We start from the raw sequence: 113,548 nt of genomic DNA, 5'->3' as shown, positions 1-113,548 counted from the left end.
GAGGAGCTATTCACTGAAATTTTCACTGAAAGTGAAAAATTCGAAATTTTAGAAAAAGTATCAGGGTAACATGACAATCGAGGAGTTATTCACTGAAATTTTCAGTGAAAGTGAAAAATTCGAAATTTTACAAAAAGTATCAGGGTAACATGACAATCGAGGAGTTATTCACTGAAATTTTCACTGAAAGTGAAAAATTCGAAATTTTAGAAAAAGTATCAGGGGAGCATGACAATCGAGTAGGTATTCAGTTTTTAAACAATAATTCGATTGATTTGCCATTAACAAAAAAAAATTGGAATTATTATGAAAAAAAAAAAATTGAATGATGCCGGAATCGAACCCGGGCCGTTGGCGTGGTAGGCAAGCACGTTACCGCTAGGACAACGCATTATTTCAATAATAAAAATTCATTAGGCATATATATTTTGCAAAAGTCTCTTTTTAAAAAATTCCAAATTTGTCAATTTCGCTGGATATCTTCTCGATTTTCAAAAATTCAGTTTTTAAAGGTTATTTCCATTGATTAGCCATTCATAAAAAAAAAAAAATTGGAATTATTTTGAAAAAAAAAAATGATTAATGCTGGTATCGAACCCAAGCGGTCCGCGTGCCAGTCAAGCGTGTCGCCAATTAGACAACGCGCTCATTATGAAATTATAATTTCATTAGTGGTATATCTTCAATATATTGAATAATTTTTTCCATTGAAATTCCACAAGATGTGGTTTCCCCCTTCCGCTCGTTCTACAGCCGGCTAAATTTCAGTTAAACAATTAAAAACAAAAAGCATTCATACCGCAGAAAATAAAATTCACCCCGTCGACTTGATGGACACCCCAGCATTGCAATAAAAACTTGGTTAATAAAAAAAACACCCCCGCATTGCGTTTGGCGCCCTCCCTCTCTTGGGGTGCAGTACTACGATGCCACTGGGGTCACTCAAATCCCCAGAACTGATCCTCTACTTTAGTCAATCCTCTTTGGATGTATCGATACTTTTTTTTTCTCCACGGTTGCGCACCTTTTCCAATTTACAGCGCACGCGTGGATTTCAGTGGTTTTTGTCGGAAGATTTTTCCTGATTTTCCCCTTTGAATTGTAGGTTATCGTAGCTCTCATTTCTCCATTGCTGATTTTTCTTTGAACGTCCAAGAATGTTAACTATTTTTATCCTTAATACTATATATTTCAATTGTGATGTTCTAGTTGGGGAAGTCTGCAGAAATTTAAAAGTATATACTCGTCGGGTGGAGAAACCTACAATAAAATTATCTCCGGGATATTGACAGCAGGTGATTGGATATTAGTCTTGGATGTGACTCATTTTCAGCTGCCGAAGGTTCATTAATTTTTGACGTCACGAGAAAATTTTCAATATGTCAAAATCATCGAGAGGTTGAACAATCGATTTTGATGACTGCTGCTGCAGTTTTGGAATGCCAAGTGAAACAAAACGGTGACAATTTTTTCATTTGCTATCTGTCAATAAATTTCTATCCACTTTATATTCTCACGCAATTTTCAATCGATTTCTCCGAAAAAATGAGTAGAATTTTTTTGTAGAATTCTAATAAAAAGTCATAATAATTTTCATAGAATTCCAATGGAAATTCAATGAAATTCCTCAGAGAAAGCCGAGGGTTGTCTATTAAATTTAATCAGTACGCTTCAATTACAGAGTATCTTTATTACTCTTCAAGTGGCACAGCAACGAATGCTCCTTCAAAACGGAAAAGGCTCTAGGAGCCTTTGTACGGTGACATTGAGTAATAACAATGTCCAATGTACAATTAAGCAGTACAGCACTGCAGCACATTGCAAGTGCAAGAGGCCAAAACCAGGTTAGCGCCTTCTATACACCGCTCACTTCGTTTGCTGGTAAGATCAACAAAAAATTCATTACCCAAATGCCACGTGTGTAAACACCAGTACAATATCAATATTTAATTAAATATTTTTTCATCATCAGAGATGTGGTATCAAATATTCTTGTGGGCGTTATTCTCATCGATATTTGTACACACAATTGCAGCAGCAATTTGTTTTGCAACATTGAGAAAACATAAATATGGAAAGTAAGTTGAAATTAACTCAAATACATTCAAACAATTTATTGATTTGAATAAAATAAATCCTTCTTTTATAATATGAAGTAATTTCCATTGAAACAAATTTATTCATTTGTAATAACTATTTCTGCGTAAAATTTTAGATAAGTCTTTAATTATTTTGTTTAGATTCTTTCCATTATTGATTCTAATAATGGGATTTCTACTGCCACTCACGTCTGGCGTTCTAAACTCAGCAACAGTCGCATTTGTCTATCGTGCATCGAGCTATCAAATGCCACCGCTGTATGCACTTTTCTGGGGAATTGGACAAACGGTTTTGGCCGGCTGCATCGGTTTCACGAGAATCCTGGCAACTCTGTAGATCCTCCAGTGCATTGAAAAAAATCGAAACAAGAGTGCAGCATTAATGATTAATTACAGCAACTGTAAATCTTGAAAATGGTCGATCATCTCCAGCTGATTTGTCAGTCGACATTCCTTCAACCTAGTTCATCAATTTATGACTGCATCCAGTGATGATGTGAATCAGTTAATTTTTATATTCATTCCTCATTTATTATCCCTAGCCTGCGTTTTGCTCAATTTGAGGTTACGCCCATTCGATGTCACGCATTTTCATGTTGAGTGATTTTTACCATATTCTATTTTATCAAATCGTTCGAATTCTTTATTGAGTCTTCTTTCTCGTTAAAAAATCGTAATCCCCACTGGCTGCAGTACTTCAAATTCAATTTTAAAATACGAACGAAAGAGTTTAACTTAACAATTATTTCATTGATCGGAAGGAGAAAAAAAATAATTCATCATTCGATGCTTTTCGGTCATCTTAACTGCATAAAATTTCCGTCTAACTGTACAAACAAAAGAAAAAAAACATAACGATGTTTTTCCCTTATATGAATCGTCAATATTCGTACAAAGTTTTTTCCAGACTAAAGTAGCAGAATGCTTGTAAATTCGTAGGATCTCGCATGATCTGAATATATGGAGGATAAAGTGAAGAGCCACGGATGAAAATATTTTATATAAACTCCAACCAATTCATTACAAAATTCCCTTTCATTTCTATTACACTTTCTTCTTCTTTTTTCGACTGATTCTACTGAAATATCCAGTAATAAAAATGCAATAGAAATCCAATAGACTTTTCTATCGAGTTCGTTGGGTTTTTTTATGAAATTTTTCATCCGTGATATCAGAATATTGAGTCCGAACAATTGTACCATCCTTCTTACCTCGTAATTGTGTCCACAACATGAAATATGTAAACGTAATGTATATAAAGTCGATATTCGTTGGATTAATGTGGTGAAACCGATGTATAAAATCACCAATGACTTCATTAGATGCATATGTATATGTATATACCACGATAGCCAGTTTTTAAATATGAGAAATAAATGAGATGGTTATTAACGAGACAAAAAATTGTAAGAACTGTTTCGTTCGCTGGATGAAATAAAATAGTCTTCTCAAGAGATCTTTATTAGATAATTTTCAATTTTCCCTCATGATTTTCTTTTCATTTACAAATTTCATTATGAAAACTTCATTGCTCATATATTTTTCCTCGTTTTCTCCACAAAAAGTTAAAGTTCACTCGGTCAAATTCCTGGAAGATCGGCTCGAAAAATGAATTTTCACGTGCGCAAGCGTCCAGAGCGTAAAAAATACCTCGAGGTAGACTGGACCTGGCAAAAAATCCTGAAAAAATGCCCAACTCGAAGGCACAAGCAATATTCAAGAGACGGTGATATGTGACTGAGCTAATTTCCCGAGATATTGACATACAATCGAGAATGTTGTGATACTAATTAATCCCCATTCCCTCGAATCGTCGCACTCTTCCGGCAGTATCGATTATATCGCTCTGGTACCGCAAATATCCTGGGAATAAATATCTCGAGTTGATGTCCGTCCCCTGACGAAGTTAATATTCACAGTAACTGGATCTCGCGACCAAAAATGTGCAGTAAGTCAACTCTCAATTAAAAAATAATCGAAAATTTAATCGAAATTCAACAGAATTTTCAGAGTATGGACTATTTTTATATTTTTACTCATTGAATTAATTTTCTGAGGATATCACTCTGTTTTCTCGATATATTCCTCCCATTTCCATTTTTATATTTTGATTACAGATAGTCATTCGTCATCAGCTGAAATAATCTGTACCAATTGCCAGCATCAGTGAGCAATAAATCGGATTGTTCGAGATGGAATTGAGAAGAGGATCTTTGATAAAGAAATTAATTCTTATCATCTGTTTTCTCCTGATCCTTGCGTGGATAATATTGAACGATAATTCATGCCTGTTTGGAGGTATCACCCGAAAAATAACTCTCCAGAGAATACGCCTGACTGGATTTCAGGAAATTCACTTGAAGCGGACAATCGAGGAGATCAAGGTCGAGGAAATTCCACTCAATGAAGTTCTCAATGCAGAAGTTGTCAATGTGACGAGTAAAGTGCAACTCGTGCCGTTGTGGACTAATAACGATAGTTTGACCGATGGAATCGATGTATCACCTAAATACCAAATTCTCAAGCAGCAGGGGCTCATACCAACTAGACAATTACCGAGTGCTCTGATTATCGGAGTGAAGAAAGGTGGGACGAGAGCACTTTTGGAATTTTTGAGACTTCACCCCGATATCAGGGCTGCTGGCTCTGAAGTTCATTTTTTTGATCATCATTATCCCAAGGGATTTCACTGGTACAGGTAAGAACGATTGGAGACTACTAAATAACCCAATAAATTAATATAATGTGTATTTGATTATCTTGGTCATTTTTAATGAATGGTAGACATCGAATGCCACCGACTTTGGAGGGTCAGCTGACGATGGAAAAGACTCCCTCATATTTTATAACAGCAGAAGCGCCGAGAAGGGTTCAGCTCATGAATCCAGGGACAAAGCTCATCGTCGTGGTGCGAGACCCAGTGACAAGGGCCATCTCAGACTATACTCAAGTGAAAAGTAAACGTCTGACTCTACCGAAATTTGAGGAGAGAGCCTTTATAAATGGATCTCAGATCGTCGACACCAACTGGGCTCCACTGAGAATTGGCGTTTACGCTCGATATCTAGAGCGGTGGCTGCAGTATTTTCCCCTTTCTCAATTGCTCTTTGTGTCTGGAGAGAGATTAATTGCTGATCCTGTTTTTGAAATCACGAGAGTTCAGGATTTTCTGGGGCTCAAACGAGTCATTTCAGAGAAACATTTTTACTTCAATTCAACCAAGGGCTTTCCTTGCTTGATGAAATCTGAACAAAACGCCGCGCCACATTGTCTAGGTATGAGAGAAAAAATAATCCATTCGAAAATACATGATTTATTTGTTCTGATAATTGTCTTGATGCATACAAAATTGAATTCGCGTATTTTTAAGGGAAAACCAAAGGTCGGAGTCATCCTCGCATCGAGCCAACAGCAATCGAACGGCTTCGAGATTTTTACAGGCCTTTTAATCAACGATTCTATCAGCTGACAGGCATCAACTTCGAGTGGACCTAATGAGTTATCCAAATTAATGAGTAAATGCCCTTAACATATCCTAGATTATCCAAAGAGATTAATTTTGTAGCGAAATGTGAAAAACAGAGTCCACCCACCTCTTGAGTTTTTCGTAAATATCTTCGTAACAAACGCAGATGATAAAATTTTCATAGAAACCTTTCCTGCAGAGCTGATCAAGAGCTGTGAAAAAATTTTTTACAAAAATTTTTGTATCAGCCTCCCTTTCGGAGATATTTTCGAAAATCTTCACCTCTTTTACCTCTGCTATTTCGTTACTGAATTTTTCGCTTATTAATAATTTCACTGGATCATCTTTAGCAAAATGATCGCATTGATACCAATTATTCCATTTATTTATCCCTGAATTATACTTAAAGGGGGGAAAATAAAAAAGAAAAAGCTATAGAATACTGTAAAGTAAATCATATCATAAGAAATCGAAGTAAAATCGAGTAACGAGAGAAGAAAAACTGCACGCTTTTGCTCAATTCACAGTGACTACATGTACAAAATTGTTATTGTAAATATTCACGGATAGAAGTTGTAAATACCCATAACAATGCAAATAGGTGTAAGAAATTTTCGAGTTAACGAATTCGAATGAAAGCTATAGCAATATCGAATAGACTGATGCATATAAATTTGGGTAAACCATTAATAAATATCAGTATTACACAAATTGTAGTTTTTGGAAATATATATATTTCTGTCAACAGAATATGCGGCCTTATCTCCCCGTTCTCTTAATTTTCCCACAGTTTATTTCCCTTTTTACAAAATTATCACAGTATTTTTGAGTACTGAATGTATCTACGAATTTACTACTGAGAAAATATCAGCGCGTGAGAAAATTTAATAGAAAAACTCAATAGAAATGACGAGATCTTTCTATTAAACTTTCTAGAGTTAATAAACGTCCTCTAAGTATCTGTAGAGTAAAATTATTATTGATTAATGAATTAACAATTAATGGATGTACATGGCATTACGAGGACACGGACTAATATATATTCTGTAACAACGTCCCCTACGACTATCTACTCTGATATCTTCAAATAAATACTGCGTGCATAAATGACAATTTTCTCATCATTTCGTTAAATACTAATCACAGAGCCGACACTTAAACTTCAACTCCATACTCACGATTAACAAGTTGAGCCAGTTTCAAAAAAAGGGGAAGTATTTCATTATCCAAACGTCAATAATCACCGAATTTGTGTCAATATCATAATTTCCAGTGCCACTTCCCTCTAATTCCCATTTATCTCGAATACTACCGGTCTAAGACAAAAAACACTAAATAACTTTCTCATAGCAGATTAAATTCTGGCCAAAAAACATTATCCCACATTTCCCCCTAAATCCAACAGTTTAAGAGATAAATCGACATTTAAAAAACTTAAAACTCCTCTCAATCCCATTGCTCCCTCGTAATTGATTCCTACAATTAAACAATGCTGACGGTATTTCACGTAGAAATACGAGATAACGAATGATTAAACATCTCACTGCATTCTCAAGGCCACTGCATCCATAATTATTCGTGATTGATCAATAAAACTGTTTGATCATGAATACCGCAATCGTAATTATGGAATATTATGTACAAATTTAAAGGACGAGAATTTTTTTTTCACGCGATCGATGGATTGCTCTTTATCGGCTTGAGGTAGCCCCTTTCCTTGAGAAGATCATCGAGAGCCTCTTGTGTATAATAAACAATTAAATGGGATGGCTCGACTCCCTCGAAAACAGCGTAAACCGATGGCTTGAGGTTGTAAAAAAAAAGGGGCTGTTTTCTCGCAGCAAAATCCTTCGTCAATGTTTCGATGACAATAGCGGCTGTGTAATCAGCCCCATAAATGTGAGAGCAATCAATTACCACTGGTGTTACAGAATTACCCACACGATGACTATATTTTGTCACCAAATTTCTAACGTAATCGACTGACGGAAAGATAAGACAACGATCAGGCGTCAACATAAGATACTCGACGCCACAGCAACTCTGAAATCATTAATAAATCATGAGTAAATCATGAATAAACCATTGAACTAATAAATCTGATCTTATTTTCATAATTTGCATCAATATATCAAATTTATTCAACTCAATATCAATGAAGAAACAATAAAATTCAATGGATCTGTTGCAAAAACATTTCGAAAGGAAAAAAACGATTTCTCGACTGCATTTAGTGGAATTTAATGGAAATAACTAGAAAATTGAAATAGCGAGCGATAATCGTTCAATAACAATTGTTTTCATCGTAATTGCTTGAGAGATAATACGGAGATTATACTCACTCGTAATTTTTCTAAGGAAATCTTCGGCCTCGCTGCGTGGTACAGGATGAACAACACATTTAGACCAATTCCAACGAGAATACCGATTTCTAATTGGAGCACTAGACATGCTACAAATGTGGCGATACCTGGCACCAAGTCCGTCTCTATGGCAAATAAAAAAGCCAATTGTTGTTAATTTATTTTCTTCTTAAAGTAGGAAATGTCAATTTATCAACCTGAATAAACTGAATTTTTATTGAGATAAAATTATTCATTAGCAGCGTCAAAGAAATCGTAATCTTCTCGTTAATGACACGTCTAGTGCAATTTTGCTGAATAATTGCACCATGTCTCAAGGTAATCATGTTGATGCAAGTGTCACACTTTTTTATCACGTGCATTTGATATTTGAACATGGAGCGCGTGACTCTCCCCCTCCATGTGAAATACCTTTGTATAATTTACATGTTTATTGATAGGGTCGTACACCTTGTACGCTTACTACTGATTACATGCTCTTGTATAATTAATTCTCATACATAACGATCATAACGATTTTACGTTGAAGAATTTCTGGGGAAGAAATGCTTTCAGTTCGCGGATTAAACATTTTTGACAAGATCTCACTCACTTTTCGTCCTCCACATGGGCTTTATCACTTTGACTTCAACCATAAAGATAACTGCCGCTATTATTATTGCTGCCAAGCATGCCTTTGGTATGTAGTAAAAATATGGTGTAAAAAATAATAGCGCCAGAATGACCAGAATGCCTGTAGAGGGAAAAAAAAGTAGAAGTAGTAGAATGTGTCGTAAAGAGCATCAGAGAATAATCCATGAAAAAAATAATAAAATAGAATGGAAATTATTGGGTTGGAGGGAATTGATTGATTTTTATGATTTACCTGTGTAAAGTCCACCGAATGGTGTTCGAACACCCGATGCATTATTGACGGCACTCCTGCTGAGCGATCCAGTCCCCGGAAATGCCTGAACGAATGAGCTCCCGATGTTCGCTATTCCTATCGCTATTAATTCCTGAGTAGCATCCACGGATTTTCCATTTCCTGAATAATCAACCGACCAATCCAATAATCAGCTAAACAATTTTCAACTATGATAATACCAAGCGTACATCACACAAAAATGTCATTTCAATCAATTAGAAATATTTATTTGACATCTATTCCCAACAAGTTGTTACGAAAGAGTCAGAATTGTCCAGTTATTCCAATGAAAACAACTTAATTATAACAAAAAGAATTTATCCAACTCAAACGATTATTTATTTGACGTGAGGATTTTTTTTTAATGAAAAATTTCCTCGAGGACGGGATAGATTTTTCAATAAAATTCAAGTGGATGTGCTCATTGGGCTGATATTTACCGAAGGCTTTGCAAATTGCGACGTCTTCCATCAACGCAATCAGTGGCAGTACGAGTAATCCACTTCCCAAATTCGAACACATGTCGAAGAACGAAACTGTTGTGTTGTCTTCTCTGGTATAGCCAAATGGTGGTAATTGAACTATTGGCATTCCACTGGGTATAGGTCCTAGAACCGAGCTCATAAAAATTATTGCTTTCAATTAAATTTCATTTATTATATATTGTTGCTCACCAATTAATTTTAAAGGGGAATTATCAGAGAACCAGAACCCTAAAAGGCCACACAAAATAACGAGAATGGCATTCCGAGATGTTCCAGCTAGCCACATAATTTTTGTTAATATTCTGTGACGTCGGGTTCTGAGGTCATCATCCTCTGGACCAATTCTTGTCGATGCCACTACCTGATAATTATCATAAAGATAATTTCATTTTTTTCTCTCATTAAAATTCTCATTAATAATTACCCTGAGGAGAAGAAGTAAAGCAATGCAACAACAGCCGAGTACAGTGTCCCACGGTTGAATCCCATGTGTTCTCATACTCTCAGACAAACTTTTCCACAATTGTATGAATGTTGCACCTTTTGCTGGAATTCCAAGAATGTCTTTAATCTGCGTGCTGACGATAATCAACGCGACAGCCGAGGTAAATCCCGAGCTGACTGGTCCAGACACAAAGTCGATGAGAAATCCTGCATTTATTCAAGAATAAATATATACAAAGTTATATATAACAAGCCAGTTGTCACGTGCAATATGATAATTTCCTCCTAGGAATAATGAATATTTTCAAAATACCACTCAGAGTCTGAAACGAAATGTTCATACTCTGGGGATTCGTCACGGATAATTAACGAGATTGTCCATAAATTGTTGGAGAATTCCTAATCTTATTTTTTTTTTACTCCGCATTAAGCATGATTTACCTAGGCCAAATACGCCCATAAATAGCTGGACGACTCCACACAGGAAACAGAGAAGTATCGCATGCAAAACTTTTTCCTCAAGTTGAGCAACTGCTTGATACGTGAGTAATGAGACTATCGCCGTGGGACCGAATGGTATGTCCTTGCAAGACCCGAATATTATGTAGATAATGCAGCCCAAAAAGCTACCGTACAGTCCATACTGCAAATCGAAATATCATTGTTACAATAAATATTCGAAAAGCCATGATTATTTTATTTTTATTGAACATCCATCCAAATTCGTTGAAAATTCATTAAAAATTCCCTTCCGAGTGTGAAAATGCAAAATTAATACGTAATGCATAATTAATAAATAATGATTAATAATTAATTATAAACATGTCTCAATTGGTGCTCGATCATCTCTGGAGAATGGGCTCTCGGTCTTTTCTCATTCATCATTCGGTGATTTTTTTTACAACGATGAGAGTACGGAGAAATCCTGATAAGATAGTAATGAAAGCAATGTCAATTACCTGAGGAGGTAATCCCGCGACATTTGAATAGGCCAACGATTGAGGTATGACAGTGAGTCCAACAGTGATACCAGCAACGATATCACCGATTGCATCATCTCCGTTGTATTTGGGCAGCCAATTGAGCACTGGTAATCTTTTGTAGAGCATCTTCTTGGTGCATACCGATTTCAGTCGATGTCCCGCGTACTGAAACGCCGATTTGAAGACACTATCTTTTTGCTTCACCTCGTCATCTCCTGGTTCCTCCACCACTGATTTTAAAATTGGTTTTATCATTTTTTTTTATCGGAATTCGCACGAAAATTGAATGGAAACAGGTGTTGAATCAAGAGAAATTATTCCCACCGTATCAATTTATTGCAATTGCACTCACTTTTCGGATATCCTCATAGTATGCCGATAAATAAGTTGAATGACATTATCATATTGATAAATAAATGGTAAACTAGGATAAGTGGATTTTTTTCGAGGCCGATTTTCAGCCGATATCCCGAAATCGAAGGGAGATAACGATTTTTTCATAGACACCATTTCTCTAGCTCTCATTTTTATGTATAAAAAATATTTGTATGAAAAATTCGGTATGCTTCTTCAATCCGGAGATATTCGCAAAAAATTTATCCCAGGTCGAAATCTCACTCCAGAATTAACGATTTTTCAATAAAAATAGGAAAAAAAAAACTTACAAATGAAATCGAAGGAGCCCTGCATGTCAGAATTTGTTTGATCGCTGGAATTCCTCAAGACCTGTGAATTATTCGAATTATGGAGATCAAGATTTTCCTGAGAGCCATGCATTCCCTGATTCACGTAACCGCTGATTGACTTGTCAGTGACAGTCATATTGACACTCTTGCCGTTTCTCATTGTTGACAGTTGTCTTCTACAACTACTGTCCTCTTCGTTCTTACCAATATGTGCTGCTAAGATTTTACATCCCTTCCCCCTGTGAAAAATCATTGGGCATTCAGTTAATCACCAGAAACGTCAATAGCTTTGTTATTTGCATTTTTTGTCGCTACAAATCACAAGTGAAAAACCGATAATCCCGGGATTCTCCATGAAATTTATAAAAAGTCATGCACATCGATTGAGGAGGTATTCCGCATTCCTTCATGATTCTAATTACGAAGGTAATGACGAGTCAATTGTTCTCGTTATCTCCCGCGTTTTTTTCAGTTAATTAATTAAATTAATTGAATCGCTGAGAAATTCGCAAAAAAATTGATCATTCCGAAAAAAATAAAATCGCAATTCAATGACCTTGTGGAAATGCATCGATCAACTATCGGCACAATAAATTACACGATCGTTCATTCTGATACGAATGAATAGACTACATGCACTGCGATTTACAACTGCGCGTCTCCATTTCTCTGGCAATAAACTCTTTTTTTTTTCAAGACTTTCTCTTTCCCCGTTAATCTATGACCGTTAATGGAGCAAAAAATAATTAGTGGAATGCATTTCATATGTTATCCCTGAGGACATCCAAGTGGAGCAGTCCCTGATTTTAAATTCGCATCAAGAATTGAATTCCCGTTTTTTTATTTTCAATTGATTTCCTTGAAAAATCGATGTAAGCGTCAGAAAATTAATTTTCCGTTCCGCCTGTGAAAATTTTGTAATTGAACTTTTGATCCTGCGGACGAAAAACATTTCCCGAATATTCGAGAACTTCCCGAGAGTTCCTTGGAATAAATAAATCCGCATCAACCGTTGGACCCTAAAACATTTATAAAACACTTTCAAAATAAATCCCTTGATGTTTCATCCACACCCGGACAAATCCTCAATTAATCCCATCAATTAGTCCACGAATAAAAGAAAATATCACACCTCCAGTTAATGACACACTTATCAGCACGTGACTCGGAAAATAAAGCCTTATCTAAAAGCAATGACGTAGAGTAAATAGAATAATTAATTGAGCTGAAAAACAAAAAATGACTGGACATTCCACCGTGTCATCTTTTCTCCCAATTAACATAAGCGTAATTACTCCAATTGTTGTCACATTTTCGGGTAAAATCGTCGGGGCGATTACGTGAGTGAATATATCAAATAAAATTTTAGAAATACGAGTACATCTTCATGCACTCCTTTACGCAATGATCATTTCGTTTCATAACTTTCAAATTTTATGCCCCTCCATCCTAAAAAAATTCAATCACAACGAGAACACCAGGATATTTATTCACTTGTTATTTTGTTAACGCCAATGTGGCGTACCCTTGAGTAACATTAATACGACAATTGATATAGTTTATTTGTTTCTTTTAATAGTGTACTAGTCGGAGGGATCAATAAAGCAATCACTCGAAACGGAATTGCTAATCGAATCCAATCGCCGGTTCTATCGCAATACAAATCGTGCATACACAATTTGTTTAAAAAAAGAGTACGCAATATTTATTTAAATATCTTCCATTTCGAGATGAATTTTTGGTTGATTATTTACAAATATTAGGAAGGATAATTCATAACGAGTGATAATAGTCGGCAATTGGTCAGCCGGTTTCATATTCTCTCATCGATTTCTGTCATTAAAATATCCATTATTTATTGTTATTATTTATTAAATAAGGGAGAATTAATATCTAGAATTTCTGAGTTTCTGGAGATAACGGAATTATCAATTGATCAGCCGATCAATCGATCATGTGTTATTGCTGAATGAGGATCGATCTTTCCCCCACATTTTCATCGATCGCATTTCACTAATTATTTAATTAGAGCGATGATAATCACCTCTGGTTCACTATATCCCAGGACTCCTGAACGTTTCCCTCGTCTCTTCCTCCGATAAATACATGAGTTCAATTAACCACTCAATTACCTGAGAATATCGATAAATAGTAATTGAATTCTCCCAGTGTATAGTTGCACTGTTATCAACAGAGTTATAAAAAAAAAACCTCGCAGAGAATTTTTGAAAAAAATTCCCGTGCTCTTCTGGAGTGTAACGCGCACACTAGAATTTCACTGATTGTTGGATAAATCAGCCACAACCGATTGGAATGAAAAATTGACAGATCATTCGAATGTGAATCGAAAGAAACTGAATCGACATGAATCTGAGTTGAGCGTTTATAAATGCCGACGCATTCGCAAATGTATTTTCCGTGTCTATCACGCGGTCTCAGTTCCCCTTCTTCATTTTGCCCTTCCCCAGGATTCTCTATCCCCTCCAAAAATCCCCCACTCCCTTGCCCACTTATAGGGGAAGTCTACGTCATCGGTGAAGAAGCCAATGAGAACCCAGAAATTCCAAGGCTCGAATTTACATACCCAGTTTGGGGTTTAGACTCTTAATTTATCGTTCCAACTGACACTGAAAAAATTCATTTTGCAATTCAATTTTCAAGATATATTTTGGATTTTTTCATAAAATTTTTATCGGACTGAAATATCTTTTTTTTTAACGGAATTCTCTAGGTGATCCACAGCAGCTCCAATTTGAAATTCAAGTATGAGAATTATTTTCAACAATGAAATTATTATTCAACAAATGAGCGCAAGCGATTTAACATACAAGAATATGGCACTTGAAAAATGTGGAAAGTGATAAATCCATTTTCATGCCTTTCATTATAACTCATTGGTGCAATTAAGTTTTCACTTGTTTAATGAGTCATTATTTTGTTTTTTTTTGTAGCAAGAAACGAGTCACGAGTTCAGACACCTGTTGAGTCTCATGTGTAAGGTTTCACGTGACTGCAATTACCGGTACATCGGGATCATGTGCTTATCGAAAAAATTGTGCATTCAGGTGTAATGGATTTTCCTAGGAATGCAGAGGGATAATTGTTCAGCAGCATTCATTGACTCCTGCCAAGAAGAAAGAACTTCACATTCAGGGATTCAGTGAATATTCTCAACTGTCAATTGTCATATTATTTTTTGCCCATCAGTCTGCGGTGCCAGGACTATAAAGTTGTCCTTCGAAATTCAAATATTCATCCTCGTTTTCTTTCCTTGATGATTTTATAGCCAGTGCGTGTCTCCTACCTCGGCTTTATTTTTTTGGCACCGGTTTCGCAATGAATTTAATAATTTAAAAAACAAATCGAGTATCAAATCCTCCAATCATTCTAAATGACGTAATTTTTAATAAAAATTCAAGTGTGCAGAAGAATAAATATTGAATGAAATCATAATCTCGGAGAATTTGTTATTTTCGCCAGGAGTTTTTGTTGATCAACAATGAAGTCATAAAATACCAACACTGATTACATAATTCCTCCATTAATTACCCAAAGAGCGTAAGAAGTAATTGTTTATCGTTGAGCCAGCAACTCGTGACTTATGCAAATTTACCTGGGAATGGTTAATCAATTGATACACATGCGTTGATGTATTTAATCTCACAGAGATGTGATTAAACTTAAAGGAAGTGATGAATGTTTGAGATTAAAAAATTTATGGAATACGGATTTTACGGAATTAATTACATCTTCCCGGATTGTAATATTTCAATTTTATTCCAAGATAAATATTTTTATATAAAAAAATGATAATTGTCCCAATAAAATTTTCTAGTCTTTCCAAAAATTGAGATCATAATTTTTTTTTTTTGTAAATAATAGAGAAGCGATAAGTTTTTTCTCAGTTTACTGTCAATGAGAAAGTCAAATTGAAACGGAGCGCAAACATCTGATATTGTCAGTTTCTATTACGATAACTGAAATATTTGTGAAGGGCAAGTAAATATTTACTTATCATCGTTAGCTGTGGGATAATCTCATTCAAGAAATTTTGTCGTTCTTATTTTTTTTGGTCCCATTAACGACGAATTGCCCTAGAATACTTATTTTTCAAAGCGATGTTTACTCACACGACTTCACCATAAAACCCCTTTTCCACACGTCTAGAGGAATTCGTGTCTGAATAATTGGACGTGAAATTTGGTGGCTTGATTAGTCGCACCATCTTTATTAATGGAATTGTGGGATATCGCGGTTGAATTATTATTGAGCGTGTCCATTGGTTTTAATTCAAACGCCACGCGAGAGAACACTTTGAAATTTATTGATATCTCAGTCGTAATGTCATTTAAAGCTGGAAGATGATTTTTTAATACCAGAAAAAAAATTTACAACTGCCTCAGAAGACCTTCCATTTCTCGATGCGCATGAATCCATGCCGACACAATTTTCCGGAGAAAAATATTATTAATATGCCGGTGACAATAACTTTGTCGTTTTCCTCATTAACAATCGTCTGTATGTACGTAATAACTGGCCATAAAGCATGTGCTCAATGTTTGTCTCCCCAATAACTTCAGGAAGAGATCCTTGTGCATGCAATCTACTGTACCATTAAAATGTTATCCTTCAAATAATTATCACAGCAACGAGGCTATTCATAAATAGGTAGCAATATTTTTATCAGTTTTGTCGTATCGGGGACGACTCTCGGAAAATTCAGTAGTCAAGTGGTAAATTGAAATAAGTCCAACACCGAATCGCTCTTGAACACCGATTTTTCGCGAAAACCAGCGATTTCACGTGAAAACAGTGAATAGCTTTTTTGTAGAAAATTCAATTTCCAGGGAAAAATGTGTTTTGACATTTTTTCAAAAAATCGACGGTTTTCGGTCAGTCGATATTTTTCGAAACTCCAACTGATTATGTCACTCGCGAAAATGAACTCTCTCGAGTTCTGTTGAATGTTAATTTCAGGAAACGTTCAAGTGATGGTACGGATAAACATTGCTACTCCGGTGAGATTTCACGATTAATCCGAAATAATTGATCCTAAAAGACGGAAGTGTATTTCATTCACTCATTATCGCGATATGCTGAAATTTCCGGAAGTTGTGGCATTGAAAAATGTTTTTATTGAAATCTCCACAGATATTCCGTATAAATTTCGTAAAAAAAATTGTGCTCCCTCGACATCTGGCATTTCCCCTGAAATTTCAGATCATTTCAAATAATTTCAAATAATTTCAAATGATTTCAAATAATTTCAAATAATTTCAAATAATTTCAAATGATTTCAAATAATTTCAAATACTTTCAAATAATTTCAAATAATTTCTAACGGTGCAATCAGCACTAAATCACAGATATACCCAAACCATGTGATTCCCGATTGCAATACAAACTCCTCCATAAATCCGACGAGTTGTCACTCTCCAACCGACTATTTGGGCTATTGAATGAATAATTAATTAACCATTTCCCCTAGTACATGAATATCCTTGAGCATCAGGTTGTTGACATCAACTTGTCCGCGAATTAAACTGGTTTTCACGTTTGAGTCACGAGATTCAAGCAGCACGTGATGCTGCAGATGGATAACGAAAAATCGTACCAATTAAACCAACCGAGAGCTCTTTTCTGTCACGAGGGTCAACTGGTTGTAATTAAAACTATCACATGATGTGAATCGCTAGCTGAAATAAGAGAATTGAAAGATTCAATTGAGATACAAATAGAGATAGAGTCACGAGGAAAGTATTTCCTTGATTCGGTCGACATCAAGGAAATATACTGTGGGGATTCACCATTTTTTCTGGTGAAGGACGGTATCTCCAGTCACATGATGTATCAACATTCACACGACATTCCTCATTTTCATTTCATTTTCATTCACCTGAGGTTGATGCACGTGAGCACCTCCTCTATTATTTTTCTATCCACTTTCCGCCTTTTTCTTGAAAAAGATACTCCTCGGTGATTTGTCGTTTCAATGGGGAATTGAATTAGACATCTTGGATTGTCTTGGATTTGTCAATTGCGTGTAATTATTCAAGATAATTATACATTTTGCTGGAGATTCTTAAATTTCATACATCTCCAATTGCATGTGGTCATAGCGAAAACAAGTGATACTACAGACCAACTGCATATTTTCTACGAATATATGCCGTCGAATTCATTCATCGATAATCATCAGTCATTTTCGCTATCATCTGTCATTTAATGTTGCGTAATGAATTCATTTCCCATTTTACTTTGCCAGAAATGGAAAATCCTTGTTCGTAGAGAAAACTGGGATTTTTAATAAATTTTATATGATGAGTGTTGCATCATTCGAATTAAATCCTGCAATATATTATGTTTTTTCTTTAAATATCAAGCATTAAAAAGGAAAAGTATCTGCCAATTAATTAGATACGACAGGTATTACCCTAAACTAATTACAAGAACATTCATTGGTGTTCGGTGTAAAAAGCTGTGAACAAGAGGCTGAGCATTACCACGAGTAATAAATTCTAGTTTTACCAGAGAATCTAGTTATTATCCATTTACAATTATCTACTGAAATCCCTTGTTACCGTCAGTCATTTTTCTAATAATAATATCAATAATTAAGACCATTGCCACGATAAATGTAACTTCTCAATGAGATTCATTAGAAATTATTAAGAATATCCAGGTATACTACTCAACTCTCAAATTTTTAAATTCATATTGCGCGAATGAGTGCAATAAAACAGATTAAAAAATCATACGAATAATTTTCCTGTGAAATAAATTTCGCGGATTTGACTGGAGGAAAAATAGTTAAAGTCCTGGATATTCTTAGAAGATCCCTGGATTCGTGGTCTGGTCAATCTGCCCGTTCAATAATTTATTTGGGATAAGATAAGTCTTTATAATTCTGGACTGCTGCTTGTGCGGCGAACGTAACGATTGAAATAATCAGGCCTCCAACATTTGCAGCTTCCCGGCACGAGGAACCAATCGTAGTACAATCGAACCTGTCGTAAAAAATTCATCATTACATTTAATTGTTTTCTGCAATTGATTTTAGGAGAGTGATTTATGATCTTGCTACAAACCAGTACCCGAGATACAAAGAGACGGTAAACGTGTGAGATATCAATTTCGAATTTATGATGATCGATGGAATTTCAATGGATACATAAAAAGTTTTGTAGGAAACCCCAACGTTTTCCTGAAGCAATTCAATTTTTATCGGATTTCCCTCCAGAATTATGTTGGAATATTCAATCAGTTCTTGCGTCAATTCCGTCGAACATTACGTAATTGAGTGGTCATATTTCATGAAGAGTTTTCAACAAAAAAATTACCTGAAAACATCCTGTCTCGTCAACACCATCACAATGATGCTGATTAGCACTGCGGCCTTCATTTTCACCCGCCCTCTTCTGGAGGTACATCTGAAAATTCTGATAATCCTGCACAGGAGGTGGTGAGCCTGCGACAGGTTCCCTGAGCCCTGGGAGTCGTCCACCAGGATTTTCCTCGATGAATGTGTCTGGGTAGAATATCTCTGCTACCAGGAGACTAGTCCATCTGGGGGATGACAGACATCCCCCATCCAGATAATGACACTTTGCCTGCATGCACCTGGTGAGCTCGATTGTCTGGGTGAAATACCCCTCGTAGGGTATCTGCACCACGTATCTCCAGGTGCCCTGATAATTTTTAGCGAAAACTGGTGTTGCATATTCAACTTTGGCAGGACAAGGGGTGGGTGGTCCAGAGTACTCTGGCTTCTCGGAGACAAGAGGTCTTTGGCGATATTCTGGAGGCGCTGGTTCGTCCCTGCGTTCTGCTGCTGAAGATGCCAGGGGCTCACCCTGAATTGCTTTGTACAACATGCAGAGTCTTCAGGGATATTTTAAAAAATTAGACTTCATTGAGATGAATTATCGAATTTTTGAAAAGAATGAACTTACACTCCACCCCCATCCTCGCAATATTTTCGCCCACTCCTGTCAACCTCTGCTGAATTCTCATCACCTTCCACTGCTCGTTTACTTCTACTCCTTTTTTCATCGGTATGCACTCTGTAATGCAATTAAATTCGAATGATGTCAGAGAGATACCGAAATGAGGCAAAAAATGAGGGAATACTTACGAATTTTGGGAGAATGGCTGGATCTTCGCGACTTTTGGTAACGAATCGTCAGCCTTGAGGATAGGTAATGCCTTGCTCAGGAATTTCAACGTGTGATTTTTTATGAGTTCACTGGAAGACAGGGAAATTATTCTTTTTGTAATGTTTGTAGTGCTCGAGGTCATGAGTTGTCGAGATATTCCCCTCGACCTAGTTTTATCGAAGTCAAAGGTTTTGAGGAATTAAAAAATTTTTTTCGAAAACTTACAATGGATAGGAAGTTCCAGCGATCTTGTGCTTCATTGGATTTTTGGGGATGTAGCCCTTATTCAGGTCACCACACACATTGTGAACAGATACGTAACCCTTGCCTTGTTTTCCAGTATCTAGTATAACACGAAACACAATATTTTGGATACATTTTCTCGTGAATCCTCGCTTGAAATAGTTTAGCGCAGAAATCAGAGAAAAATTATTGAGTACATACCATGACACTCCTTATCACTGTCAATATAAGGTGGAGGTCGGACCTTCGGTGGCTCAGCATTGGGGGATTCTATGAAGGCATAATATCCTTCTGGTGGTTCATCCTCCAGAATAACTGAATTATTCGTTTGAGATGGTGATTTGGTGGGCGTGGGTTCGGCAAAGGCAGAGACACACATGAGTATCATCTGAAAATTTTTTACAAACCCCCAACATGACAGTCAGTGATAAAAAAATTATTTCCATGAATGATTTTTATTTTATTTTTTATTTTCTTCCGTTTTCCGGAGTGAAAAGTTGACATTTTCCATTGTTTTATTATTCCGTCGCAATGACGAAGGAGTACAGCTTTCACTCCGTTCCTCTATTTATGCAATATAATAACAAATTGTCAGGTAATAACAATCATTGAATATGCGTGGTCGTTTCCACGTTGCATTGAAGTCTGATGTATCCACTTTTCACATTTCTATGTTAATTCTGCACGTACAATAGCAATTCAATTCTCAAGGATTGATCTTCAATTTGCAGCAATCGACAGCTCTATTTATTTACATAACATCAATATTTACGTAACATTTCCATAATTATTTTCAAAATTCACAGAGTAGTAATAAATGAATTGTTCCGTGGGTTAATAAAATTAATTGAACGGTATAAAATCGGATAAATTGAAATAAAATTATGAGAATGAAATAAATTGAGACAAAAATTGGTAATTCAACCTCCATGAATCGATCTATTTCAGGATTCCCCTCTCTGTGCTGCTGCAATTCACGATGAATTCAATTACAACTGAACTATTCCCTCTAGTCTTTTCAAGACGTCGCATAACCGTTATTACTCGAACATGTTACAGATATCAGAGTTTACCGGAACGATAGAATACTTTCAAAACCGGTATATCGACTAACACGGAAATTCAACATGTGACCCGCATAAAAAATATGTTGGACCTGGCAAATTAAATAGTCACAGCAACTTCTACTTTTACCTACTGATACCATCTCAATCGATTTTATTCTCGATTATTCGCGATTTCATCCGCGAAATTATCGCGCAATAACGATCGTTCAAAGATCATTTTATTACAAGTAGGTACCAGATCATTGGTTCACACCAGATCATTCGAAATATTAATATTCAGAGAAAAGAGTAATTGGTGACTTACAACAAACGTTCGAAATTCCATCATGATGAACTGCGGTGGATAAAAAAATTTGTTAATTTTATTTGTAAACGATTTGACCGGAGAAAACCGCTTGATTCCTGCACGACGGTCATAGGAAAACTGAAGTTCTTGAACCCACGAGCAGCATCTACCTTCACCGGTTTCTTGTATGCTGACTTCTCCAAAGGTTCGGTTAACGTTCCACATTCCTACCTGAACAGGTATATCTCCAAAATAGTCTGACCTTGACCAAGTCATTGAAATTGTCACGCATCTCTGATCGGATCTAGTCCTGATATTTTTTTGATCCTCTTCTCAAAAGAAAATATTTTTTTTGGAAAGCACTTGCCCGGATAAATCATCCCCAGCCCCTCCCCACTCCAAATTATAAATTATTCGGAATTATTTAAAAGATCATTCACTTAACGCGAGTAAATGTAGATTAAATAATTTATTTCATTGAAATATATAATTTTTTTTTATGTAGTCTACCTGAAAATTCATGTAGTGAATTTTCGATGGGAAAATATTTTTTGTTATCAATTTCAGAAGTTCTCATGATTTATTTCACCGATTTATTGATGACAACCAATTCCTCCGGTAATTATTGCTATTGTAATGAATGTTGAGAAAGAAAATGATTGAAAATTGCCTGGACACCAATCCATTCAGCTGATTCCGTTTGAAAATAGTAGGTATACAATGTAAATGTACTGTTATGTGTGTACAGTTATGTGATGACGTCTGCACTGGTGGAACGGCATCGGAGGCGCCAGTACGAATGCCAATTAATTCACTTACGTCTCCCAGAATGCGAGATGCAATTTATTTTTTAATCAATCAATCAGCTTCTCGAATTGAGCGACTCATGCACCTTTCATCTTCAAAAAAATTAGCTCAGTGAAGCCGTCTTAAGAATTGTGAAATTGAAATTAATTCTTTAATCAATTTTTAATTAAATAAATAAATACCCAAAGAGAACACCAAAGTCCAAATAAAAATCATACACTTTAACAAATCCATTGATTTATTTATTATTCATTTATTGATACAGGGGTACATGTCCAGTGAAATTCTCACTAATTTATGAAATTGAAGGATTAGAAATGGAATTTATGTGGTTGCATTGGGATCAACGTCGAATTTCAGATAAATGGAGACGTTCTTGAAGAACATGTTGGGTCCCTGGAAGTGGGGCTCGTAGATTGGTCTGTCCAGCGGGAAGCCGATGGGTTTCTGATCGTATTCGTAGTAGCCAAAGACCCGGGACTTGTACATAATAGGATTGGTCACTGGGCTGACGTAGGCAAAGAGCTGGTAGACAGTACCAGAACGTGATCCCTTTGGCAAGAGCAGGCGCTCAGGGAAACCGTACAGACTCTGTTTGTAGATGAATTTTTCGGTTCCTTCCATGGATTTTTCCAGTCGCTTATACGTGATCTCGGTGGGATCACGATCAGCCATTGCGAAAAAGAAATCATGGCTCACGCGTTCCAGTTTGTTCGTACCAGCGTTCACTGTAAACAGAACAAGTGGATAATTACCTGACTCTAGCTTTATTTCAAATGCATAAAGTTTAAAAAATCTGGGATTCATTAAATAGAAAGTTTACCGTCAGTAATCCAGTAATCAAGCTGATAGAATGATTTGTAGATTTTGCTGAAGTCGAGGGGATGATGATGCGTGTCATACTTGGGCCCCAGGAATAGCTGAATAGCAACTTTCTGGGCTTTATCCGAATTCAAACTGAAGTGAACAGTAAAATGTTTATTATTCAACCTGTACTGTCGAATTTTTATCAAGAAATTATCAGCCTCCTGTTGACTGGCTATGGGAAGTCCATTGCTGATTGTCGTATCGAATTGATCGAAGTAAGTCACCAGTTTGTCGACAGCTATTGACTCGAACTTCAACCCAGGGAAGATGATCTCCTCTTTGGTGTACGGTTTCATGTGGGCCTTGTATTTATAATAAAAGTACATTAATCGCTGATAGAAACGATAGAATGCTGGATCTCTCAGGCAGGAGGCCACCGACTCAATTGCACTTGGAGTAATTCGATATGGATCAATGGGTTCCAGGTTGAAGCCGAGAACTTTCCTTCCAAATACATCGAGATTACCGTAGTAGTTCTTGTTGCAGGTGTCCATATTGCCCTCAATGATGTTTCCAATTAAATTCAAACCCTCGGGTGTGTAAATCTTGTGATGTGTTCCGTCCGCATCGATTACGTACCCCAAATCAATCGCTGCAGATATCCTTGACTCAAGATCGTGAATACGCTAAGAAAATTAATTGATAATTATATTTTACATCTTCTATTATTATTTTCTCTTGACAGTATTAATTAATTTATTAATGCGTACGTATAAGAACTTGTATTTGTACTCAGGAATTTTGGAATTAGCCGGACGCTGGGGATACGGCAGTCCATTATGATAAATCATCGTTGGATAGTATCCGGGATAGAATTGCCCATCCCAGAGGAAGTTCTCAACCCTTTCCAGCCCATTTGCCAATCGCTCGAGGTTGTACCGATTGAGAAGCTGGACGTGGCTATAAAGGTACTCTTCACCCCTGTACGATTTGGCAAGTCCGAATTCATCACTGCCGAGCCACCAGGGATTGTCCTGACGGAAGAAGAAGTAGAAGGCATTCAGGCCGATGTCCTCAGTGAAGTACTGCAACTTCGTCTCGGGATCGTAGTCTCGGTGCAAGTACCAACCGGAGTAATTTCCAAAAATCACGTACGAATTGCTCTCGGCTGAAATAATTATCCGAATGTTTATTGGTGATTTTATAAATGCAGGGGTAAAGGCAATTATTTACTCAATTTGTTATAAATTTTGGCGTTCTTCGCTGCTTCGATGACTTCAGTGTTGAAGAAAGCGTATGGATAAAATTCATAGGGCGGTGGAAGTTGAATGAAAACTGTGTCAGGTCGACGAATAACTGCCTGATAAAGGGCACAGAAAAATTGTCCCTCGTTGATATTATTGCGAGCCCACAGGGCCGTCTTGTAGAACGTTTCAAAATCCTTGGAGTAAAAGAAGAGCTTGAAAAGGGATCTCATCTCTTCTAATTGTTTAGGATAATAAAGAGAGAATATCTCGCCCCTTGGAAGGAATCCAAATTTGTACAGCTCTATGAAATGATTCACTGCATCCTGCCAAATCAATAATTATTTTTTAATTTTTTCCAGATTTTCTTTTCAGTCCAGACAATTCCACTGGATCTTTCATTATCCACTCAGATAATTATCGATTAATTGAGTTGAATAATTGTGTTCATTAATTACCTTGTTGGTGTAAGAATCGATGTTCGCCTCGATGCTGTACTCCTGCCCCTCTTTGAACAATTCTTGATTAACAATGTTAGATTGCGAGACATGATAGAAGAGCTGGTAAATCTTCTTCTGCTTGACAATATAATCCTGATCAGCGGTAATTTCCGTAAAATAAAAACCCAAATCAGCTGCTGCAAGTGCAGCGAGGGTGAAAATTATGAGCGACTCCTTCAGCATTTTTTAACAATAACTGAAGGATTGAAGAAGAAAGAACGACCAAGTGCGAAGTGTGTCGCACTTCTGCCGAAACTCAGTGTCACTCTCAAATCGAATACAATTGCCTTTTATAGTTAATGATTTCCCTAATCGTTTGACCCCGGGTCGTAATTGCTCCTCTCATTGGCTGATTCTTCAGAGTCACGCAATATAAACAACACTTGTTTCTCAAGTATCTCGTGTTAGATACATTTATTTTTCATTTTCATTGAGTGATAAAAATTGGTTCGAATTTTCACGGAGCTGTACGAATTTTCACTTCAGCTGTACAAAAATTAGAATCACTTGTTGACAACGTGAAATCGATTGCTTTATTAAAAATAATAATTATCAATGTTGGGGTGGATTTTTCAATAACATACGTTGTACGATGGAATAATTATTTGCGTCTTGAATTTCGATTAAAAAATTAAATCTTTAATTTATCAATTTTTAATCAAAACTCGTCAGAACTTATCGATTAATCATGAACAATTAAAAAAATATCAATTATTACCTTTCTATTAATATTTTCCTTAAAAATTCTAATAATATCCGTTAAATAAATATTATTCATTGTTATTTGCATGAAATAAATTCATGGTTACATCGAGTAATGAGTTATGAGTGTAATGACCGAGTACAGTTAATTTTCTCATTAGCGACTAGACGATAAGAACATGCAAGGGTGAAATATGTATTTGTCTTGTTGTCACCGCCAAAATAAAAGAATATATATTCCACTGACGATAAGTACATGAAAAAAGTTCAGCACCCAAAGTGATTAATGATTATAATAATTATCCAAAGTCTTGATTATCATGATCACTGATGTTAAAATAATAATTATAAAAAAGCCAAGAAAAAGAAAATATTTTAACTTGGCAGATAATCGACTCATTTTTTAATTAAAAAAATTAAATTCTCCTGGGCAAGTGCTTCTGATATTAAAGGTGGGGCAATTATCAGTTATTCAGCGATAAAAAATTTGTTGAAGATAGCACTCACAAGTTTATTTATTTTTTCTCAATGATAAAGTAAAAAAAAATCGACATCATTCTACATTTACGACTAATAACTAGACAGCATGAGAAGACACTTAAAGGTACAAAGTCTGACCAGTTTGGTTGAGCTCTTCAATTTGCTTATGGAATACGACAACGTCCTTGAAATGGGCATTAGGTACACCATGGAACAGATGCCGGACTACAGGTCTGTCCAGGGGGAATCCCATGGGTTTGCCGTCGACCACTGTGATGCCCCATATCGGGGACTTGATGGTCACAGCTTGATCATCTTGGAATGGAGACACGTGGACGAAAAGTTTCAGTGGGAGACCCTCCTTCTTACCCTTGGGCAACGCCAACCGATCGGGAAAACCTGATACCTGACCGTTGTATTGGAAGACCTCTCCAGTCTCCAGGGCATTCACCATCTTCTTCCAGTAGATCGTCGTGGAAACTTCGTCAGGCATGAAGTAGATGGACTCAGAGCTGCTGCGCTTGATCTTGTTGGCACCGGATTTCACTGGCAAGGAAAAACATGATGTCAGATATTATTTCACTGACCGATTTATTTTTGGGAAGAATATCATGTTTTTTACAGATTTTCCCAGGTACCGCCAATTATGGGGAATAATTGAATTATCATTCAACAAATGATCTTGAATGAATTCCAGCAAGAATTATTAATATTTGGAATAACTTACGATCAACAACGAATTGATCCAACTCGACAAAGTTGAGCCACTGATCGACGAAATCGATTTCATGTCCATGAACATCAAATTTGGGTCCCAAGAAGATGCGTACGGTACCCTTGACGTCTTTATCACTGGTAACACTGATGTGATAGGTAAAAGGCTTGTGATTGAGACGAGGCTGTCGTACCTTGATGACAGAAGTAGTTGCATCCTTGACGGAAGAAACGGGAATTCCATTGTTGATGACCGAGTCAAAATTCTCAAAGTACGTGATTAGCTTGTCAACAGCCACAGAATCCACCTTAACACCGGGGAAAACGACTTCCTCGTGCGTGTACTTTGGCAGATTCTGCTTGTACTGGACGAAGTATGACACAATTTTCTTGTAGATCCTGTAGAAAGCTGGATCCCTCATGCTGGTGGCGGTGTAGTCCAGGACACTTGGTACGACATGATTTTTATCAATCGGTTGTGGAGAGAATCCAAGAATTTGCCTGGCGAGAGCATCGACACTGCCGTACAGCTGAAGATTTACTGAGTCCATGTTGCCTTCGATGATGTTACCAAGTAGATTGAAACCCTCTGGAGTATAGATATCAATGTTCTTCGGTGGACGGCTATTGTCTGTGATGTACCCAGAAGCTATTGCTGTGCGGATTCGCGCCTCGACCTGTTCCAGATGCTGAAATTTTTTCATTAGCCCGTAGTACTTGAAATTAATTGCCTGCAATTGAATTAATGAATACTCACATTGACTAATTCATTCATATACTGAGGAATGTGTGTCCAGGATGGACGTTGGACGAAAGGCAGTCCATTTGGAAGATTGATCGTTGGATAGTATCCAGTGACGATCGGTGAGTGCCAATCGATCGTCTCGATTTCTCCCAAATTGTTGGACAATCGTTCCATGTAGTACCTCGCGAGCAATTGTCTGTGGACGGTGTAGTACACTTCACCACGAATTTCTTTGGTGAGGCTGCAGTTATCGCTGCTGATCCAGGATGGGTAATCGTGAACAGCGTGGAAGTACCAGTCGTTGATACCAACGTCTTCAGTGAAATACGTCAATTTCTCGTCAGCATCGTCATGCACGATGTACCAGCCAGAGTAATTCGCATGGATCACCAGATCGGTACCGTCGTGGTACTTGACATCGACACTCTTCTTCAGGTCTAATTAATTTAATAGATTAATGGAATATTTTGTGTGTGATAAATAAAAAAAATGCATTACGAACTGGCATCTCCCAATTTGGCTCGGTATGCGGTCTGCAGCACCTCGTTGTTGAAGTAGAAGTGAGGAATCATTTCGTGGAGAACAGGGAGACGAATGTTCCTGGTGTCAGGTCTGTGCAAGATTGCAACAGCTAGGGTGTAGGCATAGAGATGTGCATTCACGTGGAATCGAGCCCAGATTGCCATGTTGTAGAAGGTCTCGAAGTCCTTGGCATGGTAGAATAAATTGAAGAGAGCCTTGACTTCCTCCACGTGCTCAGGATGGTAGGATGTGAAGACAGCCTCACGGGGGAGGAGGCCATATTTCCATCGCTGGACGAACTCCTGGACGACGTGCTGCACACGGATTTCCATTTTTAATCAAAACATTTAATTAATAGTTTGTGTTCTAAATAATTTTGATTGTTTAAAATTTTTAACTTGAGAATCGACGTAAAAAATTGGTGATATCGTTGGAATGGCAAACCTGATGGTGAGGATATGCGTCAACATGATCCTCCAAGTTCCAGGCGCGTGCTATCTGGTAGAACTCAGGATGAACAGTAGTTGGTTGATCAATATGCCAGAACAATTCGTAGACGCGTTTTTGTTTAGTAAGATAAACTTTATCAGCGGTGTAGGTGTCTTTGTGAACAGCACCCACAAGAGCTAGACAGACGGTGGCCCAGACCACCAGAATTCGTCTCATTCTGCTTCCCAGAGATCGACCTTACACCAAAACTCCACTTTCCCCAACAATTAGCTTTCACACGACCGAAATTTTGTTTATATAGCAGCGATTAACAATTGCAATCGCTCACCTTTGACATCGATTTATTCGCGAAATGCAGATTTCGCTTGTTTACCCGTTTTAAATTTCGAAACTCCCGGATAAGATTGTATAATGCAGCTCTTAATTAATTTTGTCGTTAACATGTACTGGACGATGTTTGTGATTGTTAAAAGCAGACTGCAAGACTATTTAATTAATTATCTGGACAGCTTTGTCAATGAAGAAGATTATTTTTTGTTCAAGCATTAATGAAATTCATTATTGCAATAATGATTGCTTATTTTTGACAGGAAAGGCGGGAGAATTATTTTCCAGAATCTCACGTTTAACGAGAAAGTGATAATTTGTATCTCTGCAGTCACGATAAACGAAAAGGTCAGGATAAAAAATAAATCATTTTTATTTCATGAATATGTTTATTCAGAAGATCATTTCAGTCATTGCAGTCATTACAGTGCATTGCAGTCATTACAGTGCATTGCAATCAACTGGTGATACATTTACCATACCATTGGGTTCGATTTGTAGGAATTATCTCTTTCTGGTCACCATCTCAGAATTATTCATTATAAATTGTAGTATTTTAATAATTAGCATGTGAATAATTATTTCACTCAGTTAAATGAATGGAATAAAAAAAATTCTTCGCCCGTGCAGAAAAAATGTCAATCATTCCACCTGAAATTGAGACGTTGAAATTCGTCTTGATGGCGAGTCGTAAAATAAATTTCGAGTGATCACTTATATAATAAAAAAAAAATCATCACTTGTCGCATAAAATACCACGAACTCGTCGCAGAAGGCTGTCCCCAGCAATTATTCGATAAATAAATAATAAAAATCTTTCCAAATGCAGAATTTTCATAACCTCATTATGTACCTGCGTAATTACTGCTGTAAATGATCATAATCCCCAGATTAATTACGAGGAAATAAATAAATTAAACCATTGAAACATAAATCCAGAGGGATAAATATATCTGAGTAGATCAATATTCACGGAATATTTCTCCAGGATAAAACAATATTAATAGATCTCAAAACGCAGCAATGAATCCAGAAAGATTCAATAAATTATTATGAGGAGTGAAAATAATAGAAAATATGATATTAAAAATGAGAAAATAAAATGTCTTGAAATATAGTAAAATCTGAAAGGTCAAGGAATGGTAGAATAATTAACAGATGCACCAATAATAATTAGACTTGAGTAATAATTTTTATTCCAACAGAAATGTCATTGTACAATGGCTCACGACAGATTGACCATAAAATCAGTGTCAATAACAGAATGATAGACCTAGAAGAGGGTCTTCTCTACGCCAATGGGATATGCCTCCTTTCCGTAGTACTTGTCATACTTGTCGTACTTCTCGTACTTGTCGTACTTGGGGTATTGTCCATAGGTCTCGTATTTGTCACTGATGTATTGGCCGTAGTGCTCCTTCTGGTAGCTCTCGGTGTTCTCATTGAGGTAGTGAACATAGACATCTCTGAAGTACATGTTCTTGAGGTCATAATACCACGGATACATGGGTCTGTCGAGTGGGAAGCCGAAGGGTTTGCCGTCGTACAATATCTTGCCGAAGAGTGGGAAGGTGAAGGTCGTCAGATTTGCCTCATCAACTGGGTAGATGAATACGAAGAGTTTGAAGGGATAACCACCGACACGACCACGTGGCAGATACAGATTCGATGGGAAACCATACAACTTGTTGCTGTAGGTGAACGGCTCGTTTCCTTCCACAGCCTTTATCAGCTTTTTGTAGAATTTATCACCGCCGAGGAAGTCTTTGCCTGTGAATGAGCTGTCCTTGCTACTGCGCTCAATCGTGTTCATTCCGGTCTTCACTGTAAAAAAAAGATGACGCAATTGTGTTTGGATTATTTGTCAAAGAACTCCACGAAATTCTATTTACATATTGGGATTAATTTAAAATGATCTCTATGAATAACAGGAGTAATAGAAACTCACAGTCAACCATGAATTCGTCGAGCTCCACGAAGTTGTACCAGCTGTAGTAGAAGTAGTTCTGCTTCTTGAAGAATTTGTCATTGTAAGATGGTCCCATGAATATGCGCACCATACCCTTGGTGGGTCTCTCGCTCTTGACATCAATGGTGTACGTGAATGGTTTGTAATTGAGACGGTACTTTCTGGCCTTGATATTGAAGTTCATGCCATCCTTGTAGTTGTCAACAGTGACAGCATTATTGATCAAGTAGTCGTACTCCTCGAAGAACGTGTAAAGTTTGTCGAGCTTGACATCTTCAATGTAAACACCAGAGAATTCCAAGTCATTCTTGGTGTATGCTGGCAGATTGCACTTGTACCTGAAGAAGTAACCGATGATCTTCTTGTAGAGACGGTAGAACGCAGGATCACGAAGACTTGTGCTGAAGAGCTGGAGAGCACTGGGTACAACGCAGTTCTTGTGTTTGCAGTCGTAGTTGAAGCCGAAGATATCTCTGTAGAGAACGTCAATGGCACCGTAGAAACGGGTGTTGCAGGAGTCGTAGTTGCCCTCGATCAAGTTTCCTAGGTAGTTCAAACCTTCCTTGGTGTAGAGACCGTATTGTTTGCCCTCTTTGTCGACGATGTACCCAGCATCGATGGCAGCAAGGATGCGGTATTCGATGTTCTGGATTTCCTTGACGTATTTGAATTTGTAGTATGGAACTTCGCTGTAGCGTTCGCGACTCGGTTGGGCAACACCGTTACCGTACACGATTGTGGAGAAATATCCTGGGGCGAATTTGTTGTAGAAATCGAAGTCCTCGATCTCACCAAGTCCATTACTCAGACGCTCAAGGTAATAACGGGCCATCAGCTGCTGATGGACGTAGTAGTAGAGTTCTCCTCTGATTTGTTTTGGAACTTCAAGATCCTTCAGGCTGATCCAGAAGGGGAAGATGTTTCGGACGTAGTAGTAGTAGTTGTTCAGACCCACATCGTCGTAGAAGTAGTCGAGTTCGTACTCCTTGTCGGCGAAATATTTCATGAATGAGGTCGTGTAGTTCGTGTTGATCAGGAATGTTTCGGTATTCCCAACGCCGAGTTCTTTCTTGTATCCTGCTGACAGATTTTATCATATTCATAGGTAATTATAGAAGACATTTTCTCCTGATGATGATGTATTCTTACCGGTCATTTTGATACGGTGAGCATCCTGAATGATCTCGTTGTTGAAGAAGAGATGAGGGTAGACTTCGTACATTGGTGGAAGAGCGATGTTCTTGCAGTCGGGTCTGTACATGACAGCGGTGGTGAAGGCCATGATGAACATTCCCTCGTTCATGTAGAGACGAGCCCAGCATGCAGTCTTGTAGAAGGTCGTAAAGTCCTTGGCGTAGTAGAACAGTTTGAAGAGAATGCGAAGTTCTTCACGGTGTTCCTTGTAGTAGACTGAGAAGAGGGCACCTCTCTTGAGCATACCGAGTTTAAATCTGTACAGGAACTCCCGGGGGATCATCTGTAAAATATTTCAGACCTTGAATTGTTGATTCCAAACCTTGACTTACCAAGTTCCGTTGTACAAATGACGCGATGACAAATGGTTGGATTAAAAATTTTACTTCGGTTTAATAAATAGTAATTCACCTTGTCCTTGTACAAGTCGATATTCTGCTCGATGTCATAGCTGCGTCCAACTTCGTAGAACTCACTGCCAATCAGTTTGGGTTGATCGATGTAGAAGAAGAGCTCGTAGATTTTTTTCTGCTTGTGGAGGAAGTCCATATCAGCAGTGTGAGTCTCACTGCCAATTGCCTGGGCCAGGCAGAAGCCCGTGAGGGCCAACACCAACAGCTCTCTCAACATTTTCAACTGATTATCAAATCGTTCCCCAATGTTCCCTCGATCACTCGAACGAAGGAAGATGCTTTCCTCTGGCACTCACACGAGCTTTTATACCCAGAATTTGGCGATTAATCTTACCTGACCCCGAGGTCAATGCATTCATTTTTTTTAAGACAATCCAATGCGCAGCAAATACCTGATATTTGTTTATCGTCCGATTGCTTGGCACGGAGTTCCGTTCGGGTAAGAATTTCGAATTGATAAATACATTCGAAAGGCTATCGTTCGAGTTGAAAAACAAATGTTTCGAATTATCGCCCTTGGAAAATTTCGCCGCTTGGGTCATCGAAATCATAACTATTGATTGGGTTGTCAATCTCATCGGTGTTACAATGAGGGGGAGTTTAATGAGACTGCAAGACCATTTTGCGAAAACAAGATAAATTATGTTGGCGGTTGTCTCAATGTATATTTATGTCATTTTTGAAATCATCGAGTGCGAGGAAAGATCGTGCAATTGTTTATTCATTTGGAAATTATGATTTTTTGGGCGACTATATTGTGTACTTCATCGATTTTTATTGCTAGTTATTTATTTCTCATAAATTTTACAGAAAGAATGCAATATGCAGTAAAACAAATATACATTATCTTTACATTTTCGTTGAACATCATCTAATCACGCGGTATTATATTTTTTACAGTAAAAAAATTGAGTTTGTCGAAGATGTACGAGTACATCAGTCATACGTTGATCAGACATGATTTGCCTATAGGAGAATGAAAGATAACAGGTTGATAAAATAAATCACAAGGATGAGTTTGAATATTGACGATTGACAAAGTTCACGTTGAAATTCTTTCAAATTCTCAAATTGATCTTTATTTCTTTCAACTGCATATCGAATTATTATCATCAGATTTTCCATTCTCCATATCTTCTTGCTCTTCCTCTTGCTCAGATGTCTCCGCCCAGTTGTCGTCTGACTCGCTCTCACCCTCCATTTCACCAACATCAGTGTCGTCATCCGATGAATCTGTAAGACCAACCAAATTACACGTAATTATGACAATTCAGTAATTACCCGTGAAATTAAATGAATCGAACGTTTTTTTGGCTGAATTAATTCCGGAGAAAAAAAGTATTTCGCCATTATCTCCTAAAATCAGTTTTTGAGAATAATTAATTTTTTATAACGTCCAATTACACTAACCAGAATCCTGATAAACCAGGAGACTACCCTCCTCAGCGATATCCTTGCTCTCTTGATCATTGAGATGTGATATCTGTCCAGTGATGAGAGCAACACGCCCCCGGAGCCTTGATAATTCCGTAAAAATAGCGAGTTTAGCATCGATGAGCCCCAATATTGGACTGAGAACATTGCCAATATCAGGATGGGAGAGTAAATGAGCAGCATGAGTGATCAATAAATTTTTCAGCCACACAACAGCTATTTTACTGGGATAAGTCTTCCCCTGGAGCATATTAGTCAACTCCTTGACGAGCGGCGATATTGCCTGCACAGGCAATTTGGTTATTGTATTTTTGATTATCGTCTCGTCCCGATTATACAAAACATTCATCAATATATTCCTGTCTTTGCTGTTAAGACCCTGCAGCAGCAGTTGCGCCATGTTAGCACCTTTCGATGGTGTTTTTCCAGACGTATTGACATCTGAATTCAGACTGAGATTTTCCAGTCTGTCTTTCAGAGGCAACTGTGAACCACCAGCTCTCGTTCTCTTTGGTGGAGCACTAGCTGCAGCACCTGGTGCCAAATACTCAATATTATTGTCACTAGTTTCCACCATTTTAACCTTTGTCAGGGCTTCCTCTTTTTTTTCCTTGAGTTTTCTACAGTCAGACCTCACGAGACCCATTATTTTACACGATAAATCCGGCAAAATTTTTTCGAATGTCAAATTAATCAGTGATCCATAGGCTAAAAACATTTTTCCATCAGCTGTTAGCTCGGCTGACTGGATAGACACCTGCTGGACAGACTCCTTCTGGTTTGAATCAGCAGCGATGACAACTGTCATCACTGGCTTCAAGGGTTTTGTGCACTGACCATTCGGCTGGTATGTGAATAAATTCGCCTGACCCGATCTATTTACTGCTAAGACTGTTATTTGAGAATTGATTTCAGAAGACTTTGCCGATACGGACATCGGCTCGTCCTGCATTGTAAGGGATGCTATAGATGCTCTCTCCTTTTTCCTCTCATTTAATGACCAGACACCAAGATAAGAATCTCCCTTCGCTCCGCTGATCAAGTAACTCGTGTGTTCATCAATTTTAATTGTTTTTAAAAATGATATTTGATTGGCATGACCTGTCAAGGTGCCAACAACCTGCTTGCTCTCCAAATCCCACAGTTTGATCATCTTGTCCGCAGAGATGATGGTCCTCTCATCTAGAGATAGTGCTAGAGCTGTGATTCTTCCCCTCCCCGTTTTCCATTTACATTTTATTCCATTCTCTTGAGTGTTCCACTCCACAATTTGATGATCATCAGCAGCTGTGAATAGCCCGTGAGACGGTGACCATGTGAGAGCTGTGACACACCCTGAGTGACCATTTTCCAATATTTTAATCACTGATGCTGATGATACGTCGTACAATGTGACACTTCCATTTATCGAACCCATTGCAATCACTTCCTTCTCCTCTGCATCTTCTGATATTGATTTCCTCTTTCGTTTTCTCCATGGTGACGGCTGAAAAAATTTTTTTCAATGCTTCAAGATGAATTTTATTACCATTTACAATTAAGTCTCATCTAGAAAATTATTTCTTGGCAAAAGGGTAAACGGTTACAATTCCACTTGTTTTATATTCGATTTTTTGAAGAATATCTACGGATCACAGAGAGATACTAATATTTTACTTAGAATCTATTAATATTTAATTATTATCATGTAATTTTAATTTACATGCGTTCGTAGCATCACAACCCTAACCTCAGTAATTTTTATTTAACATTTAAGATTATGATCTCGAAATGTGAAAATAATTTGCCGGGACTGATGCATTCTGGAGATTTTTAAGATTATAATAGTATGGAAATAGTTAATAAACAGCTGATAGGGCGAGATAAATGAATTTATCATGGGATAATGTAATGGAACACGTGGGCATACCGCAACACTTGTAGGCTGTTGTCCAATTGTAATCCATCCAATTACACTGCATGGCGACGACAAATGCAAATTAGGTACAAATTCTTGTTTCAATCTACTGGTTGCTGTCTCCCATATCTTCAATTTTCCATCATTACCACAAATAGCCCAGTATTGCTGATTCGATGAGAAAGCAGAGCAGCCCGTGCTCGCCATCTTTATACTGTTTACTGTCTTCCTCTTGAAAGACTACCCTCCAGCGGATTTTCCTGACTGAATTTTCCACGACTCAAGGTAGATAATATTCAATTAATCCCAGAGATTATAAATAAGAACTTTCTGCACAATTTCTCCGAGTTTGCGGTCGAAAAATTATTAATCAGATGACGTTAATGATTTTTTACAATTCGTTCTACGATTCAGAGGTATTCAAACTTCCCAAAATTCCGGTTGGAGAGGAAATTCCAGATTGAGGTGCCATCTTGTGGGGGTTTGGGTGTCACGATATTTTAATAGATAAAACGATAGATGCAGGGTAATTAATTTATTGATGTCTACAATAAATTATTAATAAAAATTAATTGAAAGCGTGAAGAAATTTTCAGTTCTAAGTGAGACGGCGATGGGATGAATCCAGAGAGAAAGTCGACGAAGAAATTTCGTTGTTGATGGAATTGCTGTTTTGAAGATACACCGACTGCTGTATTCGATATTTCTTTTGATTCACCCATCAATTCGATTCAATTTTTGTTAGTAGAACACAGGAGACCTGGAAGAAATATTTTTATCATGTTCCCATGTCTAAAACGAAATTTTTTTTTTTATAATATTTACGTAATCATGGCGTAATTTTCAATTCATTTCGCGTAAAGGAAAGGTTTTTCAAAACACTTCTTGACATTGATACCTTGGAGGACTTGGATAACTCAGCACGCTCTGGGTCTTCTTCGATGGAATCGGAGGGCTGAACAGGTCATCACTCTCATAATAAGCTGCAGCCTCGGAGTATCCGGGGCGAGGCGAAATCTTCTGCAAGACTGGAGGCTGAGGAGATCTAGAATAAGACGAATGAATTCGCTCATCACGTGTAAAATCAGTCCCTGGTGTCTGATTTTGGGATTTATCTTTCTGATTCGTCTTCAATGAGAACAATCGTTCGGTTTCCTGCACTTTCAGGTGCTCCTTGAACCCCTTCATCAGCTTGAGATTTCCCTCGCCGATCAGAATTGTCTTTCGCGAAGTCTTCACAACACTCGGAGAGGGTAATCCAAGCTTTCTGCTTCCGAAGTCAATAAATAATTAAAGAAAATAAAAAAATTGTTAAGACCTAGGAGTCGTCATCTTGTCTTCATTCATTTTTTTTTATTTCTTTACGATTGATTTCACTTACTTTTTCACATCCTTTTCCATATTTTTCAACAATTTTCCGAAGAAGTCGTCTTCCTTTTCTGAAGCTTTCGAAATAATTTTTTTCTTAATCATCATCTCACGCCTGCCGACTACTCTAGAAGAAATCATCCCATTTATGTGGGAGATGTCGAAGGTGCAGTTATCCTCCATGTGTAAATTCGTTAAATCTGCAAGAGGTCGAGTTTTGAAATAAGGACTGGATGATTGATTTACAGCTGATCCCTTCTGGAATTTTCTGCCACTCGTATCTAGTCCTAAAACAATGGATGCCGCTCGGGAAGAGAGAGACGATCGTTCGGTCATCCGTAATTGCAATAAATTCAACAATTAATCACCCAGTAAATTTTATTTAAATATCGATCGATCTCAAAAACGATTGACGCTGGAAAAAAATTTCGAGAGATTTTTTTTTGTCGTCAATTTAATCCACTAAGTCTTAAGGATTTTTTCTGGAAAGACTAGTTTTGAGATAAATCGGTGAGGACAATAAACAAAAATTACGGCAATTGAACGGTCAACAATTTTTTCGAACCCTCGAAAAGTCACGAAGCCTGACGAAGCTGCGCGAACATGAGAGACTAGGTTTCGAATTTTCAAAAAAGGCTAGGTTACAACACACGAGTGACTGATACTGAATCCCATAACCTTGCGTCATCTCATGTTCATCGATATTCATCACCAAGAAGTCTCTAGAAGTCAGTAAAAATCTCCGCAATTATCGGTTTGATGTTTAAAATCCCAGAGTCAGAATGAAATTACTACTCAGTACAATTAATGGGAAATTGCTCCCTGTATTCAGTCATCGAGTTTCGGTGACTCGAGTCTTCTCCAGAACAAGTGGAATCATCAATCGACCGGGATTACCGGTCAGAAGAACAATTGGATTTCTGAACCTTCAAGAAACCAGAAGAAACTGGAGACATGTCACTGCCATCGGGGTTCGACAATTTTCCTCCAAAAAATCGGATGATCCTCCATCGTGAGTCGATGAAAAATCGTTCCTTCAATTTTTTAAATTGGTGTAATAGTAATTTATTTGAATGTCATTAATTATTCATCTGTCGATGATATCTTCCAGAGAGAATGGAGGTCCAGAGGCTGAAACACCTGAGGCTTATCCAGCCACATTACCAGCCACTGTTGTTGTCCCTGAAGTGTGGCCCCACGTGCCACTCATCGCCATCAGTCGAAACCCCGTCTTCCCTCGGTTTATCAAGCTCATAGAACTGACAAATCCCGTTCTTATTGATTTAATCAGGAGGAAAGTCAAATTGAATCAACCCTACGTGGGAATATTCCTTAAAAAAAATGAGGAGTATGTTTGATATTTTTATTATTGACTCCTCAATTGAATTGATTTTATCCATTATTTAATTATGAATGGCCAGGAATGAAGCGGAAGTAGTACAGAACCTGGACGACGTCTACTCAGTGGGAACATTCGCCCAGATCCACGAGGTCCAGGATCTCGGTGACAGATTGAGACTCGTGATCATGGCACACAGAAGAATAAAAATCGTGAATCAAATACTAGAGGACTTCGAGGTTAAATCCTCTCATGGTAATATTTTTATTTCACTTCATCGTGTCCTGAGAATTTCTCTAATCATTCACGTCTCTGAATGGTTTACACAGAGATGACACTGACGTTTCCACTACTAAATACTACAATTAACGTCCCCCTAGACGAGGCCAGCACTCCAGGGAAGAAAACCCGTCCTTACAGGCGAAAGAGAGTGGACGAGAAGACGAATGGGACACTGGAAACGAGTGAGAAAGAGGAGGAGACGATTTCCGAGGGTAAAAGTGAAGAGAAACCTCAGGAGAGTGCCAGTGAAGCTGCTGCTGCTGCAGAGGGTGTAAACGTGGAAGGAAATGCTGGGCAACCAGTGCTGATGGTTGAAGTTCTCAATGTGACTCACGAGAAATTTCGACAGACTGAGGAGATCAAGGCATTGACACAGGAATTGATCAAGACGATCCGAGACATCATCAGCATGAACCCCTTGTACAGAGAATCTCTCCAACAAATGCTGCATCAAGGACAACGAGTTGTGGATAATCCAGTGTATTTGAGTGACTTGGGTGCTGCTCTCACGGGGGCTGATGCTCAGGAGCTGCAGCAAGTGCTGGAAGAAATGGATATCCACAAACGTCTGAGGTTGTCACTAGCTCTTTTGAAAAAGGAATATGAACTGAGTAAACTCCAACAGAAGATCGGCCGAGAAGTGGAGGAGAAGGTGAAGCAGCAGCACAGGAAGTACATTCTCCACGAGCAGCTGAAGGTGATAAAAAAAGAGTTGGGACTTGAGAAGGATGACAAGGATGCCATCGAGGAGAAGTACAGAGAGCGGATTAGACAGAAAACAGTTCCCAAGCACGTGATGGACGTTCTTGATGAGGAGCTCAATAAATTGAGTTTCCTGGAGAGTCACAGCAGTGAATTCAACGTGACGAGAAATTATCTGGACTGGTTGACGTCCCTCCCCTGGGGTGTCACGAGTCCCGAAAACCTGAGCCTCCAGGAGGCTGTCAAGATTCTGGATGAGGACCACTATGGCATGGAGGACATAAAAAAACGAATCCTAGAGTTCATCGCAGTGTCTCAACTGAAAGGAACGACCCAGGGAAAAATCCTATGTTTCCATGGTCCACCAGGTGTAGGCAAGACTTCAATTGCACGTTCCATAGCTCGAGCCTTGAACAGAGAGTATTTTCGCTTCAGTGTCGGTGGAATGACAGACGTTGCCGAAATTAAGGGCCACAGGAGAACATACGTTGGGGCAATGCCTGGTAAAATAATCCAGTGCCTGAAAAAAACAAAAACTGAGAATCCTCTGGTGCTCATCGATGAAGTCGACAAAATTGGAAAAGGACACCAGGGAGATCCAGCCTCTGCCCTCCTGGAGATGCTGGATCCAGAGCAAAATGCCAATTTTCTGGATCACTACCTGGATGTACCGGTGGATCTCTCCAAAGTTCTTTTTATCTGCACAGCAAACATCGTCGATACCATTCCAGAGCCACTGCGAGACAGGATGGAGATGATTGACATGTCTGGTTACGTCGCTGAGGAAAAATTGGCAATTGCCAAGCAGTACCTCGTCCCCCAGGCGATGAGGGACTCCGGACTGAATGATCAGCACATACATATCCAGGACAGTGCTCTCAGTACTCTTATCAAAGCTTACTGTCGAGAGTCTGGGGTGAGAAATCTTCAGAAACACATCGAGAAAGTTTCCAGGAAAGTTGCATTCAAAGTTGTGAAAAAAGAGGCGGAGAAAATCGATGTTTCAGCTGATAATCTCAGTGAATTCGTGGGTAAACCCGTCTTCACTCACGATCGAATGCACGATGTTACTCCGCCAGGGGTGGTCATGGGGCTGGCCTGGACAGCAATGGGCGGTTCCACTCTTTTTATTGAAACGACCTTGAGTAAGCCAGCAAGCACGAAAAAATTCGAAGGCTCATTGGAGATCACTGGACACCTCGGGGATGTCATGAAGGAGTCCACGAGAATTGCTATGACTGTTGCTAGGAATTTTATTAACAGTACTGAGCCATCCAATACTTTTTTGTACGACTCGCATCTTCATCTTCATGTACCTGAGGGAGCAACACCCAAGGATGGACCCAGTGCTGGTGTCACAATTGCTATAGCTCTGGTGTCATTGGCTAAGAACCAGCCGATCAGACAGGATGTTGCTATGACTGGAGAACTCAGTCTCATTGGAAAAGTTCTACCTGTTGGTGGAATCAAGGAGAAAACCATTGCTGCAAAGAGAGTTGGTGTCAAGTGCATTATTTTGCCTGAGGAGAATAAGAAGGATTTCAATGACCTTGCCAAATATATTACCGATGGACTTGAGGTACATTTTGCCAGCACTTTTGAGGATGTTTATAGGGTGTGCTTTGCGGAGGGAGCGATGGAGAAGATGGTGTTGAAGGGGGAGAACTCTAACATCGAGGGGACACCACAAGCAGCTGCTGTGCATGGGAAAAAAGTTGGGGATGTATGAATGAGATGAGCAATTTTCAGTTCTTAATCCAGGGGGGGGTTTTAGCTCAGAAAAAGTTGGTTATTCGGATGAAAAAACTATTGTTTTTTTACTCAGAAAATTTTAGAGACTAAGAGATCTCTACGTTGGTTCAATAGTGTAAATAATTGGGAATATCTTACGATACTACCGTCAATTCTTCGGTAATGAAGCAGTTATAAGTTAGTTGTTAAGAGGCATTTAATGTTGTATGAAAATTGCTTGATGATTGAGGACAAAAAATATTTGTACATAAATAAAAGTTTTCAATCATAAATCAAAATATTTTTTAGTGTCAAAACGTGAATAATTTCATGACTTAGCAAATTAATTCATCGATGGTCCTCGTTGGTTAACAAACAGTTTAAAATAGAATTAATATTTTCAAATGAGGTACAATACTGTGGGCCCTTCATGGGGAACGATGAAGTTACAACTTTTCAATGATTTCATCCCTAGAATCTCGAGAAAGCTAGCTGGGATCCATTTTGCTGAGACGAATTATGAAATCACAGAGTCTCATCTGGACCTGAATCTCCATTGGACTATCAGTGACATAAAATCCAGGCACTCCAGCTTTTTCCAGGATACTCTGCTGATCAGCCACTTTCTGATCCAATTGCATCACAAGTTTCATATCATTTTGCTTCAACTCAGCCTTGTGCTTCACCTGTAGAGCAATTTGAGCAGTGAGTTTGTCCTCCTCAGTGATGAAATTGGCGAGTGTCTCCTGCATTTCAATTTTTTGTTTATTGAGAAGCTGCAGTCGCTGCTGAAAGAGGTGTTTCTCGGTGACGTGTTGGATCTCCATGAGGCCCTTAACAATCTCGAAAATCGTATCATTCAAAAGGGAATTCGCCAGAGCAGAGAGGAGTTCGTAGGGCAGTCTCATCTGGTATTTAGGTGGAAGAGAACTTGCCATATTCTGCAGCTGTTCGACCAGGAAATACAATTTACGTTGAAGGTCCTGGGGTGTTGGATTATTCTCTTCCATCATTATCACAAATGATTGTCGAATATAAATCAGTACTATTTGAAATTTTCACATTAAAAATTCGAAAATCACAATTAATAATAGAGATATATTTGTTTTTATTATTTTTCCCGAATTCCTAAGACAAAATATATTTTAGAAAATCACCGTCAGACTGTGGCGCCAACGGAATCGAATTTGTGTCAGAAATGCAATGAAATATTTATACTAATTAAAAGAGAAGAGATGGATTTTTAAATTCATCTTGTCATTTTCAGTCATTTACTCATGAGATGCCGGGGGAATTACAAATATTTTCATTTATAATATTAAAGTTGATTTTGACTTATTCATTTCAAATATCCCGCCGATGCGTAAATGTTCGACGCACGGTGACATATTATTTATCTATAGCAAAGTAAACTGGCTTGTTTAAACTATGCAAAAAAACCACGAAGCAGATTTTACACCGAATACTCATTTAACCATTAAGCTCTGATTATCTGGTGCATGATAATATCGAAATAAAATCGATAATTGGTGTCATTATAGTGTCAACACACCGGATGCATTGATCTGTCAAACGAAGTGCATAACATTCTGTATTTTTCGAGGTTTCCTTCATTATTCATGACAAAGATAATGTGCACATCAATAACAAATCATCAGGTAATATTGAAGAGTGACTTTTTATTCTGCTGTGGACAGTTATGTAACTTGGAATTAATTAGCAGGTTGATAAATTGGAGGGCGAAACGATGATGGAGACGTCTAAAAAGTTGTTATGCAGTTTGATACGTTGTATTATAGTGCAATTGCACTACGTATTTGACTGTATTATTGATTTCGTCTTTGGACTTTATTATAATGGAAAGGAGGAAAAAGTGCCACCAATTAAAAATACTATACTACTGGAAAGTGCAATTATGCTGGCTGAGAAAATTAGGTACGTTTTTTTTTTCTCGAGATATTGAGAAAATCAATTGCGTTCAATGAATGAAAATTCAATTCAATTTTCCTCCGATTTTTTTACCGTGCAGTCATCACGGATTAATGATGACAGGGCATAATTATTTTTTGACGTTGAAGGAATAAGAAACTATCCTGTCAGACAGTGGTGAACACGTTCATAGAAAGATGTAAGGAAGTAAATGGTACGATAAATGTAATTGTCGATGAGAGGTACGACGAAGCGATGAAAGAGGCCAGACGAGTCGATGAGTTACTCGCGTGTGATATTGATATTGACATCCTCAAAATAACAAAACCATTCTTGGGAGTGCCATTTACGACTAAAGAGAGCAATGAGGCAAAAGGTAATGCAGAAAAATGGAAAGCAGTAGTAAAGTGGTAAAATGAGATGAGTGTAATTTTACACATCTCGATTTTCTGAATTGTTCTCTAAAAAATTATTGTTTAAGGACTTCTTCATTCGATGGGAATGGTGGCGAGGAAAGGCCACAGATCCACACAAGACGCAACAGTAATTGCCAACGTGAAAGAATCCGGTGCCATTCTAATCGCCAAAACGAATATCCCCGAGATGAATCTCTGGGTCGAGTCTCGAAATCTCATTTATGGCCAGACAAACAATCCCTACAATTCGACAAGAGCGGTTGGAGGAAGCAGTGGTGGAGATGCTGCAGTGACAGCAGCTTGTGGAGTGCCATTTTCTGTTGGGAGTGACATCGGTGGATCCATCAGAATGCCAGCATTTTTCAATGGAGTATTTGGGTTGAAACCGAGTGAACGAGCAACTCCTCTTCGAGGAATTGGTCTCAGAACCGAGGACTCAGCTGATTCAATGGCGGAAGCTGGACCAATCTGCAAGTGTGCAGAAGATCTGTTACCTTTACTCAAGATCATGATAACTGATAAGGACCTGAAGGAGAAACTCGACACTCCAGTGAATATAAAAAAGGTCAGGGTTTTCTATCAGGAGGGATCTGGGGACCTTCGGGCCAGTAGAATCAATCCTGAGATGCGAGCTGCACTGACCAAAGTCGTTCAGCACCTGGAGAAGGCTGCGGATTCAGTCCAGAGGATCAAGTTACCAGGATCTGAGTACAGCTTCAGACTGTGGAGGTACTGGATGACCCAGGAGGGGGCTGATTTTAAATCAGACATCACGAATCGTCAATCGAGAACCAGTGCCTCCGCTGAATTAATTAAATTAATCATGAACAAATCAGAGATTACGTTTGCAGCAATTCTCAAACTCATCGATGAAGACTTTTTCCCGAAGGAGGACAGCGAATGGGCTGAGGAGGTCACAGCTGAGATGAAGGACTACTTAATGGTACTAGAAACTTTTACTACATTTATCAAATTTTCAATTCCCCATTTTTAATGTCAGAATGACGTTCAAATAAAAAATTTTGACTTCGGTAGAAAAAACTGGGAGACAATGGAGTTCTCGTGTATCCATCATCGCCGTTCCCAGCGAGTTACCACCACTCGTATTTCTTCAGGCCATATAATTTTGGATATTGGTGTCTTTTTAATGTTCTGCGATTACCAACGTGCCAAGTACCCATGGGATTGGATAGCGAAGGCATGCCTGTCGGTGTACAGGTAAGAATTACAATGAATTCTGGAATTTAATAAAATATTGAACTGCAATGAAGTAATTCTTTCCAGATTGTTGCAGCTCCTCAGCACGATCACCTGTGCATCGCCATAGCTAGAGAGCTGGAGAAGACATTTGGTGGATGGGTACCTCCGTCCATGGTAATGCCCCAAAATTAAAACCCAAAAGAATTTTTCGCACTCCTCAACCAAAATAAAATGATTCACAAAGAAGAGGAAACATTCCAATTATACTTTGGCTGAAAAAAAAATCAACAATCTCCATCAAATAAAATGAACTCCCGATTGAATGAAATAGTTCCAATAGAAGTGTGAGTGTGTTTTTTTAAAATATCTGTATATTCGTTACGTTCGATGATCACAAAAGCGCAAGGCCCCCTGAATTGAACTCAATTCCCAATACACTATCAATTGTCATTACGAATCTTCAATCTTAATCAATAGGTTCTCAAGTAATTACTAATTTGTTGGTGTCAGATAGGTCTACGGGTGCAATTAAATTATCCCATCGAAAATAAACATTCGATCAAACCAGAAACTTGCACAATTCAATAATTTCCACGATTTCACCAAAATCCAGGCACAAATTTGATATTCTTTACGAGTAATATCCGCAGCAAGAATAGAAAACTATCATTTGTTCTGTAAACAGACAATCGGATCAATAATCAAATGCAATTTCCAGAAAATTTTTCATTATTCCAATAATTAAGTGGTTTTAGGTGACAATATATTATCAAAATCATCAGTGATTTTCCCTGTCCAATTTTTGTAAATGGGTATAGTTATTGTTAATAATAAATTGAAAGTTAGTGAATTTATGTGGGAAAACAAATTATTATCCCCCTGAAGCATGTAATTATAACCGTTCAAATGGTGCGTCTGGAATGTAAAAAAATCATTTGAAATTCGTAGTATTTTATTGAGCTTCGTGCAGCGCATGCGTTCTTGGTCGTGTCCAGACACTGGCGTTTAGACCGCGAGAAATCTCCCCTCGGTGTCTCGTAACTCGGAATAGTAATCTCGCGTCTGTGGAAACGCGTGTGACGGTGCCAAGTCGTCGGCAAATTAAATCAGTGTTGCCAGTACCTGTCGATCAATCCGGTGAAGAGTTGTAATTAATAATAAATGCGAGTGATTAAATGTGACTGATAAACGCGCGGGAATTTGTCCATCAGATGCCGTCGATATCACCTGCGGTGATCATCCGGTGGAATGGTTTGACAGGAGTGAGGTGGGGGGTGGTTAAAAGAATGTGAGGACAAGTCCGGATTGAAATAATAAATCCGGCGATGTCAGAGAAATGGGCGAGGTCCCGCGGATTCGAATTGACCGCAGGTACCTGAAACAACTCAGGTCTCAGGCCGCCACCATCGAGCGTCTCTTCGGTGTTCGGTTGTCAATTACACCAGGTGATACGGACATCGAGGCAAGTGATAACGAACCACCAGATGATGATACATGGATGTCAGAGAGATCAAGCAAGGAGGAACAAGTGCTTGTAACAATCGAGCTCGTCACTCTTCCGCGTGATTCCATTGGCGACGTGGGAGGAAATCCCGGTGGGGATCAGCTGCCTCAGGATGGGGGACTGTCGGGTATACCTCTCCCCTCTCAAGTCATCGACAGGGTTCAGGTGAGTTGATGAGCCTAATAATTTTTATTCCTCGGTTCTCTCAAAGCATTTGAATACCCAATAGCTCATACCAATATGCCATTATTTGTTGATCAACTATTTTCAATTCCGTGTCAAAGTAAAAAGTCGAAAAATTTTGTAACTATTTGAGAAAGAGGTGGAATCGATAACCCACTTGTTATCCTGTAACCGTGGGTTTATCTGCCGATGACGCACGTAACACATGCACGATATATACCGATACATTACAATCGAACATGATCCTCGTCATCGGGTGATGCTGAGGGGTAAAATAAAGGGAAATAAAGTGCGCCTTTCCCCATTCGAATGACGAGAAGAAGAGGTGGTGGGCTGGTGGATGGGGAAAGAGAGATCCGTGTCAACAAACCTGAATGTAGTACGACCGCCTCTCATCCATTATAATCGCCTATCGGTTTGTACACCGATTAACCAATACAAATATCACCCCACCCCCTTATCCCCCTCCCTTTACAATTACAACAACTCTCGTACTTGTTTCACTGGTACACGATAATTCATAAACCGTTGGACACGGATTCGACTCGAGATTGTAATGCACAGGTTTATGTTTGGCAGTTATCGCTCGATACTCCTTCCTCTAATGAGACCTCATTATCATTAATTATTCCGCGGAGTTATTAATTTCATTTGAGAGGAATATCGTGATGCCGGTAACTCATGTAGGAGAATGTTAATAAAATAGAAATTGGGATTAAACGGTTTTAATTGATTTTTAGATTCCAAGAGGTTGTTACAGAAAAAATTATTTCATTGAGTGGGAAAAAATTTGTTGATTGATTTCGAGATTCAAAAAACGATCTATCGATATGAGTGTATTTTTTCCCCGTGGGAATTATCCAAGGCTGGGGGAATTAAAGTTGTAAAAAACACGGATGACCAGTCGCGTCATGCAGATACATACATTCAAGTGTCCAGGGTATGACGTACCCGTCGGGTGACCTTTTCTAAACATCCGGGTAGAGGGAGAAATTAATTCAGAAAAAAAAACGATGAGACTGGACCTTATCTGAACGAACCAATACAAATCCCACAATCTACGCCGTATTTTTTTATTTGCACTCCACCAAAAAAAAAAGCGAGACATTTCAATCAAGTCGATGAGTTCACTTGAAAAATAAAAAACCATTCCTCTGATCTATGCAGAATGATTGATTCCTAATTAGCATTAAAAATTAATTGCTTTTGCAATTTTATTCGCATTGATCTGTGAATTTTTTCTTGAGTTTAAGGATCCATTGCTGATCCATAGTTCTAGTTCGCGGGATTTTCTTGGAAATGAAAGATGTTTTTCTGATACCCGTTATCTCACCCGAACACATGTCCGAGTGATTGCACTAATCAATGATGGCACATATTTAAAAGATTCAGTGTTGAGATAATCTTAATTCACGTCACACGGTACGATAACAGCCATCACAGAAATCAATCACTGGATAAATTGTCCGTAGGAATAAAACGTGTTGATTTACGACAATTGCAGTGTCTCGTTACTCAGACGCTTTATCACCATGAAATCACACTCCTCCAGATCACAAAGACAGGGTGTGGTGTATTAAGGATATCCAAGTAGTTCAAGAAAGTTTTTCCAGGAGAAATCCTTCTCAGACTTAACAGAATAGAATAAACTTCAACTCATCAGAGCACGATCATTATTATTTATTAAAAATCGTGAGGCATTTTTTTTTTAATCTCTCATCCATAAAAATGTCACGGTATAATAGACAGATAAAAATTAATTCGTGCACGACAATCGAAGATAATTCTTTGTGCTCCACCCAGTGGGAAAAAAAAATCGACATAATGAATGGAAAAGGAGAAATATTAATCGTTTATATTGCATACGATCGGAGTGATGACTAGTCAGTCGATATATTCAATCGAGCGGAAATACGATTGGATATATTTATCAGCAGAAGACACTCTTCACCTGTGCACTGGTGGTCTTTTGATAGCATTGATTCACCCAGTGCTCCAGTTATCAATGAAGAAAGCTAGTCTATTTCCTCCACTCCACCCCCGAGAACAATACAATATAAATAATCCATAATGCATTCACAAAAAAATGGACATCATTGCAAAAATCGAAAAATGAAAGATATATATTAAAAAAATTAATGAAGCGAATGGAAATTCAGAGATTTGAACTATGAAGATATTTTTAGCAGTGGAGTTACTGAATAACAAGATCGTTGAGTCTTAATATGGTTAAGACTGGGAGAAAAGTCCATAATATATTGCGAAAGCGTAAAATACGGTTTTCAGAAGTAATTTACGTTTTTGCGTGAGATCGGCATAAATATAATGCGTCAGTTGTTGGTGAGAGAGTGCTGGAGGCTCTGGGTCAAAATCAAGGATCCTGGATGTTGATCCTCATTGATTATTTCGTCATCCAACACTCTACTGCTACTTCCCACCGAGATTGTTAACCCGTGGTAGTCAGTGTTTCGAACCAATACCTGTTTTACTTGTTACAAAATTCACTCTGACGGATGCACGCCTACGTCTTCTCATTCTTCCACTATCTCCATCCCGTAAATTATTGAATTTATTCCGTGAGAATATTTTGACATTAAGGACAGAAAAATCTCCTCCAAAATTATTTAAAATAGCATTCTAATACAATTAAAATATATTCATTCCTATGAAGTTATGATTTCTGGGAAAAAATTAATTTTCTCCAAGAATTTGGTAATTTTTGCTGAAAGATATTGAATTTTCTCAAGAATATCAATCCACTACTGGAATATATTTTCCTCTCCTCATAAATATGATAAAAATGCGCGTGCAGACGTCAAGGAACAATTTGCAAGTGCTCGCAATAACCGATAGCTTAACAGCGGTTGAGGTTGAAGACCAGTGGGTTTCAGAATGCTCCATGAATAACGCCTGCATTGGGTATAAACAACAAAAATGAATAACTCGAATGCAACGAGGCAAAGAGAACGCGTGAACGAGTAATCCGGTGGAAACGGTGAAAAATTAATGAGAATGTATCGTTTGCCGAAGCGGAACGAATTCCATATCCCGCACTTTTATCGTGCATCGCAGATGTTTATGGTCTTTCATATTGTTTTATTATTATTATTTTTTTTATACGCTTTGGTGGATCATTGGGGTGTAATTTTGTGGGATTTCAATTGCGAAATGACACACGCACGTGCCTGAATGTCAGACTGATCCCGGATGCAGTCGTCTCGTCCGTGGCCCGCATAATCGCACACTCTCACGAGTGCTTTTTGCAGTTTCACCTCTTCGGTAATAACTTGCATAAATAAATAATCATTCGATATCCAACTTAAGGATGGCCCTTTAAGCCACATTTTTATCAATTTTATGGCAATTGTTGATGGGATTGAATAGAAGATGAAATGAAGATCGAATAGACATGAAAAGGTTTTTCAAAATCTATTGGATTTTTTTTTCCGCGAGGTCAACCGCCGATTTTCATGGAGAACAGCTCATAATGAGTCTTGGAAGTTGAAAGGAAGAAACTCGTTTCGACATATTGACGCAATTGCCGACGTATTTGATATTCAGCAGGGATTCGCACAATGTTAAATTAAATAAATTAAAAAACGGAAATTGTCGTTCCTGGAACCTGAAGACCGGCACCTGAAACACGTCATCTCAACTCGCACATGCCTTCCGGGCATTTCAGTCGTGTACGGCGTGAATTATTTCTCCTCGTGATTTTTTTATTCCCCGTTGGTGGCTTTTTTTATTTATTTCTCATTTATTTTTTTTTCGGTCATTCCCAACGTCGCCGATCTGCACGTTCCGCGGGGCGATGACCTCTCGAGATTCCGTGAAACCCTGATGGATTCTGCGAATTGGGATCCTGAATAATTCTCCATTTTTAACGTTTTCTATTTGCATTTTTAATGAGTCTCATTTTCATTCATCGTTAAGTCTCTGACATCTCGTGGGGGACAGAATATCTTGTCATTATTCGCGAGATGTTTCTGAATTTCTCCAGACAAGTCATTCCCAAGTATTTCAAATTCAACCTCAAGCATGAGAATTATCTCGAACAATAAAATAATTATTGGAAAAAAGGCCTTGAATGAAGGCCAATGATGATTCTCAAAATTTAAAATAATTTCGAATAATTTAACCGCAGGGAAAATATGGGCATAATGACGGGCCTCGTATTGCCTGATTATTAAATTATTTAATTTCACTGTAATGTTTCCACCTGGGGAATACCTGGAAATCCCCACCCTGGAAAAATATCTTAGAAACATATATTCCCGTTTTTTTTACTTGTGTGGCGAATTGGAGAAACCCAAGATTAAAAGTGTCCGTTGAAATTGACGGTGAGGTAGTTGGAGTTGAGAATGTCTTGCTGAGTGATTTGAGAGGTGGAAATACTAGGTACAATCGAGTACTATAAGGTGTAATAACAGTGTATGCCACCTGTCCGCATCGGTCAAAGACCCGTTGATGACGCGATTTACTAGCGCACATAAAAAAAAATATCCAGTAAAATTAGTATTTATTTTTTGGGCTAATATTTCGAAAAATTATGAGTACTTGGTGAAAAAAAAATTGGAAGAAAATGTTTGTGATGGATTTTTCCAACAATAGTGAATTTTCCAGGATTTTATTTATAATTAGAATGAACCCAGTAATATTTTAGACAATTGTAGAAATTTTGGGAGGAAAATTACTGGATGGACTTTTTCGACAATTCCGAATTTTCAAAGAGACGACTTCCTGGAAGTTCTGGAATGGAGACGAATTGGATAATATGTCGGATAATTAGGGGAAATTTGGGAGGGAAAATTGAGAAAAAAATTGAGGAAAAATTTGAGAGTAAACGGAGTGTTGAGTGTAAAAATGGAGGGGGAATGGTGAGGATTGGTTTTAGGTCCCCCCAGTGTTGGCCGAGTGCTGGTTTTCCATTCACTAGCCGACAGCCACCGGCAACAAGTCCCTCGTACATGAAATACCGTACGTGTGTTGCCGTGTGTTCACTGTATAAGTGTAAAGTACAATCGTGTATGAGTACACGGTATGTATTACCGTTTCGAATCGTCTCCCACTTCACCGCAACGCACACATACAAGAAAAATTTCTCCTTTCCCCCTATCTCCCATTATTTTTTCAAAAAAAAAATTCCTCATCATTCAGTCGAACGGTGAATCCGGGAGAATCGCATTTCCGCTGTCACCAGATCACTGCTCACCATTTCAATTCAGTTTTAAACAGTACAAGTTCATCAACACCTGATGTATGAACGCTCAATAGTCTGTTGTGAAAGTTTGTGTAACATTCAATTTGAGAATTGTTCAATTTTCGGGGAATAACCACTGGGAATATGACCGTCGCTGGAAAGGTAAGAGACGGCTACAATATTTTTGGAGAAATCGCGGACTTCCGGATTTTCTATTCATTATTATACATTTTTTTCACGATCTCATTTGAATTTGTAATTTCATGAATTTGGATTTAATTATCAGTGATTTAATTATCATGTTCACGAAATTTCTTGGTTACCGAAAATTCTTGGAAATTCGAAATTTTCGATACAATTTCTAGACTTTCTTTGGCAATTTCTACACTTTCTAACTGACTAATAATTATTAATTGATTTTAAATGACAAATTCTAGGACCCGGAGAAAAATTTTTTCTTCTTGGGTCTGTTAATTTTCAGATAATGTCTTCAATGCGGGATATAATACAAAGTAAAACAATCGTGTGATAATGATACCAGATCCGGTTTGTCAGTCAAAAGTCAATTACACCGAGATTACGGATTACGCGCGAGTGTCGCGAGGAAAATATCGACAGTTTATCGCGCCCGATGTCCAGCGAAATCCGATAACTCGATCGTTTCATTGGGCATGGAAGGTGTCTGGATACTCCAATATCGAATGTATCGATTTCACGCGACCCGGAAGTCCTCAGTCTGAACGGACAACCGTCAAAGGAATCGGGCCTTTCGCTCCCCTATTTTTTCTCATTCCCTGATGAATGAGTATCTACGGATTGCAGAAAAATTTCTATCAAATCAATTATCGAGTCAGAAAACAATTTCCATCTTTCATGAATTCATGAATTCTTCAATGGACACCTCAATTTCAAATTCAGCCTGAAGAGTAAATTAATTTCTCATAGGAATTTGTTTTTTCGGTGGAGAAATGATTTTTGTAATGTAGGAGTGGAGGCCCTTCGGTGGGGGCCCACCAGGTTCCCTTCTACCTCGAGGTCAGACACGCGCTGGAGCCGGTTCCGGTATCGACGCCACCCGGATCTTCACGACTGTAACCACCACGTATTAATTAACCCGCGGATTCTCGGTCATTAACGGTCCTCTCGTGTTCAATATTCTCCGAGGATTGAAATATTCAATGACTCGGAGAAAATTTGACTCCCGGGAATAATATAAAACCAAGTCACCTGCACTTCCATCCTCGAGGAAAATTTGGAACACCATCCGCTGGGACTTTTGACCGTTTTTTTTTGCTTGTCACGTTTTATCTTCTTTGATACACCTGTAAAAAGGCGTACAAAGTATGACCGACCCTGATTGCTCGGTGTATACACACGGAGAAGTCCCGTCCCGCTACTTTCACCTGAATCCCCGCTAATGGCTACATCCGCCAACCTGAGAGAGCTATGCCCCATTTAAGATAATTCCAGTGTCTTCCATCAAATCGCTCTCCACCGAGAAAAAAGAATTCTCCAGTTCCATAAAAAAAATTCCCTCAATCCCGTGATCTCTCATCGTCACCCCCCAAAAAAATAGAGTTAGCTTGACCTGTCCCTTGACCTGGGGATTGAGGATGAAAAAAAGTTTTGAATTTTGCAGAGGTATGTGGATTGCACAGTGCTGGGACGTGGGAGTGCTGGAACAGGTACAGAGGCCGAGGACTCGTCCTACGACAGCGATTTCGAGGCTGAGGACTCCATCGGATCGACAATCGTTCATCCACAATTGGAGACGCAGGTGTCATCGTCAACCCATTCGGACGTATCCCGAACAACATCCGACACTCTGGCTGCAGAGTTTGCGGAATATGTCACAGTCCAGGGAGTATCGCCCACCCAAAGTCCAGGTGAATGATTGATCCTGATAATTTTAATTATTTATTCAGCCTGCATTACTAATTTGTCTCCCTGTAGGCTACACAGCGCGTGTGGAATTTGCCCTGAAGTTGGGGTATACCGAGCGTCTGGTTCAGGTAGCCCTTCACAAATTGGGTCCAGATCCAGGCCAGAATGAGCTCCTGGCTGAGTTAATCCGCCTGGGGGCGAGTTCCTCTCGTTTTCCAGAAAGCCCGGATGATCCTGACTATCTCTCAGAGGTGGATCCACCCACGGACGACACAAAACGCACCAGCGAGTCGTCAGGGGGTCTTCGTCCAGTGGTGATCGATGGTAGCAATGTAGCAATGAGCCACGGTAACAAGGAAATATTTTCCTGTCGTGGAATAAAAATCTGCGTCGATTGGTTTCGCTCGAGGGGCCACAGAGAGATCACAGTGTTCGTGCCAAAGTGGCGAAAAGAGTCTTCAAGACCAGACAATCCAATTGCCGAGCAGGAGATTCTTGGTGAATTGGAAAGAGATCGTCTTCTTGTTTTTACACCATCGAGACTAGTCGGTGGTAAACGAATGGTCTGTTATGATGACAGGTATATCCTGCGATTGGCAGCTGAGCTTGATGGAATTGTTGTGAGCAATGACAATTATAGAGATCTTGCCCAGGAGAGTCCTGATTTTCGAAAGGTCGTGGAGGAGAGAATTCTCATGTACAGTTTTGTTAATGATCGTTTCATGCCACCTGACGATCCACTCGGCAGGAGTGGGCCAACTCTTGATCATTTTCTGAGAACTGGAGCGAGGAAAAATGATCCAGCACCACCTTGTCCCTATGCCAAGAAGTGCACCTATGGGAATAAATGCAAATTTCGTCACCCTGAAAGGGGACCACATCCCCAGAAATCAGTGACTGAGAGACTTGTGGAGCATGCACAGAGACACTTGCAGGCAAGAAGTCCCAGTCTGAGTTTACCCCTGTCTTCATCAACATCGAGCACTCATTCAGGGCATCAGCCTCTCTGCAGAGCGAGATCTGCTGTTCCTCCGTCCATTCAGGCATCCACGTCTGTACCCAAGAGTAGATCGGTTGAAAATATTGGTGATCCTGTTGGAGGGAAACTTTATCCTCAGACACAGGGATATGGAGGGGCTGTTGGTTGGCCCGCACCCAGGATCAGCAATCCTGAGCCTGAACCCGCTAATATGCACAGAAAACTCCAGAGGCAACTGACACTCAATCCAGCGTGTGATCCAAGATTGTATCAGCTCAGGAGATATCATCAGCCACATCCTGGTAGCTCGGGGAGAAATAATTTACAACACAGGCCACTCGTCAGACATGCCAGCAACGAGTCTTATTCGATTTCTATGAACTGGGATCCATCGGAGCATCACGCCCATCAGCACGTGACGAGGATAGCCTCAGCCCCGGATTCCTCCCGGGGATGGCCACCACGAGGGACGGGACTGTCAGTTCCCCCTAGAAGTCAACGTTTAGGGACATCCGAGCCCCAACTTAATCTTGTCCCATCCATACCTAGTCTCCACCCTCCGTGGACCGCAACCCAGACACAGGACGCAAGACGTCGTCTTCATTATCACCTTGCCAATATTTTTCCTGAGGAGCAAGTCCAGGCCGCAATGGCAATCCATCCTCACGAGACAGATCCCCAGAAAATCTGCGCAGCAATTCTCGCTATGTTCCCCAAACCCTAGAGCACTCCTGAGAGACTCTTTTTTCCAGCTCCTCATTCCAAGGTGAGGGATCAGACGTATTTTGGAATAAAGTGAATTTTTTAGGGAATTTTTCAACTGAAAAATCGAGATAGTATCAGATTTCATTTTTTTTTTAATAACAAGATTGTTCTCTCAGTGTAAATATAATGAAACACTCAAAAATTGTCTGATCCATCAGGTAATTGATTAATTTGGAGTTGAATATGATCAACTGAAACCCGAGATATACCTCTTAAAATTAGCTACAATATCAATCGGACCAAACATTAAATATCCGTCGGTCGCGGTGAACAACTAGAAAATATTTAACGAATGTAAAAAGGGCCAGCTTACTATTAATCTACGATTACCCCACGGTTTACCCTCAACAATTACGCTGATAAAAAAAATGTCTCTTGTCAGTGTACCGGTTAATTATCGTTTAATTTCAATTCACTGCGATTAAACCACGGGCCTAAATGTGATAATGACGTTAAGGTATTAATCATAAGAAAGCAACAGAGTGTACGTTTTTTCTACCCATTTTGATCCCCTGGATCTCATGGACTCACGCTCTCTGTGAGAGCACATTTTACCCATTCACGTTTTTTTTTCTGTAAGAATTATTCAGTTGTCCTGAATCCTAAATAGTGAGGGCTGAGGCAAAATGGACGCTTTTTTCATTCGAAGATTTCGAAAAATTCTTTGTTAGTATTATAAAACCGTAAAAATATCGAGATACAAAAAAAAAATTTACAACTCCTTGCGGAAAAAAAAATGAAATCAATTAAACTCAATTAAATTTGTGTTAAAAAAATGAAAACGAGTGTTCATTTTACCCCACTGTACACCATTGAACCGCAAACATTTTCATTGTTGAAGGATCGTTATGCATTTGATGTTTATTGTTTATAATCGCTCTCGTGCGAGTCATTGAATCTGTCAAGCACAAATTGACGAATATAATAATGTACGAAGGTCAGTTATAGAGGCCTCATAAAATTGATGGTCGTGTGAAAACATGGGTAGAACATCTCATCGAGCTAATTACGGTAACTAGCGATTCGCGATTGAGAATATTTCCACAATGGAATTGAAGAGCAACAAACATCAGGACACGTCGGGGAAAAACACTTCAGACCTTTTTTATCAGAAATTTAATTAGTAGAGAAAGTCTCAATTGTTCGAGCCATTCATCTGGCAAGAATTAGAGTTCGTGTTTGAAGTGTTTGACTCATTGTTCCTCATTTCTCGTTTTGCGATCGATTTCAGACGAGGGCATTACTACATTTGGATTAATATCAGAGTCGAAAATTGATAGCGGACTGATGACTCACATTGAGTTACACTCCAGCTGTCAGTTTCCACCGGGAGAAATCACTTGGAAAAATTTTCGAGATAAAATTTCTGTTCATTTTTCACTGAAATTCTATTCCAAGTCTATGAATCTCAATGAAAATGCAATTTTTCCAAAGAATTTCTCTCCGTACATTTTTCCAGGGAAAGTGCAATACTATGTATTGCATAATTGATATTCTATTCAGACACTTCCAGATGTTACGTATCAAATACTGTGAGTGTTTCGATCCTCTAGAATGCACAGTAATAACTACAATCGAAGAATCAATTACAAAATCATTTCTATCGCCGTTGACGGACGATAATTGTTGGCTCTGCATCTCGCACAAAACACCAATGATACCCACAGCAGAAATATCATATTATTACGTTAATATGTATAAAATATTATATTATATATAAGAAATTTGTATCAATGTTATTGCTTATGAAATGTCAAATAAATGTTTTCTTTTCCAATCTTCTATTACAGAAGTCGTTGCACGAGAAATTAATAAATTAATTTTTTTTTCAAAGGGAGTAAAGTAATTCCTCATAAATATCTAGTGACAATTTATCACAAACTAGAAATTGGCGTAAGTAAAATCGTGATAACTGGAACAATTGGTAGAGGGTAAATAAGGAATGCTAATATGTACATAATTGCATATCTTTTTCTCGTTTTTTACACAAAAAAATTTAATTTCTTAACGATAAACTCCTTTGAAACGTTCGAAGTCTACAATGATGTTTAAATGAAACTTATTCGAAATAAATTTATCCACGAAGAGCGAACAACTAATGACAATTTTAAAAAATGTACTCGATCGAGGATTACAGTACGATGAGGGAGTAACACAGGTACACTGCGAATTTATCTCAGTCGTCATCACTGCAGAAAATATTTCCCGTTGCAGCCGCCATTTAAATTACAGCTGAATAAATCTGTCGTGAACACATAACAGGAGTGACTGCAAATAGCTATTGCGAAAATTCCAACAAAATGGCACGCGAAAAAAAATTCAATAGATTCAATTTTTTTGTTTAACTTTCCCGTGGGTTTTCGTTGATTAAATAATTATTTTTGCTGCAACTTCTTCTGGCCTGTTAAAAAATCCAATGGAAAAAACTTATACGAGAATTTTTCTATTGAATTCCTCTCCTACGTGGCATGAAAAATTAATTTTCGCTCTTTTTCGCATTTTGAACGCACACAACCGTAATTCGTTCTCAAATGTGGACTTGGACAGAGTTGTTCGTAATCTCTGATGAAATAGACACTAGTATTTTTCATCGCATGATCATAGAATTCTTTCGTAGAAGAGTAAATACGCCTCGCGTTGTAACACACTCGCCTCGTCAATTTCCATTACTCTGCAAAAATTGGTAAATGCATCTTTTTATTACAACTACAGCCTTACGTGATGTGAAACGTAATTATCAATTATTATCAATAATATGCAACGTTAAAAATAAAATTGCACAAAAATTCGAAAAAAAAAAAATGTACCTGGAGTCAGAGACGTAGTACCACCTGCCAGGAGGTGGTTGTATTTTTTCCTGGGGGTCTATCCTCTCAGGCTCGACGACTTCCTCGCCATCATTAGCCCTAGCCTTGGGTAGAAAAGCCCACCTGGGATCATCGGGCTGCAGGGGCTGCCTAGCCTTGACATAAGCTACATAATGACCTCCATGAAGAGTTCCACTGTGTTCAACAACCCCATAAAGTGAGTAAATCTTCGCCCTGTCATGACACTTGCAGACAGGAGCCAGATCGAGAATCATGGGGAACGCCACGTGCTTGGTAACTTTTCTGAACCCAAATCTCTGTGACTGGAATCTCTTCAAATGCAAAATAAGAACAGCAGGAACCCTGGAGACGAGATACTGCTTGGTGCTGGACGTGCACACCATTTTTCCTTTTTTTTCTTTATTTTCCCGAGCAGTGCAGGCCTCGCACCCCACCTTATTGCTACCACTCATCAATTCCCTCGCAGTGAATTGATTCAGGCAGGACTGAATGGAGCACTCGCCACTGGCCACCTGATAACTCGTTGGAGATTGATTTGAAACTGACATATTCCCCATTCCACTTGTCACCTCATTCATTCCATTTCTCATCTCAACAGCAGTTAGTTTCTTCAAGGGATCCTCAGCCTCTGATCGACACTCGTCAGTCTCAGCCTCTGAGAACCTAGAGGATTTATCTTTCCTGTCTTCAACCTCTGGTCCATCATTGATGACTAACGTGAAGGTCAGTCTCTCCTGAGAACTCGATGTGGGACTCTTCGAGGTGATGGGGCTGCTCAGGGGACTTCCGGTGGCCCCAGGACTCATCTCAGAGTTGACGATGAGAGACGTCGATGGAGAGAGGTCTGGCAATGCCTCTGAGGCTGAACTCACTGGACCCTCCAAATTCATCTCCAGGGATGGATTATTTAGTCTTGATTCCAATGTCTCAACCCCTGAATTATACATGGAAATTTCTCTCAATGAATTCTGAGTCTTTAACTCATCCTCACCGCAGGGTTCCCCAGGAGATACAGGACTTGTGACAGTGGACACCTTCTCAGAGCTGTATCCAGATTCGATGACCTCATGAGATGCCCCATCATTCTCGATATTATCCTCAACATCAGCATCACTCTCCTCTGACTCAGCCTGACTGGCCTGATCCACATTATTCCGACTGACTCCCGATTTGTTGATGTTAGTGTAATCATTCTGTCGATTTCTCCTCGCAGGCTTCTTCCCCTTCTTCAGTTGATACTTGGAGGGTCCACTGGTATTCCCCATGAGGTCAAAACTGTCTTCGAGACCGCTGTTTCTGCGTTTCCCCACCACTGGAGGCTGTGGCTTGTCCATCAGAACTGGAAGGGAGAGGTCGAGGAAGGGCTCAGTTCGTTGAGAGGAGTGATGGCAGTCCAGACACTCCAGAGTAGACACCAGTACCCCCCGAAAGACTGGCTCTGATCCCAGGTGCCTGGCACACGCCTGATTTCCATAAAACTTCACCTGTGCCTTGAGATTTCCATCGATTGCCTGACGTTTTATCTTGTCATCGAGACCAATTTTCTTCAGAATAATTGCCTGATACCTCCTCACGTCGTCGTTTCTCACGTGCTCCAGGAGATGACGTAGCAGCTCGTGGGAATCATGCTGACCTCCATCCATGCACTGGGACGATTTTTTCTTGAAGGAGTTGAGGAGTTCGGAGGGCCTGTACGCCTGATTGCTGTCTGAGCTCTGCATATCTGTCAGTGTTTTCCAGAGGGTTGCAGTGAAATTACCCCACCCCTCGAGCTTTCCCTCGATTGGTGGCAAATCCATCTCCTCTGCGTCATCTGAGGGCTTGCATTTGCCTCCTGGAAGCACGAATTTCACGTCTGGCTCCCGCAAATCCTCCAGAACCTTCACCAAAAAGGGTGTTTGCGCCAGGCACTGCAACACTGAGTTGAAAAAACAGGTGTTGCCCAGGTTCACAAGCCCAACGACTCTCGTCAGGCTCGTCAGGGGTAGCTGCTTTTCTTTGGTGGATGGAATGGACTCGTGAGGCTTTTCAGCACAGGGCGAGGGAATCGCGGGCTGAGGGGACGTGTACGTTGTCGTCGCCAGTTTTTTTATGAATTCCACTATTTCGAGTAATTGTTTTCTGCAAGAAATCCATGAAGACACGTGATGAGGATCAACCTTTTTTTTTTACTAATAACAATAACAATAATTGTTATCTATGAATGAAAACATGAAAATATTATAATTTTCGTCAAGGCAAATATGAGATATCGAGAGTTTTATTCGGATAAAAAATAATTTTACTTCAGGATTAATTCTGTTAGGGAGGTTATTGGTATTTTAACTAACCTACTGTCAGCTTTAACCGCATCCTCGCACGCATAACACCATATACTCCACCGATGGGTATCGATAGCTAGACAGTGAGAATCACTGTGAGGTGTCCTGAAATGATGCTCAGCATGTTCGTTCAAAGACCGCCCACAGGCTTGATTCCCACATTTGAGGCATATCCACAGTGGTTGGATCAATGGGGTCATCTGCAAGGGTCGGCAATCAATGAGCCATTAATCAAATTGGAAATCATCAAAAGTCAGAGTTAGTGATTTTCACTGACGACTTACCCCATCATCGTCATCGACTTCGATCTTATTGGTATCGACTTTACTACACGTCGCGCACTCCGTTTGAATTCCAACTTTTTTCAGAACTTTTCGAAGTGCATTCATATTAATGGACTTCATGACGTGAGGGCACTTGGGTCCATCTGCAAGGAGAAATCAATTGATCAAGTGTCTCCCACACGTTTAATTAAAGTTTTTCGATGTAGAACGAGTGATAAATTTTCTAACCTGACTTGTTGTCCTCCCCAGACTCCGATGAATGAATACTCGCATCATCATTGACATCCGGTTGACGATTTTTCCTCTTCCCCATGACACCTCAATTATTCTCCACCCGAAATAAATAAACCAGTTGACCTAATTACGAATTAACAAAACGTGATTTAATCGGCTCCCATGCATTACCCACATCTCATGCACAATTGATCCTAAGAGATTGATGACTGCTCGTGACGCATAAATCAGAGGTCTGATGACTCGTCCCTCTTGACTTGAGAGTTCATTACTGATGTGATTATCTCAACAGAAAGATTTACCCGTTAGTTTGTCTCCTCACAGAACAGCCGAATTTATTATTGCGACCTCATGGTGCTTTGGCAATGGCAGATTGTCAAGGTTTACTCCACTTTTTCGACTTCTTTTTTATAGTGGTAACCAGATGAGAGTTGTCTTCGGCTGTGATCCCGAATAATCCCGAGCGCACCTCGCCGTGGCCCACGTATGCGCAGTGACGCTAAATCGTCGCACTCTGAAAAAATTAATTTCTCAGATATTCTTCACTCGTTCAATTTTATTTAATCCTCTACCAATCTCTCCTCCAACAATCTGAGAATTGAATACATCCGAATTTTCCCTGAGATTCCAGTAATTATGACGGGGAAAAAATGTAAAAAATCAGCTGGTTTGGACCTAAAATGAGTTGCGCGCCAAAAAGAGGGGTGCCGAGCATGCGCGGGCGCGAGTGTCGGTGGAAATTCGGGGCCCGAGCCGAAGTCCTCTCTCATCTGTTCGAGATTACAGTAAATTTATTGTCTGAAACAGTCTGAAGTCCGACGAATTTGACTGCAAATCCTCGGACTCCTTCACCTGCTCCAGTGCCCTGAGATATTGTATATTTTTTATTTATTTATGCCAAAAGACATTCGATATTCTCCGTTTGTCTACAAACGAAAATAATTGAGATTATTGTTGCTACGATTGTTGAGGCTTTACTTGAGGAACGAGATTCGGAGTTTACTTACGTTGAATACAAATTCTCGAGAGAGAGATTTTTGACAGTCGATTACTCGGTGATTGCCAGGGTGAACTTATACTCTGGAGTGGACAGAACATATTCAACCTCAATTAAAAAATTAACTCGTGTACTCATTGGAGCCGCTTGAAGAAGATTTGAGGAAGTTATGAATATTCTGTCTACAATTTGAGTCGACAACAAGTGTTTTGGATTTTTTGAAGTGAGCTGTTCTGTTAGTTTGAAGTTGGAGCATTTCTCATGATTGTTTACCTCGGTTGATGGCTAGAGTCGTTAATTTTTGGTGAAGTCAGAGGATTTCTCAATTTTTAAGAGAAAAAGGTTATTAGTGTGGGCGTTTCCTTTGGGGAAATTAGACGGTGGACATAAGGACGGGAAATGTCGAAGAACAAATTGAATCTGACACTGCCACCGGGTTCGATAGAACCGGTACCAGCAGTATCACCATCACCACCTGTACCACCTCTTCCTACTTATGCTGAACCACCAGTTATTCCTGAGTGAGTTTTTAAATGATTCTTTTTTAGGTAGAGGAAAAATTAAAATGATATTTACCCCTTTGATTCCCTCTGTGACGTGTGAAAAATATGGCAATCCATTTTTGTAAATAAAAAAATTTCGTTTCAGTGGAGTGATGGGAAAAATGAGCATCGACGCTATTCAAGAACGACTGGAAGAACTGGAAATGGATGAGGAGCAGAGAAAAAGATTAGAGAGTTTTCTAGGACAGAAGGAAAAAGTCGGAGAATTATGTGACGAAGATTTTGAAAAATTAGGAGAATTGGGAGCGGGTAATGGTGGTGTTGTAATGAAAGTTAGACATAAAAAATATGGACTGATAATGGCGCGAAAGGTGACTCGAAACATTGAAAATTAATTCCACGTGATCGAAGTATTTTTATTCTAACCAAAATCACTTGAATTTCAGTTGATTCATCTGGAGGTGAAGCCAGCGATAAAAAAACAAATTATACGCGAGTTAAAAGTCCTCCACGAGTGCAATTTCGCCCACATAGTTGGATTTTACGGTGCATTTTACAGGTAAAGAATTGAGTGAATAAAAATAAATTTCGAATCCTCAATGAATTAATTGAATTCAATTGCACAATTTAATAATAATCTGAAACATCAAGCACATTGATATTAATGCAATTCAATTGTTCAATTAATGAAACAACTATTAAATCGATTATTCCATCGAATTTTAATGTTAACATTTATTTCAGTGATGGAGAAATTAGTATATGCATGGAGTACATGGACGGAGGATCTCTGGATTTAATTCTGAAGAAAGCTGGAAGGATACCAGAGCCCATCCTAGGCACAATAACATCAGCAGTAAGTAATAAATAAATCCTTAACTAAAGTCACAGTAAAACTTGCAAAATTACCACCAGCCACAAACCCCTTAATATATTGATTAATAATACGTCTCCCTCTCCATGATTCCCCCTGGATAATTTCTGATATACCACCTCCTGACTTCGTCATAGCTCCACAAAAATATGCCCAAGGGTAGACAAGGTAGAAACCAATACGGATCGAGAGGCATTGCCTTGAGAACCTTTTCAGTTCCCGGTGTATACAGCAAAATGGCAGTCAAAATAATTTCAAAGACAAACGAAGCATTGAGAAACCAATTAGTCATGCCCTGTTGAAAAATGGAATTTCTCCTCGTCTTGCACATTACGAGATCGATCATCTGAGTAGTGACAATTGATATGAAGTACCCAGTTCTGGCTTCATTCAGGAGATCCATTCGACTCTGATAGGTCCAGTGCTGGCCATACGAGTCAATCAAATCAGTAATAGCTTTATTCTCCCATGACTGCCGGAGTCCGAACAAATCTAGCGGCAAAAACCCATGGAATCCAAGAATCATGAAGTAGTTCAAGAATCCAGCGAGTGCTTGGCACATACCAATCTGCCCATAAGCAACCGATATCAATCGTTTATTCACCAATTTGTCGTACTGGGGATTCCTGGGTGCTCTTTTCATGATGTCCGACTCGGGTTCCTCATAAGCTAGTGCAATTGCTGGCAACAGGTCCGTCCCAATATCGATGCACAAGACTAATTCAATGACAAAGGGTAATGGGATAGCCAGAATAATGCTACACAGCATTGGAATCATCTCTGGAACGCTAGACGTCAAAGTGTAAGCAATTGATTTCTTCAAGTTGTCGAATATCAATCGTCCCTCTTCGATTCCAGTGACGATTGATGCAAAATTATCATCCATCAGGACCATATCAGCTGCATTCTTAGCAACGTCTGATCCAGCTATTCCCATGGCAACACCGATATCAGCTTTTCTCAGAGCTGGAGAATCGTTCACACCATCTCCAGTCACAGCTACTATTTCCCCAAGTCTTTGACAGCTCTCGACGATCAGGAGTTTTTGCTGGGGAGACGTTCTCGCGAACACGATCTCCTCGTATTTTCTTATGATGCTGTCCAGCTGGTGACTTGGCATGGTCCTCAGTTCCACTCCTGTCAGAACGATCGCTTTCTGCAATAAAATTTATTTCTTGCATATTTTTCATTTATATTAATTTGATTCTATGGTGAAGCGGTAAAACAAGTCATAAAATCAAATGATTGAATAATTACTTTCTGTGACAAAAATCATGACACTTGTATTCAGTGAAATTTGAAAATTCGAAATTTTTGAAAAAAAAGTAAACGACGGATTGATTTTTCCCACTTCACTCAAGATTGATAAAATTCATTTCTGCGAACTCTTTTATCGCTGCGCTCCTCAGAATTCTGGCTGATAGATCTATCCGCGATAATGTGCTGTTCGTAATGCACATCCTCCCCTTCTCCAATGATGCCTACAGCCTTGGCAATGGCCATGGCAGTGACAGGATGATCACCAGTCACCATAATAACTTTAATTCCAGCTGTTCGACACGTGTGGACAGCCTCAGGCACCGAAGGTCTCGGTGGATCAATCAGGCTTATCAGCCCTACGAACCTGTACCCCTTTGCCGGAAAATTATAATTCTTCGGTGAAGACGTATCGAACACATAATTAACTGGATATTTACTCCCTGGAAGAGGTAAATCGCAGTAGGCGAGAACTCTCTCCCCCAGGAAGGCAAGTTCTGTGCAAGCACGACGCGACTCCTGGATATCAGTGCTTGTCAATTCCCTGGTGTGTCCATCCATCGCAAGAATTGTCCCACAGAAATCAATTATGACTTCCGGTGCTCCTTTCATTATCATCATATATCCATCCACCTCTTGGTGAATTGATATCTGATATTTATTGGTCGATGTGAATGGAATCTCAGCGACTTTGGGATAATTCGATCGAAATCTCTTGGTTTGATGTACGTGCTCGCAGAATTTTAGAATTCCACTCTCAGATGCATCACCTATCACATCTCGATCCTCGATTCTCGTGAAACCATCGAAATCACTTTGAAATTCGGCGCGCAGACAGAGTGTTGCTGCTTTGATCATGACATTGAAAGCTGGTTTCTCCAGTAATAAATCTCTCTCGGCACCGAGGGACCAGAGACCCGCTGGAAAATTATGTCTGACATTGCCGAACCACAGGTTTGACACTGTCATTTTATTCTGCGTCAACGTACCCGTTTTGTCTAAACAAAAATCACATCTCATTACTGACAAGTTAATTGAGTAATTCCAGTCTCGATCAGACGTTTTGACCTATTACCTGAGCAAATGGTCGATGTAGATCCAAGAGTTTCCACAGCCTCCAGATTTCTCACCAAACAATTTTTACTAGCCATTTTCTTGGCCGTCAGTGTCAAGCTCGTTGTCACAGTGACAAGCAATACCTCTGGGACATTCGCTATGATAATCCCCAGGAGATAAGTGAAGGCCTTCACCAGATTAGATTCAATCATCAAGGACAGACCAAAAAAGGTAAAACCACAGAAGACTGCTATCCACGTTATGACGTGGACAAAGTGATTGATCTCCCTTGAAATTGGTGTCTCTGTCTTGGTGACTTTAGTGGTGAGACCGGCGAGTCTTCCGATCATTGTTCTGTCACCTGTCGCTATGACTATTCCACTGCCTTCACCAGCAACAGCGTAAGACGAGAAGAACGCGATGTTTTGGGACTCCAAAGGATTTCTGTCGGTTGGATAATCACTTCTTACCACTGGCTCGCTCTCACCTGTTAGACTCGAATTTTCAACTCTGAGGCCAGTGCATTTTATGATCCTCAGGTCAGCTGGAATTTTGTCTCCAAGTCTTATCTCCACTCTGTCCCCAAGGACGATTTCTTCTGTTGGAATAGTCTTTTTATCACCCTCTCGAATTACTAGAGCGTAAGTTGGTACCATTTTAGTGAAGGATTCCATGACTTTGGAGTTCTTGCTCTCCTGGATGAAGGCAAAAAGACCTGAGATAATGCAGATGGCTATGATTATCACTCCGAACCACTCGATTCCCGCTTCGTCGTCGTGACCCATGAGCTCTTCGAGCCCATACAGAAAGAAGCAGAGGCAAGCGCAGATCCACAGAAGTGCAGCGAAACCAGCGAACATGCATTTCAAAAGTTTTACGTACTCTGGGGTTTGCTTTGGTGGACTCAGACAGTTTCTCGTTATCTCCAGGCGTTTCGATGCCTCTGCGTTAGTCAAACCTCTCCTTGGGTCTGTTCCCAGCTTTGTGCAGAGCTTCTCCAGGGAAATTATGTGATCGTCTGTGGAAAACTCTTGGTGGAGTTCGTTGATCTCGTCGTCTACTGATTTCTTTTTTGTGGAAAAGTGATGCGACTTTCCTCGTGAGGTTGATGGTTCATCGGACATTTTAGATTTTTAGGGGTTTTTATCGGGGTGTAGGTTGACCTCGAGTGGAAACAATCGAAGGAAAAACAGATTTTTTCTTTTGTTTGAGAATTCGAAAGGTTTTCTGCTGTATATTTTTTACGTTTTCACCTTCAGGCGTGTTTGAAGACAATGAATTTCAATTTACTTTGCAGGTACTCAAGGGACTGAGTTATTTGAGGGATAAACATGCGATAATGCACAGGGACGTCAAACCGAGTAATATTCTCGTCAACAGTGCTGGGGAAATAAAAATATGTGATTTTGGGGTTTCTGGGCAGTTGATCGACTCAATGGCAAATTCTTTCGTTGGTACGAGGAGTTATATGTCGGTAAGTGCAATGGAAAGAAAAATATCAAGTGGAGAAATTAGCAGTGAGGTGATAAAAGAGAAATATGAAACATGATGAATTTTTATTTTGTAGCCAGAGAGATTGCAAGGCACTCATTACTCTGTACAGAGCGATATTTGGTCTCTGGGTCTTTCTCTGGTGGAAATGGCCATCGGCATGTATCCGATTCCACCTCCGGATACGAGAACTCTCGTTTCGATATTTGGACCACAAGTTGCTCCACCACCCGCCGAAAACACCTCGAACAATGTTTCAACACCAACGAGTCAGTCACCTTCGCATAGTATGATTTATCGAGAATCAAAACTATCGCACTGAGGGAAATACAAAATTCACTGAAATCAATGGATTAATGAATTTTTATCAATTGTGAAGAATATGCCTCGCATCTCATCCCACAAAGTTTATTTCATTGTAAATTTTTGGGATTCTCGAAATTTTTATTTCACTCAGTGCGAGATTGCGGGTGAACAGAGAGAATAAAACGTGGTAATTGATTTTCCAGATGCCAGCAGTCCACGACCCATGGCCATTTTCGAACTGTTGGATTATATAGTAAATGAACCGCCGCCTAAACTTCCACCTGGCATTTTCACAGATTCATTCATGGATTTCGTTGATCGATGTTTGAAGAAAAATCCCGCTGAGCGTGCGGATTTAAAAACTCTCATGGTGAGTCTTCTCCAAAGTGAAAATTTTTTTTTGAAGACTTATTACCGATATCTTATCACTTTTCATTTTTTTTCTTCGTGAATTTCTGAGTTTTTCCTCAGTTCCCACTGTTTTCACTCACGAAATCCACCTTTTAGAATCACGAGTGGATAAAAAAAGCTGAGTCTGAAAACGTTGACATTGCTGGATGGGTCTGCAGGACAATGGACCTCCAACCAACCACACCAACTCGTTTAGCAAACGTACAGTCCTGAATAAATGTTACTCTTACATACTTGACCACGTACATACGCGTTCAGTACTCCTAAGTCACATTTGATTTTTTCTCCCCTGCCGTTAAGTGCCCCCCACGCAATTTTTAATTTCCCTTTTTTATGTCAGTGGTGTACTTCTCTAGTTTAGCAGTTAATTATCTTTAACAACGTCAATAGACATTAACAAAAATAGTGGAATTACGGAGAAAATAACGAAACGATGTTGTCGATTAAATGTATGCATCACCACTGCATTTAGAGGAATAATTTAATTAACATTTTTACCAGTTTTAGTGTCTTTACCCTCATGAAAGTATGTAAGAAAAAAAAATCTTGTTATAGTTATAGTTTATTCCTAGTACCATTGATGTTTCATGAGCATTGTATTTTTCCTGTGATAAGATTATAGAAATACGGGGGAGGAAATTAATTCCTCGTGTATCTGAACCACAGAATATGTGTGAGAGAGAGAATTATGGAATTTATTTCACATTTTTGTCATTCACGTATGAAAAATAAATGGATAAACGTAAATTCTCTGCGAATTTGGATTAAATTTCTTAGAGACATTGCACATTGTTTCTATTTAATTTTTTCATACGTGTCAATGAACGTTTATGTATAGAATTGGTACCTGGAAGCAAGAGATTTTTTTTCAATTAATTTTTTAAAGGGGAATGCGATAGAGATAATGAACGAATATATTCAATAGTAAATAATAATTAAAAACTGTTCACTCGAATACGCTTGCACTAGAATTTAATGTTGATGACATTTATTTCTCCCTTTTGATTACATGGAATTCGAGATATGGCGTTTACGAATGGAGAAAAGTTGAAGTGAAAAAAATATCGTAGAGGGAGTGAAAAGAAATAAAAATCCTCGATCAATCATCAGATTAAAGTATTTATATGCTCACAATAAGTGTCGCATTGTGAGATAAACAATGCATTCAGAAAGAAAAATCGAAAAAATCCTATTTTGATGAATCCAGAGTGAATTCTGCGTACGAGCAGTACAATATTGCAGAATAAAATAATAAAAACCGAGATTGAGTATTAAAAAAATGTTGCTCGTGTGCCTCAAGCGCTCAAAAATAATTCTCCTTGTTTGTACGCTTTTTTCTGCGCCGATGTAATACCATTTATGGCCGAAATACACCGATTTAATGTGGTTATCTGAATTAATTGTCGCATAACTGAAAATATCGACAGCTTAATATCATTTCATCAATTGCATTATGCGATTTTATTGATTTTATGTAATTGAGTCTGTTAAGCTATCGATATCCTCCGTTGAATGGAAAAAATAAAGGGAAGATCAAAGAATAAAATAATGGTGTTATTTATTGTTATTTATTATCCATATCTTGAAAATGCAACACTCGACATTCCCACAATTATGAACACTGAACTCGAAATACTGACATTTTTCGAAGAGAAGCCAATTTCTTCCTTCATTATATATTCTTTCAAAAATACCGATAATTCCTGCGAGGAATTAACAAAATAAACTCCTGTGAATAAATAACGAAATAAACTCAGATACATTAAGCACACAGTCAAAAGTAAATGTTAGAAATACATGCTAGGTACAAAAGTGAAAACTTATCAAATATTTTTCCTTTGGGTTCTTCCACTGCCATTCAGTCTGTGAGCGAGAAAGATAAACTCAGATGCATTAAACATAAAGTCAAAAGTAAAGTAAATGTTAGATGTACATGCTAGGTACAAAAGTGAAAACTTATCAAATATTTATCGTTTGAATTCTTCCACTGCGATTTATTCAGTGAGGGAAGAGAGTGTATAACACGATATAATTACGAAAATCATTACGACGACGTTAAGACGGGTCTATGGAACTTTGATGGCAGTAATTGTATATAAATTGTTCCAAAGCACTGTTAGAAATTCATTTCCAGCATTTAAGTGGGGAATGTGGAATTTTTTCGTTGCCTGCAAAATGAAATTCCAATTTCCAGTGTTTAATTTCCCAGACATTTCCCTGAAATGCCAAAAGAATTTTCACAGCGAATCGACCTAAATTCTTCAAAAAGGAAAAAAAACTACAATTACGAAGAGACTTCACACAATTATCACACATCTGTTCCCATTCTCGAGTTGGTTCCCAAGGACGAGCATAAAATTTTTTCTGCGTGTAGAGTAATTTTCAGGACATATCGACATTAACGATTTGTAAAAGTGGAGACACCCCCAAGACTTGTGACTTCTTAACATTAGTCTGACCAACAATAAGCTTGAGCATTAAATTATTTGTTCGTCGTTTAGTGATAGAAATAGCAGCCTGGATAGTTAAATCAGATATGGAAGACCTGGAAAGATCGAGTAACACGAGATTCGGTGCCATTCTAATGAGATCGATAGCCCCGGAGTCCCTGACAAGAGGACATTTGCAGGCCTTCAGAACCCTCAAATTGTGGAGAGTGGCGAGAGGTTTATCGGTCACTTGTGTCACCCCACTTATCACCAAAGTCTCCAGCTTTGACAGTGCCGATAAGCTGACAATGGCCCTATCAGTGACATTCATGCACCCAGTAATATCTAAATAATTGAGTTTTTTGCAATTTTTAGAGACATTAACGAGAAAGTCATCAGTGACACAAATATGATGACTGAGATTCAGATGCTCGAGATTCTTAAGATTGACTAAATGATTCATATGTACGGCAGAAAACATTGCGTAATCTCCACTGAGCTCCAGGTGTGTCAAACTCTCGATTGTTCCAATAGCTTTTAAAGAGCTGTTTAACAAACAAATGCAGGATTTCAACGTGATTTTCCTCAAAGCAGTGAATTTTACGACTGCAGAGTCGAAGTGAGTTGACTGCAATGATATGCACCTAGACATGGAAATCTCTTCAATGGTGTCAGTTGGCAAGTATCCAAGGCACTTTCCATTAATTGATTCATCCTGGATTTCAAGACTCTGTAATTTCGTACTCATAGCAAATAGCTGTGACAGATTCTTTTCACATGGACCATTCAATGACTTCATCACGAATTTCGTCATGTGCTGGCAATTTTTCATGAGAGAAGCGATTCCAGAGGGTGAAAGTTCCAGGCCTCTGATATTGAGGAACTCAAGATTGGGACAGAATTTCCCAACGATCGTCAATGTACTGGACGTCAAACCATAGGCAACGATTGAGAGGTCGAGGTGTGCAAGGAATTGTCCACACTTCATTAGGACTTTTCTCAAGGTATTAGTATCCAACATTTGAAGACGAGCTTTTGGGGAGATGCCCCAGTGCTCTTTCACCAGGTCCAATTTTTTTACCGATCTCCACGACTCTTGGGCGAGGCTTTGCCACCTTTTGCATACTCTCTCTATTCGGACTCTGTCCGCAATTGGAAGGTGCAAGAATATCTCAATGAAGCAGTCGTCATTGAGAACTTGGATGGGAGAGTCATCCTGTGGCAACTGCTCTACTACCTCATCCTCGTGGCCCTCCTTGTTTTTCAGGAATCTCATCTGATTCTCAAGGCTATCTGGCTGATGCCACGTATCAGCTGGTGATACTCGAAGGATTCTGCAGTGCAGATGCACCTCCATCTTCTTAGCAGCCTCACGAGCTTTTACTGCAGCATCAACTCCGCTGAATGTCACGAATGCAAAACTACTTCTTCTCTGGGTTCTCTTGATGTAACAACTGTCCACCTTTCCAAATTTCGAGAACAGCTTCTGCAGATCTTTGTTCGTCGTCTGTAAATTCAAGAGTTTTCCACTTCAATCCAAGGAAAACCGTTATTCAAAATTTTTTTTATTAATTCAAACATGTAGTTATGACAAATGATGAAAAAATGGTATTGATTTTGTATTACTGCGTTGAATTTTTAAAACTCACACGTTCAGCCAAATTTCCGATGAATAATTTTCTGATAGGTACACCTTCCTCTGTAGTTGAGCTGATCCTTCCACGATGCAACATTGGGTAAAGAGCTGAAGCTACTAATAATATTTTACTTCAGATTATTCTGTTACAGTATATTACGTAACAACCGCGTAAGGAATTTTTTTGGATCTAAAAAATTCATAACGCGTGTGTTCCGTGCACTATTTTACATTCTTGGGGACGTAATCACGTGATTCTAACCTTCCTTCTCTCGGTAGAATCGCGTGATTACCGGCACCGATGACATTAATGTTAATAATTTCATACCGTGTATCAAGCTCATCAGCTCCTCCATGAGAAGACAGTGTGCGACATTGTTCATTATGAAACAGAAAAATAATTGGCCAATGGTACGTTTGACCGTTTCGATTTGTCTGGCAATTTCTTTGTGTCTCGCAAAAGCTGTGTCGTTTTTACTTCTTCACCCAAAGGACGTCTCCACCTCTCTCATTTTATCCCAGCCCTACCCCTTTCTTTCTACTGCGCAGTCGATTTTATTTCCTGGAATTCGGGGATTGGTGAAATTCCCAAAAATTATTTAGAGCATCTCACCAGCGAGACGACATCTATTTTATCAACTTCCACCTCCTGAATTTGCACGTTCGAGAGATGGCACTACTTGCGCCTTTTTGACTTTCAGAGTTTTTTAGTTTTTTAGTTGAACGACTAAAAATCCATAAATTACATATAAAATATAAATGTAAAAATTGATATTATCCAAGTCGAGAGATTTTATTCATTTTACTTTTGTTATCTGCATTTTGAATGTTTCCCCATTTTTTTTTTAATTAAATTGTTAATGAGAAAAAATTTAATGGAAAAGAATTCGCAGGTAGAGATTTGACAGGGAATTTTCCGGGAATTTTCGATCAGGAAAAAAATTCCGGGCAGTGATTTGAAGTTGGAGATGAAAAACGAATTGATTTCCCTGAAGTGACAGTTGTTTGGCAGATTTTTGGTTCTTAACAGTCAAAATTAAAAATTCCCGTTCTCTTTCGAATAACAAAGTGTAATTATGGATAATTATCAAAAAAATTCAATGAATTCGGATGAAAAAATTCCATTTACTTCGAACTTGGACGATTTTCGCGACTGTATTTTCTCGGAGAGCTGCACCGTTTTTGATTTTGATGACGAACCACATACACCACGTATGATTGATATTATCGAGATCAAGGACACAGGTTGTGATGCCCAATTTCCCGGGGAAATCCCATCATTGAATGTCCGCCATGGCAGAAATTCTTTTGGTTCTCCTTTTGAAAAAGTACTAATTTTCCAAGAGAAAATCAATTAATTCATGAATTACTCCATTACTATCCATTATTATCAATTATTACAATTATTTCACAATAATTTCAGTCGAGCCATCGCTCAAGAATCCCTCGTCTTGTGAAATCCAAAATAAATCATTCATTATTCCATTATCGAGACACTAGAAATGAGAGATTGACGAAAGGACGTAAACTACCGATTCCGGAAAATGATCACTCCAAGGAATTATCATCGAATCCAAAAATTGATGAAAAATGCGAATCACCAGATACTGGAGGTGCCCCTCAAATGATGGCACCTGCGGAAATTTCAACTTTGAAATCGACTTTGAAATCCGACGACCCTGAACCTTCGGAGAAATTAAAAATTCACGATGCACCGATTTCGATCCGAGATTCACGGAGTGATTTCAATAATTTGGTCATTTTTTAATTTTCGAATTTCTAATTTTCACTGCACTTGACTTGACTCTCAGCTTCACACTTGCTTTTCGTCTCGATTTTTTATTTTATCACATATATTTATTAAATAAATATTGAAAAATTTGTAGAGGTACGAGAGAGCGCAGGAAAGAGGAGTAAAAATCGGCCAGCAGATATCAGGTCTCTTGGAGCACGTGAGAAAGCATCATCGAGTGCAGAACCCATCGAATCCCCAGGATAATGCACTCTCGATAGTGAAGAGGGTCCTCCGTCGGGATTTAACAAGAAGAGTCACCCCCGAAATCCACAAAGACACTTTCCCCCAATTCTACATCGGCAGTAATGCGAGTAAATTTAAACTGTTTCGTTGTGGCGATGAATGGACTCATCTGTGATTTTTATCACTCTGATAGCAAAATAACACGTAAGGTGGAATTCAATCAATGATTATGAGGGCAGAAGGGTTGGGGTGAAATTGGGGTGAAGTCGCCTGATGGTTCACCTCAAAGGAAGACCCTCGAATGATACCAATTATGTCATCAACAGTGTAACCCCCCTGTCACGGTTTGTCATCAAATTGTACTCCGCCCGCATGTCAGAAAAGTTTTACCCCCTTTCAAAACATACACGTCCCACATAAGTTCTACACCCTCAGACACTGAAAATGTGTCTGCAAAGGGAGAAAAAAAATCTACGCGCTACATTTTTCTCATCCAATGTAACCGTTCCCCAGAAAAATTCGCACAATTTTATAAAAAAATTTGTTGCAATATAAAATATCAGACGTAAACCAAATTCGTCATTAGAATTGCGTTTTATCGAGACGTTTTAAAGTCTCAATTAAAAATAAAAAATCAAACTGAAGACTGTCCAATGGGAATTTCAAGTCTATAATTATCAAAGACTTGACTTAAAAAATACAATTGTTGATAGTTGTTCCCAGCACATGGACTCCATTTGAATTTTTTTTGAGAAAAATATATCGTAAGAGGGATAATCAAATAACTCGCACGCACACAGTATAAATTATCAATCAGTCTGCGATTGTGCAACCCCAAGCAGAGATCAACGCCTCCACGCTGATGCTGAGGGGGTTGTTACATACTGGGGATGTCTCAGCGTTTCCTCACGGTTCCACACCTCCTACACTGACCCCAACTATCTTTCCCCCGTCTGTTTCTGTTCCTCTCTTCTGTCCGCTTATGCGTGGGCGTGCGTTGGATGTACCGCATTATCCGGCACGTGCAGCAGCCAAAAGCGTAGGACTCTGACTCTCCAATTTTTCTGCATGCGCAGACACACGTGCTGCCTATTTCTCGTACAGTTTGATCTTGTACTGAAGATTATCACTCAACGATCAATTTTTACAATTTCCCCACAGCCCCCTCCCCCCAAAGTATACTTGATTCAATCCAGACTTGCAGCTTGATCTCAAAAAAATTGAATCGAAATGAAAATCTACTCAGTTCAAGTCCATTTTGCCGACTTGAATCAAGTACGGGTTCTACTTCATTTAAAATATGGAAATTTCAGTCAAGTCCTTACTTGAGTCTAGTGAAAAAACCAGTACTGTCTTGAGAATAAATTCCTTGGGATCTCAACAATGCTGTGCAATAATTATTTCCATTATTTGGTGAGCTTCATTTCCTTAGATGCAATCAATGCACCCATTTCTCGCCTGCAAGTCACGGAATCCTACAAGTGAGGTAAACCAATATGTACCCGTGTACAGGGTATCAATTAGTGATTGCAGTTCGATGTAAATTAGGCTCGTGGCGTTATAATGCCGATGATACCGATACCTGGGGGACCTCGATAAAAATCTCTCCAGACTTTAACAGCTCCAGTACCCGATCTAGTATAATTCGAAATTTTTTATTGCAAATATAAAATTGAATGAAAATAATGCACTCGTTATTGACTCTACAATGCACATGGATCCGAACAAAAGCTTTACTCTCCCAGATGCATTCGACTTTAGACTCGTCCAATCACGGACGCGCTACATCATTCTCTCATACGAATTTGTTTTGTCATTTCTCACGTGTGTACACACGAGTGGATGTGTGTGATTGGCGTGAGAGGAAAATAATGATTGGAACATGATTCTCGATGCGCACCTTAAAAAAGCAAAAGGCATCATAATAATTGCAGTGAATCCTAAATAAATTGAATGATGAAAAAAAAAAAATTGTTATGCACAGTGAATCCTAAATAAATTGAATGATGAAAAAAAAAAAATTGTTATGCACAGTGAATCCTAAATAAATTGAATGATGAAAAAAAAAAATTGTCATGCACACTTTTGATGATATTTTGTTGTATTTTAATCGCAGCCTCGGGTTACGCACAGAACGTTGCTGCCAATAATTCAAAATCCAATTTCAATAATAATTCAATAAATTGAGAAAAACAAGCTGTCAATTGTGACTCATTACGCTCTGTACCGTCCGAGTTGCACGTCGGGGGAGAATAATTCCCCGGCTTTTGTACATTGGAATGATATTAGCCCGAGCAAAGGGCACACGTCCTGGAAATTATTGAATTACTTTGAAATATCCAGCAAATGGCCAAGACCAAACTTGACAACTGTAACTCGAGCATTTGGCCCTTATTTGCGTGCATAACTTGCGGTTAATCAGACTTCCCTAAAATGTGACATAAGGCGGTGACTCTCTTATTCCAGAATAAATAATTAATTCATTTTTCAACTTTACCGAGTAATCACTCCATCCAGAAAACTGATTCATTATTTTTTCCCTTCATTTTTCATTATTTTCTCATCGATAATTATCAATCCGCGGCTTTTGTGACGGCTCGATAATTTCTCGAAGAATATTCTCCTCTCTTCTCCACACCTTCGTCTGGAATATTATATTATATTGGTTACGTCTGGTCTCGGAAGATAAAAAAATCATAATCTCTGAATTTTTATTTGCACCGAGCAAAGGAGAACGCCGACTGGTACCATATGTCATCCCAGGTGTGAGAAATAGAATAAAAAAAGAAAAAAAAAAAAAGAAGTAACAAGTTTGTTTCTCCAGTGATGAATATCGGGGTAGATATTATATTCGCTGTGGGGTGGAGATCGTCTCCCCGAAAATCGAGAAACCCACACGCGGCCGCTGGCGTGATCTGGGGGACAATATATTTTATCAAAGTGACTTTAGAAATATATCTGGCCTTTTATACAACCCTCCGCAGTCGACCATCGCTATTTATGTGTCGCCGCCTTTGCCTAAGCACTTGATATATTAACTGCATCAACGCGCACTTTGTGGCGGTCCCTGACACCAGGAATTTCATTTTTTTATTCAATTTTTCAACAATCCCCAGTAAAAAATATTTTTCTCCCCCCAAAAAATTCATCTAGACCCCCAATTACACGCGTTTCGATTGTGGATTGCATTACTACAGTAAAAATTACAATTACGATCCGAAGTAATAATAAAATAATAATTATAATACGTACTCCAGGAGTAATGCCAATTATCGGGTTGTCCGATATTTCGCGCGCGTAATTAAATATTGGGGATGAACTCGGGTGTTTGGTGATTGAATGAATGATAATTCGATTTACTTTCGCCAAGGTTTATTTCACCTTTGAAATTCCTTTGAAGAAGGTACGTATCATGCAGTAGTTACGATATCTCTGGTTTTAGCCGGAGGGGCGACATAAGGAGCAATGGCGAGGGGAGGTACTCGTTGATTGGGTTTGCACTTAGTACAGCCGTGATTGCCGTTTGTGAATCGCTCTCTCCTTTGGTAATTCTCACCCTCCGAGTTTTCTTGCCATGCTGAATACATGTACTATGTAATTTTGGAGGTGCCGGAATTGTCGACTCAAGAGGAAAGACAAGACATACCGTAAAAAAAAAACCCTCAATTCCAGGACTCAATTTTTTTCATTGATTTTTTTTACCCCTGAGATCCTCCCAATTAACACCCCTTTCACTTACTTTAAAAATATTCTCAAATATTTTTAATCGAATAACAATTCAATTTATGAATTGAGATTTTATTTTTCCCGGCATTGAGATAAAAAATCATAAAGTGAAATGATCTCAGGCTCATGAATTTTCATGTACTTAAAATCATGATATAAAATCGAGTGACTTTTCCTTAAAATCAGAGATCTCGGTGTATTATTTGATATTTTTATTTAGTTGTTGTTTAACGGCGTAAAATAACGGAAACATTGTCGCAGTAAAATGCAATTAGAATCCAACAGATTCCTGATAACCCGATGATTATTTATAAGAAGGCAATTATCATTAGCGCTTTTCATAGCATTAATGCGGATTAAGTACTTGGTAATGACGGGTTGCCCTGGAGAGCTGATCACGTCACAACTATGAAGTACACGGCATGTTTCAATGAAGAATAATAATCGCCCCATCAGCAACACTATAACCCACTCCCCCTGTGTCTGTCTGATACATATCGTTTACGATGTCGGAACGGATCCTTCCCAGCCCCATTATTACAAACTGTAGCTGTATTTCAAGCTAATCACTTTTTATGATAGAAAAAAAAATAAGACCAATGGCTACGGTCCTACCGTCCCTCTTTTTGTCGCATTTTCACGGCATCGAGTTTACATAGTTGATTACTGCGCCAACTATCTTTCTATTTTACATCTCAATTAGCTCGAAAAATATTCTTTCAAATACTATAAATATTCACATTATTTCACATTATTTTCCATTTTTTCCCATTATTTTCCATTATTTTCCATTATTTTCCATTATTTTCCATCCATTAGCAATTGAAATGGTGTCACTCGTTTAAAAAATATTCAAATATTCATTATTCTCCTATTTTATTATTTTTTTTTGTTAGATCACTCTAGTTATTACACAGAGAAAATTTTTAATAATTATTTCACTCTTTATTTAATTTTATCGTGTTTGTTAAATTTTTTCTCAAAAAGTTAAAGTTGTAAATTTCTCGTGTGAGTAAAAAATGATTTAGAAATCGAGAAACAACCAGAGGATTTCGACATATCGTTTATCCATTATTTACGACCAGAAGGAATGAATTTTCAATTTTCGAGTCTCCGACAGTGGAACTTGAAAGAATGGATATCACAAATAAGCCATTAAAATGAATGAGCTTATTAATATTGTAATATCCTTTTAATACGCGTAAATCTAGGACATGGACAAGGCCACCTTGGACGACAGATTTACGAGAGGCGGTTGAATTTAACAGCCAGTGTATAACTTCTCTTCTGATCCCCTAAAGACAATAAAAATTTCAGAGGATATTGTTATTTTGCGGTATAATAGAATAGACAACACCAGTGGTAGAGGGGAATGGGAGGTGTACAGCCATCAGGCTTGCCTCTGATCATGGGAATTATTTATTCACAGTCGACTGTGAGTAATGGCCCTGCACTCTGGTGCGAACGCGTTTACACACGTGTTATTGATCACTAAAATATTGAGGGAGTACAGTATCCATCATGTACGTTGGTTAATGGACCGCCGATTGGAATGCATCTTGCCAGGTGATCTTCACCTTTACCAATTCATCATTTCGGCTTTTCCATTTAGACTCAAGTGCTGAATGTTACGAATTTCGCGCCAGGACAAGCAAAAAAAGGGCATTAGATCAATCAATCCAAAAATTTATTCCGATTTTTTTCAATATCCAAATTCAGAGTGACTCAAGTTGGAGGAAGCCGGGTGAAAAAAATTGGAAGCGGAATATTTTTTCCAAATTTAAAAAAAATTCTTGGATACTTTTCAAAGTTTTTTTTTTGAAACAAAAAAAATGGGTGACAAAGAATTGTATTTTTGGGAAAGGTTTTGCAAGATTTTTCAAAAATTTGTTTCGGAAATTTTTTTTATAATTTTCTAGAAAACTCTGCGAATATAATTTTTCGATTTTTCAATATTTTCAAAAAAAACGCCATCTAAATTATAAAAAAAAATGTCCTATTCAAATTTTTGAAATATTTTTCAAAACCTTCCCAAAAAATTGAATTTTTTTGATCCCCCATTTTTTTTGTTTCATAAAGAAAATGTTGCGAAAAGTTTTCCAGAAATTTTTTGAAAATTTGTAAAAAATATTGCGATTACAATTTTTTTTTACCCGGAAAGTCAAATGATAAACTCGAGTCGAATCCCGGTCGAAATTTGATTGATACAATTTTTTTAAAATTCGACATAAATTCAATTTTTCACACCTTTATCGCAACTTTGGCATCTCGGAAAGACGTACGTAAAACTGCCAACAATTTGGATCAATGGGCAAGCGACGTGAATTGAAATGAGTACTTCGGATTCACGATTGCCACCACAATTAGCATCCCGCTGTTCCCGGGATGAGGGGAAGCCACGAGCCCTCCACCCTATTCCCCCAAGGGCTCGGCATTGACCATTCAACTGTGTTTCGAGGATCATGAACTGAAATTATTACGCCTGAATAACCATTTTTTCTCCTCCCGCCTGATCCAACGAATTTATTCGAGAAATCGCTCCTTATCTTCACCACTGTCTCCATTTGATCTCATCATCATCCATTCGAGTCGCGATAAGCGCTAATTCCTCGTCCATTTTGCCGATAATTTTTTCTCCTACGGATATTGATCTTCACATTGTCCACATCACCTGCTTCATTATGCGGCTCTCCACACGCCACACGTGCACGCAAAAATAAAAATAAACCACATTATATATTTCTCTCGTTACATATTATATCAATACAATATCCCAACCATTGAATGGTAATTATATTTATTCAACTACAATATTCCACTTGAAACATGAAGATGATTTCCCTGATTTTTCAGCAGGTGCTGAATTTTTTTTCTATACTCTATGAATTTTTTTTTAAATTGAAAATTATGAAAAAAGTGAAAATTAGTAATTATCGTCTGCGTCGAACACGCATCGACAGCTATACAGATGTATCCAATCTATAGACGACCACCTCATGACAAATCTCCCTCAATTTATTTAACCCCCTTCGAAATCTCATGAAGAATGAGTATCCTTTTTCTCCCGAAGATGAACTAAAACTTGAGGCAGGTATGTGTGAGGCACGATGGGGAATCCAATCGGAATGAAAACGAATATTCTCATATGTGTTTAACAAAGTGCCGGTTATATTGGACCGCCCCATAGGGTGTTTTACAAGGCAATGCTTTACCAGGTGGTCAATCGGTAAGAGATGATACTTTTTTTTTTATTCCCCTTTTTGGCACAAAGGCTTGCGCGCGCTCACCCCGAGATATCACACACAATATCCTCTTCCGTTTCTCGTGTAATGGCATCCAGCTGAGAATATTTTCTCGGTTTCTTATTTTTTTTCACGCGCCCCCCTACAGTGTTACTTCTTCATCTTCCGATGCCAGGTTTGATGGTGCCACATATATTAGCTTCTCTAATACTGCCTGGGAGCCCTACACTGAGAGAAATATTCAATAAAAATTACGTGTATTTTCCGTAATTCTGGAGCGAAATGTGGTTGTCGGAAATTTTACGGAACTGTCACGTAATTTTTATCTAAAGTCACGGAATTTTTCCGCGGTGTTCCGTCATTTTTATCTGAATTATCGGTGAAAAATAACGATACCGTCACTGAAATTTTTCAAATCAACTCCGTAATCGGTAAGTGAACTGAAAGTTCCGTAATTTTTACTAAATATTTCTCTCCGTGTACGTTGACCCTTTGTCGTGCTGCACGATCAGCTCATTTGATATATACTACTGGTAATTTTCATCATTCCTTTGGTGTCAACATCTCTACACCCGCCAGGAAAATAACACTTTTCATTAAAAAAATTTTCTCGTTACAGCAGAATAATCCCGTACCTATTTGTCAAATCCCCGGACGAACAAGATTTTCACAAAAAAATCATGGACATCTATCAAGGGTATTCAAGTTCTCAACTTCTACATAATTCAATTACCTCAATTTTTAATCTCAAGTCAAGTCGACTTGACAATACTTGACTCATCTTCATCCTTCAACGATCGCATTGTGACAACCGCGAGTACATTTCCAAAAAAAAAAATCACCTCCTGATAATTTCGACACTGGAATTTTGGCTATATTATTTTCAGTTCAGCGAATGGGAAATAAAAGGAAGTGACCGAGAGAGAGAGAGAGCTATGCAGTCTCGACACACATACAAGGTAGGTGGACCCAAAAAAGGATTCAGATTCTTATTTTCCCATAAATAATTTTAATGACGCGCCGCGGCAGTTCATATATACGAGGTAGGAGCCGCGCGCGGCACATCCGAAGGTTGGGTATAGCTGTAGGCAGCCTTGTATTGTTATTTATTACTATCGTACGCATATTCGGGCTCACCATTACATCCCCCAACCAGATTTATCGTACCCACACGAGTAAAATGTGTTACCTGGATATATCCACCAATATTAACATATGTATTTCACAATCGACCATTCGATTAAATGAAATGCATACACAGAAACAATGTGCAGATTTAATCGGCTTGTTTACTTTTTCCCCCCTCCTCCCTCCTCCCCCTCCCCTTCCACCCCCCTGAGTTATCCCCGGACTATCGATTTTTCTCCAGCTGGCTTTCAACCCCTGCTTTTCTTCTATTTTATTTTCAGTTGTTGGTTTTTGTTCTCTCCCTTTTTCATACTCTCTCCCTTTTTTTTCTTTATTTTCGCGGTGAACGTCACGCCGATAGGCGGAGGAAGTGGGGAGAGGCGTGATAACTCCCGCCAATCGCAATGCATGGGCTTTTGAGAGGGGCTTGAGGCCCGGCCCATGTGGTCCATGTTGGTTACGCCCAGGAGACAATCCATGTCCACTCAAGTTGAACATCACCATCAAACTTTTCTCGGGATTAATCTACGTTAGCAGCGCGTCGCGAGCCATGGGTTATCGACGCGCTCGCTCGCGGAAATCCTAATCCTCGATTTTAGTCTCGGGATTTATTTGTTGTGGTGTTTTTTTTTTTGTGCAATGGAAATAAATTTGTGATTGTACGGTGAATTTATTGTGCCATTATTTGGGTTATCGGGTGCACCAGATATTTCGGGGATAGGATAACGTGATATGAAGGTAAATCTTCATTATTTATTGCTCAATGCAGGATTTATTTGGGTTTATGATTTGTTAAATTGATGTTTTCCATTGGTAAATTATCGTTTCATGTTGACAATAATCGATGCTGATAATTCTTGTCGCAGGAAATTTTTTTATATTTTATCGTCAAGCATTTCGAGATCCTTCCGTGGAAATTGATATGAAAACAGAAAATTCCGTTGTTTTTTTCCTGAATTCCTGAATTTCGAGGGCAGTGAACCTTAAATTTGAAATGAAATTGGAGAAAAAAATATTTTATTGACAGTTTAATGCAATTTGACTGGGAATTTTTGCCAGCGCGAATTTTTATTATGCCCTGAAATAATACGAGTCAAGTATATCAGGACGTGTCTCGTTGATGATGCGTTGGTGGACAACTCCTTTCGGAAACCTATGATTTAAAAAAAATTTCATGTGTTCGGGGAAGCCTTGGAGCAGTTGATGGACTGCAGAGTAAAGTCGGAACTTTGAACTTGGCGTATAACTTGGAATCAGGACGATTCATTCAGGAGCTTCTGCTCGAGATTACGCGATATACCGCGTGGGCAGTCCTAAATCCCTTGAATCACTAACCTAAATCGGTATTTATGATTTCGTAATCAGCCCTGAGAATATCCAAGTCCGTTATACACACAGATTATTTTTTATTTATTTTTCCTTTATTTTTCCTTCAATTTTGGAATACGATCATTGATACTCAGGGAGAGAAATTCATTCTATTCGACCTGATAAAATCGATTTATACCCGGATTCATTTTTATTTATTGTGAATTTTTTTTTCGTTCGTTAATAATAATCCGAGTCATTCAATTTTAATCGAATCACCCTCGTGATTCATGAGTTGTTATTTTAATTGTACCGTATTGTTTTGCTGTTTAATTTTTTTCATTTGATTGTTTAAAGTCGCACTCGCGATTCCCACGGCGAAAAATCGTTGATCGCCCGCATTTCGGTAAAAATAATTTCCCAAATGCAATAAATTGATTTTTTATCCCGTCACCCTTGCCAATACTTGGCACCCTTCACTCTCGGCTCGCCATTGTCCCAAAACCGTTGATCTGAAAATCTAGCGATTTGATGTTACAAATCTGTATTCCCGCCGGGAGCTATTCTCCTTAAATGAAAAAAAAAAAAAAAGGGAAACATGGCGCCCGCCAAATATGCGACGACAATAGATTAACATGAATGCCTTGTGTGAAAACTCGTGAAAAGAATAAAAAAAATGTGTCGAGAAGCCAACGAAAATCGGATAGCGGTCTAAATGGATTTCGAGTGGTCCAGGAGCTACTCAATTGGGGGTCCGGGCCCATTGTTGTGTGCACATTGAAGACAGTTCTCTTCCTTTTTTTTTTTTATTATATTTCGTTTGTGGGATAAAGGAAGTGGGAAAAATTATACGAGTTCTGAGGAAATTCTGGGTGGAGGCGTGTTGACTGGGCTCGTGCCTTTTTTCATGACAACAGATGCGGCTGTTATTTTTTGGAGAACTCCCCGGTCATTTTGTCGAGTCTTTCACGTGAATTATGACCGTCATCATCGTGATCTTTATTTTCACGCTATGATTTTCACCGGCGATAAGAAATACAAACAGATTGAAATGGATATTTAATGGGATACGATAGATTTTTGGTTAAATTTTCGAGAATTCTCGTCAGACATTTTTATTTGTCTAAAAAAATCTCGTGAACTTGAGGTCCACTATTTTTACTGAATCTTTCTGTCTGCATTACTCAGACGAGTATTAATTACCGATCAGAAGACTTGCGTCGTAAACAGCCGGATTAGGCAGGTTTCGGCTATTAGTTTGAAATATGCGTCTGGATCTGAAAAGTGGCCTAACCGTGAATCGCGTAACAGGTTACAAACGGCCGTCTCATTCGAGACCAGAGTTATAATCCCATGACTATTGTACTCGCTCAGAGAATTTTTAATAAAAAATCAACGCCAACCAAAAATGCGATTCCAAATGACATAACGCGAAAAAAAATTTTTGCACAATTTTCATTTCACGTTTTATGATTTTTCCTCGATAAAAGATCTCGACAAAAATCCAAACAGGAATGATGAAAAAAATATTTATAAATAGTCAAGTGATTAATATTTCATATTCAATATTAATTGCAATAAAATCAAAAATAATCATGCGACATCTCAAAAAAATAAAAGATCAGGTATTATTTTGGACAAAGGGATGAATTCACCCCGTTTCTCAGGAATTTGATATACAGTGAATCGGGAAAAATTCACTTGCGACTCAGAGGAAAAATCAAACCAATTTTTTTCTTACTGAGTATTCTGTGGAGTGAAAAAAAAAAGGGCGACTATTCACGATGAATTCATACGACCGCTGAGAAAGGCTCCATTCTTGTTTCTGAAGTGGTTTCGGTTTCCTTTCCTGTATCCTCTCAGATACTTGCCATTGACTTTATACCTTCCTCTTGAACTTGGAGAGGGATATAAGGTATGACTTTCAAAGCCAAAAGCCCCGGGGATCAACAGGGGGTCCAGTTGCTCAGTCTCTATGGGCCTTGTACAAGTCCCAGGGGGAAACCGAAGATCCGTGTCCGTGTCACTGTCTGTTATGTCCTCTCTCATCTGCCCAAAAACGATGCACAGTCACCTTGCCACTTCTCTGTGATCCTCCTCCCTTCAAAATCCATTCAATGCTGTTATATTCTCATTCCTCCAGACTTTTCAGTTTATTTACCGGTAATCGAGACGAAATCATGTCGAAATCTTTAATAACTCAGAGAAAATTCCATAATTTCACATCACAAATCCCGAAATCCCGAAAATCCTGTCTAAATCCTCTTGGATCATGGAAAAATAATTTTTCCTCCCCGAAACAATACGATGAAAATATTTTTTTCGTATGCACAACCTGAGAAGAATATATCAAAAGAGAAATTTCCTGTGAAGGGTGCATCCTTGAAATCACCCCGCGTTAAATCGCGGAAGGATCTCTTACCCCCATTTATGTGACACGCCCCAGCGATTGGAGGCTGCGCAGTAGCACCAGATCAACTGGCAGACATTTAAAATGTTAGAGGGATGTCAAGGGCCACCTCTAGTTCATTCTAACACACTCGAATAATGGAAGAGTGACAATTTGGTGTAACAAGACCGCTAACACTAGCCGAAGGGACTGCCGTGCGCCCTCTAATGCTCCTCGTCTATTGCACAAAAGGGGGCTGAATAAAGAATTAGAAGGATGTTTCATGATTGAAGCGATTTGAAAATAAAAGACCCGGGGGTAACTCACCAGTCACTGGTGGGGATCAATGACAACGAGTGGAGTTGTATCGGTGGCTTTTCTCGCAGCGGGATATCTCTTTTTCGCTTGACCAGCTGCAACTTTATATACCTCCAGCCCATTTCGATTTGTCACACAATCTGTAAAGGTTTACTATATCTCAGTGCGATGAGGTTTTAGGTACTTTCTAGTTCCTATTTTCTTTTCTTTTTTATTTTTTTTCTATTTACTGTGAAGAGCCCCGTTGCGATCTAACCGCCGAGAGCTATAGGGGAAAGGAGTTGTCGATTTTTTAAACGATTGCTTGAGATTCAATAGCCATCAAGTGGAAAATTAAAGGATGATGGAATATCTTTTTTATAGTGAATGGATACTGAAAAATCATTTTATTTTATGAAAGGGTGAATTTTTTTTGAGTCATTCTTGAGAGAATGGAAAATTAATGTGGGAGTGCAGGGCAATTATTTCAAGGCTGCAAGAAGAAAAAATTGAACATGTTGATTAGAGTGTGTTCTTTTTATCCAATCATGATGATTCCATCGATTTTTAATGACGAAATCCCCGTGTCAGTCACAAATCACACGAGATCACTGATGAAACCATGAAAAATCGGCAGAATCGGTAGAGAAATTATTGAAAGTCTCGACTCGGCTCTGAAGGCATGGAGAAACAATTGGAAATAAATGATTAAAATATCATAATGCTTCAGTGAATGTAATAATAATGGAGTCACCCTGGATGCACCCCTGAACTTGCAATGTGGTGAGTGTGGGTGTTAATTGAAATTCTTAAATTTCCCAGACAGAGGCAGAAGAGTTGGCGCCCGAGGGCGTGTGTGAGGGTAATGGTGTGGCAAAGGCAACAGGAACAACAACGACAATCGGCCAGGACGTGTCACCGAGTGTAATGGAGTGTGGTGGTTGTGGTGAACGGGTACGTGAAAGAACAGTCCTCTGCGTTGGCGGTAGAACATGGCACTCGAGGTGTCTCAGATGCTGTGCATGTGCAAGGCCTCTGCACGATCAGCACTCGTGCTTCCTCAGGGGGATGAGACTTTATTGCCGGCACGACTATGCCCTGTAAGTTGTCATCATTCTTTTTAATAGTCCTTTAATGAAAACCATTGAGAAATAACGAAAGTAACACTCCCTGAAAAATAACCGAGACATTCAGTAAAAATCGGTCACCCATCAAAATCGGTATGTTGACCCAGATAAAAAAAAAATTGTAATCAAAATATTTTTTCCTAATTTTAAAAAAAATTTGGGAAAATTTCTCAGAAAAATTTATTCTAAAAAAATACGGCATCTGAATTATAAAAAAAAATTCCTCTTCAAATTTTTTTTAAATTCTTCAAAACGTTTTCCAAAAATAAAATTCTTGTGTTTTCCGATTTTTTTTTTGGTCATAAAAAATTTTCTGGAAAGTTTTCCAGAAATTTTTTGAAAATTTGGAAAAAAATATTTTGATTACCATTTTTTTTTTACCCGGGAATTTTAAAAACGCCATCGCTGACGCTTGATGTTGTGTCCGTGTTACATCTTCCGTAAATGTATTTAATAGAATTATTCCCTCGAGTGACGGAGGGAAATCATTCTGATCCATTCGAGTCGCTTGAAAATTCAAATCCCTCAGGGTGTGGGTGGCACATCAAAGTTGGGAGGATTCGCCCACGTCCACAACATCCTCAAGGAAGACAATGACAAACTCTGAGAGCTGCACCACTCACGATCAATTTCAGGAATATTAAACAAAGTAAATCCACGCCCCAGACTCACACCCAGAAAAATGGGTGCACTCGAATAAAAATCGCTGCCAAAAAAAAAACCTGTATGTTCGTCAAAGTTATCGATTTCGAAGTATTTGATTGAAATAAATCATTATTTTTCGGTGGAATCGGAGATCGAAGAGGGCGATCAGCAAAAGGTGTAGAAAAAAAGGTGAAAACGAGAGGTAGGAACGAAGGCGAGAGCAATAATAAACAGAAGTCCACGGCTTGGTTGCAATCGGGGATGCACTTTCCGTGTTCATGAATATGATAATGGGCTAATGGCCGCTAGTTCGTTGTTTAATTACCAAGCCCACCAGCGGCTCAACCGCTCGTTTACCTCTCTTTTCCTCTGGCTATATTCCAAATGAGAGGAGAAAAATAAAATAAGGTGTTGGCTCTATACCATCGCGTTAAACTCCACGACCATTCATCTGTGGAGGAGCAAACATATTCGTGCGTGCTGTTAGACACCTCTACAAGGTAGCCCGAGCTACTGTTGACAACGCTCTGGTTTTAACATTAATTTTTAACCAACATTCAATAAAATCCAACGACGAAAAATTTTGCGCTTAGAATTTTCCATTCAGGATGACACGTCAAATTGATTGCTAAAATTTTTATAATTATTCGTTATATTATGTTATATTTATATATAAATGATTTATTCACGTCAATCTCATCGATAATATGTGATAAATTTACATGGGTAAATGCGGAATAATAATAAGTAATGGAGCTTGTGTTATCGACTGTTAATCCTCGTGCGATCAACTTGTATTGAAGATTGACTAATCAAGTATGTATCAGTGAGATGGTCCCAACCACCCAACTCGCGATTTATCTCCAATGGTAATTACGTTCTACCGTTGAATATATTCATTTCAAATACCGAACCATATCGGAAGGATTAAAAATTATCAGTCACATCTCTCGTCACACCAATCGTTTTATTTTTCCTCCGGTGGGAGCGAACGAAGGCGCGAATTACATTCCGTTTATTCCCATCTATCACGGAGGGATAATAATGACATTTTTTTGCCCACTGTATTTTTTTTATGATCTGATGTCCCAGGGCTTTCGGTGCTAAATGCGCCAAATGCGGGAGGAGTGTGAGTGCTGGTGATTGGGTTAGGAGAGCGAGAGAGAGGGTTTACCACTTGGCGTGTTTTGCTTGCGACGCGTGTTCACGTCAGCTCTCGACTGGTGAACAATTCGCTCTGCTCGATGCCCGATTGCTATGCAAGGCCCACTATCTTGATGTCGTCGAGGGCAACAACACCTCCTCCGACGGTGAGATGTCTCACGCTTCGATTTAATCCACTGACTCATGAAAATATTCATTACCGCAGAGGGTGGCGATTCGGAGAGCGGACACAAAGGTGGTAGCAAAGCCAAAAGAGTGAGAACTACCTTCACCGAGGAGCAGTTGTCAGTTCTCCAGGCGAATTTTCAGCTAGACAGCAATCCTGATGGTCAAGATCTGGAGAGGATAGCCCATGTCACCGGATTGAGTAAGAGAGTTACTCAGGTATGGTTTCAAAATTCTCGGGCAAGACAGAAAAAACACTTGCACACCGGAAAAATGAAGGGCCAACACAGTGAGTTTTTTTTTTCTCCTCATATTTCAATTCAGTATGACTTTTATTAGATAATCGATAAATAATGATTTTTTGTTTGTTCAGCGCATCAGTCGCCGCCGACTTCTACGCCATCCCCTGGAGATTTTGGACGGCACATAAATCTGCACCTGACATATTCCTTTCAGCACCAACAACACCACCAACAGAATCAGGGACATCAGACCCAATTAAGTCCGGCGGCGTGCAAAAGCCCAACTCCCTCGATCTACCATAATCACGGTAAGCTAGTCATTCACCTTAATCATTGATTAAATTAGGGAAGATCGGGGCAAAATGGAACAGCGAACTGAGAGAAAAATCGTGTGAATGATTTATTTGGTATTTTGAATCGATGAAAAAAATCATAAGTGAAACTCTCTTTCAGGTTCAGAACAGTCGATGGACGAGCTGTCCCAGGACTCCATGATGCTTACGATGCCAAACGAAGTGTGAACCCTTCATCAAATCCTCTCTTTTGTAAATATACTCTCAGTATTTCCTCTAAATTAACGATTGGCGCTGGCAAGGGGCTTGGCCTGTGTAATTACGGTGCCCCAGTGGGCGGATGAACTTCCAAGTGAGACACCGGAAGCTCAAAAACTTTTGCAGAGTAATATTCGAGGATTAGATTTATAACTGAATCGTCAACTTACGCTTGTGCTTAGGACTCTGTAATCAAAATAGGTGTACGTAGATGAATTTTAAAATTGACGAGCACAAAATTTCGTATTGAGATGAACGTGAAGTTCTATTTGTTTTTGATATACCAATGGTTCTGTCGTCATTAAAAGAGAATTCATTGTTCAAGTTGTCGTTGTTGTTTCGTGAACTGTAAAACAGGGTATCGATGAGAAATATATGAGATGTCAGTGAATGATGAATTCTTTTCAATCCGGTGATCGGTCCAATGAACGCAGATGAGAGAGCTATTGCTACTCCAGATAAAACACATGTAAATATTGTAAACTATTTAGTTATCGAAATATACACTGCACTTATCTCGTGTCTAAAGTTGAAAATGTAGATATCCTCATTGATTTATTCCATTAACCAAATAATTTTCACAAAAATGAAATAGAGGTGAGTATTAACAGTGGAGTAATAATTTTTATTCATAACAGTACGATTTCTTGTTCCATAACATAGACGCGCATTCTCCGTCAATTGCATTGACACTATCATAAGCCTTTATCAATAACTATTTTTGAAATTGTCGTATTTACATTAGAGATAAGTCATGAGATCGCGTAAATTAAATTCACTAGATGATTTACACAGAACCGGTTTTCAAAGACTTGTATTTACAAGGAAAACTCTTGGATAAGTGGATCAGTTACTCGGTGTGGCACACTGGGAGAGTCTATACCTGGGCCGAATTGTTGTGAGCATAAAGGGACAGATCCTTGAGGAATCCTCGGGAATTCGGTCGTAAATTATCCACCTTGGTGGCAGAACTGGGGCTGCGGAAGATGGGTAGGCGTTGTTGGAGTTATCGGAGTTAGAGGTGTTAGTGGAGTCATTGGACTCCCTGGGCTCTCACTTCCAGCACTGCCACCCTGGTATCCACCGAAATAACTGCTCACCATGTTGCTGGGGTAGAGATCACCAGGATGATGTTGCAGCGGAGAATGGTGCACTGCAATTATTGAGAACTTAATGAATTAATTTGATGAACTTGAAATTAATTTTTCTGTTAGTATGCTTGGGTACAAAAAAATTGCAATCGAAATATTTTTTTCCAAATTTTCAAAAAAATTCTGGAAAACTTTTCAGAAAATTTTTCTTTTGAAAAAAAAAAATCGGGAAACAAAACAATTGTATTGAAAATGTTTTGAAAAATTGTTCCAGAAATTTTTTGAAAATTTGAAAAAAATATTCCCATTACAATGATTTTTTTCCCCGGGCGTGAAGTATTAAATTAAATATTACCTTGAGATTTGATTTTTCCGCTGTGTTTCTTTTGCCTCGCTCTGGAATTCTGGAACCAGACTTGAGTGACCCTCTTGCTCAGTCCCGTGACGTGAGCTATTCTTTCCAAGTCCTGGCCATCTGGATTGCTGTCCAACTGGAAATTGGCCTGGAGCACCGATAGCTGCTCCTCTGTGAATGTCGTCCTGACGCGCTTAGTCTTGCTGCTTTTGCCGCCGTTCTCAGAATCACAGTCTTCGGAGGAGGAGGTGTTGTTACCCTCCACAACATCGAGGTAATGAATCTTGCACAATAGTCTAGAATCCAACAGGGCGAACTGTTCACCTGTGGATAGTTGACGGGAGCAGGCATCACAGGCGAAACAGGCTAAATGATACACACGATCTTTAGCTCGTCTTACCCAGTCTCCTGATCCAATACTTCGCTCGCATTTCGCACACTTTGCTCCAAAAGTCCTGTCAAATATTATAATTAATAATATAAACATTACCTCATTACCAGAATTTCCCCGAAATTTTTCCGAAATTGAGTCCTCAGAGTCTCAAATTATGAAAATTGAAAGAAATTGAAAAATTTTTTATTTAAAAAATCCAAAGGGATTCAATGAATCCAGAATATTATCTCAAATGGTTAAAGTCTTGACAGATCGGTGTATACGCATATTAAAAATTCCTGAAGTCAATGAATTTTGTGATGCATCCAATGATTCAGACGAGGCACCATCGGTCCCCGAAATGTTAATATTCCAAAACGAATTATGAGCCCGACGATAAGCGATGATTCGCCAAGACCGTTAATTTTCGTGTTGAGTGGATTGCCCAGAGAGCCAATAAGATATAACAACATTTATTTGAGAGAAGGGACCTAGCCACTGGCAAGCTGCCTCATTAACATACTACTCCGTGTCTCATTCCAATCGTGAACATAAACAGTGCTCGCAAAGGGTCGTCGGTCCAGGATTGTTATCGAACCTCCGGAAGCAGATCAGATAACTCCTACAACTTAGTCATGTGGGGTTCCAATAACTATTGCCTTTATTATCTCATTATCATTCTTCAAGCGCACACGCGCGCTTCTTAGTGATAAAAAAAAAATCTCCGGTAAAAATTCCCCCGGAAATCATTCTCGAAATTAATCAATCAATTCAATCAACTTAAATAATTTTATTGATCAAATCCTTCCCCTCGTTGACTCAATTTATTACAACGTCTATTACAAAATGATAAGAAATTTCTGAGAAAATTATTGTATGGAAAAATATGTTAAGTCAAAAGAACTTAGTGTCTGGGATCTACTGCGGAGTCATCGAGGCGATACTTTGGACTATCGATTATGTTAATGAAAGACACGAGACACGCCTAGGAGTTGGTCGTGGCTGATGTATTCGGTTCATGTTTTTATTTATCAATATCTGTTTGGTCTTAATTTTTGGGGTCACCTCGTGGCGCTGGAATTTTGCAGTAATATTGGTTTACATAAATAAATGGTGGTACCCCTCATGAAGGTCTTAAAGACTGAATAAAAAGGCGCATATGCATATGGATGCAGCATCCCATACCTTGACAGCGAATGTGTGGATAACCCAAACCCTAGTACCGCCGCAGGGATATCTATAAATCTTCGAGGGCTCGTACAGATGAGCTACCAACCCGCCCCGCCCTAATTTATTCATTTGTTCTCTCATGGGGTTGGTCCTATAAGTCACTCGGGGATTAAGTCCATCGGCTTTTTCTTCACTGATAAAAAATTGACATCATATCACAGAAATCAATTCTTCTGCAAAAAAATATCGTATCAATTTTGATATACTCATCAGAAGAAAATTAATTGGAGAAATTTAAAATAAAGAATTGCATAATTAATATAATAAACAAAAATGTCATAGTCCGTGGAAATAATTAGTCGGGTAAAAAAAATTGTAATCGGAATATTTTTTCTAAAGTTTAAAAAAATTTCTGAAAAATTTTTCAGAATTTTTTTTAAACAAAAAACATCGGGAGGCAAGACAATGGTATTTTTGGGAAATGTTTTGAAAAGTTTTTCCAAAAGTTGTTTCGGAATTTTTTTGAAATAATTTTCTGGAAATTTTTGCCAATATATTTTTTTTTATTTACACGGTTGTTTCCTTATTTTAAAATGTAATTAAAATTAAATTTCAAAACTTTTCAAAACCTTTCCCAAAACTAAAATTCTTCTGTTTTCCGATTTTTTTAATTCCCTAAAAAAATTGTCCAAAAAGTTTTCCAGAAATTTTTTGAAAATTTCGAAAAAATATTCTGATCAGAATTTTTTTTAAACCCAGGTATTGAAATCGTGCCAAGAGAATAGCGCACTTGTGAATATTACGCAAGAGGGTGTGGGTAAAATAGTTTGGAGTGAAAAAAATGGTGAAAGAGTGTGAAGTGACGGGTGTAGGGAGGAGAAAGAGTGATATTTATTAATTTGAGAGGCGGTATATGAAAGCGATTGATCTCTCTCACGCGTGTGCACGGGAGATATCTCGAGGAGAGTCCGCGTGCGGGCCCTTACGAAGCAAATTCCATCATCTCTGGACACTTGTATGTATATGCCTCTTGAACGAAACCCCTGAGTGACTTGGCATACTCATACGAAACGAGGACAGAGGGATCTCCAATGTGAGGTCTCAGATCTCAAAAACCGTTCACATATTGTATTGACAGAGGGCACACGCATATGTATCTTATTCATCGTCAACTTTTCCTCAGTGACTTTTCAACGTCATTCAACATTCCTTCAGGACGCGTGTTTTGATTGGAGTGATAGCCCTCATTGCATTGAGTAAAAAAATGTAATTGATTATTCAAAGTGAGCGAGTCTGTGAAAATATTCTCACGTGTCAAGACTTATTTTCATTTAAGTGATTTCATTTCATTTTTATATTTAATTTCAAGGTCATGCTCATAGGGACTTGGATTAAAGGGACTTCATGAGTTGAGCATTCGATTGTTGAACCTCGAATTAAATAATTTCAGTTTGGTAAACGAAATTGGTAGAATAGGAAAGTTTCCGGGGTTATTGATGATTTATTTCCAACTAAAATAAAAAATTATGAAAATTATGAAATACTCACAGTGCATAATCTGTCCTGCAGTAAAGTCTCATCTCTCTGAGAAAACAAGACTGCTGATCGTCAAGGGGTCTAGAACACGTGGAACATTTGAGACACCGCGAATGCCAACTGTTAGTCCCAACGCACAAGACCGTTCTCTCCCTTATACTCTCACCGCAACCGCTGCAATCCACTTCCATCCCTTCATTATCATTTATCCCTCCTTCCAATTTCTTCGGATTATCTCCATTATTGTTATTCTGACAAGCGAGAAGATTCGGTACATCAAGGCAACTCTTTATTTCGGTCTGAAAATGAGGAACAGGGCAACTCCGTAAAACATACGCGGAGAAAAAAAATGGACATGTTACGAAAATAATTTCTCGTGCCAGAAATAAAATTCCCCTGCTCTCAATTCCTCAATTACTCTCATTCGTAAATACACTTCAACTCCTCACCTTCATTTTACTAATCAGCAGAAGATGGAGTAATACTTCGGGGATCTTCAGGGATTCATCATCACTTAAACTCCGAATTACTCCATTCGTCGGATTTTCATCGATACACGTTTCACTAAATCCTTAGAGGGCGATGATTTTTTTCCATTGCACGTGGAAAAAAAAACTTTATCAATACCGCGAGAGGTTTAGATCGGGAATTGGTGGATCAATTAATTCGGATGATTAACGGATTTTTAAAACACGTGTGCACTCTGGAGAGGAGAGACCTGTTATCCAGCTGGTGGCCAGACAGAGACTGGCATCCTGAAATGTGCCCCTACCACTGGAACTTTTACCCAGCAGGATGTTCAACCCAATGACACACACATTTAACAATCATAAACACCAATGTCGGGTTTTCGTTTTCGAGGGGATCCTGCGTTTGTATTGGTTTGACGATCGGGGGGGCGCGTCGGAAAAAGCGAGGGGAACACATTTGGCTCCGCCTTCCTGTTCACGCCCTCATTTACATTTTCCCTCTTGAATCTTCCCTCATTCTACCCCTGCATGCAACTAAAATCCACCCTAATTTCACTGACTACTCATTTCATTCAATTAATTTTTTTATAATCATTCGTTTTCACCAGAAAAAATTCACGTTGTACCACAAAATTCTGTTTTTAGTCACTGTCAGCTATCATGAGATTGAAATCTAATTACGATTCTTCATTTATGGATTTAATTAATATTATTCACTCAATTATTGTTTTCTCATAATTTTACAACTATTTTTTTCAGGAATTCACACCTTGTGGTGATATATTTCTATTGGGGCACTTTGTGAAAAAAAACAACAGTGAAAATATTCGTGAATAAAAAATCAAGTAATGATGTCTCGAATTAATTTCGATTACTTTGCATATATAGTTTGAGGATACGCCGACAGAATGGGAAAATAGAAAAAAAATAAGAAGCACCGGGAATTGATGGTGAGAATGTGAAATTGAAAGAGACTTCACAATGGAACGGTTTAAAGGTTTTCATTCAGGAGAATGATTTATTATCGCGTTGGGCTTGTTTTCTTTTTTTTTTTTTTAGTTTGAGAGTATTTTGAATATCAAGCCATTTCGATGCAGTTAATAAGTTGTTGTCCCACAAAATGCTTTTTTCAATTTTCAATTTTCTCGCTCAGAAATTTCTCTGAGAAAAAATACACCGAGTGGAAAAAAATTGAGGAAAATTTTTTATTGGACCATTGATTCCTTGAATATTCAACAAATGATAACGCATCACAATTTTTTTTCGAAATAATTCGATAGGATAGATTTTCGGGTAAAAAAAAATTGTGGTCGAAATATATTTTCCAAATTTTTAAAAAATTTCTGGAAAACTTTTCAGAAAATTTCTTTTATGAAACAAAAAAATGGGAAAACAAAACAATTTTATTTTTGGGAAAGGTTTTGAGAAATTTTTCAAAAAATTGAGTAGGAAATTTTTTTATAATTTCGATGGTGTATTTTTTGAGAATATCGAAAAATCCAAAAAGTAAGAAAACAACAGTATAATTAAAAGAAGAAATTATATTCGTTAAAGTTTCTAGAAAATGATAAAAGAAATATCCGAAACAACTTTTTGAAAAATTTTTCAAAGCATCTCCGAAAAATACAAATTAAAAAAAAAAATTACTGAAAAGTTTTCCAGGAATTTTTTGAAAATTTGGAAAAAAAATTCCGATTCCATTTTTCAAACCCGGGTTGCTGTGCAAAAAGGAGATTAACCAAGGATTTCCGAATTTTTTAAAGTAACGAATAAATGAGGAGGAAAATTTGTAGTAAACAAATAGAAGGATGAGAGTAGTTTATTAGCATGAAATTGATGAGCGTGTAATTCTATTGTAGTTCGGGTTTATTGTGAGTGTAAAGGTTGAGTTCTGGGGTTCGAGTGAATTTTCATGAGAAAAAATAGCGAAGGCCAGAGATGAAATATATGGGTATATGTGTTCCAGTAATTTTTTGGTGGTTTCAGTGGGCGCATCGATGGTTTGGTGTTGGAAAGGCACCTGTTTGTATACTCGAGTGGCTTCGCCGACCCATAAATCATCAAAGGAATGGACTAACCGCCTTTTATCACCCCGGTATTCTCCACATATAAAGTCTCAAGGGTACATTGAGAGTTGTAGTGGGTTTATTTGAAGATATAAAATGATGAACTGCTGGATGAATGCTTTCTAGTCGGAAAACCGTTCGGTTCTCATCGATGAGTGTGACCAACATCCCATGAGAAATCACATTCGATTTATTCTCCCGGCAATTATGAGAACAATGAGCTTACATTTTGCAATTGCAACGGTGAAAAAAGATAAATAAGGAATCGTATAGCAGAGTCATTGCGATGCAGACTTTCACAATGTGCATGTCATATATCCTCGGGTAAAACAAATAAACCAATGGGTGTCTTGAGAGAGCGGTGAAAAAACATTGATCAATGGCAGGTTTTGTGCACACATTAAAATTATGTTAAAGCTCCATGCAAAAAATTGGAGAAAAATATTGGGAAATTACTGGTGGATCAAAATATTTATCTGACATTTTCCTATTTCGCGTAATTATTAGTCAATAAATTTCATTGTTTTAATAATTCAATTATTAATTCGTTTATTTGGATTGAATAAACGGATTAATTTGTTTTTAATTGAAAAATTAGGAAAATGAACTTGGGGTCTAAAGGAGGGTGGGAGAAGGGAGACAAATATGGAGAGCAATTTTCCAAGGGGTGAAAATGCTCTGGAAACCGAAAATGTGAAGGTTGAATATTTTCACGAGACGATGGAACGACCACAAGAGAATGGAGTCTGGGAAATTGGAAATCGAGGACCATTAGTAACGCTTACCCGTTTACAATAAAAGAAAAATGGCGGTTCGAGGGTTATCCCGGGTGTCACAAGGACGCAAGTGCACAAAAGGTGATGCCTCGTGGGGTTTCATCACAAGGCGTGATCGAGACACACCAGGTCGCCTAAAACATTGCGCCATTTCGTCTGTCTCGGGAAAGAAAACATTTTCCGGGTACAACCGCCATAACAACAATGGGTTCACCCGAATTTATCCTCGGGACACAGGAATTTCCATCGTGAGTTTCTTGGAATGGACGATTGGGCGAAAATGTCCTTTTCCCAAACTAATAAAGAACCATTAATTTATTTATAAATTAGTGAATATCTAGGTAAAAAAAATTGTAATGGGACAATTTTTTAAAAATAAAAAAAAAATTTCTGGAAAACTTTTCAGAATTTTTTTTGAAACAAATGATTTAAAAATAAAAAAAAATTCCTATTCAAATTTTTGAAAAATTCTTCAAAACCTTTTCCAAAAATGAAATTATTTGCTTTCCGATTTGGATTTGTTTCATAAAAAAAAATTCTGGAAAGTTTTCCCGAAATTTTTTGAAAATTTGGAAAAAATATTCTGATTATAATTTTTTTTTTACCGGGATGTGCGATTTTCTCAGTATTTTCCCCACGAAAATTTTTGAAAGTCATTAATTTTTAGAGTGCCATGGGAGAATTATGTTTTCACTGCAATTCTGAGATTCTCCCCGTGATCGGGGGAAACCCCTTCACAATACAGAATGTTCTCTTCCTGCTCTGTGATCTCCCAGGGATTTCTTGTCTGAGTTTGCCTCCCCCAGCACTCGAAATTACCTAACCACCGAGGGATGTCACAATACAGACGTGATTACGAATCCGCCTGTTATCATCTAAACTACGGAGTTGTTAACCATCCCGGCGCCACATAAGTGCACGCTTCACATTCAATATATCATTCGATAATCCGCGTACATCTGATATCGAAGCCACAATTACCATTTTTTCACCACCACGACTCAATCATTCTCTCTCTCAAAAAAAAAAAAAAATCCAATCGATTATTTGCACTACTTTATTTACGAAAGAAATGAACAAGTTTCACATTCCCATTTTTTTAAAGCGTTCCCTATTTTCTTCGCCGAAGTTTCTGCCAAAAATTCACACAAAAAAGTCAGTGGAAGAAGAAAGGGAAGTGATGGGTGGGATGAGCACGAGGGGAATAATGATTCCGATTAGAGTACATCATGCTCGATGGATTGGCGTGGGACGTATTAATTCAACAGACGTAGATATGTGGATTGAGTATACATGGATTGTACGATTCCTCGACAGGGTGCACCTCAAATGTCTGGTAATAGGTGACACGTGTCAATCGTAAGCAAAGCCAACTCTCGTGGCCTGCGGGCATTGTCAAAATCATGGGAGACATGCCAGAATATCCTAGACCTTGCCATTTTTTACAAATGCCCCCTTCATCCATCCCAATGGGTATTAAACGTTAATCCGATTATTCATTCAAACTCCCATTCCCATTTCCCCATCCATATTTTCGCTATTGCGTACAGTAAAATAAATTTCTTCGACTTCTCTTTTTTTTTGTTTTTATCTTTATTTTTTTTTATTGTGTGTGGATTGTTGAGGAACAATTTATGAAGATTTTTTAATTCAAAAATAATCACCGGTACTTTTGACAGGCACTCCTGATACGTCACGATATTTAAAAAATAACGTGCGGCGGGGGAGGGAATAATTTATGAAAAATCGAACAAAAGCCTGAGGAATCGTTATATGTGGATCTTTCAGTGGATACGATGATAAATGGACCCTATAAAATTCCTTTCAACTGAATGCGCGGATGGTGGGCCACGCACTCCTTGATATATTACATTATACAAACCTATTAGAAATATTATTATTAGAAAACGCGTCTCGACTATGAGAAAAGACAGACAAACTGAGAGAAAAATTATCGAAATTTCACGTAATCATTCATCCAATAAATTATATAATAATTGGTAATTGTATAGAATGCATGAACATTTTCAGAATTGAAGTTTTTTTTTCATCTTCAAAGGAATCTGCACGAATTTCTTGAAAATTGATGAATGTCAGCGATTCCCAATTAATTACCGAAATTTTTTTTAATGTCTCTTTGTGTAATTACGATGAATAGTTCACCAGCGGTATCAATTATATAATTAATCATCTTGTTTTGGTATATCTCTCCCGTACACTTATATTCCTGAAACACCTTTCGCATATCTTCTAACCTTATCATATTTATGGGGCCAACTGAAAGTGCATCTACACGGAAACTGCATCGGGCCTCATGCATATTTTGGAATGAAATTTTTTTTTTCGTGTGAGACAATTCACTCGGTTTTCGACGAGAGGAATAATTCTTGTCTTCTTCTTTAATATTATTCAATTAAAAATCAATAATATTAAATATAATATTATATTTAATATTATTTAATAATCATGGCTGAGTTTAGGCGGAAAAATTGTTAAATGCCATATTTTTTTCTTTATTCCGGTTATTCCGGCAGACAGCTGAAATTGTGGCGTTGATTTTTAGTGGATGTTTAATATTTTCTCGATGTTTGCACATGAGGGTTTACAAACGATGCCCTGTGGGTGGTGGCGCAGAGGCGGTGTAATCCGGACACGCCCCAGCGTCGCGACGCTCTTATCGATCAACGTCAGTCTCATCGTCCGCGCCTGTCTGTCCGCGGTCTCCATTTTACTTTCATCCTTCATTCGAAATTCCCTCGCAAGTATTCAGTCAACTGGAATCACCATTGCCTGCTATTTCCGGCTCGATTCGTCGCGACAAAACAATTTCTCATTAAATTTCATCCCCAAACATTCACTATAAAAAAGATTTTTCGCTCTGAAAAATAATTTCATATTTATAATAATATTCATCCTACTATTTTAATCAATATCGATATTGCGGGATTCATTCAATTATTTATAATCGAATTGTTAATTTTATTTGAGGAACAATTGACGGAATTGTTTTAGTCATTTATTTTTTTGGACTTCGCGGTGAATTTTCATTTTATTTTTGAAAATGAGAAGAATTTTTTTTTCTCCGTTTAGGTGAGGCTGTACTGGTGGTTAACACTTGCTTTCGGCATTCACCCGGAGTTGACGTAAATGGATTAAATGGGTCTCCGTCGGTTGACTGAGCTGCCGAGGATAGAGAAGAGGACAAATTCAATTTAATCTTAACACTAATTCGATCTTGCCTACGGTTACACGGTGGATTAAACCGGCATGAAGTCCCTGCAAGATGCGTGTCCCGCAATTTTTTTTTTTTATCAACAGCCGCCATGACCGCTCCCTCAGTTTCTCTTCTATGAATTGGATGAATCAATTAATTATTGTCCGATCCATCAAAAAAAAATTCCCCTACATGTACAGCAATTCAAGAGTTCAATAATCGATGGGAGATCGATTCGCCATCATTATTTACAATTCAATCAAGGAACTAAAAAATTTCCTGATTAGAAATTCTCAAATTTTATTATTTATTTTTATTTGATTTCAGTGGAAAAATTATGATCATCAAAAGAGGAATACTGGGAGCGATGACAAAAAGGGTAATCCACAACTCAAGTCTTAGAGATGAAAATAAATATTCAAGTCTTGAATGGAAAACGTCGTGTCAGCATGTGTGATTGGCTGTCTCAGTCTTTATCAGCCGAAAATCCGATAGATTTATGAATTCGACGGATGTCCTGCCCCTTTTGAGTAAAAATTTACAGTTTTCGAGTTTTCTGACAAATTGTTAATTGGATTGACAAAAAAAATTTTCTCATCGTATTCAATGACGTGCAATAATTTTCCCGCATTTTTCAAAACTTAAAAAATGTTGAAAATTTTGGAAGAAAGCCAGGAAAATGATTTTTTTGTCCTTTGACTTCCTGGAACTGCATTAAATTAAAAAAATCGTCGCTCATCATTCCGTGAAATTGTGGAAAATCAATGGAATCAGTGGGGGAGGGGCGAAAGGGGAGGGAGGGTGAACTCATATATTTGGAAAACTACATAATATACTTTGGATACATGTACGAGACGAGTCATGGAATACTGAACGAGCCTTAGGAAGAGGAGAAAAGCAATGGGCGAGAGGATGAGCCGGAGGGAGGATCAAGGGAGAACCAGAAGAATGAAATGATCGAGTTATGCCTGATTGCCGCTTGTTGTTCCAGCTCGATAAACCGGACCCACTGGCGGACACAAATTTTCATCCCCCTCGGTCTTTTCCCCCTTTTTCTCTATTTTTCGAAATATTTTTTATCCCCAAGATCAATCCACTACTCGGTGAAAGATCAAATTATTCAAGATATTTAAAAGTCTCGTTACATCTGCCCGGGTAAAAAAAAATTGTAATCGAAATATTTTTTCCAATTTTCAAAAATTTCTGGAAAAATTTTCAGAATTTTTTTTTTGAAAAAAAAACATTGGGAATCGAAACAATTGAATTTTTGGGAAATGTTTTGAAAAATTTTTGCGAATATAATTTTTTCTTTTAATTATACTATTGTTTCCTTATTTTTTTTTATTTTTCAATATTTTCAAAAAAACGCCATCTAAATTATAAAAAAAATTTTCTTATTCAAATTTCTGAAAAATTCATCAAAACCTTTTCCAAAAAATAAAATAGCTTTCCTATTTTTTTTGTTTCATAAAAAAATCTTCTGAAAAGTTTTCCAAAAATTTTCCAAAAATTTTTCAAAAATATTCCGATTACAATTTTTTTTTAACCTGGATGGATTTATTGAAAGTCTATCAAATTTTATTCATCATCAAATGACCATATATGCACATATTCCCGCAGTAATATTAATAATTGTAGATCATTCCAGGGATTGCATAAATTGAAAGTATAATTTTCGTATGCAGCGGAAAACAATTCCTTTTCACCCCACGTCGGAGATGCTGATCATGAAATAATGGTACGTGTACTTGATATTAAATAAGCCCTTGGGTCTATCCTAAAACCCCGAAAGTTGAGTCGATCTCTAATGAACTGACTGGACCGTTAGTTTGGCGTTTTCGCTCAGTACTAGGTACACATGAGAGAATGGAGAAAGCGCACATGACTAACACACGTACTCTCCTCAATTTCCTATGTCTACAGAATCCCCCAGTGATACATTCTAACCCGATGTAAGTACATATGTACACTTGTTCTCACCCAACTCCCTCATTCTCGGATACAAAATAAATCCCGTTAGCGTTTCCCATTCCTTTTTCATTGCGCCCACGTATCGGTGAAAGACCAGAAACGAAATACTCGCGTGAGCATCTGTGAATATTTGTCTGTCTCATTTTTTTTTTCTTTTTTCGTCATTCCAACTTGTAAATCCAAGTGCACACAGGGGATTTTAAATTTACATTTTTACGGGATTAATTCTGGGCCCTTGAGGATTAATTTCGCTGTTGCAATTGTCGTAATGGACTTTCATTCCTGCTGTGCAGAGTCTGTCATTCTTCTTCTCGACATAAAAATTATTTTTTGGATTCTGAAATAATGAGGAGCCTCGGGTCCTAGGGATCAATTATTTTTTCACTTTAATCTCAACTTATTATTCGTAATTTACAGTACATTAATTGAAATCCGATGAAAAATCGATTATTTTACCGGAAAGACAAGAAAAAATTGTGAAAAAAAAGTGTTAAATTAAATAATTGTTATTTATTAATTTTTTTTTGGTCAAGTCAAATGAATAAATACCGTCAAAGATGACAGATACAATGGGGATGGAATTCCAGTCTAGACATTCCTCTTGAAACTTTCTTTTAAATTGTCGAACGCCGGGGGTTCATTTGCAGCCGCAAACGATCGCCGTTTGACAGGAAGTAAAAGAGAGGGAATCAATTGATGATAAAGTAATGCTAACCTCTTCATTTCTTCCCCCGATTTGCATGAAATTTCAATCCTTTGAGGGAAAAAAAATTCACCAGCCGTTAAAATCCTTTGATCTCTCCTCGAACCCGCGGATTACCGCGCAACCGCGTTTTAATTCCGCCCTTAATATTTAAATAAAACCGGAAGACCCAACGAGTACGTCATTCTCGGAGAATAGTCTAGGCCGGATATTCTCGATAATAAAAATAATTTTAAAGAGATTAATTATGGAATTGTTGAGGATAATTGCAATGTTTACAGCTGTATCAATCCGCGGTCGTGATATATTTCGCTCTCAGTGCGGACTTGTCGATTTATTTTGGTCTAGGGGGCAAAACCAGACCCGAGGGATGTGCATGTCGCATTAACCAGTTCACCAGATCGTGTAATCCTCAACAGTACTGTTCACCCTGGGTAATTCTCAGTTTGGGGTGGATTATTTGACATTTGACACATGTAACGATAGAAATATATCAATTGGTTCCTCTTTTCCGCGTGAAATATCTCAAAGGATAATACACCATTCACACGAAAAACATTTAATAAAAATGGTAATTTATTGAAATAAAAATGACATTTTACGTAATTCCGAAAATGGAACGAAATGGAATCGAGGGAATTAAATAATTTACCCTCGATAAATATTTATCTGAGTCATGCATCCACTTAATCAACATCAAATATACACTCGGGGAATAAAATCTTCTCTCGATATATTATTGATATCGCGGATAAAAAATAATACTGAAGTACTTAAATCTCGAAAAGTCGAAATGACAGGCGAGTGCACCCAGTAGTGCTCTCTCCATGGATTTGTTTCGCGAAATCTCAAAGTGAAAGAGTAAAAAGTTTTTAGGGCGCAATAGAAAGTCAGGGAAGAAAAAGCTCGGAGGTAGCAATTTAGCGGATTATGCACTGCACAATTCCGGCGGGGAATTGTTCATTGTTTCGTGGGGACACGAATGGAAGTGAGAGCTGAAGAAAAAAAAAAAAGGGAACGGGGAGAATTAGAGAGAGACATGATTTACTTTTCCACCATCGGATTTACTGTGTTGGATCGTGTGCATGTGTGCGTGGATACATAACAGGATTATGTACGAGGGGGAGACGTGGAAGGTGCGCATTTGGGGGGGGTGAGAAGAATAGACTTGGTGAGGGTGGGAAATAGTGACAAGTGAACTACATAATAGTCCTTGAAATAGATTCATCATGTTTAAATAAACCCGAGGGGTTTATCAGTGAATAAATAAAATATAGATGCACACGGTAAAAATTACACGGAATAATATTTTTATTCGGTTAATTTTCAATTAATTAATTTAGCTCAGGGAAAAAATGGGGAAAAAAATGTCAGGTTGAAGAATGTCATCGGTCGATCAAACAATATTCTCAACAATGTAAAAGTGACCTTTGAACCGGGGTAATAACGCGGCACATTCGTTCGTCCGTTATAATAAATATGGTGTGTAAATGTGTGGGTGAAATTGACGAATGTGCCAGGATCACGCAGGGGTGACTGGCATTATTGGCCACGTATGTACGGATCTTTCCAGATTCGATCTCAGCGGTGGTCTCCACGGTGTTTTTCTGACTGGTGGAAGACGAAAGCATTTCTGAACGAGTGGAGATTGATGAATCTTTCACATCCAAAGAACGCGGTTCTCATAATTTTGTGAACCTTTTGATGCACGTCTCGTAGAAAGTGATAGATTTACATCTGACCTAATAGGGTCAATTCGAATTACTCCTGGACACTGGAAATTTACCAGAGAAAGAGTTTTCTCTTTCTCTTTCTAGAAAATGGATGAAATATTACGTAAAAATTCTTGAACACAATGATTCGTGAAATCCCTGAAGATTTTTGAGATTGAAGGAAAATTTTTGTGTGACTTTCATTGGGAATAATATAAATTGTCTGGATATAAATTGAAATGACGTCACGTCAGTCATGGATTGACCAAAGGGTTCAGCCTAGAAAGTAAATTAGTGGTGCGAGTGTTCATGGGCCTCGGGGAGCTCGAATACTTGAATAAAAGCATAAAGGTGAAATTTGAATGCATATCGCATTTCGACGAGCCGCACATTATCAAATGAAATTCTCTCGGCAGACGTAGGTATAATGTCAAAGGCAGTCATTGGGATTGAATTTGAATTGATCAACGGAAAATTGACGCTCCCCTTTTTCGCATAAACCCGCGGAGAAAATAAAATAGTCCAAATTACGTGAGTATTGCTATGGACATGGTAAAAATTACCACAAACGTCTGAATAATTAAATTTCCTTCAGGAAAAATATATTTGAAAAATCATTATCAATAGCTGACGATAAATCAATTTTAATAGAATTTTTTTCTCCACTTTCGGTATTTTTATAATTTCACGTGCAGACGTTTTATTAGTTGATATAAATTTATAAGGAAATATGACAGAATTTTTGAATTTGAGGGTGAGGGGGGAGTGAAAAGTCGGATCATCAAAAAGATCATGAATTTTCATGTTATTTATCCGGTGATTTTAATGAAGGTGCGTCATAAAGTTTAGAAGCGTCACTGATTACTCAGAAAAAAGAGAAAAATTGAGGAAAAAAATGACGAACCGTCATCATCAAGTGGTTTAATGACGAGGGCGTGTTTGGTAGACGCGGTGTCGCCTAGTTTTTGTCGGGAGCCGTGACTATCCGGGGGCTCGTAAAATTTCCATCGCCTCAAGGGTTGTCGCATCCCTTTTCATCGGCCGAGAAGAGAAATAAATAATTTCCGAGAGCTTACCAAGTTGCAAGAACGGATGCTCGAATCCCGTGCAGCCGTAAATCAAGCAATCAACCGCTATAAATGTCCACCCACGCCGATTAAACATTTTCGAGAGCGCTCTGGACGATTTTTATGTCCGTTTGATTCGCCAAGGGTTGGATCCACCGAATTATTCTTTTTCGCTATTCTCCGTCTTGTAGATATATGACGACACATGACCGGGGATTCGACTCGCCGTCCTTACGACACATTGTTGCATCAACAGAATTTTAAACGTCCACATCCAGACCTCCATTTTTTAAATCAAACACCGTGCGTAAGAATTTTTTTTTTTCACTTGCGCTAGAAAGTTTAAAAATACGATATTCACCCCTGCGGTCACTCGAAGTCCAGTGAACCTCCGGTAAACGACGAAATTTCCAATTCTCTTCCTCATTTTTTTTTATTATATAATTATATTAATTATTCGAAAGATATTCGCAATGGAATGAGGTGAGTAAATTTTCATAAAGGAAATAATTGCAAAGCAATAATAATTAATATTGAAGAAATTAGCCATATTTTTAAACAGTATGTATTTTTTTTATTTCACGATAAACATAAGGAGTAAATAACGTTAGACCGTTCAAAAAATAAAAGTTTATCGTACAAGACTCTTGGCTACATATAGTAAGCATTCATCGTAATCGATACTCCGTGTATATAATAACTTGACCAATCGAAAAATCGTAAAGATCTTAAACAAATCTTTTTTGCCGCATGAATTCGTTTGTTAAAAATTGTTTGACAATTATTGAAGACATTTTTGAAAGCCGACCGATTTTTTATATTTCGAACATTTAAATTGTCATCAGCCAATAATTTTTTGGTAATTTTCGAATAACGATTTTTTGGGCATAAGGAAGATTTGCTTGAGAACGTATCCGTTTTTCTCTCAGTGTACTATATCTAGTCTTATGAATAAAAAATAATTCAACTTGATTGAGGAGTAATGAAGACCCCATGCAGTGTCTAAATCATCTCATGGTGGTCCTAATTATCAATTCGGACGTTTTATTTAGAGTACGAGGATAGAGCCACTTCAAACTTCAGTAATTCCTATTCTTCCCGATAATACGATAAAATCACTTGAATGACATGTTTGATAAATTTGGTTTGAGCATTGTTTCTTTATTACAAAACAACCGATTGGTCATGATTATGAATCGGTTGAACCGAGAAGCAATAGCTCACCGATTGAGATAAAATCGGAATTGAGTATTTTGAGTACAAATTTATCAGGTCTTCAGTCGATTGGAAGAAAGATTCTCAATTACTCAGAATCGTGTGGTATATCTTTTGAGAATAATTGTTTCAAATTTTTATGTACAAAAAATATGATATTCAGGTGAAAAACAATTTTTCATGAAATTTCAGAGGATCAGGGAGTATCCAGTGATTTCCCTGCCAGAGTTGCTGCTTTGGACAACACGATTTGAATATCCATCGACGGAAAATTCTGTAAAAGTTTCACATTGGTAGCAAAATCATTATCCAATAATTGATCTCTGAGTAACAGTATCATAGCGCAGCAAATGTGTGTTAAAAATCCGAATCTCTTCTCATCGGCAAAGAGGGAATCCCAAATTCTCATGACATCGGGCAGTGGAAATTCTTGGGAGAGGAGTAACGTAAGCCATCTGTTGATATCAGACATTTTTATCATTAAGCAAAACTTTAGAATCTCAGCTGAATATTAATTATTATAACATTCCACTAATACCACGATCACAATCATAAAAATAATATTATTATTCGATAATATCCTGAACAAAAAAAATCACCTGAAGCTGTAGTATTGTGGGCACAGATCTTGCTGCTGAAGTCTGGTCCACACCTCCTGATCATTAGCCTTGACTTGCTGGCTGAGTTTAATCATCATGGCATTGATGCCAAACTCAGCCTCATCCAACGATTTGATGAAGAAATCTCGTATTTCAGCCATGAGATTGGTGAAGCAAAAAAATGTATCAGCCTCAGCCCACTCTGAGGCCAATTACAAGGGAATTAAAATTTAAATAACAGTAAAACAACAAGTGGATTACCAACGACAAACTTACCACGCCATTTGCTGTCAGGGTCGCACGCAAATGCATGATAAATGGGTCCCACTATTTCATTCATACCCTGTACGTATCCCTGACCGGGATTCAATTTTGCGTAGAGGAATAAAATTCTCTCCAGCACCTCCCAATGTGCCTCACCCCCTTCAGCCAACGGGGCATAATCTTCAGGAGCTTTTCTCACCGATACCGCGATCTGCAAGGAATTTTGACAACTGATGTGGAACTAAGACCATAAGATTCACCTTTGATAATTATCGTGATACTTTGTCCTTTCATACTCTACCTGCTACTTCCAGCAGCATAATAAAAAACAATTTGATTATTATTTTTATTAGATTGACGACTGAAGGGTGTATGCAAAGAATATAAAATGGAAAATAAGTGTGCAGGGAACGAAGAGAGAATAATTTTACCTTCGTCACACCCAAGCCCTTTCTCTCGACATTCGCACTTCTCAGTACAGTATGCTGCACTCTGCAGTGCAAACGTTTTGGACCATTGGCGTCTACGATGGCCTGACAGGGATAATCAGTACCCTGTTGGAAAAATGATATGTCTGGGCACAGTCTCCTCACATCCTTGTCGATTTGCAGGAGAACTTCATTGTCCTTGAAGAAAGTCTGCCACTTGCTGCCAGGACTCGAGTTCAGGGGATGATCGTGCAGAGTTACATCGACTCTCTCACCCTCTAGACTCTTTTCCCCTGGCATTACGATTAAATCCGCTGGAAATCACAGAATTTCAGTCACGATGGGCTAGGAATATTCAAAACTCTGAATATGGCGTACCTATAAACGTATTGTATAAATCTCGCTTCCTCTTGAGGGTTTCATCCCAGTTCGATTTGGTCAAGGGAAGATAATTCAGTAATAACTTCCAACAGAGAGATCTTAAACCTCCTTCGTCAGGAATTCCTGGAAATTCCGAGAGAATAATGCGACTTGAAAGCTTTTGTCTTTATTTTTTTTCAATTAATCAATTCTTGCACTGTAATTACCGTGGAAACATATCCGTTTAAGATGTGAAATGTCGATTTCTTCCTCGTTCAATACTTCTTCGAACTCAATCAACCTGTCAATATCGATATCAATGAATTGCACTGTCTCCACATTACACCGAAAAATTACAAACAGAAATGACTCACCTCTTCTTCAAAATGCTCATTTTTACGACTCATAAATTCGTGAGTTCCAGTTACTCGAGTACTGGGAGAAAAAAAAAACAAAAATTAAAGGCAATGAAAGGAGTAGAAAGTAATGGAAATGTATACTTTACACAATTGAAATTGGCTCGCAGTGTTGGAGCTGTTAGTTGACAGATAATATTATCACCATTCTCCCCAATCCGGATTTCTCATTGTAATTGAGTCTGCGGATTTATCAGGGATTTACAAGGCTTATCACGACCACATGCCCATTATCGAGAGACCTCGACACTTTGAAATAAAAAATAAATGTTGCAGCATAACCTAAACATTCGCTTTTGGCACCTCAAGGACAAACGTTTATGTATTTACGGTCAAATGAGCATTAACGATCACTTATTTGCACCAAGTTCTGCTGAGGCGTTTTTGGCTGTGCTTGATCCCAATTACTCTTTCATTTATTACGATTCTTTTGACACATTGACACCCACAAAATGAAAACAAATCGACTTCATGACAACTGGCGCCGCCACTGCAAGTGGACGCGCCCTCAAATCCTCCAGATTCCTCTCCAGAACTTCGATAACCTCACGTTGAATTTCTCGCAATTATAATCGTAAGTAATTACAACTCAGTAATTACCCGTAAATCATTGAAAATGCCCTGGAAATTGCCAACACCGGTTTATTGGGTGAGTGGAATAGCGACATGTGTCGGTGCAGCTTGCATAATGAAGTGAGTAAATAACCTAGATCCGGTATCAAATCAGATCTATAATTTAATAATAAATCAGATATCATCGAGTGATGATCGATACATATTTCAGTTGAATTACCCCAAGTGCTCTAAAATTTTTTGGAATCCCGAGCATTTATTCATTTTTTCACGCAGCACTTATGGTCGGATCCATAAATTTGTAACAGGGACATTGCCGGGGGGAAAGAATACACAGGCCATGAGGACTTGACGGACAAAGTTGTAATAGTAACTGGAGCTAACACAGGAATTGGAAAGGAAGTAACTCGAGGAATGGCTCAGCGAGGAGCAAAAGTTGTCATGGCTTGTAGAGATTTATTCAAATGTGAAACGGTCAGTACTCCCCTCACTCGTAAAATTCGATAAAAATCATTGGATTCATGAGAATTTCTGCAATCTCCAGACACGTCAAGAGATCGTTCTAGAAACTAGAAATAAATACGTCTATTGTAGATCATGCGATCTATCCGTGCAAAAGAGCATTCATGAGTTTGTCAGAAATTTCAAAAAAGGTGAATGGCCCAATTTCAATGATTGTGAATATCTCGATGAATTCAGATAGACACACGATAAAATGATTTTCATGTTATCATAATTTTTTAGAACATGGCAGGCTTGACATCTTGATAAATAATGCTGGAGTTATGAGATGCCCGAAGACTTTAACTGCCGATGGAATTGAGATGCAGCTTGGTGTTAATCACATTGGGCACTTTCTGCTGACTAATTTATTATTAGATACGATCAAGGCGTCTGCTCCTGCGAGAATAGTCAATGTCTCTAGTGTAGCTCATACTAGAGGCAGCATCAATACCCATGATCTCAACAGCACTAACAGTTATGATGCAGGCGAAGCTTATGCACAGAGTAAATTAGCAAATATTTTATTCACAAAGGAACTCGCAAAAAAACTAAAAGGTCTGTTGAAAATGTAAGGTAAATAATTCCCAGATGACCCAGACTCATGTAAAGTATGAAATCGATGAATTTTTTTCAGATACTGGAGTTACCGTCAATGCCGTTCATCCAGGAATCGTTGACACGGAATTAATGAGGCATATGTCCTTCAGCAAGAGTGTATTAGCTAATTTCTTTATAAAGCCTCTTTTTTGGGTATTTCTTAAAACCCCAAAACAAGGAGCACAAACTGTGATATTCACAGCGTTGGATCCGTCATTAAACGATGTCACAGGAGCATATTTCAGGTAATTAGGCATTCAATTTGTTGAAGAGGGATATGAATGAATCATTAGATCCCTTATTATATTATTATATTCGAATTCTTTCAGTAATTTGCAAAGGGCGGAGGAATCCGAAAATGCAAAAGACGAGAAGATGGCATCGTGGTTGTGGCAGACCAGTGCGAAATGGACAAAACTCAACTTGAGCTAGTAAATAAATCATATTTAATGATGAGCAATTCGGCAAGTGTAAAAAAAATGATTTTGAATTACATGAACATTAGATTTTTAAATTGGTTTCGCTCAATTTGATACTTGCTCACTCTTTCTCGGGGGAATCGATTCTCATGAATGGTTTTACGAGCTCCATTGACTTATTGAATAATTTTTCTGCTGTGGCTTCATCTAGAGCAAGTTCGGAGGGATTTGACAGCTCACAATCACTGAAAGAAGGAAATTTTAGAAATGTTGCAGAATAGGACCGGAAGACGACATTATTGATGGGTTACCTGAGGTACTTCCCGGATTTTTCACTCAGTGAATTCGATACAGCCGCGTAAATAGTCGTTTGAGCTCCTTCAACTGGACTCTTCATTAGTAACCACATCCACGGCAGCATAATTAATTTAAGTAAACGAGCTTGGTTGATTGGTGAACTCCTCATGTGTCGTGTTCCCCGGACTAATCCAGGATTTACAGCGTTTATTGTTACGTGTGTGTCTGTAAATAATTTTTTAAATTATCCATTTAGGATTGGAATTTTTTCAACCGTTTACCTTTGAGTAGTTGACTCATGTGTCTCGCCATCATAATCATCGCCAATTTACTCTGTCCGAATGCCTCGCCAGCGCTGAATTTCTCTTCTAAATTCAAATCATCGAGATGTATTTCACTTGTTGTATGACTCTCTGCAGAAATGTTGATGATTCGTCCTTGTTGAGAGGCTTTCAATTTCGGTAGGAGCAGTTGCGTCAGCAAAAAATGTCCTGCAATAATTCATTCAAAAACCCATTTCATTTTATTCTCAATCATTATTCTAATTACTCACCCAAGTAATTGGTAACAAAATGCAACTCGAACCCCTCGTCCGTTTTTTTCTGGGGATGGAAAACAATTCCAGCGTTGTTGATAAGGATATCCACCTCATCAACTTCTACAAGAGATAAAAAAAGGTATTAAGAGTGGATTTTGGATTTGACCGAATGAAATCTAAAATTCATTCACCAAATTTCTCAACGAAATTCCGTATACTCTGCAAAGATGATAAATCGATTTTTCTAACGTCGACTTTGGCGTCGGGAATAACGCGAATTTTCTCAGCAATAGCTTTCCCGGATTTTTCATCTCTGACTGCCAGGATAATACGTCCACCACGTTTAGCTAATTCAATTGCTATTTCTTTACCCATACCACTGGATGCACCAGTAATTACAACTGTTTTCCCATCGATTCTCTCCTCACTCGGGCATTTCTGGCCCGCCATGTAGTTTCTAAAATTTTCAAATGTATAAATGTGAATTAAAAAAGTTCTTTTCCAATTATTGAGTTAATTTTGACTGATGTTTGTGTAATTTTAATCGATTTCAAGTGGAATATCAACAGAATTTTCAAAAAAAAATTATTGTATTTTATTCCTCAGAAAAAATGGAACTTTTACCTTAAAGCAGTTATCACTCCCAAAAATAAACCGATGAGATAAGGCCACCATGAGTCCATCAGAGGACTGAACTCCTCCATGACTTTATGAAATTCCTTAATCGTCATTTTTTGACAGTTCAGATGGAAATATTGAATCTACTTTCGAGTATCTCTGAAATTGTGGAGAGGAATAACCCAACAAATATAAATCTCCGTCTTCACTAGAGAGACGACGTTGGAGTGATTTTGTCGGGGGGAAATATGATTAATTGGTTTTTATTAACGGTGGCTTTGGAAATAGGGGTCCGGATGTGATGGCTGTCCACGCCGTTACCTAGCAGCTGGTTGATCCTCTTTTTCAAGAATCATCTCTACACTGATCTCACTTCGTTCCATTCCTTTAATCCTAATCGAATATTCCGAAATTTTTTAATTTTCTATATTCAATTCAATGGATTTTATCATGCGAGCGCATAATTTATGCAATAAATTCGCGGCTTTGTTTTTAAAAATTCATAATAAATTGCGAAATGCGCGAAAAGATACCGAAATGAATTGGAATTCGCCCTTACGAAAGCTGCAATCCATTGATGTGGAAGGGGGAAACCACATCTTATCGAATTTCAATGAAAAAAATTATTCAATATATTGAAGATATACCACTAATGAAATTATATTTTCAGAATGAGCGTGTTGTCTAATTAGCAGCGTGCTTGCCTACCACGCCGACGGCCAGGGTTCGATCCCGCCGTCATTCATTTTTTTTTT

General features: G+C 38.4%; 22 protein-coding genes and 1 long non-coding RNA gene across 36 annotated transcripts; 10 read left to right on the top strand and 13 right to left on the bottom strand.

Moving 5' to 3' along the window:
- Window positions 1-992: 992 nt before the first annotated feature.
- On the top strand, window positions 993-3,489 carry LOC105267808 (transmembrane protein 170B). Its single transcript, XM_011306914.1, has 5 exons — window positions 993-1,101; window positions 1,210-1,459; window positions 1,682-1,881; window positions 1,973-2,078; window positions 2,241-3,489. Exons 3-5 carry the CDS (start codon window positions 1,779-1,781, stop codon window positions 2,434-2,436), a joined length of 405 nt encoding a protein of 134 aa, XP_011305216.1. The 5' UTR covers window positions 993-1,101; window positions 1,210-1,459; window positions 1,682-1,778; the 3' UTR covers window positions 2,437-3,489.
- Window positions 3,490-3,766: 277 nt separating this feature from the next.
- Window positions 3,767-6,178, top strand: Hs3st-B (Heparan sulfate 3-O sulfotransferase-B). Its single transcript, XM_011306913.1, has 4 exons — window positions 3,767-4,047; window positions 4,217-4,797; window positions 4,884-5,374; window positions 5,470-6,178. Exons 2-4 carry the CDS (start codon window positions 4,292-4,294, stop codon window positions 5,592-5,594), a joined length of 1,122 nt encoding a protein of 373 aa, XP_011305215.1. The 5' UTR covers window positions 3,767-4,047; window positions 4,217-4,291; the 3' UTR covers window positions 5,595-6,178.
- A 101-nt stretch (window positions 6,179-6,279) lies between these two features.
- LOC105267806 (Epidermal stripes and patches) lies at window positions 6,280-13,836 on the bottom strand. The gene is made up of 11 exons (XM_011306912.1): window positions 13,478-13,836; window positions 11,413-11,672; window positions 10,724-10,977; window positions 10,206-10,407; window positions 9,745-9,971; window positions 9,510-9,681; window positions 9,276-9,443; window positions 8,794-8,955; window positions 8,521-8,661; window positions 7,908-8,053; window positions 6,280-7,608 (listed from the first exon to the last, which is right to left on the bottom strand). The coding sequence occupies exons 2-11, from the start codon at window positions 11,591-11,593 to the stop codon at window positions 7,234-7,236; spliced, it is 2,028 nt and encodes a 675-aa protein (XP_011305214.1). The 5' UTR covers window positions 11,594-11,672; window positions 13,478-13,836; the 3' UTR covers window positions 6,280-7,233.
- A 205-nt stretch (window positions 13,837-14,041) lies between these two features.
- On the top strand, window positions 14,042-14,886 carry LOC105267805 (uncharacterized). Its single transcript, XR_892286.1, has 2 exons — window positions 14,042-14,196; window positions 14,385-14,886. It is a non-coding gene; the product is annotated as an uncharacterized lncRNA (long non-coding RNA).
- A 2,807-nt stretch (window positions 14,887-17,693) lies between these two features.
- On the bottom strand, window positions 17,694-21,326 carry spz6 (Spaetzle domain-containing protein 6). The gene is made up of 7 exons (XM_011306911.1): window positions 21,204-21,326; window positions 20,034-20,220; window positions 19,815-19,932; window positions 19,568-19,678; window positions 19,386-19,496; window positions 18,774-19,314; window positions 17,694-18,440 (listed from the first exon to the last, which is right to left on the bottom strand). Exons 1-7 carry the CDS (start codon window positions 21,225-21,227, stop codon window positions 18,333-18,335), a joined length of 1,200 nt encoding a protein of 399 aa, XP_011305213.1. The 5' UTR covers window positions 21,228-21,326; the 3' UTR covers window positions 17,694-18,332.
- Window positions 21,327-22,212: 886 nt separating this feature from the next.
- LOC105267803 (arylphorin subunit alpha) lies at window positions 22,213-24,820 on the bottom strand. Its single transcript, XM_011306910.1, has 5 exons — window positions 24,502-24,820; window positions 24,033-24,369; window positions 23,570-23,967; window positions 22,816-23,485; window positions 22,213-22,720 (listed from the first exon to the last, which is right to left on the bottom strand). Exons 1-5 carry the CDS (start codon window positions 24,724-24,726, stop codon window positions 22,317-22,319), a joined length of 2,034 nt encoding a protein of 677 aa, XP_011305212.1. The 5' UTR covers window positions 24,727-24,820; the 3' UTR covers window positions 22,213-22,316.
- A 911-nt stretch (window positions 24,821-25,731) lies between these two features.
- On the bottom strand, window positions 25,732-32,324 carry LOC105267857 (uncharacterized). Its single transcript, XM_011306989.1, has 9 exons — window positions 32,058-32,324; window positions 31,602-31,929; window positions 30,432-31,532; window positions 29,759-30,307; window positions 28,151-28,392; window positions 27,687-28,020; window positions 27,197-27,621; window positions 26,453-27,128; window positions 25,732-26,271 (listed from the first exon to the last, which is right to left on the bottom strand). The coding sequence occupies exons 1-9, from the start codon at window positions 32,274-32,276 to the stop codon at window positions 25,844-25,846; spliced, it is 4,302 nt and encodes a 1,433-aa protein (XP_011305291.1). The 5' UTR covers window positions 32,277-32,324; the 3' UTR covers window positions 25,732-25,843.
- A 507-nt stretch (window positions 32,325-32,831) lies between these two features.
- Window positions 32,832-35,823, bottom strand: LOC105267802 (WD repeat-containing protein 43). The gene is made up of 3 exons (XM_011306909.1): window positions 35,403-35,823; window positions 33,470-34,979; window positions 32,832-33,292 (listed from the first exon to the last, which is right to left on the bottom strand). Exons 1-3 carry the CDS (start codon window positions 35,595-35,597, stop codon window positions 33,147-33,149), a joined length of 1,851 nt encoding a protein of 616 aa, XP_011305211.1. The 5' UTR covers window positions 35,598-35,823; the 3' UTR covers window positions 32,832-33,146.
- Window positions 35,824-35,939: 116 nt separating this feature from the next.
- LOC105267801 (uncharacterized) lies at window positions 35,940-37,291 on the bottom strand. The gene is made up of 3 exons (XM_011306907.1): window positions 36,772-37,291; window positions 36,289-36,660; window positions 35,940-36,150 (listed from the first exon to the last, which is right to left on the bottom strand). The coding sequence occupies exons 1-3, from the start codon at window positions 37,092-37,094 to the stop codon at window positions 36,132-36,134; spliced, it is 714 nt and encodes a 237-aa protein (XP_011305209.1). The 5' UTR covers window positions 37,095-37,291; the 3' UTR covers window positions 35,940-36,131.
- Window positions 37,292-37,412: 121 nt separating this feature from the next.
- On the top strand, window positions 37,413-41,092 carry Lon (Lon protease). Of its 2 annotated transcripts, none has more exons than XM_011306906.1 (4): window positions 37,413-37,770; window positions 37,870-38,106; window positions 38,180-38,352; window positions 38,478-41,092. In XM_011306906.1, exons 1-4 carry the CDS (start codon window positions 37,541-37,543, stop codon window positions 40,808-40,810), a joined length of 2,973 nt encoding a protein of 990 aa, XP_011305208.1. In that variant the 5' UTR covers window positions 37,413-37,540; the 3' UTR covers window positions 40,811-41,092. The 2 variants fall into 2 exon arrangements, with proteins under 2 accessions (XP_011305208.1, XP_011305207.1); XM_011306905.1 differs by having other exon boundaries at window positions 38,427-41,092.
- Window positions 41,093-41,111: 19 nt separating this feature from the next.
- LOC105267798 (gonadal protein gdl-like) lies at window positions 41,112-41,932 on the bottom strand. Its single transcript, XM_011306904.1, has one exon. It carries the CDS (start codon window positions 41,823-41,825, stop codon window positions 41,301-41,303), a length of 525 nt encoding a protein of 174 aa, XP_011305206.1. The 5' UTR covers window positions 41,826-41,932; the 3' UTR covers window positions 41,112-41,300.
- A 277-nt stretch (window positions 41,933-42,209) lies between these two features.
- On the top strand, window positions 42,210-45,207 carry LOC105267797 (fatty-acid amide hydrolase 2). Of its 2 annotated transcripts, none has more exons than XM_011306903.1 (6): window positions 42,210-42,470; window positions 42,536-42,747; window positions 42,891-43,117; window positions 43,223-44,100; window positions 44,193-44,375; window positions 44,442-45,207. In XM_011306903.1, exons 1-6 carry the CDS (start codon window positions 42,432-42,434, stop codon window positions 44,547-44,549), a joined length of 1,647 nt encoding a protein of 548 aa, XP_011305205.1. In that variant the 5' UTR covers window positions 42,210-42,431; the 3' UTR covers window positions 44,550-45,207. The 2 variants fall into 2 exon arrangements, with proteins under 2 accessions (XP_011305205.1, XP_011305204.1); XM_011306902.1 differs by having other exon boundaries at window positions 42,533-42,747.
- A 194-nt stretch (window positions 45,208-45,401) lies between these two features.
- LOC105267796 (ribonuclease ZC3H12A) lies at window positions 45,402-56,654 on the top strand. Of its 2 annotated transcripts, none has more exons than XM_011306900.1 (3): window positions 45,402-46,026; window positions 52,884-53,130; window positions 53,198-56,654. In XM_011306900.1, the coding sequence occupies exons 1-3, from the start codon at window positions 45,694-45,696 to the stop codon at window positions 54,829-54,831; spliced, it is 2,214 nt and encodes a 737-aa protein (XP_011305202.1). In that variant the 5' UTR covers window positions 45,402-45,693; the 3' UTR covers window positions 54,832-56,654. The 2 variants fall into 2 exon arrangements, with proteins under 2 accessions (XP_011305202.1, XP_011305203.1); XM_011306901.1 differs by lacking the exon at window positions 45,402-46,026 and adding an exon at window positions 51,012-51,406.
- A 630-nt stretch (window positions 56,655-57,284) lies between these two features.
- Usp16-45 (ubiquitin specific protease 16/45) lies at window positions 57,285-60,979 on the bottom strand. Of its 4 annotated transcripts, none has more exons than XM_011306898.1 (6): window positions 60,715-60,979; window positions 60,534-60,633; window positions 60,306-60,448; window positions 60,031-60,221; window positions 57,680-59,821; window positions 57,285-57,543 (listed from the first exon to the last, which is right to left on the bottom strand). In XM_011306898.1, exons 2-6 carry the CDS (start codon window positions 60,616-60,618, stop codon window positions 57,471-57,473), a joined length of 2,634 nt encoding a protein of 877 aa, XP_011305200.1. In that variant the 5' UTR covers window positions 60,619-60,633; window positions 60,715-60,979; the 3' UTR covers window positions 57,285-57,470. The 4 variants fall into 4 exon arrangements, with proteins under 4 accessions (XP_011305200.1, XP_011305199.1, XP_011305201.1 ...); XM_011306897.1 differs by having other exon boundaries at window positions 60,534-60,662; window positions 60,842-60,979; XM_011306899.1 differs by having other exon boundaries at window positions 60,842-60,979.
- Window positions 60,980-61,317: 338 nt separating this feature from the next.
- Window positions 61,318-69,717, top strand: Dsor1 (mitogen-activated protein kinase kinase 1). 2 transcript variants are annotated; one of them, XM_011306893.1, is made up of 8 exons: window positions 61,318-62,057; window positions 62,185-62,410; window positions 62,486-62,598; window positions 62,784-62,895; window positions 66,524-66,700; window positions 66,794-66,986; window positions 67,227-67,393; window positions 67,531-69,717. In XM_011306893.1, exons 1-8 carry the CDS (start codon window positions 61,936-61,938, stop codon window positions 67,645-67,647), a joined length of 1,227 nt encoding a protein of 408 aa, XP_011305195.1. In that variant the 5' UTR covers window positions 61,318-61,935; the 3' UTR covers window positions 67,648-69,717. The 2 variants fall into 2 exon arrangements, with proteins under 2 accessions (XP_011305195.1, XP_011305194.1); XM_011306892.1 differs by having other exon boundaries at window positions 66,794-67,004.
- LOC105267792 (sodium/potassium-transporting ATPase subunit alpha-B) lies at window positions 62,904-66,517 on the bottom strand. The gene is made up of 3 exons (XM_011306891.1): window positions 65,246-66,517; window positions 64,300-65,168; window positions 62,904-64,069 (listed from the first exon to the last, which is right to left on the bottom strand). The coding sequence occupies exons 1-3, from the start codon at window positions 66,348-66,350 to the stop codon at window positions 62,978-62,980; spliced, it is 3,066 nt and encodes a 1,021-aa protein (XP_011305193.1). The 5' UTR covers window positions 66,351-66,517; the 3' UTR covers window positions 62,904-62,977.
- Window positions 68,987-72,078, bottom strand: LOC105267794 (F-box/LRR-repeat protein 7-like). Its single transcript, XM_011306894.1, has 3 exons — window positions 71,828-72,078; window positions 71,513-71,616; window positions 68,987-71,370 (listed from the first exon to the last, which is right to left on the bottom strand). Exons 1-3 carry the CDS (start codon window positions 71,880-71,882, stop codon window positions 69,817-69,819), a joined length of 1,713 nt encoding a protein of 570 aa, XP_011305196.1. The 5' UTR covers window positions 71,883-72,078; the 3' UTR covers window positions 68,987-69,816.
- A 436-nt stretch (window positions 72,079-72,514) lies between these two features.
- Window positions 72,515-73,994, top strand: LOC105267791 (uncharacterized). 2 transcript variants are annotated; one of them, XM_011306890.1, is made up of 4 exons: window positions 72,515-72,827; window positions 72,923-73,255; window positions 73,386-73,605; window positions 73,671-73,994. In XM_011306890.1, exons 1-4 carry the CDS (start codon window positions 72,576-72,578, stop codon window positions 73,676-73,678), a joined length of 813 nt encoding a protein of 270 aa, XP_011305192.1. In that variant the 5' UTR covers window positions 72,515-72,575; the 3' UTR covers window positions 73,679-73,994. The 2 variants fall into 2 exon arrangements, with proteins under 2 accessions (XP_011305192.1, XP_011305191.1); XM_011306889.1 differs by having other exon boundaries at window positions 73,386-73,994.
- An 8,120-nt stretch (window positions 73,995-82,114) lies between these two features.
- LOC105267790 (LIM/homeobox protein Awh) lies at window positions 82,115-89,977 on the top strand. The gene is made up of 6 exons (XM_011306888.1): window positions 82,115-82,311; window positions 86,390-86,667; window positions 88,432-88,649; window positions 88,709-88,957; window positions 89,042-89,218; window positions 89,364-89,977. Exons 1-6 carry the CDS (start codon window positions 82,306-82,308, stop codon window positions 89,429-89,431), a joined length of 996 nt encoding a protein of 331 aa, XP_011305190.1. The 5' UTR covers window positions 82,115-82,305; the 3' UTR covers window positions 89,432-89,977.
- Window positions 89,978-90,080: 103 nt separating this feature from the next.
- Window positions 90,081-94,709, bottom strand: LOC105267788 (LIM/homeobox protein Awh-like). Its single transcript, XM_011306886.1, has 4 exons — window positions 94,436-94,709; window positions 93,999-94,285; window positions 90,908-91,362; window positions 90,081-90,614 (listed from the first exon to the last, which is right to left on the bottom strand). The coding sequence occupies exons 1-4, from the start codon at window positions 94,439-94,441 to the stop codon at window positions 90,412-90,414; spliced, it is 951 nt and encodes a 316-aa protein (XP_011305188.1). The 5' UTR covers window positions 94,442-94,709; the 3' UTR covers window positions 90,081-90,411.
- Window positions 94,710-106,580: 11,871 nt separating this feature from the next.
- Window positions 106,581-109,701, bottom strand: LOC105267782 (TBC1 domain family member 13). Of its 2 annotated transcripts, XM_011306873.1 has the most exons (9): window positions 109,578-109,701; window positions 109,337-109,496; window positions 109,206-109,266; window positions 109,059-109,132; window positions 108,850-108,975; window positions 108,475-108,785; window positions 108,056-108,254; window positions 107,780-107,981; window positions 106,581-107,635 (listed from the first exon to the last, which is right to left on the bottom strand). In XM_011306873.1, exons 3-9 carry the CDS (start codon window positions 109,223-109,225, stop codon window positions 107,377-107,379), a joined length of 1,191 nt encoding a protein of 396 aa, XP_011305175.1. In that variant the 5' UTR covers window positions 109,226-109,266; window positions 109,337-109,496; window positions 109,578-109,701; the 3' UTR covers window positions 106,581-107,376. The 2 variants fall into 2 exon arrangements, with proteins under 2 accessions (XP_011305175.1, XP_011305174.1); XM_011306872.1 differs by having other exon boundaries at window positions 109,337-109,700.
- Window positions 109,702-109,738: 37 nt separating this feature from the next.
- On the top strand, window positions 109,739-111,697 carry LOC105267783 (retinol dehydrogenase 13). Of its 5 annotated transcripts, XM_011306876.1 has the most exons (7): window positions 109,757-109,940; window positions 110,129-110,294; window positions 110,365-110,473; window positions 110,565-110,879; window positions 110,959-111,166; window positions 111,251-111,352; window positions 111,606-111,697. In XM_011306876.1, coding segments are annotated over exons 1-7 (978 nt in total). In that variant the 5' UTR covers window positions 109,757-109,863; the 3' UTR covers window positions 111,607-111,697. The 5 variants fall into 5 exon arrangements, with proteins under 5 accessions (XP_011305181.1, XP_011305178.1, XP_011305177.1 ...); XM_011306879.1 differs by lacking the exon at window positions 111,606-111,697 and having other exon boundaries at window positions 109,739-109,821; window positions 111,251-111,435; XM_011306875.1 differs by lacking the exon at window positions 111,606-111,697 and having other exon boundaries at window positions 109,758-109,940; window positions 111,251-111,435.
- On the bottom strand, window positions 111,367-113,312 carry LOC105267784 (retinol dehydrogenase 13). The gene is made up of 6 exons (XM_011306880.1): window positions 112,800-113,312; window positions 112,367-112,632; window positions 112,191-112,295; window positions 111,919-112,128; window positions 111,652-111,862; window positions 111,367-111,585 (listed from the first exon to the last, which is right to left on the bottom strand). The coding sequence occupies exons 1-6, from the start codon at window positions 112,904-112,906 to the stop codon at window positions 111,462-111,464; spliced, it is 1,023 nt and encodes a 340-aa protein (XP_011305182.1). The 5' UTR covers window positions 112,907-113,312; the 3' UTR covers window positions 111,367-111,461.
- Window positions 113,313-113,548: the final 236 nt, after the last annotated feature.

This window comes from Fopius arisanus, unplaced genomic scaffold (assembly GCF_000806365.1).
Source record: "Fopius arisanus strain USDA-PBARC FA_bdor unplaced genomic scaffold, ASM80636v1 scaffold00050, whole genome shotgun sequence".
NCBI classification, from domain to species: domain Eukaryota; kingdom Metazoa; phylum Arthropoda; class Insecta; order Hymenoptera; family Braconidae; genus Fopius; species Fopius arisanus.
The sequence above is the reverse complement of the archived record's forward strand: the minus strand, read 5'-3'. Positions and strand labels throughout refer to the sequence as shown.

Bases quoted from the DNA above. Each gene is read 5' to 3' on its own strand.
- LOC105267803 (XM_011306910.1), bottom strand. From the start codon at position 24,726: ATGCTGAAGGAGTCGCTCATAATTTTCACCCTCGCTGCACTTGCAGCA. The intron at 23,968-24,032 runs GTAAATAATTGC...TAATTATTTCAG, and splicing joins CAAAATTTATAACAAATTGA to CCGAGAGCAATTCGTACGTG. The intron at 23,486-23,569 runs GTACGCATTAAT...TAATTTTCTTAG, and splicing joins ACAAATACAAGTTCTTATAC to CGTATTCACGATCTTGAGTC.
- LOC105267792 (XM_011306891.1), bottom strand. From the start codon at position 66,350: ATGTCCGATGAACCATCAACCTCACGAGGAAAGTCGCATCACTTTTCC. The intron at 65,169-65,245 runs GTAATAGGTCAA...ATTTTTGTTTAG, and splicing joins TACATCGACCATTTGCTCAG to ACAAAACGGGTACGTTGACG. The intron at 64,070-64,299 runs GTTCGCAGAAAT...ATTTTATTGCAG, and splicing joins AGGAGCGCAGCGATAAAAGA to AAAGCGATCGTTCTGACAGG.
- LOC105267796 (XM_011306900.1), top strand. From the start codon at position 45,694: ATGGGCGAGGTCCCGCGGATTCGAATTGACCGCAGGTACCTGAAACAA. The intron at 46,027-52,883 runs GTGAGTTGATGA...TGAATTTTGCAG, and splicing joins AAGTCATCGACAGGGTTCAG to AGGTATGTGGATTGCACAGT. The intron at 53,131-53,197 runs GTGAATGATTGA...GTCTCCCTGTAG, and splicing joins ATCGCCCACCCAAAGTCCAG to GCTACACAGCGCGTGTGGAA.
- Hs3st-B (XM_011306913.1), top strand. From the start codon at position 4,292: ATGGAATTGAGAAGAGGATCTTTGATAAAGAAATTAATTCTTATCATC. The intron at 4,798-4,883 runs GTAAGAACGATT...AATGAATGGTAG, and splicing joins AAGGGATTTCACTGGTACAG to ACATCGAATGCCACCGACTT. The intron at 5,375-5,469 runs GTATGAGAGAAA...CGTATTTTTAAG, and splicing joins CGCCGCGCCACATTGTCTAG to GGAAAACCAAAGGTCGGAGT.
- LOC105267808 (XM_011306914.1), top strand. From the start codon at position 1,779: ATGTCCAATGTACAATTAAGCAGTACAGCACTGCAGCACATTGCAAGT. The intron at 1,882-1,972 runs GTAAGATCAACA...TTTCATCATCAG, and splicing joins ACCGCTCACTTCGTTTGCTG to AGATGTGGTATCAAATATTC. The intron at 2,079-2,240 runs GTAAGTTGAAAT...TATTTTGTTTAG, and splicing joins AGAAAACATAAATATGGAAA to ATTCTTTCCATTATTGATTC.
- LOC105267783 (XM_011306876.1), top strand. From the start codon at position 109,864: ATGCCCTGGAAATTGCCAACACCGGTTTATTGGGTGAGTGGAATAGCG. The intron at 109,941-110,128 runs GTGAGTAAATAA...AATTTGTAACAG, and splicing joins GGTGCAGCTTGCATAATGAA to GGACATTGCCGGGGGGAAAG. The intron at 110,295-110,364 runs GTCAGTACTCCC...TGCAATCTCCAG, and splicing joins ATTTATTCAAATGTGAAACG to ACACGTCAAGAGATCGTTCT.
- LOC105267784 (XM_011306880.1), bottom strand. From the start codon at position 112,906: ATGACGATTAAGGAATTTCATAAAGTCATGGAGGAGTTCAGTCCTCTG. The intron at 112,129-112,190 runs GTGAGTAATTAG...GAATTATTGCAG, and splicing joins TTTTGTTACCAATTACTTGG to GACATTTTTTGCTGACGCAA. The intron at 111,863-111,918 runs GTAAACGGTTGA...AATTATTTACAG, and splicing joins CATGAGTCAACTACTCAAAG to ACACACACGTAACAATAAAC.
- LOC105267797 (XM_011306902.1), top strand. From the start codon at position 42,432: ATGACAAAGATAATGTGCACATCAATAACAAATCATCAG. The intron at 43,118-43,222 runs GTAATGCAGAAA...TTATTGTTTAAG, and splicing joins AGAGAGCAATGAGGCAAAAG to GACTTCTTCATTCGATGGGA. The intron at 44,376-44,441 runs GTAAGAATTACA...AATTCTTTCCAG, and splicing joins GCATGCCTGTCGGTGTACAG to ATTGTTGCAGCTCCTCAGCA.
- LOC105267790 (XM_011306888.1), top strand. The intron at 88,958-89,041 runs GTGAGTTTTTTT...TTGTTTGTTCAG, and splicing joins AAAAATGAAGGGCCAACACA to CGCATCAGTCGCCGCCGACT. The intron at 89,219-89,363 runs GTAAGCTAGTCA...ACTCTCTTTCAG, and splicing joins CTCGATCTACCATAATCACG to GTTCAGAACAGTCGATGGAC.
- Usp16-45 (XM_011306896.1), bottom strand. From the start codon at position 60,618: ATGGGGAAGAGGAAAAATCGTCAACCGGATGTCAATGATGATGCGAGT. The intron at 60,222-60,305 runs GTAAGTCGTCAG...CGACCCTTGCAG, and splicing joins AAGTCGATGACGATGATGGG to ATGACCCCATTGATCCAACC. The intron at 57,544-57,679 runs GTACATTTTTTT...CAATTTTTGCAG, and splicing joins TACTACGTCTCTGACTCCAG to AGTAATGGAAATTGACGAGG.
- LOC105267782 (XM_011306873.1), bottom strand. From the start codon at position 109,225: ATGAGCATTTTGAAGAAGAG. The intron at 109,133-109,205 runs GTGAGTCATTTC...CGATATTGACAG, and splicing joins ATGAGCATTTTGAAGAAGAG to GTTGATTGAGTTCGAAGAAG. The intron at 107,982-108,055 runs GTAAGTTTGTCG...AATTGGCCTCAG, and splicing joins CCCTGACAGCAAATGGCGTG to AGTGGGCTGAGGCTGATACA.
- LOC105267794 (XM_011306894.1), bottom strand. From the start codon at position 71,882: ATGAACAATGTCGCACACTGTCTTCTCATGGAGGAGCTGATGAGCTTG. The intron at 71,617-71,827 runs GTATGAAATTAT...AAATATTATTAG, and splicing joins GCTGATGAGCTTGATACACG to TAGCTTCAGCTCTTTACCCA. The intron at 71,371-71,512 runs GTGAGTTTTAAA...TTGAATTTACAG, and splicing joins TCGGAAATTTGGCTGAACGT to ACGACGAACAAAGATCTGCA.
- LOC105267791 (XM_011306889.1), top strand. From the start codon at position 72,576: ATGGATAATTATCAAAAAAATTCAATGAATTCGGATGAAAAAATTCCA. The intron at 72,828-72,922 runs GTACTAATTTTC...CAATAATTTCAG, and splicing joins TTGGTTCTCCTTTTGAAAAA to TCGAGCCATCGCTCAAGAAT. The intron at 73,256-73,385 runs GTCATTTTTTAA...AAAAATTTGTAG, and splicing joins GGAGTGATTTCAATAATTTG to AGGTACGAGAGAGCGCAGGA.
- LOC105267802 (XM_011306909.1), bottom strand. From the start codon at position 35,597: ATGGCGAGCACGGGCTGCTCTGCTTTCTCATCGAATCAGCAATACTGG. The intron at 34,980-35,402 runs GTATGCCCACGT...AAATTTTTTCAG, and splicing joins AACAGCCTACAAGTGTTGCG to CCGTCACCATGGAGAAAACG. The intron at 33,293-33,469 runs GTTAGTGTAATT...TTGGTCTTACAG, and splicing joins CCTGGTTTATCAGGATTCTG to ATTCATCGGATGACGACACT.
- LOC105267806 (XM_011306912.1), bottom strand. From the start codon at position 11,593: ATGAGAAACGGCAAGAGTGTCAATATGACTGTCACTGACAAGTCAATC. The intron at 10,408-10,723 runs GTAATTGACATT...TTCGATTTGCAG, and splicing joins TCGCGGGATTACCTCCTCAG to TATGGACTGTACGGTAGCTT. The intron at 8,054-8,520 runs GTGAGTGAGATC...TATTTGCCATAG, and splicing joins GCCCATGTGGAGGACGAAAA to AGACGGACTTGGTGCCAGGT.
- LOC105267788 (XM_011306886.1), bottom strand. The intron at 91,363-93,998 runs GTGAGTATTTCA...AATATTTGACAG, and splicing joins TGCAGGACAGATTATGCACT to GACTTTTGGAGCAAAGTGTG. The intron at 90,615-90,907 runs GTAATATTTAAT...CAATAATTGCAG, and splicing joins CGGAAAAATCAAATCTCAAG to TGCACCATTCTCCGCTGCAA.
- LOC105267798 (XM_011306904.1), bottom strand. From the start codon at position 41,825: ATGATGGAAGAGAATAATCCAACACCCCAGGACCTTCAACGTAAATTG.
- Dsor1 (XM_011306892.1), top strand. From the start codon at position 61,936: ATGTCGAAGAACAAATTGAATCTGACACTGCCACCGGGTTCGATAGAA. The intron at 62,411-62,485 runs GTGACTCGAAAC...CTTGAATTTCAG, and splicing joins GACTGATAATGGCGCGAAAG to TTGATTCATCTGGAGGTGAA. The intron at 67,005-67,226 runs GTATGATTTATC...TTGATTTTCCAG, and splicing joins GAGTCAGTCACCTTCGCATA to ATGCCAGCAGTCCACGACCC.
- Lon (XM_011306905.1), top strand. From the start codon at position 37,541: ATGAAATTACTACTCAGTACAATTAATGGGAAATTGCTCCCTGTATTC. The intron at 38,107-38,179 runs GTATGTTTGATA...ATGAATGGCCAG, and splicing joins TTCCTTAAAAAAAATGAGGA to GAATGAAGCGGAAGTAGTAC. The intron at 38,353-38,426 runs GTAATATTTTTA...TGGTTTACACAG, and splicing joins CGAGGTTAAATCCTCTCATG to AGATGACACTGACGTTTCCA.
- LOC105267857 (XM_011306989.1), bottom strand. From the start codon at position 32,276: ATGTTGAGAGAGCTGTTGGTGTTGGCCCTCACGGGCTTCTGCCTGGCC. The intron at 31,930-32,057 runs GTGAATTACTAT...AATATTTTACAG, and splicing joins TCGACTTGTACAAGGACAAG to ATGATCCCCCGGGAGTTCCT. The intron at 28,021-28,150 runs GTTTGCCATTCC...ATCCGTGTGCAG, and splicing joins ACGCATATCCTCACCATCAG to CACGTCGTCCAGGAGTTCGT.
- spz6 (XM_011306911.1), bottom strand. From the start codon at position 21,227: ATGATGGAATTTCGAACGTTTGTT. The intron at 19,679-19,814 runs GTAAGTTTTCGA...CCTGTCTTCCAG, and splicing joins GCTGGAACTTCCTATCCATT to TGAACTCATAAAAAATCACA. The intron at 19,497-19,567 runs GTAAGTATTCCC...ATTGCATTACAG, and splicing joins CAGCCATTCTCCCAAAATTC to AGTGCATACCGATGAAAAAA.
- LOC105267801 (XM_011306907.1), bottom strand. From the start codon at position 37,094: ATGACCGAACGATCGTCTCTCTCTTCCCGAGCGGCATCCATTGTTTTA. The intron at 36,661-36,771 runs GTAAGTGAAATC...TGACTTCGGAAG, and splicing joins ATGGAAAAGGATGTGAAAAA to CAGAAAGCTTGGATTACCCT.